The sequence below is a fragment of the Cynocephalus volans genome, chromosome 4 (genome assembly GCF_027409185.1).
Source record: "Cynocephalus volans isolate mCynVol1 chromosome 4, mCynVol1.pri, whole genome shotgun sequence".
NCBI lineage: Eukaryota > Metazoa > Chordata > Mammalia > Dermoptera > Cynocephalidae > Cynocephalus > Cynocephalus volans.
This window is the reverse complement of record NC_084463.1, coordinates 113,735,950-113,880,128: the sequence shown is the minus strand read 5'-3', so window position 1 is coordinate 113,880,128 and position 144,179 is coordinate 113,735,950. Positions and strand designations below refer to the sequence as shown.

Sequence of the window (144,179 nt, the reverse complement as noted above, 5' to 3'; positions counted from 1 at the left end):
GTTATGAGGGCAGAGCCTTCATGAATGGGATTAGTGCTCTTATAAAAGAGGCCCTAGAGAGCTGCCTTGTTTCTTCCACCATGGGAGGTAAGAAGGTGCCATCTATGAACCAGAAAGAATGAACTATGGAAAGAAAGAGGGCAGGCACCAAATTTGCCAGCACCTTGATCTTGGACTTCCCAGCCTCCAGAACTGTGATAAACAAATTTCTGTTGTTTATAAGCCATGAATGACAAGATACTGCCTTTATAATCAAATTATCATGGCTTCAGAAAGACAAGAATGGCTAATTTTTTTTTTTTAGGAGAGATTTCTGGGAAACTTCCTAGAAGAGGTGCCATCTGAACTGAGTTTTGAAAGAAGAATAGGCATTTTCTCAAACAGTGTGTTGGAAAGAACAAAAAAAAGTTTTGTGTAGCTGGAATGTTTGATATGAAGAGAGGAGTGTCAAAAGTTGATCTTGGACTAGAGTTTCAAGATGGCGGCGGCTGCGGCGGCTGGCGCGGAGTAGCTGAGGTGGAAAAGGTGGCCACTGGGCCTCAGGCAGCCGGGAAACTTGTGGACCTTCCTCTGGCCATCTCTTAAGGAAGGACTGCTGCTGCTGGCCGGTCGTGGGGGCTCAACGCCACTTTGCCCCCGGCAGGAGAGGCTGCCTCATTTACCGGCAACAGCTTTGAAGTGTGGAGCAGGAAAAGAACTGATTCTTAGCTGCAAAAGCGAGTCTTGAAACAGGGAACACGGCGCCAGGGCTGCTGTGGATGCAGCCAGGATCCCGGAGGCTGGGGCCGCACTGAAGGCGGCCAGCTGCCCTATTCAGGATTCGAGGTTTCAGGCCGGCATTAAAGAAGATTCCTGGGAGCGCCCGAGCGGCGCCGCCGCGACTGAACAGCCCGAGGCGGCAGCGCCGAGAACACGGAAGGCAACAAACCAGAGACAGAGCGAGCGCCCGACCTGGCACAGCACTGTGAGTGATCCCTGGCACAGCTCTGTTCGGGGGGTGGTTGCCCACCCGGCTCCCGCCTGCACCACCAGGCCACTCACTGCCCCAGTGCTGCCTCCATTTTCCCAGGTGCGGGCAGCTCCGCCCTGATTGGCCATCACTGAGCCCATTTGCTTGGCCTGGCGCGGGGCTTTCCGGACCCTGCGGGCCGGCCTCCTCTCCCACTCCCTCCGCGGTTCTCTGGCGGGGCTGGGGGTGTGGGGCGTCCCGACCAGTGTTGGGAGGGCTAGGAAATACGGGCGGGCTGACTGTCACTCCACCACACCCTGGACTCCGGCCCGGTAAACTTCCTGTTACTGGGAGGCAGATACCATCTCTGCGACCACCAGTTTGGAAAAAAGCCTAACGAATTTCTGGTTGGGAATAGTGTGGTAGGAGAGTTCCCAGGTCCGCTAGAACCTGCCGGAGAGCAGGCTGCAGGCGGGCACTAGACTCGGTTTATACCGGGGGGATACAAAGGTGAACAAGACCCGAGAAAGATCTACACAGTGCTACAAAGGCACCCAGAGAGACCGGTCGTCTGTGCCTAGCAGAAACCTGGTAGACTTCCTGGGCGAGGTGGTGCTGAGCAGGGTCTTGAAGGCCCAGCTGATAGACGACGGGTGCAGAAGACACACCCCAGCCCAGCACAGTGTGCACAGAGGGGGGAGACGTGCGGCCAGGGAGGCGGAGACTCGACAGAAACCACACACCCGGTGGGGTCGCCACTGCACGATCTAACAGCCTGGGCCAGAGCACACGGAACGGGGAGAAGTCCTGTACAGAAAGTGAAAGCTCAACAGAGATCACACACCCTGTGGTGCGTGATCCACCAGCCCAGCAGAGTACAAGCTGACCAGAAAGGTGGATCCCCGGAGAAGCCCAAGACCCGAGGCAACCACACACACAAGACACTAGAGGCCAACTGAGCAGTCACGGCGGGAGCCATACCAAATTGGCAACCACAGCAACATCCTAGTTAGTCATTAGTCTCAAACCGGTGGACTGTGAAACCCCCTGCCACAATGAATAAACACCAAAAAAAAGACACCAGAAATACAAAAAATCAAGAAAGTACACCACCAAAAGTTAATAAATCTCATACTCTAGATCCTATAGAACAAGAAGCCCTTGAAATAACTGACAAGGAATTTCGAGTGATAATTCTAAGGAAACTGAATGAGATACAAGAAAACTCAGCTAGACATCATGATGAAATGAGGAAAAGTATACAGGATCTGAAAGAGGAAATATACAAGGAAATCAATGTCCTGAAAAAAAATGTAGCAGAACTTGCTGAAATGAAGAAGTTATTCAGCGAAATAAAAAACACAACGGAGAGTTTAACCAGCAGGCTTGTCGAAGTTGAAGAGAGAACCTCTGAACTTGAAGATGGGCTGTTTGAAATAACACAAGCAGACAAAAAGAAAGAAAAAAGAATCAAGGACATGGAAGAAAATCTGAGAGAGATATCAGACAACCTCAAGCGCTCAAATATCCGAGTCATGGGTATTCCAGAAGGGGAGGAAAATGGAGATTCCATTGAAAACATATTCAACAAAATAGTGGCAGAAAACTTCCCAGGTATAGGAAAAATCACAGATCTTCAGATCCAGGAAGCTCAACGATCTCCAAACGTATTCAACCCAAAAAGGCCTTCTCCAAGACATGTCATAGTCAAATTGGCAAAACTCAGAGATAAAGAGAGAATCTTAAAAGCTGCAAGAGAGAAGCGTCAAATCACCTATAAGGGAGCCCCAATCAGGTTAACATCAGACTTTTCATCACAAACCCTAAAAGCTAGAAAGGAATGGGATGATATTTTCAAAATACTAAAAGACAAAGATTGCCAGCCAAGAATACTCTACCCTGCAAGGCTATCCTTCCGAAATGAGGGGGAAATAGTATATTTCTCAGACAAACAAAAACTGCGGGAGTTCACTACCACAAGACCACCCTTACAAGAAATCCTCAAGGGAGTACTGGGTTTGGTTCCTGAAAAATAACTACCACTGCCATAAAAACCTAAGAAAAATCTAAACCCGCTAGTACAATAAAAATGGCATTCATGAAGAGAAAACAAGCTAACAAAAACACTATCTACAACCTAAGGAACCAACAAACAAAGAAACCAAACAGTAAATCAGAAAGCAAGGAACAAAAGACACCTAAGACAACCAAACAACCAATAAAATGCTAGGAATAAATCAACACCTTTCAATAACAACTCTTAATGTTAAAGGCTTAAATTCCCCAATTAAAAGACACAGACTGGCTGACTGGATCAAAAAGCAGGACCCAACTATATGCTGCCTACAAGAGACCCACCTCACCCATAAAGATTCACACAGACTAAGAGTGAAAGGATGGAAAAAGATTTACCATGCAAACAGAAAAGAAAAACGAGCTGGAGTGGCTATTCTTATATCTGACAAAATAGACTTTAAACTAAAAACCATAAAAAGAGACAATGAGGGACACTACTTAATGATAAAAGGACTGATCCATCAAGAAGACATAACAATCATAAATATGTACGCACCCAATGTTGGAGCAGCCAGATTTATAAAACAAACTCTATTAGACCTAAAGAAGGAAATAGACACTAATACCATAATAGCAGGGGACCTGAACACTCCACTGTCAATATTAGACAGATCATCTAGGCAAAGAATCAGTAGAGAAACACAAGATCTAAACAAGACTCTAGACCAATTGGAATTGGCAGATATCTACAGAACATTCCACCCAACAACCTCAGAATATTCATTCTTCTCATCAGCACATGGATCATTCTCCAGGATAGATCACATATTAGGTCACAAATCAAGTCTCAATAAATTCAAAAAAATTGCAATTATCCCATGTATCTTCTCAGACCACAATGGATTAAAACTAGAAATTAATAACAAACAAAACTCTGGAAACTATACAAACACATGGAAATTAAACAGCATTCTACTTAATGACATATGGGTCCAAGAAGAAATCAAGCAGGAAATCAAAAAGTTTATTGAAACTAATGAAAACAATGATACATCATACCAAAACCTGTGGGATACTGCAAAAGCAGTATTGAGGGGAAAATTTATTGCATTAAATGCTCACTTCAGAAGAATGGAAAGATGGCAAGTGAACACCTAACACTTCACCTTAAAGAACTAGAAAAACAAGAACAATCCAATCCTAAAGTTAGCAGACGGAAAGAAATCATTAAGATCAGAGCAGAACTGAATGAAATTGAAAACCAAAAAACAATTCAAAAGATCAACGAATCAAAAAGTTGGTTTTTTGAAAAGATAAATAAAATTGACAAACCATTAGCATGGCTAACAAAAAAAAGAAGAGAGAAGACTCAAATAACAAAAATTAGAAATGAAAAAGGCGATATTACAACTGATTCATCTGAAATACAAGGAATCATTCGAGACTACTATAAACAACTATACGCCAACAAATTTGAAAATCTGGAGGAAATGGATAAATTTCTGGACACACACAAGCTCCCAAAACTGAACCGTGAAGACGTAGAAAATTTGAACAGACCAATAACAATAAAGGAGATTGAAGCTGTTATCAGAAGGCTCCCAACAAAGAAAAGCCCAGGACCAGATGGATTCACAGCAGAATTTTACCAAACATTCAAAGAGGAATTGACACCGATTCTTTACAAACTATTCCAAAAGATTGAAACGGACGCAAATCTCCCAAACTCATTCTATGAAGCAAACATCATCCTGATACCAAAACCAGGTAAAGATATAATCAAAAAAGAAAACTACAGGCCGATATCCTTGATGAATATAGATGCAAAAATCCTCACTAAAATACTAGCAAACAGAATACAGCAACACATACGAAAAATTATTCATCACGATCAAGTGGGATTCATCCCAGGGATGCAAGGTTGGTTCAACATACGCAAATCAATAAATGTGATACACCATATTAATAAACTCAAACACAAGGACCATATGATCATCTCTATAGATGCTGAAAAAGCATTTGATAAAGTTCAGCACTCATTCATGACAAAGACCCTCTATAAGTTAGGTATAGAGGGAAAGTATCTCAACATAATTAAAGCCATATATGCCAAACCCACAGCCAATATCATCCTGAATGGGGAAAAGCTGAAAGCTTTTCCTTTAAGAACAGGCACCAGACAAGGATGCCCACTCTCACCACTCCTATTCAACATAGTGTTGGAAGTACTAGCCAGAGCAATCAGAGAAGAGAAGGAAATAAAGGGCATCCAGATTGGAAAAGATGAAGTCAAACTGTCCCTGTTTGCAGATGACATGATCCTATATATCGAACAGCCTAAAACCTCTACAAAAAAACTCTTGGAATTGATAAATGATTTCAGCACAGTAGCAGGATACAAAATCAACACACAAAAATCAGTAGCATTTCTTTTCTCCAATAGTGAACATGCAGAAGGAGAAATCAAGAAAGCCTACCCATTTACAATAGCCACCAAAAAAATAAAATACTTAGGAATTGAGTTAACCAAGGATGTGAAAAATCTCTATAATGAGAACTACAAACCACTGCTGAGAGAAATTAGAGAGGATACAAGAAGATGGAAAGATATTCCATGCTCTTGGATTGGAAGAATCAACATAGTGAAAATGTCCATACTACCCAAAGTGATATACAAATTCAATGCAATCCCCATCAAAATTCCAAAGACATTTTTCTCAGAAATGGAAAAAACTATTCAGACATTTATATGGAACAATAAAAGACCACGAATAGCCAAAGCAATGCTCAGCAAAAAAAATAAAGCTGGAGGCATAACACTACCTGACTTTAAGCTATACTACAAAGCTATAATAACCAAAACAGTATGGTACTGGCATAAAAACAGACACACTGACCAATGGAATAGAATAGAGAATCCAGAAATCAACCCACACACTTACTGCCATCTGATCTTTGACAAAGGCACCAAGCCTATTCACTGGAGAAGGGACTGCCTCTTCAGCAAGTGGTGCTGGGATAACTGGATATCGATATGCAGGAGAATGAAACTAGATCCATACCTCTCACCGTATACTAAAATCAACTCAAAATGGATTAAGGATTTAAATATACACCCTGAGACAATAAAACTTCTTAAAGAAAACATAGGGGAAACACTTCAGGAAATAGGACTGGGCACAGACTTCATGAATACGACCCCAAAAGCACGGGCAACCAAAGGAAAAATAAACAAATGGGATTATATCAAACTAAAAAGCTTCTGCACAGCAAAAGAAACAATTAAAAGAGTTAAAAGACAACCAACAGAGTGGGAGAAAATATTTGCAAAATATACATCTGACAAAGGATTAATATCCAGAATATATAAGGAACTCAAACAACTTTACAAGAAGAAAACAAGCAACCCAATTAAAAAATGGGCAAAAGAGCTAAGTAGGCATTTCTCCAAGGAAGATATCCAAATGGCCAACAGACATATGAAAAAATGCTCAACATCACTCAGCATCCGGGAAATGCAAATCAAAACCACATTGAGATACCATCTAACCCCAGTTAGGATGGCTAAAATCCAAAAGACTCTGAACGATAAATGCTGGCGAGGCTGCGGAGAAAAAGGAACTCTCATACATTGTTGGTGGGACTGCAAAATGGTGCAGCCTCTATGGAAAATGGTATGGAGGTTCCTTAAACAATTGCACATAGATCTACCATACGACCCAGCCATCCCAGTGTTGGGAATATACCCAGAGGAATGGAAATCATCAAGTCGAAGGTATACCTGTTCCCCAATGTTCATCGCAGCACTCTTTACAATAGCCAAGAGTTGGAACCAGCCCAAATGCCCATCATCAGATGAGTGGATACGGAAAATGTGGTACATCTACACAATGGAATACTACTCAGCTATAAAAACGAATGAAATACTGCCATTTGCAACAACATGGATGGACCTTGAGAGAATTATATTAAGTGAAACAAGTCAGGCACGGAAAGAGAAATACCACATGTTCTCACTTATTGGAGGGAGCTAAAAATTAATATATAAATTCACACACACACATACACACATACACACACAAACCGGGGGGGGGGGAAGAAGATATAACAACCACAATTATTTGAAGTTGATACAACAAACAAACAGAAAGGACATGGTTGTGGGGGAGGGGGGGAGGGAGAAGGGAGGGAGGTTTTGGTGATGGGGAGCATTAATCAGCTACAATGTATATCGACAAAATAAAATTAAAAAAAATAAAATAAAATAAAATAAAATAAAATAAAAATACAGCCATAAATCTGTAAAAAAAAAAAAAAAAAAAAAAAAAAGAAGGCTCCCAACAAAGAAAAGCCCAGGACCAGATGGATTCACAGCAGAATTTTACCAAACATTCAAAGAGGAATTGACACCGATTCTTTACAAACTATTCCAAAAGATTGAAACGGACGCAAATCTCCCAAACTCATTCTATGAAGCAAACATCATCCTGATACCAAAACCAGGTAAAGATATAACCAAAAAAGAAAACTACAGGCCGATATCCTTGATGAATATAGATGCAAAAATCCTCACTAAAATACTAGCAAACAGAATACAGCAACACATACGAAAAATTATTCATCACGATCAAGTGGGATTCATCCCAGGGATGCAAGGTTGGTTCAACATACGCAAATCAATAAATGTGATACACCATATTAATAAACTCAAACACAAGGACCATATGATCATCTCTATAGATGCTGAAAAAGCATTTGATAAAGTTCAGCACTCATTCATGTCAAAGACCCTCTATAAGTTAGGTATAGAGGGAAAGTATCTCAACATAATTAAAGCCATATATGACAAACCCACAGCCAATATCATCCTGAATGGGGAAAAGCTGAAAGCTTTTCCTTTAAGAACAGGCACTAGACAAGGATGCCCACTCTCACCACTTCTATTCAACATAGTGTTGGAAGTACTAGCCAGAGCAATCAGAGAAGAGAAGGAAATAAAGGGCATCCAGATTGGGAAAGATGAAGTCAAACTGTCCCTGTTTGCAGATGACATGATCCTATATATCGGACAGCCTAAAACCTCTACAAAAAAACTGTTGGAATTGATAAATGATTTCAGCACAGTAGCAGGATACAAAATCAACACACAAAAATCAGTAGCATTTCTTTTCTCCAATAGTGAACATGCAGAAGGAGAAATCAAGAAAGCCTGCCCATTTACAATAGCCACCAAAACAATAAAATACTTAGGAATTGAGTTAACCAAGGATGTGAAAAATCTCTATAATGAGAACTACAAACCACTGCTGAGAGAAATTAGAGAGGATACAAGAAGATGGAAAGATATTCCATGCTCTTGGATTGGAAGAATCAACATAGTGAAAATGTCCATACTACCCAAAGTGATATACAAATTCAATGCAATCCCCATCAAAATTCCAAAGACATTTTTCTCAGAAATGGAAAAAACTATTCAGACATTTATATGGAACAATAAAAGACCACGAATAGCCAAAGCAATGCTCAGCAAAAAAAATAAAGCTGGAGGCATAACACTACCTGACTTTAAGCTATACTACAAAGCTATAATAACCAAAACAGTATGGTACTGGCATAAAAACAGACACACTGACCAATGGAATAGAATAGAGAATCCAGAAATCAACCCACACACTTACTGCCATCTGATCTTTGACAAAGGCACCAAGCCTATTCAGTGGCAAAGGGACTGCCTCTTCAGCAAGTGGTGCTGGGATAACTGGATATCGATATGCAGGAGAATGAAACTAGATCCATACCTCTCACCGTATACTAAAATCAACTCAAAATGGATTAAGGATTTAAATATACACCCTGAGACAATAAAACTTCTTAAAGAAAACATAGGAGAAACACTTCAGGAAATAGGACTGGGCACAGACTTCATGAATACGACCCCAAAAGCACGGGCAACCAAAGGAAAAATAAACAAATGGGATTATATCAAACTAAAAAGCTTCTGCACAGCAAAAGAAACAATTAAAAGAGTTAAAAGACAACCAACAGAGTGGGAGAAAATATTTGCAAAATATACATCTGACAAAGGATTAATATCCAGAATATATAAGGAACTCAAACAACTTTACAAGAAGAAAACAAGCAACCCAATTAAAAAATGGGCAAAAGAGCTAAGTAGGCATTTCTCTAAGGAAGATATCCAAATGGCCAACAGACATATGAAAAAATGCTCAACATCACTCAGCATCCGGGAAATGCAAATCAAAACCACATTGAGATACCATCTAACCCCAGTTAGGATGGCTAAAATCCAAAAGACTCTGAACGATAAATGCTGGCGAGGCTGCAGAGAAAAAGGAACTCTCATACATTGTTGGTGGGACTGCAAAATGGTGCAGCCTCTATGGAAAATGGTATGGAGGTTCCTTAAACAATTGCAAATAGATCTACCATACGACCCAGCCATCCCACTGTTGGGAATATACCCAGAGGAATGGAAATCATCAAGTCGAAGGTATACCTGTTCCCCAATGTTCATCGCAGCACTCTTTACAATAGCCAAGAGTTGGAACCAGCCCAAATGCCCATCATCAGATGAGTGGATACGGAAAATGTGGTACATCTACACAATGGAATACTACTCAGCTATAAAAACGAATGAAATACTGCCATTTGCAACAACATGGATGGACCTTGAGAGAATTATATTAAGTGAAACAAGTCAGGCACAGAAAGAGAAATACCACATGTTCTCACTTATTGGAGGGAGCTAAAAATTAATATATAAATTCACACACATACATACACACACACACACAAACCGGGGGGTGGGGGAAGAAGATATAACAACCACAATTATTTGAAGTTGATACAACAAGCAAACAGAAAGGACATTGTCGGGGGGGAGGGGGGGAGGGAGAAGGGAGGGAGGTTTTGGTGATGGGAAGCAATAATCAGCTACAATGTATATCGACAAAATAAAATTTAAAAAAATAAAAATAAAAAAAATAAAAAAATAAAGAGAGATGGCTTTATAAAAAAAAAAAAAAAAAAAAAAAAAAGTTGATCTTGGAGACATAGCCCTGGCCAAGGTCATGAGGCTCTTATATGCAGAGTGAAGGAATTAGACTTCACCTAGATTTTGAGAAACACTGAATAGTCTAAAAACACAGTAACAGGATGTTTAGACTTACGTTTTAGAAAAAGAACTCTGTTGTCTGTTTGGGGGATGGAACAGAGTGGGACAAGGCTAGGGCAGAGGAAGTAAGCAGGGGACTCTTCCAGTAGTCAAGGCAAGAAACAATGAACACCGGCACTAAGACAATGGCCACAGCCAAGGGGATCAAAGCCTGGCTTTTCTTCTTCTCTGTCTTTCCTTTTCCTGATGCAGATGATGCATGCCCTCCTCCCAGACTCAAGCAGTCACCCAGGATCAGATGGCTGCCTGCCTGCTCTAGTCTTACTGCTGATGGTCTGGCCCTAGGTTGGGGGATGGATGCCAGCACACGGAGGAGTCATGTGATGGGACAAAGCAGACTTGGGAGTTAAAGGAAAGGAATTCAAATCCCAGTGCCACCTTATTGTGGACTGAATTGTGGCTGCCCCCCACCATTCATATGTTGAAGCCCTGGCCTCCAAATGTGACTGTATTTGGAGAGAAGGCCTTTATAAAGGTAATTAAGATTAAGTGAGGTCATAAGTATGGGGCCCTAATCTGATAGGACTGGTGTCCGTACAAGAGGAAGAGATACCAGAGATCTCTCTCTGTGCACATACACAGAGAAAAGGCCATGTGATGACACAGTGAGAAGGCAGCCATCTACAAGCCAGGAATAGAGGACACTAACCCAGGTAACACCTTGATCTTGGACTTCCAGCTTCCAGAACAGTGAGAAAATAAATTTCTGTTAAGCCACACATCTGTGGTATTTTGTTATGAAAGCCTTAGCTGTCTAACACACACCACTGCAGCTGTCATCTTGAACAAATCAAATAAGCTGACTGAACCTCAGTTTTCTTATCTCTAAAATGAATAATGGTAAAATAATAATAATTCCTACATCACAGGGCTCTTGTGAGGATCAAATGAGCTACACAATTATCAAGTGGATTTTTTATGAAAGCTTTTTGTAAATTGTGCATATAAAATAAAATAATAAATATGCCTTCCAATAAGTGCCCTGAAGTAATGAAAAATTAAAATATTTTCAATCATAATATTAGTTTAATTATTATACTTAACTGTATTATCTGCCTCTTGGACATATTTTAAATGCATATCATTAGTGAAAAATCAAAAGCTAATTGATCACCGTTGTCTAAAGGGCTTTCAATTCAAATTAAATGATGGCAACCAGTGCCAATAAAACTATTTGCAGAATTTCTATGTTTTCATAAAAAAGAACATAGAATTCCAAATTTATGAAGTACCCAAAATATAGCTAAATAAGAGATTTTCTTGAAATGTTTAACATCTGTAGACATTCTGAAACAGAAGTCTCAACATTTGTTTTGTTTAACTATTATTTCCGTTAAATGGAAACCTATTAATAACCATGGACAGAAAGTATATTTGTAAGTGATATAAATATTTCTTTTATCTTAGGACCTGAAGATTATTTCTCAACCTTTTTTTCATTATTGTCTCCGTAAGTAGCCCTTTTAGGCATTTTTTTTTTTTTTCTAATCACCTTCCCCAAGAAATTTTAATACTGCAGATGTTCTGCATTATCTGTGTTTTTATATGGTATGTATGTCTGTACATAACTAAGAACCAATTTTCACCCTCTTGGGGGCAGTATTGCCTTCAGAATGCATGGCCTTAAGATGTTTTATACAATAAAGCATCTAATTGGTCCTCACAATACATCTGATGGAAAGTGCATTCAATGTGAAACATGAACCCATTTCTCAGAGGGCATACCTGGACATAAAGAAAAACATGGCTGAGAGTCCCAGCATGAGGCCACACTATGGTTACTGAAGGAGCTAGATACAAACAGACTTATAAAGAGGCTAATGTACTGAGAAGCTATTTGCATGAGGAGCCAAGGAGTCTTCTGGGAGAGAATTTACCCTAATGAGAAAGAACACAAGTTTGGTTGAGACAGTGAGTTAGTGGGAGAAGTCTTAATACAGCATGGGGTCTATCCAATAGATTGACCCTGATCCCAAGAGACTCATGCTGAATCCTAAAGCAAAGATGCTGCAATATAAGAGAGATAAAAGCTAAAATATCCTACACTGCCCTCCCACCCATTGTGTCCACACATACTGAGAAATAAGGGACCAGCAGCTGCAGTACAAGGGACTGTGCATGTGTATCTGGCAGACAAGCTGTTGTGGGTACTGCAGGTAGGGCAGGGTGGGATCTGTGACTATCACCCTGATACAAATGTCAGCTCCCTCAGCCACGTGGCCTGGGAGTCACAGGTCATACCCACATTACAATGGAAGTGGAAATGCCCGCCCAGTAGCATCTAACCTCTCAGCACATCATTCACAGTTCTTCATTTGAAGAACTTTTTTGAGCATGGCTTTGGAGTCAGCTAGACCCAGATTTGACTTCTGTTTCTTCCATCTAGCTGTGTGACTGCAGGCACATTACTTAACCTTCCTAAGTTTCAGTTTTCACCTCTATAAAATGGGAGTAACAATATTATTGAGGGGATTATATTTGATAACGCATGCTATGTGCCCTTTGCACAATGCCTAGCACAAGGTAGATGCTCAGTAAATGTTAGCTGTTTTCAGCCTTTGACCACAATCACTCCACTCAATGTTCTAACCCCATGAAATTAAGAGCAATTCCTCATATATGACTCTGTGCCTTTGTACACATTTCCTCTGCCTAGAATGTTTTTAAGGACACATCTCCCTGGAGAACACCTAACCACCCTTTAAGCCCCAAATCACATGTCAACTCCACTGAAAAGTAGAGTCCAGAGAAAATTGGGAAAGCTCTCTGCAACCCTTTACTAATCCCCATTAGAGTACTAATCCCCATTAGAGCTCTAATCACACTGCAAGTTAATTCTCTCTCTTCCTTCCCTCCCCGCTGCTACTAGACTTCCAGTCCCTTGAGGCAGAGAGCCTGCCTCATTCTGTTCCACATCAGCAGAGGCCTAACCCAAAGTCTGAACCAAAAAACGATGCACTGGTACATGACCTATTGATTCTATTTCTAGAGCAATACCTAACTCTGGATGTCCCCACCTTGCCTAGCTCACTTTTGGCCTCTCACTGAAGCCTCATAAAGCCTAAGTCACTGGGTCTTCTACCAACTGGAAGTCCTCAGACCAACCAAAAGTTTCTCTTCTTTCAGATCTGGATGATATGCAAATATATTAGTACATTTCTGTTGCTTATAACAAAATACATGAAACTGGGTAATTTATAAAGAAAACAAAATTTATTGCTGCATTTTCAGAGGCTAGGAAGTCCAAAGTCCAGGGAACACATCTGGTGAGTCTTGGTAGTGGCAACAATGACTCATGAGTCTCACATGGCAGAAAATGATGCAGCAGAGAAGAGATAGCTCCTCCTGCATGCTTCTTATAAAGCCCCCAGAACCGCACTCATGACCACTATTTTTAATTCATTCACTAGGCACGGTCCTACAATCTAATCACCTCTTCAAGGCCCCACCTTGCAATTACCATAATAGGATTTCCCACCCTCTTTAACAGTCACAGTGGGGATTAAGTTTTGGGGGGACATTCAACCCAAGGCAGCAGATAAATGCTGCACAAATATTTTTGTGAAATTAGACAGTCCCTTGTGATAAACAGACTGTATTTAATTTCTCAAACATTTATTAAGTACCTACTATATGCCAGATATAGTGCCTTTTCAGGATCCAGTTCAGAGCACCAAGGCTCAGAGAGATTAAGCAACTTCCCCAAGGTTATTCAGATCTGGAGCTCAAATCTATATCTGACCTCTAGTTCCATGTTCTTCCACCACTTCGGTGTTGTCTGTTTCTGATACAGAAGCAGACTTGATGGTTGAGGAATAGTTGAGTCTACCTGTCTTAAGAAGATGGAGATGTTTTCTGCTCATAGCATTGGTGTCTAGGGAGTGAAGACATGGTTGTAGGGATTTCCCTTCTACACACTTAAAGGGCTGCCATCCTTCCCATAGGTGAGGGGCCTGAGGCTACTTCTAATCACCTGTGTTTTCATCTATCCTTCCCCACTCCAGTCCTACACACCCCCCCACACACACACACACGCACGCACACACACCCCACACTCAAAATTTAGGTAAAATCAAAGAAAAAATATACCTTTGTGCAAACATCAATAGTCAACTAGAATAAAGTTCAAACCAATTTCTAGCACAGGTCTTAGGGATCTGCTTCAATGAAAAGATCAGGTTTATGATGAACCACAAATTTGTGTATGTTAGAGGCAATCCTGAGAGCAAAGGAAGCTGCTTGGAAACAACTGGCTCTCTAAAGTAGATCAAAGACCTCCCCACTTATCTCCCTTAATGTATTTAATCAACTCAGCAGTATCTTGGTTTAGAGGACATGCCCTGTGGAAAGCCAGCTGAGCCTTGGGCAAAGGCTACTCTCTTCCCGGCAGTGGAGCCCTGGGCAAAATTGCTACTCTCTTCCTGGCAGTGGAGGCTCACAATCATGCCTCAGGACAGAGTGCAAAGGTGCTTCTTTCAGTGATCCAGAAGAGGCCACTGCACTGATAAAATTTGAGGCAGGGAGGACTTCTGGCAAGGCAAGTTCTCAGAGCAAGATCAGCTGACTTCACATCAGGGTCCCCTTCAGGCTGCCTAGTTCCATCATATGCATCTGGGAACTTGAACCTTCCCAATGGGCTTTAGGTGGACTGCTGAGAGGGCCTAGAATCGAGAATAGGCAGACCTGGGCCCAAATCCTGATTATGCCACTTACTAGCTGAGTGACCTTGGACAAGTTATTTTACCCCTCTGGGTCAGTTTTCTTATCTCCAAAATGAGGATATTAATAGTATCAACTGCTTGTTATGAGGACAGTACAGAATTTTATATGTGAAATTGCATAGTACCAAGCATGGCACATGACAGGTGCTATTAAATATCACTGAAACCAGTATACAGGCACTGCCAACACCTCCCGGCCTTGTCTGACTCGCCCACTCACCTGAGGCTGCACATGCTAAAGGAGGCCTCTATCTCCTCCGCCTTGTGTGTAATTTTCCCCAGATTCACCCTGGATGTCATTGCTTCGGTCTCTGGATAAATTTACACAAGCAACTGATCTCTCCTCTGCTGCAACTCAGGAAGCTCTGCTTCCCCAAGTCCTCCACTTCTTCCTTCCCTGAGGAGTCAACAGCAAGACTCCACTGAGGCAGAGAGCATAGGAGGACGTGATGCGAAGCCACCATTGACAGAAGCAGCAGAGGAAGCCAGCATTCCCTTCCAGGCAGCAGCAGCACCACCGTGCACCTCCACTGGGGAGCAGGGAGTTTGGCCCACCCTGGGGCCCTTTACCTGCCAAGATCTGACTTTCAGGACCACTCTGTTTGTAGAAAACCTGTGAGCCTCCCAGCTTACAAAACATGTCTTTAGCAAGGCATCTATCCTGGGATGGATGAATGATATTTAAAAAAAAAATAATGGTAAAATATATCTAACAAAATTTACCATCTTAACCATTTTTAAGAGTTCAGTTCAGTGGCATTAAGTACATTCACATTGTTGTGCAGCTATCACCACCAACCATCTCCAGAACTTTTTCATCCTCCCAAACTGATAATCTGTGCCCATTAAACAATAACTTCCTATTGCCCTTTTCCCCCCAGACCCTGGTAACCACAGTTCTCCTTTCTGTCTCTATGATTTAGACCACTATACGTATCTCATATAAGTGGAATCATATACTGTTTGTTCTATAGACTGGCTTATTTCACTGGACATAATGTCCTCAAGTGTTACTTATGTCATAACATCTGTCAGAATTTCCTTCTTTCTCATGGCTGAATAGTATTCCGTTGTGTGGATATACCACATTTTGTTTATCCTTCATCCATAGATGGACACTTAGATTTGCTTCCCTCTTTTGGCTGTTGTGAATAGTGCAACAATGAACATAGGTATACGAGTATCTCTCTGAGTCTTTAATTCCTTTGGGCAAATATCTAGAAGTGGAATTGCTGGATCAAATGGTAACTCTAGGTTTAATTTTTTGAGAAACTGAATACTGTTTTCTGATGTTACTTTTTTTTTTCCCCTTGATTTGGAAATTGTACATTTTTATGCCCTGTTCTCCATGCTCTTCCTACCCCAGCTGGGTTCCTGGGCAGTATCTGTCAGTATGCACAGACTCGCCTTGCTGCTTTGGCCCATCCTCTTTCATCTCAAAGATTTCTAAGCCTCTATTTTTCTTTTCTCCTGAAACACACCTACCTCATGCAGGTGAGCCCCAGAAATCCAACTCTAGATGTCTGGTGAAAGCTATCACCCCAGCACCCTCAGATTGTTGAAGAGAGAGTTTGGGGGAGGCATTGCTCAAATGAGTTGCAAAAAACAAGGGCCTAATAAATGTATCTCTGAAAAAGCAGCTATCCTATTTTTCTTGTTTTGGGAATGATGAAAAATAGTTTTTGAATGACCCAAAGAACAGAAAAACTGAATTTAAAGTAATCTTAAAAAATAAATAAAGTAATCTTACCCTGCATTTTTTGGTAGTATAATCAAGTTCATTTCACATTTGTTCTTTGCTGTGATGATCCTTTAAGTCATCTTAGATTTTAAAATTCCTTGCCCTTTTATCATTGGTAGCACCCACAGAACCAGAACCTGCTTCCACTTGAGAGCAGCAATTAATTAAAAATTGACATGACATCCAGTGAGCTCAGTCTTAATCCCACCAAGACAGACCAAGGTAAACCAAGGAGACAAACATGCTTGGGAGAAGATACTCCTGACTGTGAAAAAGAAAGTATATTTTTTAACAAACGCCATAAAATAATGACCTGAGGCAAGGAGCGCTTCTGCAAAGCCTGTGTTTGGGGATTTTGTGACAAATGCTGTCATGGCTTTAATGCCAGCTGTAAGAATCAAAGCCCAGCAGTGTTTCTTCCTGGAACGATTATCTACCTTCTTTTGGTTTTTAGGAGTGTTTTAGGAGACAATTAAGCAAGAGAAGCAGAAGTTGTTGTCCCCAGGACCCTCAGAGTGTAAGTGATGTAAACAGACCTCCCAAGATAAGAGAACTGATGGGGTTGAAGAAAGTCCCCTCCTGGATTTTATGATTTGGCATAAACTCCAGTGGGACTTTACTCCCTCACCTCCAGTGAGAACAGACAGGTTTAGACCACCCCCCTTTCTAAGGGAGTAGATGTTACCATTTGCCCATTCTGAGCACCAGGATTGTGACTCTAAATAGAGACTGGGCTGCTCTCCTTAATAACCCTTCTGTCTGTTATTGATTCAACAGTAGCTTGTAGAAAGTCTGCTCTGTGCCAGGTACTGATATAAAAATGGCACAGCTAACATGCTTAAGTGCAAGGCTTTGTACCAACCACCTGACATGAATTACCTAATTAATCTTCATAGCAATGCTGATTGGTTACCATTTCCCCATTTTATGGATGAGATCACTGAGGCTTGGAGTCTAAGTAATTTGCTCAAGGTCATAGTGATATTTGCAGAGAGGATTCTAACCCAGGAACATATTTGGAGAGCCCATGTCTTTAACCATTTTACTAGAATGAGGACAACCTCTAGGGACTATTAGGGAGACAGATTTAATAAGGCATGCTCATTTCCCATCCCTACCCCCAAGGAGCTCAGAGTCTTGTCAGGAAGAGTCAAGGCAGTAATATTTCAATACTGCCTGGTAAGGGCTCTGTAGTTTGTTGTTCAAGAAACTCTGGTGATATCAAAAACATAAGTAATAACAACAAAAATCAATAAATTTGTCAAAATTTAAAACTTTTGTGTTTCAAAAGACACCACCAAGGGCCGGCCCGTGGCTCACTCGGGAGAGTGCAGTGCTGCTAACACCAAGGCCACGGGTTCAGATCCTATATAGGAATGGCCGGTTAGCTCACTGGCAGAGCATGGTGCTGACAACACTAAGCCAAGGGTTAAGATCCCCTTACCGGTCATCTTTAAAAAAAAAAAAAAAAAAAAAAGACACTACCAAGAAAATGAAAAGACAATTCATAGAACGGGAGAAAAAATTTTGCAAATCATATATCTGGGACTTATATCAAGAATATATAAAGAACTTTTTACATATAAAGAGTTCAAATAGCCCGGTGATATAAAGATAATCCAGTTTGAAAATAAGTAAAGGACCTGAATAGTCATTTCTTCAAAGAAGATATACAAGGATACTTCAAAAAGTTCCAGGAAAAATAGAATTAAAAGATAATACACATCTTTCCATGAACATTTTGAAATATCCTCTTACAAATGGCCCAATAAGCACATGAATAGATGCTCACCACTATTAGCTGTCAAAAAAGTGTTACTCAAAACCATAATGAGATACCACTTCACACCCACTCGGATGGCTATAATGAAAAAGACAGATAACAAGTGGTAGGGAGGATGTGGAAAAATTGGAACCCTCATGCACTGCTGATGGAAATGAAAATTGGGCAGCTGCTATTGAAAACAGTTTGGCAGTTCTTCAAAAGGTTAAACATAGAGTTACCATATGACCCGGTTTTGGGTACATAAAAACTTGAATATAAATGTTCATAGCATATGAATATTCATATGTTAATATTCATATATATTCCAAAGAGTGGGAAAAACAAATGTCCATCAATTATTAAATAAATAGAATGTGTTTTGTCCATAAAATGAAATATTATTTGGCAATAAAAAGAAATAAATGACATACATGATACAACATGGATAAAATTTGAAAACATTATGCTAAGTAAAAGAAGCCAGTCACACATATTGTATGATTCCACTCCTATGAAATGTCTGGAATAGGCAAATCCATAGAGACAGAATGTAGATTAGTGGTTGCCTAGAGTTGGGGACTATCGGGGAGAATGGATTGACTGAGAATAGGGATGGTGTTTCTTTTGGGGGTAATAAAAATGTTCTAAAGTTGATTGTGGTGATAATTGCACAACTCTGTAGAATATACTGAAAACCGTTGACTTGTACCTTTTAAATGGGAAATTGTATGGTATGTGAATTATACCTCAATCAAGCTGGGTTTTTTTTTTTTATTGTTGTTGTTTTTAGAAAAGATTTGTTGGTGACAAATAGAAGGGAGCAATCAGGGGAAGAAAATGATGTCCACTGGGAATGCTTTTACTTGGCAAAATGTACTTGGGTGGGGTAAGGCATGCCAGGCACCACGCAGGGAGAAGCACTGACATAGAAGGGGATCACATGCCACTTCTGTCCTCAGGTTGGTCACAATCTCACCGGAGTGCAAGGGAAGTTCAGACAACTGTGCGAAGAGCAGTGTTTGGGGAGCACAGGGCCTGTGAGGTCTTAGAAGCTCCTGAGAGGGTTGTAAGGTTGCCTTGTGGGAGTGACACTAGCTATAATATTTACTACCTGTTTGACTTTAGGCAAGTTATTTAGCCTCTTTATGCCTCTATTTCTTCATCTGTAAAATGAAATAATAAGAGTAACCGTCTCCTGGTGTTGTAAGGATTAAAGGAGACAACACATTCAGAGAACCTCCCGCAGAGCTTGGCACATGGCAAGCCGTGGATCAGTGTTTGTTATAATTCTATTTTAGGATACCACTCTCTGGGACACCATCTCAATGTAAGATTCAGACCTTGAGCCACCACAGTCCAGAACTAGCTCTTTAAATCTGGAAAAAAAAAAAGTAGTATTTGAAGATGCATAAATTCTTTTATTCCAAAACCTCTTTCCCCATTACTCAGTTCTGAGCGTAAGGGCTTTAAGGGTCTCTGATAACATGCAAAGTCATGCCTGAAGGGTGTAAGCCTTTGAATATGGTATTTGTCTTCAAAATTTAAGCCTGGGTCTACCACACTCCAGTGTACCAAGCTGTCTTTATTCTAATACGGTAAGCTCTAAAACTAGTTCCTCTTCAAATGCATCTTTTTAACTTAAAATATTATTACTTCCTGGTTTAACATCACAGCATTGGTGCTGCATGCACCTGTCCCCTCAGCTAATCAGCATTAATTGGATTTTTAAACCCAAATGAAAAAATGACAGGTGGTGTTATTATGTTCTTAGCCACTTGACTTCTAGCTGGTTTTAAAATTGCATTCCTCCCCCGACTTGGAAAATCCAAGCCATTTTTTCAGTTTAAGAAGGAAATATTTGCAGGTGCTGAATTTGTTCTGGTAGCTCTAACTCTGGAGGATCCTCTGCCAAATTACATTCAAGAGCGTCATCTCCTGGCCAAAGTTTAAAATAAAAAGAAAATGAACAAATAAGCAGGTGCCTAAATGGTCTTGCGCCTTTAATCAGCCGCTTAACTACTTAACTGTGAAAATGAGCTTCCTAAGGCTAATGAGAGTTGCCCAACTTGCAGAAACCGGGTGTTTATTTTTGTAGCACAATTTCCCAGCTGCCTGCTCCTACTCCTTTACGGTGTGTGGCATCTGCTTATGCTGCCTTGTTGGTGTATATGGTTTTGCTTCAAGGCTCCTCCTGGATGCTGAGGGGCAGAACAATGCGTTAGGTCTTTTGGGTTGAAACTCAGATTCAGGGATCCAGACATTCTTCTAGGTTTAGCCTGTGAGGACCCAGGAATCTGTTGCAAGTTCTTTATATTTAAATATTAGACAAGAAAATTATAAGAAGGCAGATTGAACTTTATAAAAGCATGGAAATGAATGAGAACTGAAGCAATATGTTCCATGGTCAGCACATCTGTGGCTATTTCTCATTCTGTTCTTTTTTTAAAAAAAAATGCATTATTGCTTCGGCAATAATGAGATATATGTGTTCTGCAATAATGACATGCATGGGAGGAGGAGAGAAACACACTTTCGGCAAAATTGCAAACCCAAAATGACTAAGACTTATGGGAAATACAGGATTGAGGCAGACAATTCAAATCATATGCAACTTTGCAACCAGAAAACTAACAAAGGCGACAGATAACCATCTTAATACAACATAGAAGCACAGTTTTAAAAGAATGCTCAGCTCCTAATAAACAGAGAAATTCTGCAGAAAATAAAAGACTTCATCTTAAAAAGAAAAAGGACGAAGGATAAGATAATTTGATGGACGGCAATGTAAGAGAAGCTGCAGAGCAGGCAGAACTGAGCCATGAGAACTCCTAAAGTGGAAATTATGGTTCCCTATGACAAAGGGAGACATGAAGCAAGCAGGAACTGTGGACAACACTGCTTCCCTCCCCAGCTTGCTGCATTCAGCCGTGTTCGTGCACTTTGCTTTCATCTTCTGACATGTGCTGTTCCAAATGTTGACAGGCTGGGAGCATCACAGATGAACCAATTGACCTTGTTCTACCATTTATGGACCACAGTTGAGCTAATTTATGTTAAAATCACACACAAACACACAAGTGTTACCGCAGAACGGAGTGTGGGATGCTTCCTTAGTACACGTCTTGACACTAATCCCTGCTAAAAGGATAGATTCTGTCAGCTCTGCTTTTTCCTCTGGCCTGTCTTCCTAATGCCTCAATGTTGAATTCACAGATCCCCCTCTTCCAGCCAACGGGATCCATTCATGGCTCCAGGGTCCAATCATGGCTCTGGAACCAAGGCTTCTATTATGTCTGAGGTGCTGTGCTATCAGGTACCTAGCAACAGTACATTCATGACAAGGTAATTTTGGTTGCAAGTGAGAGAATCCCAATCAAAACTGTCTTAACAAAAGGAGAACATTTTTGCTAACCTAATATGTCCAGATGCAGATGAGGCTTCAAGCATAGCTGGAGTCGGGGGCACAAGTTTTTTCCCTGTGTCTTTCTCTTTTCCCAACTCTCCCTCTCCCATTCTTTGCTTCCCTTGGTGGTAGTGTCATTCTTTTCCAGGCCCTCTCTCACTGGTACCTGGACTCTCCAGATTCATAATCCTTGTAGCTAGCAATCCAAGAGGAAAAAGAGCTTCTCTTTCCCAGTAATTTTTGCCAAAAAAATAAATAAATAATAATAATAATAATCCAAGAATTGTCTCATTGGCATGGTTTGATGCATGTGCTCCCCAACCTTAAATTAATCAACTGGGGCCCAAGATGAAGTCTCTGATGAGCCAGGAGGGTGTGAGCTGACCCTTGGATTCAAGGGTTGATTCAGCCCCACTCAAGCCACATGTACAAAGAGAGGGAGATATCTCTCTCCAGAAAGAAGACAGGTACAACACCTGGAAAGGGGGGAACAGATCAACCCAGACATCCATCCCCCTGTAAGAAAATAATCTAAGTGATTCATTTTCAGAAATGACTTATCTGAGGGTGTTTTACTGAGATGGCAATTAGTTACTAGACCCTTTTGTTTCCTGGAGGGTTGCTGAATAGATAAGTCTCTCCTTGAGATGGTAATTAGTTACTAGCTCCTCTTGTTTTCTTCATTCCCTGGTGTTTCTCCCTTCACAGGGCTTTAATGGGCTTTTTCGTGGGCTTGTCCTGATCCACCAGACAAAGGAATTCCTTGCAAGGGGGTAATACATTTTAGGCATTGTTCAGGATGATTGTGTACCCAATAGAACTCAGCCAATGAGGAATTGGGGAGAGGGACTTGTGTACAAGGGAATAAATTGCTTGCTACAGCCCTTTTCCGTGTGCCTGTCTCATTCACAGACATCCAGACTTGCAAGGCCATAATTAAAGTCTCTCTTCGCTGTACCTCATGTCTCCATGTCCATCCTTTGGCATTGGATGGGTGAGGGTGTTTCTCACACCCCACAGTTGTCCAAACCAGGCAACCATGGTGTAGCTCATGATATTTGGGGAATGTGGTTTCTGATAAACATATCTGAGAGAGACAACCTATCTTGAACTTAAACAAAAAAAGATGGTTCAAAATAACCTCAATATGTTATTCATGAATTTATAACTAGGTTTACTACAGAGGTAAATAAATAATTACAGACTATGTAGCAGAGATTTAAAAACTCTGAGCTGACCTGGCCTGCTAATGAGTTTTGTTTAGCTTGATGGTGCTGTTTTTCATTTTTATTTTTAAAATTAGTTGCCAACATTTAGATCTTGCCATCATTTAGAACTTCCTAACATTTAGAACTTCCCTTAAACTGGAGCCACACTGGGCCCATTTCCCCACATGGCGACAATTGCCTGAATTGAGTAGTGGCTGCCCCCTTATTGAAACGTTCTCTTCTGTCCACAATAGTCCCCACTACTCCCTATGCTCCTCTATCCTCTCCCAGTTCACTCCTCTTGTTACCTACCTAGCCCCTGGAGGCATCTGAGTTTGCAATCTGCCCTGTGGGTTTAGCTTTGGCCACCCAGCCTCTCCAGTAGGCAGTTGGCAAGAGTTCTCTGGTCAGGAGGACTGGGTCAAGTGCCTTCTGTATTGCTCTGTTGTTCTGTTCTTAGTGTTTCAAGCATGCTTAAAAGTGAGTCAGAGGTCAGGTACTCTATTACTGGGAATTGGCTGCCTTAGCTTTACACCTTTCAAGTTAATTGACAGGTAATTTATTCAGATATTTAACCTGGCTTACTCCCCTAGCTGTAGGTGATTGAAAAGGTAAAAATTTTCCTCCCCCATTAGCGGAAGAACAGCCAAGCATTTTGTGTTCTAGAAATCTAAATGATCTTTGCCTTACTGAAGAATTAACAGCCTTTTGTTTTCAAAGGCCTAGTCACATAAAACCTAGAGCTGGATTGTTTCAGAGTGGAAAGTATTCCAAGAGTTGACAAAGAGGGAAAACACCCAACCCAGAAAAGAATTACACTCTTTGAGACTTGGACAATAGAGGGCAGATGCTGGATTCATCAGTGACCATGACCTTTGCCTCACATAAACTGTCTGTTAGGATTCATTCTATTGCAAATGACAAGAAACACAGTCAAACAGGCTTAAGGGAGAAAGAAGACAAAGGGAGATGGGTAATTAAATATATTGGTTCATGTTACTGAAAAGTCCAAAGGTAATTTCAGGTATGGCTTGATCCAGTGAGCTGAAAGATGTCATGAAAGTGAACTCTATCCATCTCTCAACATTGGTTTCTCTCTGTTGGCTTCATTGTCAGGATCCATGCAATGGCCCCCAGCAGCTGCTTCAGACCACAAAAAAAAAAAAAAATCTCATTGGTTTCTCAGTAGAACATATGCCAGTTACTGAGTCAATCACTAAAGCCATGAAATACAGTACTCTAATTGGCTAGTTACATGCTTCTTCCCTGAAACTGGGGAATCGGAATGAAGAAATGTGGGGGTGTGGAGGGGGGTGGGGGTGGGATGCTGAGCAGCAAAAAACTACTAGGGATTCCAGATGAATGGCTAAGGACACTGGGCACCAAGCACCAGGCACCAGGCACAAGGCATAAGAATATTGGCAAAGATCTCTCTGTTCAAGCTCATTATAACATGCATGGGATCCACTACTTCTGAATGTATCCAACAGGACATAGGCAAGGAGTACCAAGAACTGCACCCACCTGCAAAGAGCCTTCTTTGGGGGATACTCATAAGCTCCCAGGGCTCTTGCACAATCATTAGGCAGGAAAGGCTTGCATAGGTGCACTGATGCGCGAGTTCACACACAGGCACACCCAATGGTCCTGGCAGATAAAGGACTGAGCCAAATCTGTTTGTTTTGGAATGTGATGTTTCTAACATCCAAATAGATTTGCTTTCTTCATATAAATTTTCTCTTTCCACCTACTGTCTTTTTCCTGCAGTTTCTGGATGACTGTCACAGTATGCCCCTGTACTCTACCCCACTCTCCTCTTGCTTCTTTTTTTTTTTTTTTTTTTTTTTTGGTCTTTTTCGTGACCAGCACTCAGCCAGTGAGTGCACCGGCCATTCCTATATAGGATCCGAACCCGCAGCGGGAGCGTCGCTGCGCTCCCAGCGCCACACTCTCCTGAGTGCGCCACAGGCTCGGCCCTCCTCTTGCTTCTTTTGTGTATTCTGTCAGCAATTTGGAGGGCTCCTTTATCATGGGGGCCACATAAGACAAGCCCTTCATTGTACTTGCTGATTTCCTCTCTTCAGAACAGTATTTTTTCAACCATTTTAACCTCTAGGCTCTTTTCACTAAACACAAAAATCCCATACTCTCTACTTCTAAGGTAATTTGAAATTTTAAACTAATTATTTTGAATAAAAAATAAATAAAAGCATTTCCTTTAGATCACACACACTCCCCCAAAAGATTCTGATAAAACCCCAGGGGGTGGCAGCACATGCCTACCACAATGGAAAATTATGGCTTTGAGGCTTCTCCTAGCCAGGAGTAAAGAAGCAAGGACTTCATATTATAGCACAGAAGGGTTTTATTGGGTTTATAATCTTTTTAAGTCCTTTCTGTCCTTCAGTAAAATTTTACTGGCTGATGTTACATTTGAAAAGCAAGTGTGGTGACAAGGATTCTTTGCTTGGCCAATTTTTAGTTAGGCTTCTGAACTTCCTCCTAGACCCATCTGTGCACTTTCTTATAAAATCCAGTTTTAGCAAAGAGCCCTGCTAAGTCAGTTCAGCAACCCTCCCCACCCTTCCCCCCCCTTTACATCTGATCACCCTCAACATCTAATTAGGTTCCTCAGCCTCCACCAACCCACAGGTGATGTCTAATCACCCTGACCCATCTTCAGCAAGAATCCTGCTAGGTCGGCTTAGCCAGAATTCTCCTTACCCCTCAGGTTTCATCTTAGTAATTTTCCATCCATTGACCTCTACACTGCTCCTTGACTATAAATTCCCTCTTGCCCATGATATATTCAGAATTGAGACTAATCTCTCTCCCCCACTGCAAGAACCCCTTGCAGTGGTTGTTGTACCTATTGCCATGGTCCTGAATAAAGTCTTTCTTTCTGTGCTATAACAAGTATCATTGAGTAATTTTTTCTTTAACAATCGACATTAACCCAAACTAAAGGCTCAACCTTCAATATACACGCATACGTATACATATATACATACACACATATGGTGCACATGTTTGTACATCTATATATATTTACACATATATGTACACATTTTGTTCATTCATTCATTCAGCAGGAATGTATTATGCACCTACCATGTGTCTAACACTGTGTTGAGTTACACAAACAGCAAAACCCAGACCCAGCCCTGTCCTCACAGAGTGTACAGTCTAGGTGGGAGACAGACATTAAACAATCTCACAAATGTGACAGCAGATCTGTTTCACTCCTGTCCCAGCTCAGTGGCAATTACAAATTGGTTCCACCCAGCCCCCCTTCTTGCCCCCTGTACTCCTCAAGGCACCAAACCCCCCACCCCCACCTTGGATTCTGAGGGGTGACTGAGCGTGCTGGGCCTTAGAAAGGGGCATGTCCACATGGGTTGAGGGTTTTCCATCTGTCCCTGCCTTTGTCTTCTCCTGAGAGCAGGACGTAGCCTCTTTTCAACTAATCTCTTGAAGAAGAAGAAGAAGAAAAAAAAAAAAAAACACTCCTTCAGCAAGTTTGCACTGGAATATTCAGTCTTGTGCTTAGACCAGCAACATTTTCTTCTTTGCTTTCAGTTGAATATCTGCAGGCCTTTTTTTCTAGCTCGACAGTGGGGGATGTTTATCTCGTCATTCAGACTGGGTAGGTAAGAGGCCGTTGTGGTCCAGTATAAAGGAAGTAAGTGAGCACAAGTTGGGGTGGGGAGAAAAACGCTCATGAATGTTTTGAAACATAATCAACAAACACAAGGGAGGCTGGCATGGTGGAAGAGACCCAGTAATGGGGGATTTGTTTTACAGAGAATTAAGAGAAAGGTGTTAATCATGGAAGGGAGACTAGTTAGGAGGTCATTAACAGTAAACCAGAGAGAGAGAACAGTGGTTTGGACCAGGGTGGAGGCAGAGGCCATGTGGGGGTTGGAGGGGTGTGAGCTACAGGTAGCAGTATATTTTGTAAGTAGCACTGAGAGGCCTTGCTGAGAAATAAGGGAAACAGCGGATGGAGAATGAGTCTCAGATTTCTAGCATGAGTAAGCTGAGCAGGTGGTGGCACCACTCAGAGATAAGGAATGCGCAGGGAGAAACAACTTTGACTTTTATCTTCAAAAGGTCAGAGGTTGAGCTTGGAGAAAATTATGTTAAGTGAAATAAGCCAGGCACAGAAAGAGAAATACCACATGTTCTCACATGTATGTGGGAGCCGATAAATGAATAAATAAATAAGTTGAACTTTTAGAAGGAAAGAGTAAAACTGTGGTTACTAGAGGCGGGAAAGGAGGAGAGGGAGGGGGCATAGTGAGAGGTTAGTTAATGGATGCAAAATTATAGCTAGATAGGAAAAATAAGTTCTATTGGTGTGCAGTAGAGCTCTAGGCATCCACAATTAACAATAATTTATTGCATGTTGTCAAATGGCTAGAAGAGATCAAATGCTCGCATCACAAAGAAATTATTAGGTTTTGCAATGATGAATATGCTAATTACCCTAATTTGATCACCACACATTATATACATGTATTGAAACATAACTGTGTACCCAAAAATATGTATAATAAATACATTTCAAAAAAAAGAAAAAGGTCAGAAGTTGCCTTGCAAAAGTAGTGTGTTATTGGAAAGGGAAAAGGCAGGCAAGGTTTATTTTTTATTTTTCCAGCACTGAAAAAATGGTTCAGAAACATCAGTATAACATCTATGAAAAAACAATGATACATTATTCATAGTTCAGAATTTAGCTTAATTCCCTGGAATGAAGCAGCTGAAAGCAGATCTCTCCACCACATTGATGTAATTCTGATTTTAAATGCATATGTAATATCCAGTGAAACAAGCTTTGGAAAAATGGTCCAGAAATATCAACATAAAACTTATGTAAAAGAAAATGACACATCATTCCTAGTTCAAAATTTACTGTGTTCACTTAAATGAAGCAGTTGGAAGGGCATCTCTTATCTATCTTGCTGAAATTCAATTTTTAAAAAAATTTTTTATTGAAACATGGCTCTACCACCCACTACGTGTTTGACCTTGGGTGATGTTAGTGACCTCTTGGTATAACAACTGCTTAATTTATAGGGTTGAATGGAATATTGAAAGTGCACAGGATTTCTTGGCTAGGTCCATGGCTTATACTTAGCAAGTAAAATTAGCCAACACTGCCACATATCCATTTGCTGGAGTCAATAATCCTGAGAAGATGTGAGAGTGTGGATGGGGCACGGAGGCCCCTGTTGGGCACAGGTGAAGATGAGAATCAAGGTGGGGAGAAGAAAATGCTGACAGATCCCTGGTTGAGCCATACCTAACCAGGGGTGGGAGATGGAGAGTGGGGTGAGAGTGGGGAAGGTTGGAGAGTAAGGTCAGAAGCTGAATATACTCTGTATCAGTACATCTGGCACGGGCCCCAGGCTGCTTCTACTCATGTCGGTCAGTATGAGCAGATCACATGGCAAGAGGAAGCGAGAGAGAGAGAGAGAGGAAGAGAGAGAGAGAGAGAGAGCACACCAGGGTCCTATATACAACAAGCTCTTGTGGGAACTAATAGAACGAGAACTCACTCATTAATCCCCCCTCCCCCAGGGAGAGCATTAATCCATTCATGAGGGATCTGCCCCCATGACTTAATCAGTTTCCAACATTGCCACATTGGAGATCAAATTTCCACATGAGTTTTGGAGGGGACAACACATCCAAACTCCATCACACTCTGTCTGTGAAGGCCTGTGTGCTGCTTCAAGAGCCAGGTGACTCAACATGACTCAGAGTTGGGAGGGCATGTTCACATTACACTAGACCCTCCACTGAGGGCTTTGAGGACCACCAACAGAGGACAGACAGCTGCACCTGGCAGAGCAGAATAATAAATCAAGAACACCATTTGCAGGGACAGAATGGTTTGCAGACACCAACCTGCATGGAGGAGTGGAACAGTACGAATGGTCTCACGCCTGAGAACAGGTAAGCAATACCTGGGGGTGACTTTGAGAGCACCAAAACTCCTTTGTGAGTAGATGCAACTCACAGCTCTCAGGATGTGAGATTCAATGTTAATTCAATCGTATTTTACACTCTCAGACTGGCAAAGATGGGGGGATTTGAGGTTACAGTAGGTGAGGTCAACAACGGCCAGCAAATACTAGGTGTGGATTATGTGGTCTCCCACCAGCCCCTTTTATAATAAAAGGCCCTTCTGGCCCAGATGCCACTGTTTTTGTGTTTTAATGAGAATCCTTATTACTCCACCTTATTGGCAGCATCTTGCACATAGCTCAGCTCTTCCATATTATACTATGTACTAAGTGAACATATGTTTTTGTTGCCTGGCAACGTAAGAAAAAGCTGATACATGGGGCTAAATGAATAAGTGGAGATAACAATATTCATTCATTCATTCAACAGATCTTTAGCCTGATGTGTGCCAGACATTGTGTTGATTCCAAAACAAATTATATATTTATTTCAAAATAAACTTAATAGTACAACCAGCACACATAGAGGATAATTTTTCCTTTCATATTATGCTTTTTACCTCTTATATGAGATTTCACTATGGGAAAAACTAGTATTTACCATTGACGTTAAAAAAAAACACACACCAACACCTTAGCATAAAGTGGCTAAACAGCATAACGCGCACCACACTTTCCCACTTTCATATGCCATTCATTCCTAAAATCATGGATGGACAAGCCACCCCTCAAGTGGGTAATTACATGACCTGGGTCTGGACGTGCTGAAAAAGCAGTGCAAAAAAAAATCTCTTCCCCAAGAGGGCTTATAACCTAGTTGGAAAGATAAGAGACATACCTGAAATAGCTACATTCCCCTGAAAGGGACAGGCATCTCCCAGGCTCTCAGTAGATTACCTTCTAGCTCCCTGGGGGGATGGGGTCATGTGACAAGTTTGGTGTCACTTTCAGGCCAAGCATTTAATTGTCCATGCCAGACCCTCCAGAGATTTCTTTCTTTCTGGCACAGCAATCAGCACCATTTGCGTTGTGGTAGCTCCATCATTTTGGGTTCCTGAGTGTTCACTATCAACAAGGCTCCCTGCTAACACATGATAGACACATGGCAGGAATGAGAAATAAACCTGTTTTTGTTGTAAGCCACTGAGTGTTGGAGGTTATTTGCTACCACAGCATAACCTGGGCTACTCTGACTGAAACACTAAAAGGATGAAATGGCCAGACCTCTAGGGCACTTTAGAGAATAGAGGAACTCAAAGAACTGAGATCAACAATGTATTTTTAAAAGGGTGTTCCAAAACTACTGGCCACAACGCTTGACTTTTACTCTCTACAAGAGTCTTGAAAGAATAGGTAAAAATGATGGTTTGTGAGCCCTTACAAAAGAAAGTAGCAATCTTAAGCACTCAATGTGGTTCACCAATGACCATCATGGCCAACTAATTTTCATTAGTTTTGTAGACAGGTTTTATGTCAGGGTCTTGGTAGGTAACAGATGTACTCAGATTAGAATGATTTTTAAGTCTTATGAGCAGGATGCAGGAAAACCTCAAAAAGTAGAATACTACCCTGGGCTAGTAACTGTGGGGATGTTACTACTCCTGAGCCTGAAGAGGTAAGGGTCAGCCTGAACTCTGAAACTAGCAAACCTGGAGACAGAGGGATGGTATGCACATCACCTTTGGTGGAGGGACCCACCCAGCCCGAGATAACCCTGCATTAAGGGAGCTTGAAGAATAAATATCCCAACTCACCCTTCTCTTTCCCTTCAATCTCTTGTCTCCTTCGGTTAAGCCCAACTGGAAATCCAACTGGAAGGCCAAGGAGCCATTGATGTAGTCCATAGGGTCAGCCTCCTGGGGCACAGAGCTGGTGGAAAGGGTGGAGAGCAGATGTGGAGAGGCAAATACTTGCAGAAGATATCCATCTGAGGACTGTTAGGAAAATAAAATATTAAAAAAGTATCTGGACAAGAGTGAGGTATTTGACAAGAGTTGTTAGGAATTCTCTGAAGAAAAGATGAGGAAATACATGCTGGATGGATTCATATCTGGTTGAACAAAGCACATATCACTGATGTGATATAAATATGGGAGAGCAACTTATAGAAAGTAAAGTATTGACTTATAGAAAGCAAAGATAAGATTTATTATCACTGCTTTGATTATTATGCAATGACCAAAATATGCTAAATAAAGAGGCTATATTGGTCACACCCTCTTCTGTGCTCCTGTAGCACTTCCTGTACTTACTACCTGGAATGAACAGTAGACCATGTAGTTTTATCTCAGTATGCTCCTACATCTCACTTCTGGCAGTAGTACCCTCATATTCTCCAAGGAACTTATCCCAATCCTTGTATTTTGGATGCGGTTGATGCCATGCTCTGTCTTCTCCTAATCACCAACTCCAAAGGGTGGGCAGCTGAATCAGTCAGGCCAACTAGAGTACTAAGAACATTCCTTCAGAAACTGGCAAGAAAAGTGTTATCTCGCCTTTGGAGCAATGGATGGCCATCTTCCCTTGCTGGGCAGAAGAAGCCATTTACTAAGGGAGTTTGTGATACTGACAAAAAAGAAGCAGGGAAATAAATCAAAAAGATGGAGAAAAACAATTCTAATAATATTGTCTGAGTTTCTGGATCAAACTGTTCCTGAAGCCTATCACCTCTACATTTCTCAATTATATGAGATACTCCAATACCTTTTTCAATTTTGTTTATTTGAGTTGGATTTCTTTTGCTTGCAATAGAGATGTCAGATTAATCGCCTGTATTATAGGTCTTCCAACATTAATTCCATAGTGTTACCAACATTTATTATAATACATTTTTTTAGAATATGTATTTTACAATTTTCTCAGTCTGTATAAGCTCACACTTAAATTGTACATCTTTCTCTTAGCTGTGTACAGAATTCTTCAGTTTAACTTTTTATTTTCTTTAATTCTATTGATTAATTTTTTAATTTTTAATTTATTTTATTATAATAAATTTTAAACCACATAATAAAGGCTAGTATAGTGATAATAGCAACTGCTATTGTTTGGGTTGCTCAGTAAATGTTCATGGGACTAATGTTTGTCACCAAAGTAAATGAAAGCCTTGTCAAATGGCAGGGTAGGGCCCAGCTGAGACTACACAGTCTTCTGTCCTCCTGTAAGAATTTCAGTTCTTGCCTGCCCCAGCCTCCCCATATAACATCTGCCACGACTGGAGGAACAACAGAAGGAAAGGATGGTCATGGTCAGTTTCTTCCCTGCCTTGCCCCACTGTCTTCCCTTTGCTCAAGCTGCCATTTGGGGCTTTCTCCTGGGTCATATACAGGGAGGAGCAGGAGATTTGAGGAAAAGGGCATGGCCTTCCATAGATAATATTGTAACCCAGCTCAAGGACCCTCTAGGTGGCAGGTGCCAAAGTAATGGCTCTTTCTTTTATGGAATACATTTGTGGGTTTCCCAGTGACACCCTTCCCTGGAGTTCTTTCATTGCACCATCCTCTGTGGTGAGTGATGTGAACTCTGGCTGTTCACAACTGACCCATGCAGCTTCTTTGTACTAGCATGAGCTCCTCTAGGTTGGATCCTTCAAGATGGGACTAATGTCCCATGGAGAACATGGCCCTTAACCTGCCATCAGCATGAACCACCTTATTTGCTCTGTAGTCTTTCTCTTTGTTCTGACATCGTGGTCAACTCCAGCCAGGCTCACCCCTTGGCTTCTCCAGGAGTGAGTCAGGCATCAACTTCTGTACTGTAAAAATTCCTGAAGCCCCCCTTACTTGGCTCAAATTGGAGGAAGAGTCCTGCCCTCCTCTCCTCCAGTGGTAGGGAAAGAAATCACACAATACTCCAACAACTCTTTTTAAGGAAATTTCAAAGAAATTTCAACTCTCTTTCTCCAGCCACTACCTTCTCTTGCAAATGTTCTGAATGATGGGTCCACAATCTGACTGGAGACTTCCAGTTAGCAAGGCCTGTCTAGATGGCCAAATACCTTCTTTAGAACTGCACCATCCAATATGGCAGCCACTAGCCACATATAGCTGTTGAGCACTTGAAGTATAGCTGATCCAATTGATACCACCGTTAGTGTGACCGGCACACCAGCTTTCAAAGATTTAGTGTGAATAAAAGAATGTAAAATATCTCATTAATATTTTTAATATTGATTGGGTACTGAAATATTTTTGATATGTTAGGTTAATAAAATATTGCATCAAAATTTATTTTATCTTGGGCCTGCCCGTGGCGCACTCAGGAGAGTGCCACACTTGGGAGTGCAGCGGTGCTCTCGCCGCGGGTTCGGATACTATATAGGACTGGCCGGTGCGCTCACTGGCTGAGCACGGTGCGGGCGACACCACACCAAGGGCTGCATTGCCCTTACTGGTCACAAAAAGACAAAAAAAAAAAAAAAATTATTTTATCTCTTTATCCTATTTTTTAGGATACTAGAAAATTTTAAACTACATATGTGGCATACATTATATTTCCATTGGATAGCACTGCTTTAAAATGTATGAGCACATGGCTTTAGGGCTCAGACCAAAACTCCAAAAGTGGGAAAGTCCAGTTCAAGTGGGTGTTATGAAACATTTGTAAATCCTTTAGCCCACTGCCTTGCACACAATAATTAGGATAGGGAGAGAGACTGGAGGTGGAAGAAGAGAAAGAGATGCTGTTATTTTTGTAGTAGTAGGTGATATTATTACTGATATTATTCATTTCTGTTTACCAATCTGTCAAATAAGAATAAAAATTGCTGCTCTGCTGAATTTACAAGGTTGCACTGTGGTTTGAGCAAAATAAAACTCTTTAAACTGTAAATAGCTGTATAAACAGTGATTGTCACGGTACTAATAATCATATGGCTGCTGTAATATCCTGGCTCATGCCAGTAGCACTGCTGTAACTAGGCCTCATTAGCCCAGTTGTTCTGGCAGCCTGGCCTGCGGCCCGGCAGCTCTTTCCACAGCATCCAACCCCCCATCCTGGATCGGCCGCCAGGTGGCAGTGAAAGCCATGCTGCAGTCCCTCTCTGCTGAGAAAGCTGCATCAGTTCCCTGAGGACACCTGGCATTAGCACCTTGTGCATCTCCCAGCTTGCTGCTAGGCACTGTGAGGAATACAAAGAAGCTTATGAGAAACAGCCTAGCTCCTCTGGGGGCTACAGTGCATTAAACAAAACTTATGGAAGGCAACTGTTTTGGATTGAGCTCCTTTCAGTAGACCCCAACAAACCAGACCAAACCAAAAGAGGTCACTCATGTTAAATGCCACATAATCAAACTGAAACTTTAAGGAGTCATATCCCAAAACAGACCAGTTTTTTCTGAAAACAGGAGATTCTAGACTACCTGAGTCAGGAAGTCCCCTCTGCTTTATCCTTACAAAAAATTAACCTGAAGTAACCTGGGTTTTTTTTGCCCCCTCTTGTTCTGTTTCCTTGTTCCCACCTTACAAAACCCACTGTTCTGTCATTGCCTGGGAGGAACTCTCATTCTGTTTTGTAGAATGGAGACAGCCCTGATTCATGAATTGTGAATAAAAGCCAATTAGATCTGTAAGTATTTGTGGTAATTTTGTGTTAAATCAAACTAAATTCGGGCTTTAGAAGACTCCATACAAGTCCTATGTAATGAACTGAAACCTTAGTATGTAAACAAACTGAAAACCTAACTTAGGAATTTGCCTTTGTAACAAATAGCTGAATCTCAGCCAATCACAGCAGCTGAGCTTCCAGTCAATGTCAGGCAGCCAACTGTTCAAACCAGGTTCAATTAGGGTAAATGCCACCTGTACCAATCAAGCTGTCTCTGAAACTCACTTCTGTTTTTAGTATGTCACTTCCTTTTCCCTGGCTATAAATATAACCTGCACATGTGGTGGGGTGGAGCATTCTGAACCATTTTTGGTCCGGACGGCCGCCCGATTAGAGAATTGCAAATAAAAGCCAATTAAGATCTGCAAAACTAAATTTGGTGTAGTTTTGTCTTTTAACATTTGTCTTTTGACAAGTGTGACAAAAGAAATTGACCCCCCAAACAACCTGTCCAATAGGGTTGCCTAGGGATACCTGCTAGGTCAAAGGAAGGGTTGTTATCTGTGGGAAACTTGGGGAGGCCTGCAGGGCAGAGGGGTCGTGAGGGGGAAGGAGGAGCTTCCTGAGAAGTGACATTTAAGCTGGGTTTTCATGAAGGAGGCCTTCACTTGGTGGATAAGGGCAGGGGGTATGCCAGGAAGAAAAACAAGCAAGTGCAAAAAGCACCTGGAACATTTGGAAATGGGTGTGAGCATTTGGAAATGAATCAGTGAGGGAGTGGGTGCTACAGGCATTTACTGAGTGGAGACCAGTGAAGCCAAATGTCCATAAGTGTGCAAGACAATCCTGTGCAATAAAGAAAAATTCTGCCTGAAATGGCAGGAGCAGCCCATTGAGAAACTGACAGTCTGGATGGGGAAGGGGACACTTCAGTGTGAGATGTAAGTGGAAAGATAAACTGGGGCCAATGTGAGAAGGATCTCATGGCCAGAACATGGACCTTGGGTCCTCTTGAGGGTCACACAGTGCCTCCAAATTCCTTCTCATCTGCCGGGAAATGGCTCCTGTTTCTAAAACCCACAGGTATCCCTGTAGGGCTCTGGAGGGAGACCTGTGTAATGGTGAATGTGCTCACACAGTGCCCAGCTCTGCTCCCTGGGGCTTACCCCCTCTCCCCCAGGCTCTTGCTTGGAGTCCTAGTTGTCCTATCCCTGGCCCCAGAATGATGTCATCCTCTCTTTGAAACTTGAGATTAAGTGTGAGCACAAACAGGCGCTTAAAAACATTTGCCAAATTGAATTCATGTCCAAGACCTAGTCTGCCAGTTCAGTGAAAGCAAACCCTATCCCATGCTGCTCATGTACATTTAGATTGAGTGAAGGTGGCACCAGTGGATTGTCTAAATCTTTGCTCTGAGCCTGTTGGAAGGCCCTCATCCCAGGAGGGGCCAAAGAATTGCTCTGCCAGGCCTGCCTGTTAATCATTATAAGTGCTAGGGTTTATCAAGCAGCTACTTTGAGTCAGGCACTGCCTTTATGTGCTTTACATACATGATCACATTTTATCTTCACAGTGACTCATTTTACAGGTGAGAAAACTGAGGCTTAGAGAGAATAAAGGAGTTACCTAAGGTGCTCAAATGGCAGAAGCCTTAAACCTAGATCTGTCTGACTTTAAAGGCCTTTGCTCTTTCCCAGCCTGTTCCTCTCTGTCATGGGGAAATAGTGGCTACTTGAAAGGGAGGAAAAGGACCCAAGGCCAGGCGACCACCAGGCAATGAAGACAGGCATTTTCTTTCAGCTTCCTTGGCAGGATGTGGTCGGCAGAAGGCTGTGGTGGGTTCCCTAGAGATGGTGCTGAGGACTCCAGATGGTGCTGGTCCTCGATTCAGAAAGGGGCCCAGGAGGGCTGTGAAATGGAAGCAGGAAGGGGGACAGAGCTTGGGGATGGTGTTATCTTCCAGGGAAGCCCAAAGCTGCCTCAGCCAATTCCTGGCTTTGCGCTGGCACCATGGCTGCACAAAAATGTATTGATCGAGTGGCGTTTTCATGAGGGAAGAAGAGCCTTTGCCTGAGAAGGCAGCACCTCTAGAGCCACTCCTCTCTCCCCAGGGCACCATGAAGGCCCGCGGCTCACAGCCACCAGAGCCATGCTCAAGTGAGATCCACCAGTGGTTGTTTTTCTTTGCATCTTCCAGGGTGAAGGCCAAGTCCCTCACTGTCAGAGCACTATTACTGTGCATGAAAAAACAAGAGGCTCTAGTTGCTGTTTGGACTGGACTACACAGGGCTGCTGGGGCCCCCCCAAAGCCCTTGGTTTGAGGCAAGGAATCAACAGAATAATCTTTTCTTTCATTCATCCATCCATCCATCCATCCATCCATCCATCCATCCATCCATCCTTCTATTTATCATCTGCTAGGTCTAGATGCTGTTCTTAGCTCCAGGGAACAAAAAATGAGTAAGAATAGTCTCAATCCTCAGAGCTTGGGGTGAAGTTGTGGAAAGACTGAAAATATAAACTCAACGTCCCCAGTCCTCATCAGCCTGTGAATACAAATGGGGGGACATTAATTTAAATAACTCCTTCAGAGCCTTTTAATTTCCTGCAACATGTCCGTCAAATATTTCTTGAAGTTCCCCAAAAATGTTTGACATATAATCATGAACCAATCCATCAGTTTTAACCAACACTTGGCCCCCATCCTCCAGCTTGCTCTGATTCTTCCTTGTCAATGTCCTCTGTTCTTAGAGTTGCATAAGGGAGCCTCTGTACTCCCAGAAATGTCCACTCCCTTTCTGCTTGAGCTCAGAGTCTCTCAACATCTATAAGTCACCTGTCCACCAGGATTTGCAAACATTTCAAGAGGCCTGGCAGAGAATAAACACCTCCAATGTCCTCCTATCCTCTATCTTTCTGTCTTCCAATCCCACACTTAATACTCTGCCCCCACCCCCACACCACCAAAAACCCTCATGCATATCAGCCCATGTAAATAGAATCCAAGAAGGTGCCCAGTCCACCAACTCTGACTCCCAATCATGGCTCAACTAGAACATGGCATAAGTAACTACAATGTAGTGGTGACAAAAGCTATCATAGCTGCAAGCACAGGAAAGGGGTATGTAAGTCAGACAAGTGTGTCTTGGAAGAGGGACATCTGAACAATGAATAGGGAAAGTTGAAGGGAAAACATGGGGATGACATTTGAGACAGGAGGAAAAGCATGAACAAAGCTGCAGAGGCATCAGCTTGGTGTTGATGGAGTGTAAAATGCAAGGTGGGGATGGAGAGGGGAAGTTGGAGAGGTCGATAGGAGCCAGATGAGGGAGGGCCATTGAAAGTCTCTACAAGAGGAGAGAGGTGATCAGTTGTGTGCTTTAGAAAGATGGTTCTGGTCCCACAGAACGACTCTGAGGAGTGCCAGAGAGGAGGAAGTAGATCTACTAGGAAGGCTGTTGGAGTAATTGGGGTAAGAGGTTATGAGGACCAGAGCTGAGCAGTGGTAAAGGAAAGGAGGAAGAGGAGGAGAATTGAGGCAAGTTCATAAGTAGAGGAGGCAAGAATGACTCCTGTTTTTCTGGCAACCACATGCATTTAGGCCACTGACTAAGACAACCTAGGAGAAGGGAACACTGAATGGTGGGAAGTTCCTTTTTGAAAGTGCCTGTGCTACATCTTCTGGGGATGATACGTAGACCTGTGGAATTACGAATCCAAAGGTCAGGAGAGGTGTCATCAAAGGGGAATTCATGCTTGTGGATGGGTTGCTGTCAGAAAGCATCCAAAGGAGAGACAAGTGTTTAAGGCAGAGCTTTGGAGGACATTTTCACATAAAGAGCAGGGAAAAAAACAAAGTCAACAAAGGAAATTGGGGAAAACTAAGATATAATTGTGTTAGGGAAAGCCAAGGGAGGGAAGAGACTCAAGGAGAATGGAGTAGTCAACAGTGCCAAATGGTGCAGAGAAGTCAAATGAGATAAGGACTTGCTGAAAAGTATACATCAGACGTGAGTAGTCAGATTGCAATGTGAAGTGTGGGTGGCAAGAGAGGGAGTTGAGATAGAAAAGGTGGACTACTGTTTCAAGATTGGAAGTGAAAGCAGAGAAAAAGAAGGCATTGGTATGAGGAGGAGAGGGTGGAGGGAGTGCCTGTCTCTCAATGGAGTACGTTGGAGCAGGATGCTAGGCTAAAGGGAAGGAAGCACTAGACAGCAAGAGGTCAGAGAGAGTAATGAACAGGTGGATGTCCTGGAACAGTCAAGAGGAGAAGGGTCCTGAGCACAGGTGGAGGCCTGGCCTTGAACAGGAGGATGATGGAGCTTCTGAGACCCAGGGAAGGGGGGCAGCACCTATAGTCTATAAGTGGAGGGGTTTCATGCCTGAGAGTCTCTGTTGTTCGGGGGGAAGAAATCTGGACTGATTAGGAACTTGGAGAATGAGAAGGAACAGAATGACCACCATGGGGAGTGGGCAAAGTGGCCCATGGAGCTGCCCAGAAGAGCAGTTCTTTGATGTTGTTTTTCTTTTCCTGTAGCCTAGGTGCAAGAGAATTTGCTCCAGCAGAAAAACAATAGCGTGAGAGTTCATACTAATCCTCTTTTTCCTTTCACTCTTCTCCAAAAGGCAAGTGTCTTGTGAAATCTTAAGCTTTTCCTTGCCATATATTCAGCAAGTTCCAGGGCTTGGATGGAAGGTCTACAATTGCCCAGAAATAACATTACTACTTAGGCTTCCAAAAAAACTCCCTGGGTCTTTTGCTCGTCTGCCTCCTTAGGGGACTGTCAGGCGACACCTATTGGAATATTGGCTGCATGGGTACCAGACCTTCCAAAGGCTGTCTTTCTGGTCAGCATGATTGGATCTGCCTGGGTGAGAAAGTGGCATAAGCAGGTATGTCTCAGTTATAGGAGCTGTGTCTCTGCAGCAGGCAGAGAAAGTATTTCCAGGTTAAAGAGTAGAAACTAAGTTTTTGTACTCAATCTCCCAAAATAGCAAAGATGTGGAAAACAATGGTCCTGAGGCAAATCCATGGCATCCCTGTGACTAAGAGGGCCGGTCTCTATCAGCCTCCCCTCCATTGGCCATAGCCGTTGGCTGAGAGTCAGTCTGCCAAATGAGAACCTCGCAGGCAAGTGCCTATTTCTGGACTGACCTTCCTCTTTCTCACTCACTGTGACCAACTCAGTTTATCTCGGAATATACTGGTGGGCAAGTCTCCCAGTCAACCCATTAATGTAGCCTCCTCCTATGTTAGACCTGGGCCAGGGGAAAGGCAACAGGAGGAGCCCAGGGGAGAGTTTCAGGACCCACCCAGTAAGTCCTTCTGAGGAAGAACATTGAGAAACACCTATTGAGGGTCCCACCCTAGTGGACCCTCTCTCCACTGTCTGGATCTGTGCCCCTCACACCTGCCACAGACACTGTTAGTGCCCCTGACCCCACTCCACTCCAACATCTGCCTAGCCTCTGCTTCCTCACCCCTCATTTCTGGATTCACTGCACCTTCCCCAGTCACTCCAAGCTCAGCTGCATCCTGTGCCCAGGCACCTCAGACTTTTGACAACCAGGACTTCCATAGAGCCCAAGGCCTGGCTGTGGTGTGCCCACCCCCACTTCCTGAGACCAGGCCTGGACTCTTCTTGGCAGTTATTGCCTGCCCAGCCCTGCTCACAGCCTCACTGCTAGAACTTCCTCATGTGGGCTGATTTTTCAATGCTTCCTACTTGCCTGACACTGGCTGCTAGGCCCAGAAGTGGTGGAAATGACTAGCTGAAGTCCTGTTGCTGTGGGTCCAATCACCTGCCTGAGTCACAGTGAGGGCTGCTGAGTTCCCAATGATGTCATCTCCCCCCTACCCCTGACCCCCACCCCAACTACGAGTTCCTTGAGACAGAGAGCGTGTTTGAGCCACAGTTGTCTCACCAGCATCTGACCTAAAGCCTGGCACAGAGAGCATCTGTGGGTGGACACATGGAAAGATGGACAGATGGAGAGATACATGGATGGATGCACTGACTGACTGCTGGAGTCTGCCAGATGACACCAGCCCAACTTCATCCTACTGAGGGTCCTTGATAGTCTAGTCCTCACTACCTGTGGGGATTTCAAAAGATGAGTCTAGTTGGCTTCAGAATTTCTAAATAAGAGGGGCTTAGGAGTGACAATCAGGTTGGAAATGTTGACAAGGGGATTTGTCTCAAGGTTGCATTTCCATAGCAAGCACCTTTCTGTGTGGTAGAGATGAAGATGTACCACCACCCCCTTTGAGGAAGGACAACTGCACAGCTGCAGGAGGTGCAGTCAGCAGATAGGCTCCAATGTCAGCTCCTTCAGGATCCACCTCAGCTGCAGAGCTGCCATGCCCAAAATTGTGCCCTAACCAATGCAGTCTTTATCCAGTGCCTGAGTGAGGTGGAGTGTCAAGGCTCAGCCATTTCAACTTTATACAAGACAATTCAGCAGGCAATACTGACTACTGAGCTCCCTGCTGGGGCTGAGACTTTATCAGGCCTGCAATACAGCTTGATTTCTTCCTCTGCCCAATCTGGCTTCTCTCTTCTTTTCACAGGTATTGATTCCTAACAGATATCTTGAGCCTAAAACTCTAACCCAGAGTCTGTTCTGAAGAACCCAAACTGCCACATTTTTTAACTCATATCAATATATAAATAGCAATATTTTCTAAAATGCTTGTATTCAAATTTTTCATACATTTGAGAAAAATTGTCCTTATCAAAGTATACCAACGGGCGGCCAGGGGGTGTCAGTAGAGATTATGGAAGGGCTAAATCCCCCACCAGTCCCACCTTTTCACTGACACTGACCTCTCTGGTTTAGAAGTCCTGTGGGTACAGATGAATTTAGCAAGGGCTATGTCAGTGACAGGGAGCTGGTTGCCCTAGATGAATCCAGGGAAAGATAGTGAGCTGCAGTTTCTTTCTGGATATCAGACACCTCCCTAATCAGACAGCCAGAAACAGTAGGAAGATCACCCAAGCTCTCCCTCAGAAGGGGCTTCCAGTGTCTTAGGGAGCCCAGGATTGAGAGTTAAAGGATAAGAGTGCTCCCTCTCCAGTGACATAGCTGCCAGCTTGGGCCAGGCTACTTAGAAGTTCTAGGGAAAGTGTGAGTCAGGCTAGGAAGGATGTTGGCAGTGGACAAACAGGGAAGCTGAGCTTCACAGGGCAAGCTGGTTTCCCAGTTCCTTTAGATCATTCTCTGTCTGGCAGTGAGCCAATGGAAAGTTCTCTGGGCCCAGCCAATGAGGACAGGCAAGGAGCTGAGTTGTATTCCAGACTCCTAAAATTAAATATAAATGGCCTTGACTATGTAGGTAAGTAGAGAAGCGGAGACTAACAGAGAGCAATGGTCTGGACGGGTGGAGTGGCTAAAGTGGCCAGAAATTGAGGGTTGTGGTAACGGAAAGGAAGGAGCTATGCAGGGAAGGAGCCCCTGAAATCTGCATGTGGGCCCCCTTGGGTCTCTGGCCAAATACTAAGCAGAAGCTGCACAGAGCAAGATACCACATGCTTGCCAAGAAGACTTAGCTATTGGGGTCCATCAGCTAAATGAAGATTCTGAAAGTTGCAAACTGCTGGGACATAATGATGTTCCAACTAGTCAGAATAAACTGACCTCACTGAACACACCGGGTATTCAGTTAAGAGCTCTGAAGGGCTGTATGTTAGATGTAGAATCTACTCTAGCCTTAGAATAAGGGCTATTCTAGTCCCATGATAATAAAACCTGTAACCAAGCCCCAAATGGATCAAGCTGATCTGCCAATAAACAAACTGTCTAAAAGAACAAAACACAACTCTCTTCAAAGAAAAGAAAACAAAATCCAGACTCTCTATAACATGATATCCACAAAGTTCAGCAAGCTATAAAAATTACTAGACACAGGGAGAAACAGGAAAATATGACCCATCAGCAGGAACAGCATCAGCAACAACGACAAAAACAAAAACCCAGTTCAAAGGAACAGATCCAGAGAGGACACAGGTGTTGAAATTAGCAGTCAAGGACTTCAAAACAGCTCTTATCAATATATAGTTATGTGCCACTTAATGACATTTTGATCAAAAACAGACCACATATACGACAGTGGTTGGAGCAACAGGCTATACTATATAGCCTAGGTGTGTAGTAGGCTCTATACCACCTAGGTTTTTGCAGGTATACTCTATGTTTGCAAAACAACAAAATTCCTAGCATTACATTCTCAGAACATATCCTATTGTTAAGTGACCTATGACTGTATTCAAAATTAAATGAAAAAATGGACATTGAGAATCTCAGTAGAGAAATGAAAAGTATATATATAAAAAGAACTAAATGGAAATTCTAGAAGTAAAACTTACAATATTTGAAATGAAATTTTACTGGATGGGCTTAACAGCAAATTCAACACTCCAAAAAAAAAAAAAAAAATCAGTTAACTTGAAGATAGGTCAATAGAAACTATCCAAACTGAAGCACAGAGAGAAAAAGAACTGAAAAATTAAACATAGCCTCAGTAATCTATGAAATAACATTAAGCAGTCTAATATACATACATGCAGAGTCTCAGAGGAAAAGAGTAAAATTGGTACAAAAATTTTTGAAGAAATAATGGCCAAAATTTTCTAAATTTGATGAAAACTATAAGCCCACACACCCCAGTAGAAGCTCAATAAAACCTAAGCAGTAGGAACATTAAAAGAAACAAACAAAAACCATCTTAATATGTCTATCATAGTCAAATTGCTGAAAACAAAATAAAGCAGCCAGAGAAAAAAGGCACATTATATAAAGGGGACAGATGATAAGAATAATCACTGACTTCTTATGGGATACAATAGACATCAAAAGACAATAGAAAGATGTATTTAAAGAAAAAACTTGTCAACTTAGAATTTTTTTCTCAGGAAAAATATCCTTAAAAATGAAGATGAAATAAAGACAGTTCCAGATAAACAAAAGCTGATGGAATTCATCACCAGCAGATTTACACTTCAAGAAATGTTAATGTTTCAAGCTGAAGAGAAATGACATCAGTTGAAAATATGGATGGACTATGGAGTTCTGGAATGAAGGACTCTAGAAATGTTAAATACTTTTTTATTGTTTCTTAAGTTCATTAAAAGAAAAAAAGATGACTAATTAAAGCAAAAATATCAATGTATTTGTGGTTTCATATAAAATTTGGAAAAGTAAAAAAAAAAAAAAAAATTAACAACAGTAGCACAAAGAACGGGAGGGAGATAAATGGAAATATACCATAGTAAAGCTTGTGTATGTTTAATGTTGTAACGTTAATTCAAAGTAGACTGTGGTAAGTTAAAACATTAGCAAACTAAATTGAATAGTGTATATGCAAGATTATATGCCATGACTAAGTTGGGTTTAACCCAAGAAATATGAGGTTGTTTTATCATTTAGAGTAGAATAATTCACCATGTCCACAGATTAAAGGAGAAAAAACAAATAATCGTAATGTTTTTCCTATTCTAGAACTGTCGTCGTCCATCTTGACAAGCTGTGAAACTGTTTTAACACCAAGCCACTTAGATATGCATAAGGTTGTGAGCTGTGTAGTGGATGAGAACGTTTAGTATATGAGAATGATTAGTGTATGAGAACGATTCGAGAATGATTCCCAAGTTTCTAGCTCACCTGGGTGCATGATAAGGTCTTTACTGACGAGACACAGGAAAATTCTGGAGGAGAGAGAAGACTGCAGGTGTAAGAGATAACTTCTATTTTGGACAGCTTTCAGCAGTCTCTTCCAGAGTTGAGTTGATCTTAGGGGATGGATGAAGGGCACCATATAGAAGTGCTGTGACTTTCAGACTGAATAGAGTGAGTGAGTGGAAAGAGTTTTTGCAGGCAAAGAATTTGCCTCAGCAATCTGTTGTATAGTGTCATATATGAAAGAGCAGGACTGATTCTCATGCAATGATGGCATTTCTACATTGGTACTGACAAGGAAGTACTAGCCAACTTGAAAAAGAGAAAAAAGAGTGAAAAAATTTTCAGGACTAGTCAGTAGGTTTTATTCCACCATATTTGGGATCTTGAATCCTATCACTGCCAAGATGTATATGAAGAGTTGTATCTGAATACAGACAGAAAACAGCATTCTCTGAAAAGCAAGAGTTTAACGAAGTGTGGGCAGGATTATGGCACCCAACCAAAAGATGGTGCAGCACAGGGACTAGCAACAGTCGGGAGAGCTGTAGGGCAAGGGGAGGAAGCAATTATTGGATCTCCAAGAAACGTGTAGCCGCCAAGAGAGACGACACCCTACAGAAATGCTGGCATTTGGTAGAGAAGGCTACCACTGCCAAGCCAGGGCCCAGAAGGACTGAGGGATAAATACCCTGGTCCACCCTCTCCTCCAGTCTTTTACTCCTGCCAATCTCTCTCACTGGCTGAACCCAACTAGAAGCCAGAGGGCAAGGGAACCCAAATGTGTTACCCACAAAGGTCAGCTTGTTGTGGCAGAAAGCAGTGTGGAAAAGACAGGAGAGGGGGCCTGCAGGGGCAAAGGGAAAACACTCAGCACAGGAACTTTCCTCTTAGGAGAAAGGATATGGTGGGGAAAGGGATCGAATCATAAACTCAACTGAAATAACTAGAAAGTTCTAGTCAAGGAAAAAAGGTAAAAGGAAACCAGATTTATTTTGTGAATGTATTGGTTTAAACTGAAATAAAATTTTTAAAAAGTAATTTAAGCCTGAAAAAAAAAAAACAAACAAACCTGGCAGCCGACTGTGGAAACATTGTACACTCCCCTTTGAAAACAAGAAAGGGTGAGATAGCTATATGGAATGTGTGGAGCAGCAAGACCCAAATCTAAAGCCAAGAACCTGCGATTTAACAATCTCTAAACACATGTATTCTGCAATTTCTAGTTGTAAGTGAAACTCTTCTCATGAAGATTTTTAGTTCTGAGGAAGGAGCCTAGTTTGAATCAGAAGATTTTAAATGCATGTGTGTATAAATATGGAGGGGGGGGGTAGGGTGGGATGATTTCCCTTCCATTTCAGTTAACTGGAGTTTGTTTCTGGACAGTTTAAAGCTTTTACTAATTATAGGGCACTGATTATAGGGCACCCATGCCTCTAATTTCTTAGTATTGAGGACTATAAGGCTTATGGAATGTGAAATGCTCTTAATAGCCAAGCTGTATAGCTAGAAAAAGCTGATAGTTTTGCATTTCAAGTTTATCTTTTTAAATACAAGCAAGAGGAAGGAAACTTCCAAAATATTCTTGGAACACTTATGGGTCCCAGGGCACATGCTATAAACCTCTCAACCCCAGAAGGGAAGGGAAGACAAACTATTGTTTGCCTTACAACTGGCTGACTACGGATCATTGGGAGTGGGAAAGAGGGTGAGACATCAAGGTGTGGCTAACAAAAATTCCTAGGAGATGAATGATTTGGGAACTGGCCAGCTTTAAGGAACTCTTCTGCCCTCAGGTGAAGTGAGTGAGAATTTTATCCGTGGGTGGGGACGGTTTAAAGGATCCTCACTCTATCCCAGGGGGTAAGGGTTGTTGTTTGCAGAGAAGCCACAGTGGGGAAGGGTGCTCAATTAAAAGTGTTATTAATAATAACATTTCAAGGAGAAAAGAGAATTACTTTTTTATATTTTTACTCAAAATATTCAGAATTTCTATTCTTTAATGATTAAAAAAAGTGATAGAAATATCAGAAATGGGAAAGTCATTGTATAAAATTGGAGAATATAAATTAGGTTGCATTAATATAATCCTAACAATTCCTTCCATAGTTTGGAACATTTTGGGTGATTTTGAGGGTAGCTACTGAACACTTACCATGTACCATATACTTTATATTCATTGTATCAGTTAGTGCTTACAACCACCTCCTAGGCAGGTATTTTACAGATAAGGAAATTGAGGCAGAGAGGTTAAATGACTCACTCATAAACCTATAGCTGGTGAGTGACTGCGAATTCATACCTAGTCTTACAACCTAATGCTCTTTCCACTATACAATTTTGCATCTCTGTCCTCATGGAAGAGTTTTGTTATTATAGTATTTTTTACATTTTGTAAGTGACTTTTGCTCTGCAGTTACCATGGAATAGTATGTTAGAAACACAGACATGGTGTATTCATTTACAAAAACAATCAGAATGTTTGTACTGAAACAGCAGTGGAATTTGCAGAAAAATGCTAAGGAACTGCAACTTGGCATATTGCTGTCATCTGCTTTTTATTTTCTTTTTTAGATTTGCTTCTTATTAATATTATTTTTTTTACACTCTAAGATGTTGCAGAGCAGTTGGGGGAGGGGGAGTGGGGAAGGGGGAATGAAATAGGGTGGGAGGAGGAGGAAGGACATGGTTGAGGCCCTTGGCACCCCCCCCCCCATTCCTACAGGATGGCTCAGTCTGGTTGTTGCTGGGCTGGGTGCAGATGTCGGGGGTGGGGGTGGCTGAAGCCCTTAGCCCCCCACTGCCCCAGCTCGGGAGTCCAGGATGCTTCCTGCAGAGGCTCGGTGGTCATCACTGGGCTGGTTGCAGGTGTCAGGGGGCATGGCTGAGGCCCTCAGCCCTCCCTGGCTTGGGAGCCCAGGGGGTTTCCAGTCCTTCTAGGCTTTATAGGTGTTCTTTGGTGATATGAGACCTTTACTAGTTTATATCAAACTTTGTATCTGGTCTGGGGGTATTTTGTTTTATCTTTCAGTTCTGTGTTGGATTATTCACTGTTTCTACCACTTAAACTCTGCATGGAAACTAATTTGTTGTCCTTTGCTCACTTTTAAAATGGGGGAACTTCCTATGGGGACCAGCACTTGAGCCCTGTAGTTGAGCTAAATTGCTGCTTTGCTGCTGATTCCCTGGGGAAGGATTTTGTGCAGCTCAGGTTTTTTTTTTTTTTTTTTAAAGATGACTGGTAAGGGGATTTTAACCCTTGGCTTGGTGTTGTCAGCACCATGCTCAGCCAGTGAGCTAACCAGTCATCCCTATATAGGATCTGAACCCGTGGCCTTGGTGTTATCAGCACCGCACTGTCCTAAGTGAGCCACAGGCTGGCGCTGCAGCTCAGGTTTTAACCACTTACTTCATATGTACTTCTGGGTCTTGTGAGTTCCAGTATACCTGGGTTTTGTGGAAACTCTGGTCTGGGTCTGAGACCTTTCAGTAAACTGCACCCCCTGCAGATCTGTATTCCTGACCAGTCTTCACTGAGTGGTCCTGTGCTGACTGGGGGGCAGATCAGCTGTCCATGCTGTGCCCCAGTGTTCCCCTGGTGGGCCCATCTCCCCCACAACACAAACTCCAAACACTTCCCATGGGATGGGCCATGCACAGTCCCTTGTGATGACTCGCCAGCCTCTCAGTGGCTCCTTTTTTCAGTTGTCTGTGGCCCATCATTCCTATGTGGACCCATGGAAACCCTGTTAGTGGTTTTGCTGGCCTGAGGGCCACCAAGGCCCTCTTCTCCCCTGCTGCCTCCAAGCAAGGTCATCTGAAGGGCACAGCTGTGGCTTTTGCCAGTTCTTGCTCCATGCACTCACTAGCTCCAGCCTTGAAGCAGCTGGGATTCAAAATGGTGGGAGTGATCCTTTCTTTCTCTCATCGTGGCTTCTCCTGCCTTCATGAACTCCGTAGGTCTCTCCTCTTCTTCCCCTAAGCTCTAGCAGCCCCAGCTTGGCATTCATTGCTTTTTAATAGTTGTAAATTGGTTGATTTGTGGGAAAGAGTGACACTGGGGACCATCTATTCCGTCATCTTGACTGGAAGCCCTCTCCTGCTTTTATTTGGAAAAAATGCTGGATTTTTTCCCCCAAGAGTGGTAAGGCATTTCTTGAAAAGATCTGGGTGGTTCTTAAATGTCCTGAGTATGTCAAATCACCCACAAGGCTTTTATAAATAAAAATACCTAGTACTCATCCCAGTTTTGTGGGATAAAAGGCCACTGGGCAGGGACCAGATATCTTTATGCCTATGGAGCTCCTCAGATGATCCTACTGCATACCACTGGCTTAGGGCAAGGAAAATCAAACTTGGATCGTTCATTGTCAAAATCACTGGGAGAGAATTTAAAAACTTCAGATTCCTAAGCTTCTCTTTAGCCCTTAACTGATCAGAAATTCTAGGGGTCAGTCTGGGGAACCTCTGTTGAAAAAGTTACCCGGATAGTTTCAATCACTGGCCAGGTATGGGACCCTGGTTTGGGGGTTAGCTGGAATAATCCCTGGGCTTGCAGTGGTTTGTAGGTTGCAAAGCAATCTGCATCACCCAGGAAGAGATGACATTTTCAGTTTGGGCTTTATTAACTTATACCCTGATTCTTCAAGAACCCTAGCAATACTGTGAAGAGTGTGAGTTCCGAGAAATCATCCAACTTAAGAATTAAATAAGCATAATGCTTGACAAATCTTTTCTACTTTTTCACAATTAGTTATTTATATTTCAGAGAAGGCTCCTCTCCCTCCCAATATTCTTTCTCTGATAGCAACTTTTATTTACTGAATTATTGGGAAAATGAATAGAAGAAAGGGATCTATAGATATACAAGGGTCAGTGATAAAATTGGAGTCAGGTTAGCAAATTAGCAATGGATATTCAAAGCTCTTTAAGAATCCCTTTCAACATTAATCTTTAACTGCTTGGTTATTTCCAAAAGAGGCAAATCTTTTGTGTGCGGGCTTTATAGGAATCCAATCTCCTACAAGGAGAATCAGCCCAACCCGCTGGAATAAGAATGCCAGAGGATCCGGGAAGACTTATCGCAGTTGGAAAGGGAGTTTTCAAAATGGGAGACCAGAAGGAAAAAGAAGACAAAGGATCTATCAAGGAACCATGTGGCAAACAGAGTAGCAATGGGATCAAGGTGGGCAAAAAAAGGAGTAAGTAGCTCTTAAAGAGATGAGGCTAGATTTATACAATATACCTGGACTCTGTGAAAAACTTCCAGAACTACAGTTTTAGGATGCTTCAAAGTCAACATTTCCCCCTTGCATTTATTTTTCTGCATTAGGAGGGGATAGAAAAGATTTCCTTTCTGCTATAAGGGGCTCCTCCATTTTTCTCCTAAGGGATGCTTTTTGTGTGTGTCTTTTTGAGATTATGCTAACATGTCTAATGCCATGGAGGATCTCTGGATCTCCAGGACCCCAGCACTGACATTTCCTCAAGAAACTGTCCATTTACTCTGATGACCTAGAATCTGTCTTAAACTAACAGTGTGGATACATACAACGTGCTTGTAAGTGAAGTATATCTGACAATACAAGAGAGGTAGGAGGGTGCTCATAACACAGTATAAATTAGAATAATACTGAAATTATACAATGAGGCAATTGAGGGTTGAAGTTTGGTGGATGTCAGAGTAGGGAGATCAGTCTTACAGTATACTGAATACTGTGTCTTATACCAGAGGGAGGAAAAATCAAAAAATTAGCCCAGGCTGACGACATGCATTCTGGCACATCGCGGGGGAAGGCAGATGATGTAGGCAGGTCAAAGTGTTCCATTAGACCATTATACTGCACTGTCAAGTGTAATATGCACAGCTCAGACTCTAACCACTGTAGCACTACTGAGCTAAGCAGATTCACAAAGCTCACCCATACACCAGGACTTAAATTGCCCTTAATCTAGGTAACTATATTTCTTTGGCTAAATGTCTTTATAAAGAAAAGCTCTGAAGGTGTAAGGCATCAGAGTTAGTACTTTGATTACAGTCTGTTAAGAATTTTGAAGATAGCATTTAGTATGATGTTACATTAGTGGCTAACAGTTAAAGCTTATGAATAAAAGACTTTACAGTAAATTTGGTCAACTGTGAAGTTTCTAACTTGGGGCATTTGCATTATCTATTTTGCCAACGTCCCTAAGTAAGCACATGTGTGCACACACACACACAAAAATCAAAAAAACAAAAGAGGTTACTGGTATTAACTTTTACACCCCTCCTGGCAGTCTTCTTAACCGCAACATCTTATATATGAGCAGAAAACTTAACAATACTGTGACTGATAAGACAAACATCATTCTATCAGTTAAGCTGAAACATTTATTGAATAAGTTCTACATGCCAGGTACCTCAAAAAATAAGCCCTGCCCTCTAGGAGAGCTCACAAATGGAACAGAGAAAACAATGTAAATACATATTTCAATATCATGGAGTAGGTTAGGCCCTGTTTTCATACAGGTTAAGGCAAAAGAATCCTGATCATTTCAGATTTCCTCAAATAAGACATTCTAAAATAAGCAATACTTTCAACTGCCTGTACCATGCTATGGTAGAGGTTGCTATGGCACAGGCTCTAGAATTCAGCTTTAAGGACCAGAAATACCTTCTCAGTCTACCAAGAGTTGAGCAGTCTCTGTGAGAGGCACATTCTCTAAAAACTCACGGTTAATTTATTTACAAATGAGAATGCCAATATACCATTATAATGAGAATTACAAAATAAAACTAAGCTAGTTGGAGGACTTTGACTACTTAGCTACACAGGACATATACTTGCAGCTGGCAAAGTCATCGGAGAAAGACTAAGTCAGAAACTGGTAAGCAAGGAAATATGTAACAAGTACACCAAAAACATAATAAAAAAGACCTGGACAATTTCTAGGGCTATGGCAGTAGTAAGTAGTTGTTCCCTACTCACAAGACAAAAATTCTATCTCAAGCTAAAAATCCAGAATGAACAAACCCTGACCCTTTACTGGAGAAAAGACACATTTTTATATTTTTATTTTTCTAGATTCAAGAACCTTCATCTGTTACTTTAAAACAGAAACTTTACGTTGGTTAAAAAAACACTTAGGCTCACTGCAGAAACGTAGAAAATATGGAAGAAAAAGGGGCAAAATGCTAGATCACCCACAACTCCAGCACATAAGTGCTAACTTAATATTTTGGTATTATTCCTGCCAGTTCAGACCGTTTTCTATGTATGCACATATTTTGTATCACGTCTTACATATTTCTAGTGTCAAGTGGTACATTCCTGACAAATTCCCCAAATGCCAGGAATGCACTCTGCTTGGACCCTGTTGGTTTCTCATGAAGTCTGGCTACATAGACCAGCGGTTCTCAAACTTTAGTTTCCATCACAATCATTCGGAGAGGGCCGGCCCGTGGCTCACTTGGGAGAGTGTGGTGCTAATAACACCAAGGCCACGAGTTCGGATCCCTATATAGGGATGGCCAGTTAGCTCACTCAGAAGAGTGTGGTGCTGACAACACCAAGTCAAGGGTTAAGATCCCCTTACCATCATCTTTTAAAGAAAAAAATTAAAAAATCATCATTTGGAGGACTTGTTAAAACAGGTTGCTGGGAACCCTGCACCACCATCACCTCTGAATTTCTGAATCAGTAGATCGGAGGAAAGGTCTGCAATTTGTATTTCTTATTACTTCCCTGACTCTGTCTGGGAATTGCACTTTGATAATCATAGAAAACTGAAAAGCAAAGAGACTGGTTGTTTAAACACTGGTGTGGTTTGTAGTTTCAAAAAAGACTTAGAGATACCATACGAGTATTTTTTCTCTCATTTCATTTAGAAAAGATATGTAATAGGTTAGTTTACTTAAAGTACAAAATATATACTTAATAGGAATTGGGTGTGCTTTGGTTAGGAAAACTTTCTCAGAGTTTTTGTTGACAGCCACTCTACAGCCTATAGTGAATTCTGAGCATGCAAATGGTCTCAGTTGGCCCCCAACTACCTCCCCAGCCTCATCTTTCTTTAGCCATCTTATCCTTTAGCACCCCAAAATTTCCTCACTGCTCCCCACACTTCCCAGCTTTGTACAAGGTCTTCCAGATGCCTGGATGCTTCACTATCCCAGTGTTCCTCCAATCATACTTAAAACCACAACTCAAAAGTCCTACGTTTGTATGAGCTCTTCCCCAAAACAATAAACAGTAAATAAGTCCTCTGTGCTTTTAGTACTTTGTTCTTATCTGTCATTATATATTAAAATTACCTGTTTACCTACCTATATTAAATCATAATCCTTAAGGAAAGGAAGTGTGTTATAGTCAGGACTGGGTTACTAAAGCTAAGAAGCTTAGTTTGGTGAGTGATACAGATAATTGCAATATAAAACAGTGACTAAACCATAATAGGCACTCAAAATTTGTTGAATGGATGAATGCTGGGCTTTTGAAATAAGTCAATAAAGACATTTTAGTACATGTCACAGGACCTCTCTAAATAGTTCAGAAATATTTATATTTTTACAGTAAAAGGCAGTGCAGTCGTTACTCAGTGTCTGTGGGAGATTGGTCCCAGGAACCCCCGTGGATACCAAACTATAGGGAGGCTCAAGTCCCTGAAATAAAATACTACTATGGTGTGTATTTGCATATGATCTATATTCATTCTCCTATATACTTTAAATCAACTCCAGATTACTTATAATATGTAATATAATGTAAATGTAAATAATTGTTAAACTATATTGTTTAGAAAATGACAAGAAAAAAAGATCTGTACATATTCAGTACAGATGCACCCATCCTTTTTTTTCCCCTGGAATATTTTCCATCTGCAGTTGGTTGAATCCATGGCTGCAGAACCCACAGAGGGCTGAATGCATATTGTAGTGAACAAGAGTGTAGGCTCTGGAGCTAGACTTCCTGAGCTCACGTCTTGGCTCTGCCACGAGCAGTGTAATGTGAGGCAAGTTATTAATGTTCATATGCCTCCACACTTATAAGAAATGGGTAATACAGGGGCCCTCCTCAACAGACAGCTATTGTAAGGCATAAATGAGTTATTACATATAAAATGCTTAGAGAAGTGCCTGGCACATAGTAAGTACTCAATAAATGTTAGCTGGTGTTATTTTTACAATATAAAAGTTGCAAAACTGGTTTTCCTCTCAAGAAATCAACAACCAAGTTGGGAGAACCAACAGGAACCTGTGAAAGATGTAACAGAAAGCAGGAAGTTGGGTATTAAATGTCAAACTAAATACTAGTGAAATAAATATACAATCTCCCTTGATGACTATTTTAATAAATCTACACTCATCTGTATGTTTAGGTTTCGGTGTGTTTGTTTAAAAAAACAAAACCAAAGAAAACAGCTATAATACTAAGTTGCATCATAAAAAATAAAGGAATTCTGCCTCCAAAGCATCTTTGGATGACACCTAATTCAGTTAAAAATCTGTAAGATTCTTAAGACAAATATTTTGAAGGGAGTAACTAGGAATGTTTGCATAATTTAATGAATTCAAAAAAAGCTTGATTGCCTCACTTCTCCTTGTAAAAATCATAGATATTACAGATATTGTCTGAGATGCAAAAAAAATAACTATAGACTTATTCCTCTGAGTTTAGGCCCACAGTAAAGATATTAAACTCATAGTTACTACTTTGTGTTTTTCTAAGTAAATGTATTTTAAGACATCAACTTGCAAAGGAGAATGTCAAACTTAATGTTACTCAAATTTTTTTTAATAAAGAAAGAAAAATCAAAGGAATTATTTAACAATTGTGCATAACTACAATCAACTGACAAAGATGATCTGTTTAGGAATCTTAAGGGTAGTAAAGATGTATGATAACAGGGTACCACCATAAAAAAGGACAAATACATCCTATCACTAGAAAATGTTCCAAGACAAAAATATGAATTCAAGAAGAAAATATTTCATATATCTTTTATCACAGAGACCATTAATTTAATTAACTCATTTCTGAATCAAGCTTTGTGGCATACATCCTTTTTGCTAGTTTCTCATGCAAGACGTTAGAAAGTTTTTCTCAAAACAGAGCAAGTTAGTCCTAATGGTTTCAAGTCAGCAGTGGGAGTCAGCCCAGAGGGGTATATTTAGAAGGCCATTTACACTTATCTGCACCCCAGCCTGACACTCTCTCCTTTTTCCCCCCATCCAAAAAGGCTCAGTTAATCTCTATTACTAATAAACAATCCCTTATACTTATTCAATAGACATAAATTACTATAAGTGTACCTATAAATAGGATATCATTCAATGTAGAGAGGAGAGCAGTTGGAGCCTAATGACACCCTGGCAATCTCTTGGTACTATTTTTAGAAAACAGAAAAATCACCTCGTTTCAGTTAATACATAAATAATACTTTAACAAAAAGTGCTCATCTTGCCTGTATGCTTCCCCTAAAATGCTGTGTGAGGGACTCAGAATTAAATAAAATTAGGATATAAGAATTAATGAATACACCTAAAAAAGACAAGAAGCCTAAGTAAGGACTGCTTCCTGTAATTCTAATTACGTTGTCTCATGGGTAATTTTCAGAACATAAAAATACAATAAATACTACAATGGAAATATAGGGATTCATTTATTACTTTTTGGTTTACAAACAAAGGCACCTAATAATGCTTGTATTCTTATAAAAGATTATCAATTTACATTTAAAAGAACAAAAAAAAAAACCACACACACACACAAAACAAAAAATCCCAAACCAGTTCCTACAGACAAACACACAAAAAAGGGAGAAATGAGATTTTTCCTCCCTGCTTCCAAGCTTTATTACAAAGATTCAAATAATGTTTATTTTATGCCATCCTTAAGTCAAAGAAGGTATTGCCATGCTTCTCTGTGTTGAGTGTTAGGACATATTAATGCTGCCAAGTCAAATTTAAATAGTCACAATGACATCACAATATACAAATACATATGCCAGAGTTAAGAGCGAATAGGGGGAAAAACCCACATTTTACAATACAGCTTTATCAAATGAGTTAAATGAAATATTAAATTTATCAATTGACCATCCTGTTAAATAATGCATTTGTGTAGAAAATATTATCAACCAGAACTAAAAACCACGTCTAGCAAATGACACAAACAGAAATGATTTCCAAAATCTTTAAGTTTGACTTAAGATCAAAGTCTAGTTGGTTTGGGGATTAACAACCTATATTCTCTTTATACTAATCTTGGAACTTCAAATTCCAGAACAACGTACTTAGTTAATTTACTCATTAGCTTTCTTTCGATAACAGAATTCTAAACAAAAACACAACATTAATGCAGTGGCCTCAGCATCCTCCCAAGTTAGCATTTCTTTAAGTTAGATTGCAAGAACAATAAAACAGCTCAGAAGTCTTATAATCCCTCTGCACATCACAGGCCTGCCCAAGTTGTCCCGACTCTTTTGTGAGACATAAAGACATTTTTTTGATTCTATGTATATCTGGCAGAAGTATAAAAATCATACAAATGTTGACATGTTTTCAACTCATTATGGAAATATATTTGGAGAGATGGAGTACTCAGTGCATACTACATGGGCCACTTTAAATCAAAGGCATCATCATTTATTCCATTTTCAGACACTGTCATGGTCTCTCACACCTTGTACAAAGGTATGGTCCTAGACCAGAGACTTCAGTATCATTCCAAAGAATATATAGCTATATACATATGTATTTCTTTTAAAATAATGTTTAAAAGTTTTACTACAGAAAATCTGGCTTCAACATGGAAGCATCTTTCCTTTTCAAGATTATACACCTGCATGGAAGAAGGTGATTTCCTTTACATTTAGTTTTTTCATAATAGCAAAATAAACTTCTCATACTGCATTTAAATTGACAAAGAAAATTAAAATGTAAAGTTCCATGTAACTTTTTTTTACTGTGAACTGACTTCTTTAAACATATTCAAGGTACACTGTTGATGATTTAAATATAGTACAACTTGATTAGCTTAATTAGAACAGTGTTATGCTGAACAATGTTAAACCAAATGTACTTTAAAACGTGAGTTAACTACTAGTAAGATTTAAAGGGAATTATAATGTACCATTAAAATATACACCACTTTTCTTGCTATTACTTGTTTCTATAATGCATTTCTTTCTAAAGCTAAAACCACATGCAGAAAAAAAAAAATGGTATCTTCAAACTCATTCAACAGTTTGCTCCTTTATGTGGTATGTAAATATAGTCCTTTACTTAAATTTTATACATATTATCTTGTGCATTACTTTATTTTTCTTGAAGAAATTCAGCTTTGAAGATCAAAATTAGTATGCATTTACACACAAAGACATTTTCTGAATGTTATTACTACCTACAAATACATTCTTCCGTAATAATGCACTTTCAGTTTTCATTGTAAAGAACGTATACACCTTTTTAAAAAGTTGTATAAATGAAATTTATAAAGGAAGGAGTGCACAAGTATGGTAAATCCCTCCCCACTCCCACCTCCAACGAAGTCTCAAGAAATCCTCCTGCTTCAAAACATGAACACAATTTCACAGGATTGATTTTTATTTGATCATAACAACATGGGCAAGAACAATGTATTCCCACTCTTTTTGACACTAACAGTTTTACTGAATTTGTTTAAACTTTCCTTCAAAAAACATAGTATACGCTGATATGGATTCTCAAACCCACTTAGATCCAATTCGGTCTTTAGAAATAATACATAGCCTTCCGATTAAGAAAGCAACTGATTGCTTATAGAAAAATGATATGCATCAGATGTTTAATCAGAAAAAGAAAAACGAGATCATGTTTTTCATGTTTGATACCACTCAATAACTTACAGGATGATGTGAAAATAGTGTGGCCATGATTTCAACAAAACTAAAACCACTTCAACTGTTAAAAAAAAAAAAAATCAAACACTGTAAGAATCAAACATCTACCAATGTAGCTAGTATTCCTGTCCAAATAAATGCTTTCCATTGCACTGAATATTAGAATTAGAAATTCACTATATGTTAAGGCATATTTTAATTAATATGTTCCAGAATTGCACAGTTATACTGGTCAGTGTTCCTATTTCCCCACTCCTGCCCTTATCCCACACCCGCTTCTTCCAGGGATCTAAATGTTAAGTCATAGTTTTGGTGGCTACTATAGATTTCAGCTGGCATACCACAGTGTGTTCACTAGGTTTTATGAGCATAAACATTAAAATGTTACATAAAACGTACTATAATTTACTCCACACTCTGATCTAAGATGGTTTAACGTCTTGACAAAAGGTGAGATGACATAAGTACATTTTATATTTTGTGCATTTAGACCACCATATGCATAGATGTTCTAATGCTAAATTCTTGGTCTTCAGTATCTCATAGTGCTGGATGCTCGGAAGTATGACAGAAATTTGTAACACAGACTAACCACAAAGTACCAGATGTTTCTTGCCATTTGTGATCTTGCAATAAAAATGCGCCAGATCAGGATCACAAGAATAGTATTGAAACCATAACGTATGTTCCGCAACCTGGAAAGCAAATCAAAAGATGTATTAGACTGGTGACTAATTAATGCTCAGTTTTTAATCTAATCAAATTTCAAATCCATATTAATTTGAACCTTAATTAAAACTAAATTCGAAGTCTTTAAGTTAGAAAGTTAGCAAAATCCAAACAAACCTGACTGCGTATATTCTGGACAGTAGTACATCAAATAATGCATTAACAATGAATACAGCAATCAATCAAAAAGTATATTTGGGATGCAATTTATTCATTAAACAAATATTGGACATCCTCTGTGTGCCTAGTACTATGCTAGCTGTCAAGTACATGAGGGGTCTTCAAAAAGTTCATGGAAAGATTAGTATTATCATTTCATTCTATTTTTTCATGAACTTTTTGAAGTACCCTCATTTTATAGATAAAACAGGTATGTCCCTTGAACTCCTGGAGTTTCCTATATAATCTACAAAGGTTTTTTCTTATGTACATCATAGTACAGACAAAACACAGTAAACATTTCTTGACATCTTTAGTTGCTTACAAGTTGTCAGACAAGAAAACTCACTTCTTCAGTTATAGCTGACAGTCACATGATCAAAAGCCAAATGCACAAATCCTCATCCAAGAATAAAACATGGCATTAGCTCTATAAAGGAGGACCTTCCTTTCTCAAACAGTAACATAACATGCTACCTTGCTCATGGTTCAAAACATTTTTGATGTTTTTTGATGGTGTTTAAAAGGCATACATACAAACCTTCAGATACATAATAATATTAAATAAATTCCATTAACTTCAGCAGGCAGTGTAAGATAGGACTGCAATATAGCAACAACAATGTACAGAAAAAGAGCTTTGAATAAGGAGTCAAAAGATCAATATCCTAGTTTGCTTTGCTTCTTTACACAATATGACCTAGGCAAATGCAACTTCCCTAAGCCCCAATTTTCTCATCTATACAACTGGCTACCCTGAAAAGAGTTGGGAGGCATGAGAGGGATAATAATGTAAAAGTCTTAAAAACTATTATAAAAATCATATAAAAAACTACAAATAAAACAGATTATTATTAAAATTATATCTGAATATAATTATATCTGCATATCTGAATGATGGATTACCACTGATTTTTCTTCCTCTATTTTCTGAGGTTCTAACAATCAGCATGTATCACCTTTATAAAGAGACTAAAATTATAACTATTTTATAAACAAATAAAAAAATTCGACACTGAATAAATATATTGTTGTATCTCTTCTCTTCCAAAGATTATTTGAGTAGAAAAAAAAAAAAAATTAAATAAATAACTTCCAGTTTAGAACATATTTTTACTTTCTTCTAATATCTTTACTTTTTCAGTAGCAATATAAGAGAAGATAATAAGTGATTTTTAAAACTTAATTCCACCTGAACTTCATGCTAAGAAATATAAGTTGATGAAGATAGGAAGTTTTGAAAATCTTAGGCTAAATCAATACTATCATAGTTCCAGATCAAATGTAAGCACTTTTTCTAAATATAAATATATTAGCAATATTTCTTATTCAATATACCAGTTTACAAAAAAAATTGTGTAATATTTTATAAGAAAGACACGATGCAATCAAATCCATGTAAAACTCACTTGTTCAGATGTTTCCTAGCTGCAGGAAGGCCAGACATTTCTTCATTCAATACATATTTCTTAGTTCCCATGCAGTAGTTTTCTATATATTCTGCCCAATGTAACTGTCGTACATCAATATTGAAGGTCTACATTAACAAAAAAAAAACTACTGGTTACTTTCCTGAGTAGTTTTTTTTCACAACTAGACAGAAATTTCAAATGACATATCACAAAATGTTCAAATATAGTATTAACTTTTAAAATCTCCTTGCTAGACACACAAAAAAACTCGTATTCCTATTTCATACCTTCCATTAAACACAGAAACATTTCAGAAAATAACCTAGGAACTCATGGCAGCATTTAAGGAGGAATATGTTAAATGGAAGAAAAAAGAAGCCTGTAACATTTTTTAAAAAGACAAAAATCCTGTTTTCCAGATAGATGTATGTATTCCTCACTACTTTATGCTTGTATTGATACATTCATTTCCAGTTCCCTTCCATCTGCGGTCTCTCCTCTCTTCTTGTACATCCTATATATACTACACAGATTAATTTTCCTACAGAATACTTTTGACATCAAGAGAAAGAATGTGTTATGAAAGCTGGCTTAGGAGTTTAGATAAGTTACTTGACCATTTGATGGGGAAAAAAGGGTAGGTAAATCCAGAAAAAAAAAAGCCTTACAGAAATGCTACTCTGGCAACATAAGAGGGTCACACACTGCTCAGTGCTCCTCAGCACACAATCAGATAATTTGGGGGGAATGAAAAAGAGATTATTCACTGTATTCCATCACTTATCCAAAAATAGTAAGTTCTAGGGAAAAAAATGCTACTATAAATAAATTGTTAAAATATAAAAACACAGTAAAACTACACTAAAATGGAGACCTGACTTGAGTTAACATAGGAGAGATATATCTGTGGAATTGGAGTCCCGTAGGAAGAGTGAAAAAGAATGGGACAGAAACAGTATCTGAGAAGACAATACCTGAAAAATTTCCAAAAATGATGAGACACCAAGCTATGTATTCAAAACACATGCACCACACACATACATATATCTAGGCATATAAGAAGAAATCAGAAAAAGGCCATATAGATTACCTCCAAAAGAACAATTAGACCGACAGCTGACCTTTCAAGAGAAGCAAAAGAAACCAGAAGACTATGTGAAGATGAAAGTAACTACTAACATTAAAAAGAAACTTACTAACATAAAAGTCTATGCCAGTGTAAATACCCTGAAAAATAAAGGTGAAATAAAGATGTTTCCAGAAGAATAAAACCTGAGACAATCTGACATCAGCAGAAAACCCACACTAGAGGAAGTATACTAAAAGGTATTCTTTAGGGAGAGGGACAATGATTCCAGATTGAAGTCTGGAGATAAGGAAGACATGAAGAGCAATAAAAAGGGCAATTATGCTGGTAAATCTATGTGACTATTTACTGCACAGAATGCAATAAAAATAATGGCTTGTGAAGATTAACATTTATACAGAATTAATATACGTAACAACAATAACAGATAGATGTTGGCCCTTCCTTATCTGAGAAAAGGTGGAACAATTTATATTAGACCTTGCTAAATTAAGAAAGTGTACTGTGATCTCCAGAGCAACCTACTAAAACAGTTGAAAAAGAACGTATTTCTATGCAACTAATATAGATGAGAAAACAAGAAATTGTAAAAATTAACCTTAAAAAAAGGGGGGGGAGAGAACTTAATACCAAGAGTTAGATTTAAATCCAAAATTATCAGAAATTACAGTATTGATTAAGTCCTCCAATTAAGGGTCAAAAATTGTCAGACTGAGAAAAAAAAAACAAAACCACAACTATATGCTTCTTACAAGAGAACTACCTAAAAAATAAAGATACAGAATAGTTGAAATAAGGATGGAGAAACACACACCATACATTTCTACAAAAAATGTATGAGAATGACCATTTGCCAAGGGCCTCACCAGAGTATGTTGTCAAAGTCTGCATTTTTGCAAATCTCATAACTAGTAAATAATAATATCTCAGTTTAGTTTTAGTTTTAGTCTGCATTTCCATTATTTTGAGTAAGACTGAGGATCTTTTTGAATTGTTAAGAATCATTCTTTATAAAACCTATCTTTCTACAGTACCACTGACTTTTTTTACTACTTGTATTTCTACCTCAACATTTTACATAGTAGGAAATGCATACTAAAATCATACTGAGGTACCACTACATACCAACAAAGTGGCTAAAATTAAAAATTAAAGTTAAATGCCAAGTGTCATGGAGGATGTGTATTAACAGAAACTCTCACATACTGCCAACTGGAATGTAAATTACTACAACCACTTTGGAAAACTACTTGCCATTATTTACTAAACCAAACATATGAATATCGTAAGACATAGTTATTCTATTTCTAGGTACATACTCTACACAAATGTGTGTATATGGACGCGAAGAATGTTCATAGAAGAATTATTCCTAATTGCCAAAAACTGGAAATATCTCAAATGTCTATCAACAGAAAAATGAAAAAGCCATTGTATGATACCATCTGTGTAAAGACAAAATAGGGAGAAACTAATATTTAATGTTAGAATTCAAGAGAGTTGCTACCTTTGGGAAGGAAGAGATGGTAGTAATTGGGAAAGGGTGTGAAAGGGACTTCTGTGGTATTATGGATTGAATTGTGTACCCCAAAAGTTTAATGTGTTGGAGGCTTGGTCCCCACTGTGAAAGTGTTAAGAGGGTGGGAAAGTCCTATTATAGTAATTGAAAGGTGGGCCTTTTGAAGAGGTGATTAAATTGTAAGACCATGCCATTGTGAACAGATTAATAATGGTAGTTAGGGGTGTGGTTCTGAGGGCTTTAAAAGGAGAGCAAGTGAAAGTCTCTCTCGGCTCCTCCATTCTCACCACGTGACACCCTGCATTGCTGTAGAATCACCTCACCAGATGTGTTCCCTGGACTGTGGACTTCCCAGCCTCCATAACTGTAAGCAATAAGTTTCATTTTCTTTACAAATCATCCAGTTCCAGGTATTTTGTTATAAGCAACAGAAATGGACTAATACAGGTAAGAAAATGAAGAGAAACGAAGCTGGCACTGTGAGAATGGAAAACAAAACTGTAACCAGGAACCAGCCCCACAGTCTATTTAAGGCCTACATTCACCAGTTATGCTAAAAACCTAATCAGATATTTTAAAGGGGCTCTAGAGCTTATTAATGCCACCCAGCTAGTTAGTGCTAATAACCACTAGGCTATTGGTAGAAGCAAAGGCAAATCCTCACTAGAAAACCGCAATGTCAATCTATGCCTCAAAAACTTCCCACAGAAATCCCCAAGGAATATAAATTTACAGTCAAATAAATAACTCACAAAAAAAGAAATAAGATGCCACATTTGAGACCTAGCTTAAACAACAGACAGCAGAATTAGTTGCTGCAAATCCTTTAGAAGTTTGAATTACTAGAAACAGATTTTAAAATAATTGTTTAAACGTTTCAAGAAAAAAATTCTAAGACTGTTTAAGAAATGTCTATAAGATTTTTAAAATAAATTGAACTTTCTAAAAGTGAAAATATATTAACTGAAACCCAAAATTCAATGGGATGATTTAGACATAGACTGTCATAAATTCTTAAAATGTCTATATTTTAGCCCAGAAACAAAGAGATAAAAAATATGCAACTAAAAGACCTTGAGGGTAGAATGATCTACCATATACTAGGAATTTTGGAAGAAGATAAGGGAATGTTGAAGAGGCAATATTTGAAGAAACAATGTCTAAGTGTTTTCCTTAACTGCTGAAAGACACCAAACTTCAAATTCAGGAAGCCCAACCCAAGCAATATAAGTTTTTAAAAATTACACCTAGACATATTTGTAGTGAAACTACAGACACCAAACACAATAAAAAAAAATCAGAAAAAGAGACAGGAATACACCCATATAAAGTAATCACCTATAAAGGAAGAACAAATTACTGACTTTTCAATGACAACAACGTAAGACAGAATATAAAAATAAAGTTATCTTTAATGTGTTGAAATCACATTACTAAAACAAGAGTGAAATAAAGACATGTGAGACAGCCAAAACCTGAGAGTTCACTACTAACAAATCCCCTGCTAAACCATATTCTGTTATTTTAGATATATTTCAGGCAGAAATAAAATGATCATAAAGAGAAGAACTGAGAGCAAAGACATTGGTATACATATAGAAAGAGTTAAATCTAAATAAAAACTGAACGAACAAAATAATTTCTGATCATGGGGTTTAAACAGAGAACTAAAGTAAGGCACAACCATATAAGTTAGTGGGGGTGGTAACACATCTAAAACATTTTAAGGTTCTAAATATCACTACGAAGGAGGCTACACAAACTGCTCAACTTAGACTGTGTTACCTTTGCCTGTTAAAATATCTAGAGTAACCTCAAAAAGAACACACACAAAGAGTTTAAGTTTCATACTAGCACAGGGTAAAATGCAGAAAGACAAAAAGCAAAGAAGTATTTGAAAAAAATTTCTTAGAGAAGGTTTTTCTAAAAACTCAGAGAACAAGTGTTTGGAGGAAAAACACAAAGAAATTAAAAGTTTTCTTCGAACCACACACGAAGAGGAAAAAAAATTAACATCTTAATCATACTTTGAAAATATCTTTGCTACTCTCAAATACTTACACTATAAATTTTAAGATGAAGCAATTTTATTTCATCACCAGCAATTATGGAAGCTTCAATGAGAGACTATAAACAGATGAGTGATTTTCTTGTTGCATAACGATTGAGGGAAGTATCTTATTATTTTTCAGGTGCTAATGGTTCTATAATTAGTATGCTACTTATTTTCTAATATAAAACAGAAAATACTTGCCTTTTTATCTTCAGGGTTTAGTTGATTCATTAACATATTGACATTGTCAGTATTCCAAACCCAAGAATTACTTGTGAAGTATTCAAGAAACACCATAGCTTTGTGAAGACGAGTTATTGTTTTCATCATCCTGTATTATAAGAAAAATCGACAGATTCATATTTTGCACAGGTTAGGAAAAAATCCCATCATCACCCCAGGTACAAGTTTCCCCCAACAAATACATTAACATTAAAATTATAGTAGGTAATTCAATAAGTGTACCAAATCAGCAGGGAATGAGAATATTTCTGCATCTTCGAAGAACATTTCATAAATCCAAAATGAAAAAAGAAAATTTGGAAGCAGCAGCAAATGAATTTAATACTGTCTAAATAGAGTTCTGCTGACATATGAAATTCTCAAAGGATATGCAATACTGTTAAGGTCAAATTTTCAACATTAAATACTAAGCAAATAAGTGGATTCAATTAATATTCCCTTGCTTTTTGTTCCTTATACTACATTTTAGTTAAGTAGCATTTACTAAGATTTCCTGTGAATTCAAAATATATTGTTTTATTATAATCCCAAGACTTCGGCACCACTGAAGCAAAGTGAATACAGAAATATTCGTTTGCCACTCAGTAAACTCTCTTTAGGAAAAAAAACAAAAAAACACCTTTCTCTTTAACACTAATTGGTGCCACTCTTGATCGTCTGAATGTGCTGTGAAATCAATGACTTACACTGAGGACTTTCTGAAACAGATATTCACTTATCTCCCCATATCCCACCAATATTCATCCTTATAGAAATAAGGGAGTGTGATATTTGTTTGCTTCTTTTTAAAAGGACAGGGATCCTTACTCTTTAAATCTGCCATTTTATATATCATGGCTAACTGTTAAGTCATTGATATCATAACACTATCCTGAGCAGTAACATCTATAATAATAATAATTACCTATGACAAGTAGGTAAAGAGAACAAAGAACTTTTTGAAACAAAACACACACCAAAAAATCCCAACATCTGAAAACAGAAAAATAAATTGCAGAGAAATACTTAAAAATAATTTCATTTATATTCCCACAATAAGGATTAGCATTATTTAGTTTAGAAAGTTCCCAAATTAGCAACTTTAGAAACGGGGGACGTGGAGGAAAATTAGAACATTAGAAATTGGAGGGGAAATCAAAACAGTATCATTAGCTAAGCAATTCTGATAACACATTCAGTACATTCAGAAAGAAACCCTGAATCCAGAATACTGGAAGAAAATGAAGCAATATGAACTATGAAAAGAAAAACTGTAGCTCATCTAATAAAGTAATTCTAAACTAAAACCTCCAATAAACAATAACTATCAAACATCAAAGGCTATATTTGGACAGGAATAGATCATATAGATAGAATGCACTTGGGAGGAAAAAAAGACATATAGCATTTAGAAAAGAATAGGCAATTTTTTTTTTCTAAAAAACAAAAAGATATAACAAATTTGTAACTATAACAATATATAAGATCACAGCCAGTATAGTATACTTGAATCACACACACACACACCTGGTTAACATAGTTTTCTAACACATATCTTATTAAAATGTTTTTTTCTAACTCCTTTTTTTTTTTGACAATTCTCACCTAATCTTATCTTCAGATTCATTCAAGTGACAAAATTACTATATAATCAATCACTGATTCAGCCATTCAAAAAATAATTGCAATAAAAAACTGGAAGGAGGAGGGAATTTGAAAGGCCATATATACGTGTGAAATTCATAGAACATTTATCAGACAACAAAAGTACTGGATTGAATATATGGGGGATAAAAAGAAACTTAAAACTTTATACCATCACTCTTTGGTTAACATGCCATTGAACAGATGCTTGTGACTTAAATTGTCACTGAGTACTTATTTATCCATTATGGCAACCTTCAAAAAATAATCAACCACAATCCTTTAGAGTAGGGCAAAATCTTCATCATCATCTAGTCCAGGGTTTTCTCCAGCTCAGCACTATAGATGCTCTGGGTCAGATATTACTTGTGGGGCTATCTATGCACTGTAGGATATGTGACAGCACTCTTGGTCTCTACTCACTAGATGCCAGGAGCACCCTTCCCCCACTGTCATAACTAAAAATACCTCTAAATATTGTCAAATGTCTCTAGTTGAGAACCACACAGATGAAAAATATCAGGTGCAGAAAACAAACTAGAATGTTAAGCTAAATAACAACAACAATAACAACAAAAAAAAGACCACGAAGCCATTTTTTCAGATGACGTTTTTAACAAGGATGGAATGTCTACTACATTTCAAGAGCTAGAGTGATATAATTTATACTGCTTCTACATGCAATAATATCATGCACCCTAGTCTCCAATGACTATTAACCAAGAATCCATATGATGTGTATCTGAGTTGTACTTTTTATAAATACGTGAAGATATATAGCATGTCAGATTTTTATCTAGCTGATGCCCAGAATAATGTAAATCAGTAAAATGGATGCCATGAATGACATGACTTACATTAGTTTAATGCAGGCATTATATTAAGGCCCCAATATAAGGTATAAAGCCCAGAAACTTGCTCAGTAAATATCTGAACAAATTAAATAATACAAGTTGTAAGACTTTGTATTTAACATTTATAAAATTGCCTAGATAAAAAAACTTTATGTCTCTTGCAGCTTTTAGACTATAAGCTCTCAGAGGTCAAGGATCATTCCTGCTTTTGACACTTAGCAGGCCTCACGCAGGATTAAATATCAGGTAAGAAGACTCTTTGCTTGATGTTTCCTATCTGGGGAATATTTTAATTTCCAAAATTGCCTACAATATCATCTCCCATCCTACATGCTCACCTAAAATGTCTCCTTGACTATCTGCCCATCAAAAGGTGAAGGTTTAAAACACTAAGTTCAAAAAAAAAAAAAGGGGGGTGACATAGAAAGAGTGGAAGTGACACCATGTGACTTCTGAGGCTAGTTAGAAAAAGTGATAGAGTTTTCTGCCTTGCTCACTGGATACCTTGAAACCTTCTGTCATTATGCATGCTATCCAACTCCTCCAAGGCTGCCGCACTGTGAGGAAGCTCAAACTAGTCCTTGTGGAGACACCACATGGAAAGGATCTGAGACTACACAAAGAGAGAGAGAGATGCCCGGCCACCCCAGCTGCTTTGCATCCATCCTTCCCTTTACCATTCCCTCCACAGTGTAACTGCTTCAGTCCCTGTCTGACTGCAACCACTTGAAAGACCCTAAGCCAGAACCACCCAGCCAAGCCCTTCTAGAATTCCAGACCCACAGAAACTGTGACACATATATAAAATGACTGTTGTTTTAAGACAACAGATCTTAGCACTGGAATAAGGGGCTACCATAATGAAAACCTAAAATATGTGGTACTGGCTTTAGAATCAGGTGATAGACAAAATCTGTGAGATCCTTGAGGCAATCTTTAGTGAAACCTGAAAGGACCAGAAAAAGAATGTTAGTGAAGCTTTCAAGGGCTTTGAGAAAGGTGTTGATAAGGGTTTAAAGTGAGGAAAATATTGTTCGAAACTAGAAGAAAAAACAAAACTGTAACCTGTGGTAACATGGAAGATAGAAACTGTACCTAATAAACTTGATGAACTAGCCAAGATTTCCAAAAAAAGGACAAAGATGATCTTAAAAAATTAACTATTTGCTTGAGTGAAATTCGGAGAAAATGTAAAATGCCAGCCAGGAATTCTTTAAGAAACAGTTTCTGAGTATAGATCAAATCCAGGGTAAGGATGTAAGATTGTAAGATTCTTTAAGACCTTAGAACCTTTCAGACAGACAAAAGGAGACAAAAGATTCCTCTCCAGATCTTAAAGACATTGTTTAAAGGCAAAGCTCTAAGATATAACTGTGTTGCACCAAAGCAAACTTATAGAGAACCCAAGATAGAGAAGGGCTTGTTTCAGAGATCTGTGGGGTAAGGCTGTGATCTAATGGATTGGATTGGTTTAAAACAGACACGCCAGAAACCCACACAATTTTTAAAGCAATCATGCCAGTTTACATATAAAGGAACAGAGACAGTACCAAAAATAGGCCTATTTCAAAGGTCAGCAAACCAAATCCAGCCTGCCACCAGTTTTTGTAAATAAAGTTTTATTGGAATACAGTCACACTCTTTCATTTACATATTGTGTATGGCTGCTTTCATTCTTTAACAGCAGAGTTGAGGAAAACAGAAACCATATGGCTTGCAAAGCCTAAAATATTTACTATACGGCCTTTTACAAGAAAAGTTTGTCAACCCCTGCACTGGACTTCTAACTTTTTAAGGGCATCTCACTTGTTTACAACATGATCTTGACCATTCCCTAAATCCCCTTTCCTTAAATCTAGGAGGATTTGTGACTCACTTGTGATGAAAAATATGAGCCAACAGTGATGCTGTTTGACTTCCTTCCACAGGTGGGTCAAAAAGAGTAATGTTGCTTCCATCTTGCTGAAATTCTTCCCCCTTGAAGCCTTCAGCTGTCATGTAAGAAGGCAAATTTCCCTAAGGCTACCGCTAATCAAAGAGCCTATATGAAGAGATCCTGACAGGACAGAAAGAAGCAGTGACACCTGGCCCCTAGCTGCTCACTGCCCGGCCCCATCCAGCTTTTTCAGCTCCATCTCACCTCAACCATATGAAAGATCCCAAACCAAAACCACTCAGCTGATTCCTACCCAAATTCCGGAGCCTGAAGAGAATAAATTGAAAGAAATAATATAATGGCCATTACTGTTTTAAGCTACTAAGTTTGAGGTGCTTTGTTATGCAGCAACATCTACTCTGAATCATTTAGTAAACTCTGGCTCTTCATTCTTTTTTTTTTTTTTTTTTTTAAAGATGACCGGTAAGGGGATCTTAACCCTTGACTTGGCTCACCCAGTGAGCTAACCGGCCATCCCTATATGGGATCCGAACCCGCGGCTTTGGTGTTCTCAGCACCACACTCTCCCAAGTGAGCCACGGGCCGGCCCTTCACTCATTATTTTTAAGTTTACTAAGCCCCCTGTCCCTTTGTAAGGCATTGTGATATATTTAACCTGTTTTCCTTTTTTGACCTAATTTTGACTTTTCTGTCCTAAATTGAACAACTTTATTAATATAGAGAAAGCATGCATTGCCATCATTCATAAATTTACGCTTGCTTTTTGGCCATAAAAGAATGCCACCAATGGAAAATACTGCATTTTGCAGATCATTCTAGAAAAAGTTGAAAATATTTCTTTATCTGTTCTAAAGTTGTTCAACACCTCTCACATATTTCAATTGGTTAACACACAGGGTTAGGAACATCATGGACAAGTGAAACCACAGAAAATCCCCAATTTTTAAATAACTCAGATCCTGATACACTATAACTGGAAAATACCTCACTTTTATTTTTTGAGCAGCTGATGGAAGCTCTGGAACCAGCATCTATATACATAAAAACTTAAATCCTAAACTCTCCAATCAAAGGCTCCACTGTAATACCAATGTAGTTAAAACAAATTCTTCTTAATAGTACATTTCACTGCAATTGTGTTGTACAGACAGTAGGAGAACTTTAAGTATGTGGAGTTTCAATGGACACACACAAAAAAAAGAAGAAAGACTATAACAGCTATAAGAAAATAGAAAGTTTTCCATTTGTTATTAACTTTTTTTTAAAAACTATCCCATTCTCAATCTGGATAATTAGTCAAAAACTGTGATTACCATATTATAAGCTGAATGGGCAGCTAATTAATTAATTTCAAGTAATTAATTTTCTAGAAACATCCTATATTTTTCACATAAAACTTCACCATCCACTTAAAGCAAAACATCTTATCCTTAATCCCCTGTAAAACCTCACCCCTAGTTTTTAAGGGGGAGAGGAAAACGGCTCAATTTCAGCTTATAATAACAATGACAACCTTGACATAAGACATTTCCTATATTATGGGATTCTGGAGGATCGACTAAATAAGATGAGATCCACAGTTAGTCTCCCCAAATATCCCCAATTTCTAAGAAATGTCCTAGCATCCTGATTGTGATTGTGATTAATCAGGTTAGTAATTCTAAAGGCAACTCATGCTAGCGACTCTTCGTCTCTCCAGCAAGCTTCCACCACCTTACCAATAAATAGTGTATTTACTGCTATTCTTCTTACCACGGTTCCTGACCTGTCAACCTGAGTGCAAGATCGAGCAATAATGCAGGTACTGTATGTCTGACACCCTTCCAATAATGAAGCAATAGGTTGTTGGAATACAACTTAATATTGGGGCGCCTTAATACTTGGTTTAAAGGATTCATCTTGAAGGAATGATTTAGATAATATCCTGCAGGAAAAATAAGCGTCAAAGCATTTTGAATATTATTTGTTATTCAGAAAAATACCTAAAGTTAGACCTAGAATTCAACACATGACAATAACTTATCATCCAAACTTTAGAACAAATTAGAGTGACTTACAACACTACCTTTGCTTTTCTGACAAAGTCTTAAATTCAAGAGTCTTCTCATTCACAAAAGGCCATTAAGCCTTATCATAAGCATAAACAAATACAGAGTTAATATGCATTTTAGTGTAAGCATGGGTTGTTTAACAGTCAGAGGAACAGATAAGACAGAGCTAGTCACCATTACCTTGGGCTTCTTCCAGTCATCCTGAGGTAGATATCATACAGGAATGCTGGGGCCTTATGGCTTACAGCAATCCAGTAATGATATAAAAGGTGATTGGAGGTTAGATTTACATTGGGCCGTCTGAAGGCCTGTTCGAGAGGATTCCTCTTGAAAGTGGAAATTACATGGTATTCTGAGGAAGAAAAGTTGTGTAACAGCTTTGATAATAACCATGTAATGAAGTTTTGAAAAAAAAAAATCATGTTTTTACAATGCAAAATATTTTACCAAGATGTCAGAGTTCGTTCATTTAAAAAACAAGCTTTTCCACCCTCTATAGTAGCTAAGAGAATATGGGTATTAGACTGCTGAACTCAAGTGGTTTTAAAACTGCCACTAGTTATGAATTTTAATTAGATGAATGAATTTTTGCTAAAATTCACTTCAAATCCTTTTAATGTTTTACCTATGTCAGTTTACAGTGGAACTTCCTATATTTCACCTGTCACGATAGCTTCTTTCTTTCTGTTCCTCTTTCCAGATTCTTATTACTGTACTTACTTAAAAAAGAAAAGGAAATCATCACCCTTTGCTTAAATTGCTCAAATCAATGTACATCAAAAATCTTAATACAACCCAAAATTAACTTCTGCTGTAAAATCAGGTTATGCAATGTCAACACAATCAAATCTAGTATGATCTATGTTAATACTTTAATAGAAATGTATATTGACATATTCACTAAAAAATAATACTGAATTTGACTTTTCACTAAACTGTACAACACAATGAAAAATTATAAAAAACCTAACTCATTTAAAGTGTGTAAATATTCTTAAAAGAATACAACTTAAAATAATTATCAAAAAATTAAAATCACTCTAGATTTTTTTTTCTTATATGTTCTAATGGTCAATCCTTAAATTGAAATTAAAATGCCAGAGATAAACCCTAGGACAAATGTCATGGAAGACTTATTTTAAAATCAAAATTGTTATGCAGGGCTAACAAAAACTACTCAGTTAGAAATAAAATTACTAAATCAATGCCATAAATATTACTATTTATGTAAGACCTATTACTAAATCAATGCCATAAATATATTCTACTTTAAATTTGAAATCAACAACTAACAATTTAAAAATGTTTCAATTTCAATAGGCTTTAAGTTTTACAATTCCTGTTTTAGAACTAGTAACATATACACACTACCTGCTTGAATCTGTGAATTTAAATAAACTAATACAGGTTAATAAAAAATATTCTGGGATGGCTGGTCAGCTCAGTTGGTTGGAGCTCAGTGTTGTAACACCAAGGTCAAGGGTTTGGATCCCTGTACTGGCCAGCAGCCAAAAAAAAATTTTTTTTTTTCTACCAAAATGTATCCTACTTTCTAACTCCTTCATTTATTACAATGGGGACCACTTGATATAAAAACTCTTATAGTTGAAAGTGATACTGCCCATGGAGAGGCAACATCAAGACTGAGAGTGCTCAGGAGGAAGAAAAAAGGCACTGTTCTCATGCTATAGGTTTCTATAAGGGTTGCTGCAGATGGCAGCAGAAAGACAGCAAGGGTCAGGCAAGGTTGGGGTGGGTGGCAATATACAGAAGAACATTTTGAAATCAGTGAAACATTACTAAGGACCACAAAGTAGTATTGGTAGATATTACTACTAACACAGCAGTTAAAATAAGAACAAATTGGCAACTCAGTGGCCTTAATGCCTCATGTGTATTCTAACATTAAAACCTCAGTGAACACTTTAAGTTAAGATTTATTCTAACATTCAAAAACACAGGTAAACTCATACCAACTTCACCCCAGTGGAAAGGATTAGTGCTGCCTGTTGTGCAATTATACACCATGATGTTTCTTGGTCTGCAAAGACAAAGATGAAAGCAATGAAACAAAAAGAGGCCAAATTTATCCAATCTAAATCTTACATAATATTGAAGCAGGAAGACAAGAAGATGATGGCTATCTTTTCTATAATGATTATTTTTAAAAATTATCCTTAAAGGATTAAATTTTTATGTTTGAATGAAATAAACTACTCTTTCTCCCTCCTCTACCAAAAAAATTATTTATAAAAAAATACAGATATTTTTCATTTCATATTTTTCTTCCTTGCATTACTTGGAATGTCTATTTTTAAACATAAGGTAAAACAACATCAATCTCAGCTCTTCCTGTCTACTTCTCATTTTCAGAAGCTCTAGTTGAAAAAATAGACTAGGTTCTCTTTTGTCAGAAACAATATAGTCATATCCCTCCTTTTTAAGAAAATAAAATACTGACTTCAAAGAATAAGGGCAGTTTATTGGTTGGGGAAAAAAAGTTAACGGAAAGCTTCAAGTTTAGGTATTACCTGGAAATACTGCTATTACCTTTTAAAAAAAGATGCTCATGAGTTGATTAAAGCTGCTCTAGTGTTTGATATATGTAAACCATTCTCTGTGAATTTTAGCTTTGTATATGGCAAGTATACACCAAGGTTTGGTCTGGATTAAAAAATCATCCTTAGGGAGAACATTTTTGTTCTCATTTTTAATCCCTAATGAACCTGTCCATCCTGTAGATGGTACACCAGAATTAATATTAATTCTTCATTACTACTGATGGGACCACTTGCTATTGCCTGTGATATACCACCTCTTGCACTTGACAGTGATATTACCTATATATTGGTATGGCCATATCAGAACTAAAGGATTAATTAACATTTGTCAGTAGCCCTGTTTTCCCTTCTCAGTTACTATAGATTTAATAAACAACATTGTCACCTCATATACCTATTAACTCCGGAATACCAGGCTGCTGCAAGACTCGTGTTGACAACTACATCTACAGGAACAAGATCTGCAAGGGCATTGTTGGAGGCACGCATTGTTCGAAGAATTCCTTTCCCTGCCTTTGTTGAAATTAAAAACAACACCTTAAGATATATAAGCCATAGTGTATACATATATACATATATAAAGATATATAGAAACAGAAAAATGTATAGAATATTAAATAAATCAAAAGGTTTACTTACCGCAATAAAGAGACCACTTGGTCCATTAAAGTTATCAATCCATCCCTAATTCCAAAAATCAAAAAAGGGGGGAGCTTAGAAATGTTATGAAACTAGAGATTTATTATTTGAAATCTACAATCCCAAATACTAGGTAGTGATCTATAAAAAATAGACTAGATTTATGACAGAATGTTTCTACCAGTCTCAGATAGAAGCAGTCTTCCTCTGGATCACAAATGACTAAGCAAAAACATTTTTAAGGGGTTACCTAATCTTCCACTAACTCTCTGCAAAGAGAATTATATAAAAAGGAGTTTACACTGTCAAATATTTTTGCTAACTTGAGCCTGTTCAAGTTTGATTTTATGCTGTTTACTAATACAGCATCCTGAGATTAGAGGGAAATGGTAAATCCTCCTCAAAATTACTGAACAAAACAGAGGAAAATAAAATAGTTGTCAAAGCAATGAAAGAGGTCCTCTCACTACCATTATACAGACCAAGGTTTTTCCTAAATCATTTATCTACTGGTTTATATCTCTGCTTTTTCGTATTCCAGAGATTCACAAATACCATAATACCCCGTGTTTTTTAAATTTTTTTACAGCAAGTTATGAAAGAATCTCTTACACTTTTCCTTAGCTATGTGATCTATATAGAAGGCATCTACCCCTTGGAGGGCCTACCTCTTTTTGGTACTAAAAAGCAAATGAAATTACGGTCTCTTTTGACTTGAGATAATGTCATAGCTTTTGATGTAATTCTCAATGAGAATGTTTTAAATGTTGGATCTGCATTTCTACACACCAGTATCACATAAGAAATAAAAGCACCAATAAAATAGCTTTGCCATGTTCAGTAAATAATACCTGCTCTTAAATCAAACCACCGCCAACTCTTTCTATGACTTAAAATTCTCAACTCCAATTATATATAAATATTTCGAACAACTTACTGGAAAAGGTTCCTTCCAACTGGCACCAACAATTGATGGCCTTACAATTGCCACATTTAGCTTTGCTCCTTCTTGTTGTACAACATATTCTGCCAATGCTTTTGTGTATATGTATGTATTCGGTCTGTCTCCTATTAATTTTGGTGTGATGTCATTTACTAGGCCATCATCCATCCACCTGGTAGACAAAAAAATTGCATACAAAAATATTGCCAGATGTTTTACTTTAAAATGAAGAACCACTAAACTGAACTTTGCACATTCAAACATATCTGTTGCTCTGAAATGATTTGACAATAACTTTTACTAAAAAAATGGAAGTCAGTCTTATTGTCATTAAACATCAACTACAGGTAAACAATCCCTTATCTGCAATTTCTACATCCAAAGAGGTCTGAAAACCAACAATTCTTTCATAAATCATATAGTAGCAAATCATATGACAGATAAAAATCATATGGTAGATAGCAAAACCTGACCTGAACTGATTTATGGCCTTTTTAAATACCTCTTAGTTTAAATATTCGTATATTTCATATGTGTTTCATCAGGGATGCTATCCCAGATCACAGTGAAGTTATTTCGTATTACATAGTACATAAATTATATTTCCTTTCTAAAGTTCAAATAAATTCCAAAATATATCTCACCCCAATGGTTTCAGATTAGGAATTACACATCTGTAAATAACCATCTCACAGAATAACATGTTAATTATACACAATTGCAATTAACGTATATTTATAATTAGTATAAAAGGTCTAGTAATATACATATTTAAGTAAAGCACTGCAAATTGTATGCTCTCACTAACAAATAATAGGACAGACAAAAGAAATAAATTGTACCATAGTATAAAAATTCAATTACCAACCTATTATAAAGTCACAAAATTCCTCTGACTCTCTCAGTGTCTTTGAAGAAATAATCTACGATAATCATCTGTAAAAGGTGGGTGATATACTAAGGGAAACTGAAGGGAAACCACTACTCAACTCAAGAAAAATTCCATTGTAAGGATGAGTTTTGAAAAATGGAAGACACATGATAAATGGAAAAAAAGAACTGCCTAAACTGAGGAGATACTTTTGCTGATAAGCCTTACAATGATGTGAGTTTACAGAACAAATCCATGAGTTATCCTAAGATTATCTGTTAGTGAGACTTCTTTGTAAGCAAGAAAAGGAGATACAGAATTAGGTTAAAAGCTCTTTCTCAGTTCCTTAGGTGTTTATATATATCAATGCTACTAAGAGAAAAAGTAAACGCTTCATTAACTTCCACACTCAATTTTTCCCAAAGATATTAAACACATATTTATTGACTTGGAAGGAAAATAAAGTAGATATTTGTGGCCATATAAGAAATGAGTCAGAAAATAAAAAATCAGGTAATTACCATAAAAATGGTAACCTCCCATATTTGTTCATTTTCTTACAGTCTGTTTCCTCTTAATGATTAAAACAGTAAAGCCTTAAAGGAAAGGACTTGTGTGTTTATTTTAGGAGAAAGCAGGAGATGGTAACTAAGGAGTCAAAAGTAGACAGAATCTCTGGGAAGAAAGGAGTCTCAGAGGAAACAGAAGAACAAAGGAGGAAAAAGCCCATAGAGATACTATATAACGATTAACAAATATGTGAAGATATGATGGATTCTGGAATGTTACTATAATTACAGTCTACAAAGAAAAAAAGACCCCTCTTTTTCTTCTTTGTGCTCTGAACCTTGTTTGTTTGATGAGAAAGCATAGGCTGAAGCAAATGAGAATTGGGCGATGGTTTATGCATACTTCACTTAATCCCTATTCATCAAATACAAATATTTTCATTTAATAATTGCTGAAAAGATCCCAATCCTCCAGAAAGATGACAAACAATAACACTAGCAGTATGAATTAAAGGACTATGACTCCTGATTCCCTAATAATTAAAGGCTCTTCTATAGATATATTCCATTGGGGCGGGGGGGTAAGGAGGGGCGGATCCTTTAATAAATTAGAACCTGGCTATTAGACAGTTATTGGTCTCCACAGATACTTCTTGGTTGCTAGGATTGATTCCCTGAAAAACAGAGCCCATAATATCATGGATGAGTGTTCAGAGGCCTTCCTCCAACCATTACACCTAGTCAAAAGTGAAAGCCCCTAGGGGCCGGCCCTTGGCTCACTTGGAGAGTGTGGTGCTGATAACACAAAGGCCATGGGTTCGGATCCTGTACAGTGATGGCCAGTTTGCTCGCTGGCTGAGAGTGGCGCTGACAACACCAAGCCAAGAGTTAAGATCCCCTTACCGGTCATCTTTTAAAAAAAAAAAAAAAAAAAAAAGTGAAAGGCCCACACTGACTTCACCAACAGTAATTTAGATATAAATCTATGCAATGAAAGACCATAGCAGATACACAAATAATGTGTTGAATAACGGAAGAGACAAACATACGCACGTGTATATGTACATGTGTATGGAAAGAGTAAGACAGGAAGAGAGATAAATAGATAGACTTGGATCCAAAGTTTTGGGATCAAAGCAAATATACATAAATTTCAAACAAGCTTACTCTAAAGAATCAATCAGCTTCTTGGGATCCACAGGGGGCGGATAGACTACTTCATCAATATGCTTTCGATTGCAGTAGGCATATGCTGTTGATACATGCATGAACACTTCCAGATTCTTCATTTGTTGTGCAAGGAGAATAAGCTGTCGTGTAGCAATCACATTTAACTGAACAGCATCTCTGCAAAAGAAAAAGTGACAATGAAAAATTGGTAAGCTATGTTATTTATTTCACCTGTTTAAAAAATCTTATCTTCATTAGGTAGAAAGAGAGACAGAGATAGATTTTTGTTTGTTTAGAACTTATCCTTCAGCTCTGATTTTGTGTATTTTACTTCAGTATGAAGTACATTCACTCTATCAACTATATTTAAAAAGAAATTTTCTAATTACAAATTAACTTCATTGTAGGACTTAAACAACAAAAGTACAAATTAAAAAATTATAATTACTCAGAAATAAACACAGATAATTTTAATCTTTAGCTTTTCTACATACATTTCTAAATCATGCTAGACGTCTTTTGAATCTTGACCTTTAAAAGTATAATCTTTCATGATGTGGATATACCACAAGGAGAAAAAATTAGAATGGTTAAGTTACTTTAAAACGCTAAGATAGAGTCACCAATAAGGGTGAAACAACCAAAGAAAACTCAGAAACATTAAATTACATTAACATATAACCAAGTAATTTATTTCCCTCTCTGTAGCAATTAATCTAAACACCTTTTTAAGATTACCTTACAAAACTCAAGTAAGTGTTATGAATATAATAGGTCAATATTTCATCAAAACAAAAGACAGCCATTAAAATAATTATATGAAGACTATAAAAACATAGAAAATCTGTATGAATAATACAAAAAAAATGGAAACATTATGATTTGAAACATAAGGCTCTAGAATAAGACCAGGGTTCAAATACTGGCTTGGCCTACCTATCAGCTAGGAGTAAAGTTACAGGAGCACTCAGGCCTCAGTTTCCTCATCTGTACACAGGAACAATAACGGAATCTATTTACTAAGATTTGTATAAAATTAAATGAAATAAATAGCTTGCAAGCATTCAGCATTATTCCTTACAAAGTCCCGAAAACAGGCAGTCAATAGTTATTACTTAAGGCAATGAGATGGTGGGTAGTTTATGCTTTCTATTAAACTTTTGTTTATAGCTTGTTTTTCTTTTATAAAAGATTGATCAATAGATCTACTGTACAACATAGTGACTATAGTTAATAATGATGCATTGTATTATCGAAAATCTGTTTTCACCATAAAAAACAAGTATGTGAGGTAATGCATATTTTAATTAGCTCAATTTAGCCATTCCACATGTATACATATTTCAAAACATCATGTTGTATAAAATAAATATATATAATTTTGCCAATCAAAAAAATAATTTTTAAAAAAAGGAAAGAAAAGGTTGAAATACTCAATGCCAGTGATAAACTGGCAAAGTAATATACTGCTGGTGACACAATAAACTGATACAAGTGATCTGAAAAAACTAAGACAAAGTACCAGGAATTATAGGAATGATGTATTTATTAATCTAGTTAACCTATTGAAATTAACTCAGGGGAAAAGCTTGTTCTAACCTTAATTTTTCAAACAAAAAGAAATTAAAATCCCCTAAATTTGTTATACTAATATTATATAATAACTGTGATATATCAACATAGTGGAATATCATCAAATCACTAAAATTATAACTATCAAAAAATTGGAAATATGAAAGTTCTTTCTATATTAAATTTAAAAAGTAAAATTAGAAAGTCTATGCTAACAATTACGTAAAATAACATATGTTCAACTATAGATTAACAGGAAATTTTTTAAAAAATAGTTTTGAGCACTTTTCAAAATTCTTATATTTTCAGTATTTAAGAAGAAAAAAACCCAACTATTGTTTTAAAGGCCAAGGATGTGTCATGGATAGAATCTGGTCCACCTGACCTTATATAAAGCAGTGCTTTGATGTCTATCACAGTTGCAAAACAATGGGGATGGGGAGGATACTGTTTTGGGAAAAGTATACAGAGAATATTCTCTTACAGGTTTCTAAGGACAGGACAACAAGTTCTGGGTCACCAGGAACAACGAATCATTCATGAGAGGGGGGAAAAAAACCTCCTATGCCTTATTTTTTCTTTTAATTTAATACCATCTGTGACCCTATAAAAACATACTAAAAGGAAATTTATTTTTAAATAAAGTAGTTGGGGGCTGGGGTCTTAAAATCATGGATGTATCTTTTTATCTCCTTTGTCTCAATGAGGGGAAAAATCTGTTCAAATGGAAATCCAGCCAAGAAAGACATTTTACAGAGACGATACTGTCCACTAGACTATAAGGGAATGTGCTATTTTCTTTTGCATTTGCAAAACAATGGGGGTAGGGAGAGCAATGTTTTGGAAAAAGCACAAAAAGGATATTCTGTTACATGTTCCTGAGGATGGTGACAAAGTTTCTGGGTCACTGAAAATAAGGAATAATAATTTGAGAATAACATTCCTGCACCTTGCCTTCCCCTCCCGCATTTGTACCTGACAGCCCACATCTGAAGCTATTTGTACCCACATAAGTAACTCTTAGTATCTTTGCCAGGCTAGTTAACCTCATTCTATTTCACCTCAATCCAACTTCTACTCCACTGAACTTCAGGCTGAGAACCTGACATCTTAGATCAGAAAGCATTTAGTACTAAACAATGTTCTCATTACGTTTTGGTTATATGGAGTTAAAAACGTATCTTAAATAAGACAGGCCTTCAGGAGAGGAAACAAAAGGTACAAATCTTTATAATTATGATCTTTCACTAATGTAGACATAGAAACTATTTCCAAAAAAAAAAAAAAGGAATGAAAGACAAGAAAGCTCAAGCTGAACTGCTGATAAATTTTCTTGTTTAACTGTCTTCTACAGACATCCTGAGTTCTTCCAGAATCTATATAGATAACACTTCTAAAGACCAGAGCTCTCATCCTTGGCAGAACATGCACCTGGAAGCTTATTAAAAATATAGATTCCTGGAACTCATCCTCAGACACCTTTAATATCTGAAATGAGGCCTGGGAAACTATATCTTAAATAAGTTCCCCCAGGCCATTCTGACACAATCTCTTTTACATTCTCCCCACCCCTGAGAAAATACTGCCTAGGTGAGATCTCACCACTACTGTGACCACTTTTTTTAAAAACCTTAATGAAGATACAGACACAGATGTTTTAGGACCAATGAATAACTATTAGGGTAAGACACCCAAGCATCTTTAATTTTAAAAATGTCTCCAAAGCTGATTCTGAGCAAAGTGAACGTAAAAGTGGAACACAAGGTCCAACAGCAACTAAATCACACCCAAGGTTCTTGCTAAAAATGAGGATTCTGAGATATTATTCCAAATCCAAAAGATATTATTACAAAATGTATTTACAATACATTCTAAACTTTGAGAATCAATGCCTTTAGACTCGACAGTTTCTTGATCTTTTTTAAACATTGTCACTTCCATTCTTTTCCGAAAACCTACTTTCATATTTACCACCCAGAATTGCTCCATTTCTGAAATTTCATATTATAAATTTTCCCCAAACCACACCATCTGCCCACTCATCTCTCCCCTTAAGCCTGTTTTTTTTACCTCCTCATGATCTGCAGTTTCTGGGCACTTCTTTACTCTCAACTCTATTGGCCCTTTCCTACCTTCACTTCCCTTATTACCCAAGGAATACCAAACCCCCTGATCAACTACTTAAGTAACCCCCTTCATTATCCTCAATATAACTTCTCCCTTCACCTTTTGTCAGTATGTCTTTTTTACAATTCCTAATCTTGGTATCTATTTTTTCCCATCTCAAGATTTAGGAACTACCATATCTGAAAATAAGTTCTACCTTCTCACAGGTATCACGGCACTTAATGCATGCTCTTTAGTACCTCCTTATTTTCTATTCTATTTTATAATTATTTAAGCATATCCAATCTCCTCTATTTGATTACATGGACTCTGTAATTTATCTTGTGTGTAATTTATATTGGTTTTTCCCCACAATTTTGGGCCTAATGCTGTAATACAATCTGGAGTCGTATTGTCAGCACCGCCCCCCCCTCCCCGCTGCCCGCTGCCACCAGCAGTAAAGGCTTTGTGCCATTTTTTTACTTGTGGGTTAACTTAACAAATGGTTATAAAGAGTAACTGTTTTGTAAATAGTTATTATATGCCTACCTGCAGAAATTTAGAATGTCTGGCCCAAATCTAACGTTGTCCTATCACCACTTTGATGTCAACATCCATTGAAATTGCTTCAAAGAAACGTAATTTCAGTGTAATGACTGGGGTTAGGTTAGTGAACATACATGCCTTTATAAGGAAAAAAGGAATAATAGAGTATCCACCCCTTCTACTTTGGTATCTCTAGTAAAAGAAGAAAGAATAATGAAAAGGTTTCCTTTTCATCAGTGGTACCCTTGTTTATCCCAAGGGGAGAGAGAAGTTTCCCTTAAAGTACTGTACTTTGGTCCTCCTAGCAAAGGTTACTTTGATGAGATTCACCCTCATTAATGTTGCCTGTTCACAAATCAATTTCCCCTTTAAAAGAATCTAATTTCCCCCTTTAAGTCAATGAGGACTATACCAAAATTAGCCAGTATCTATATATACTTTTTTCTTAAAAACATACCCAACTTCAAAAGGCTGAGTTAATTCTTTCTTTTCGTTATGAAGAAAATAATGAATGCCAGCATTACAGCAGAAAAATACCTGTTAGAATGACCATTTCATACTAATGAATTTTAGAAAAGATAAAACAGTAACTAAAAATTAGGAACCACATTCACAATCTTGTAAATATCAGTTAAAAATGAACTGTTAGACCTATATGCAAAATACACACATGCAAGGAAAAAATTTTAAGTGTTAAAAAAAAGGCATTTTATTAGTTTTTGAGGGTATTTTTTCCTTTAAGATTTCTTATGAGGGTTGCTTATAAAAATATCTTTTTTTTTTTTTTTTGGTGGCTGGCCGGTAAGGGGGTCCGAACCCTTGACCTTGGTGTTATCAGCACCAAGCTCCAACCAAGTGAGCTAACCAGACTGCCCTAAATATAATTTTTAAAAGTTATTTGTACACAACTTTACTTGAAGATTAATAAATGTTCACAGTGGAAAAAATGATATAGAGATAAGACTGAAAACCTACCGGTAATCACACCATTCAAAGACAATTATTGGCAATATTAGAAAGATGTGTATTATAAATACGCATATACACACATTCTATGAAAATGAGGTAATACTATAGTTTTAATGTAAACATTCTTCTGAATCATGAACACATAATGGCTGCACAGTATTTCACCTGTTGGCTGCATAGAAGGAACTAAAAAGTAAATAAATAAAGCAATTGCTATAGATTCAGATTCTCTGTGGGGGATAGGCAAACCAACCTTTTGAATGTTATCTCAATTTTACAGATAAGGAAACTGAGGCTCAAGGAGGTTAAGAACTTGCCCAAACTCATCAGTTAATAAACAATAAAGTCAAGATTAGAACTAAGGTATGTAATTCCAAAACTCATTCCCTTTCCATTACAGTGTTGCATCAACTTCCTCAAGTGGACCTGCCTATAATATTACAGTGGGTAAGGTCAGTATGGAATAAAATAATGAATTAGAAAATACCCTGAAAATTATAAAGCACTACTGCAGAAATGTAAGGGACTATTACAGTGTCCTCACCTAGAAAACAGGCAAAACACACTGTAATGCTCTGGCATTGAACTGTCACATTACATAATGCTGATTAAGGTTTATACTTCTATATTAAAGACAATATAGGGGATATTATCAAAATCCTTTGCAATCAGAACTTAATTTAAAAACATTTTAAACAGAAGGCCTTCAAATAGTTCTGAAACCAAAAAAAAAGTATACAACATTTTAATTGGCATAAGACCATATAATTAGATTAACATTATAAAATTTTTTTTTTTTAATTTTGGAACATACCATAAAAAGAATGCTCTAAATTAAGAACCATTATTTGAAATGCATATTAGTTGAATTTCTTTTAAAATAGTGAACATTAGAATGCTATTTTTTTCTTGAAACAGGCATATTAAAGGAAATCTAAATTATTTTTTAAATTAAACTTATGTCCAATGCACCCTGCCACTAACTACCAAACCAAAATTTTAAAACAAAAGCAAGGTGTGACTTAAATGTATAAGCCAATATATCTTATTCTGTTGAACCTGAGCCTAATCTTGTTTGATTTTCAGATGGATATGATGTGGAGTAGAAGAATAAGGGTGCTGGGATATAGGTTTCTGAAAGAACTGCAGGAAGAAGAAACAAACACTTAAGGAAATTCTTCAACACCCTGTAGGACACTGAAAGCCACAGTTAACCATTATGGCAAACAGTTTCAAATCACTTTGACTAAAATGGAGAGTTAAAATTAGATCGTTTAATTATGCTGAAATTCAAATACTATATAAATACCTGGACTTACCTTAAATTTTCATTAAACCTTACAGTAGCTGCACAGTGGAATATAATATTGGTAGAATCTATGATGACCTCTTTATCTTCTTCACTAAGAGCCAGTTTTGGTTGGGTAAGTTCACTGTTGATTGCTATAATTTTCTCTCTAAAATCTGGATTTTCATCTCTCAATCTGTCAAAGAGCTATCACCGGGGGAAAAAATATATTTTAGGATAGCATTTTTACACATGCTAAAACCATTATCACCTCTTCTTCCCACCAAGAATGACTACTCTAAAAACTTAAACTATGCAATTCCTAAGGTTGCTGTAATAGATTGAATGTCCCCCCAAACTCATTGGAGCTTGAGTTGCACCCCCCAAGTTTTATATATTAGAAACTTGGCCCCCACTGTGACTGTTGGAAGGGTGGGAAATCCCATTATATTAATTAAAAGGTGTGGCCTTGGGGAGGTGATTAGATTGTAGGACCATGCCATAGTAAATGGATTAAAAATGGTGGTCATGGGTGTGGTTCTGAGGGCTTTAAAAGGAGAGTACATAAGGAGGTTGGTCTCTCTCTGCTCCACCATTTTCTGCCATGTGAGACCTCTTGGTCACTGTTGCCACCACCAAGGCCTTCACCAAATACGTTCCCTGGACTTTGGACTTCCCAGCCTGTGAAACTGTAAGCAATAAATTTTGTTTTCTTTATAAATCACCCAGTTTCAGGTATTTATGTTATAAGCAACAGAAAAGGACTAACACAGTTGCTATTCTTAATTGCTATTACTCTGTACAGAAAACACCCTAAGAGGCTCACACTATTATCCCATTTTATAGATAAAGAATCTCAGAACCAGAGAGATTAAGTAATTTGCCAAGGACACAAAATTGGTAGTTTTCAGAAATGAATTTGAACTGTCCGTGTCTGGGTTGATGAGATTACATTACCCATCAGAAGAGACTTAGGTTGTACAGATATCAGTACAATGTTTAAAATGATCATTCAGATTTCTAAAATCTAGACCTTAATTTATCACTTTATTTTGGTTTTATTACTGTAAAACATGATTCATAGTCTACCTAAAGTCTTAGAATAAATATTTTTAAAAGGAAAAAAAAGAAGTAAACATGTAAAAGGGAAAAAAAATTTGGTAAGCAAATATGCAGATTAGATACTGGACAAGCTTGGAAAATATCATATTTAAAGGATTCAAACTGAAAATTCAACATTCCTCAGTATATCCAAAAGAAAAAGTTTTGCTAGACAATCATATAGATCACAAGATGATTACTAGTGTAAAGACACCTTCAACTGTGAGCCAAGTTTAATTTTTATCCAAGATTTGATAGAGGAAAACTGATGCTACTCCAGATCACTGATATATTACAAAAGTGTAAAGTCCATACTTGCAGTTTAAGCAGTAGTCTTAACCTGGGAAGAAAGTCTATATAACATACACAATTGCTCACTTTCATCTTCCTAAATGACTTTAGTTATAACAAGCTTCCCCTCCACTACTGCTAGCTAGTGACTTGAATATTAATGTGTTCTAACACAGGAACACACTAAAAAAATATCTACTAAGAATTTCATATGAGCCAGGCACCTCCTAGACACCGAGAAAACAAGGAAATGGCCTTTACCTCAAGTTGATTAGAGTCTAATAGTAAAAACTAGACAAGTAAATGAACAATTAAAATATGGTGTTATAAGTAATAAAAGAGGAGTAACAGTACAGTGTTATGAAACTATAGAGGAGAAATAATTAACCAAGTTTGAAAAGACCAGAGACAGCTTCTCGGAGGAAATGACATTTAAGCTGACACTTGAAAGATACATAGAATATATGAGGGGTCTTCAAAAAGTTCATGGAAAGATTTGTATATCTTTTAATTCTATTTTTCCACAAACTTTTTGAAGTAAACTCGTGTGTGTGCGTGTGTACATGTGTTTGTGTGTGTGTGTGTTGGGGACAGAAGTGAGGGGGGGAATGCCCTGAGATTACAAAGCAGAAAAATAGTGTTCCAGGCAGAGCAGGTACCACGTATAATCCCCTAGAGGTGAGAAAGCGTATGTATGGTCAACTAAAAATAATTCAGTAATCCTGGAACACAGAGTAAGAAGGGAAAAGTGGCCAGAGTTGTATGGAGATAAGCAGGGCCAGATAACTGTGTCTTGTAAGCCACATCACATAGGTGAGCTTCATCTGGGAGCAATGGTGAGCTATCAATGGATTTTAAGCAAGGAGGTGATACAAAAGCATGTTTATGATTTTACAGAGCCCTCTGGCAGTAATGAGTTTTAGGACTCCAGCAGTTACCATAGCAAGAAACTGTGTGATTTGAACCAATGTAATGATAATGAAGATGAAAAGACAGACACATTTTAGAGAGATTTAGGAGGTAACACAACAGGACTTGGCCAATGACTGGATTTAAGGGATAAGGAATGAGGGCAGGGCCACCTCTGTTTTGCTCAGCACACAGGTACTAGATAGCACAGTGCCTGGCAAGATATAGACATGATAAATATTTGTTAAGTGAATAAATTCATTAGATTGACAACACTGGAAGAGAAAGTAGTACAGGTTTAGAGATATAAGTTCAGTCTTGTGCATGTTAAGTACACTTAAATGCCTACATGACATCCCCAAAGACATGTAGTAGAGATGGTTGGCTTTGTGGGTCTGTAGTTCAGGGGAGAGAAAGTCAGACTACCAATAAAGGTTTTACTAACCACACACAAGTAGTAACTGAAGCCCTGGGAGTAGAAGAGATCACCTATGCAGCAGCAGTGGTGAGCACCCAAGATCAAACTATACGAAGCTATTTCCAAATCTAATTTAAAACATAACAACTCATCTCATAAAACAGAGGGTTCTGAACAACCTCCTCGCTGGACCTAATAAGAAGATATAAAGGCTTAGGAGAAAAACCTGAAGAATATCTATATTTAAGGGGCAAGGAGAGAAAAAGGAACCTAAGGAATAACAAGGAAAGTACTTTTTAACACCTTGAATTCACACTTCTTTGTCCTGATTGCTCATGACTTTTAATTCCCCTTCATAATAGATATCTATACCACTAGATCTCAAATGTGATTGTCTTCCCTTCTCTAACCATCATCTCTTTATTCAATACCATCTATTCCAGTGCTTTTAAACCAGCCCTAATTAGTTGCTATAATAAGTTCACTAATGTCTTTTTAATATCCTTTATTCCCTTTCCAGAATTTACTTCATCATCATCTATTTTAATTCAGTTCTCACCATCCAATGGAGTTTCTTTCCTCTAAGACATTCCCACAAGTCAGTGGTTCTCAACCAGGGGTGATTTTGGTTCCTAGTCAATATTGGGCAATGTACAGAAACACTTTTGGTTGTCACAACTGGGAAGGGGAGGGAAGAATACTACTAGCACCTAGTGGGGTAGGACAAAAAACATGCATAGGCCAGTGCCCTACAACAAAAAAATATTCAACCCAAAATGTCAATGGTGCTAAAGTTGAACAACCCTGCTCTAAATCAATGTCCCACTATGGAATATGCTCTTTGCCTATGTTCTTTATTCCCATTTCAAAATCATAGCAGGTCTTACCTAAAGGGTCTTAATAACTTCAAGTTTACATTCATTGCTACTTGACATAAAAATAATTCATTTTTATGGAATCACCAGCAATGCTATGTATACATAATGGAGAATAAGTGGACCTAGGATTAAGCAGAGGGATGTGCCAGGAGGGAACTGAAAGCACAAGATAAAATGACATAATTTTATACAGTATCGATTTTAATTAAATATTTGGGGACAAAGCATTTATTTACATTGAAAATAATGGCTATACGGTTAGGCTAAATCATAAAAGTTCAATGACATTTCGGGTTTTAAATAGAAAATATTTCTTTTCTTTACAAATTCAACTCACTGTGGAGGAAATTTTAGAAGCACTGCCCTGGAGACCCCAGAGGAGATATCCAAACCTTTTTTATTTTAATTAGGCCCTCAATTCCAACTAAGACATCAAGTGCAATAACTGCTTCTATCCAGTCTCCTCTTGACATCTCTATATCCTCTCTTCCTTCTCTCCTCCCTCTTAAAAGCTCTCTAGAAGGCAAGAACTCTCTTATTTATCCATGAATAAAACCCCCTATACATCAAGTCAAACACCCAGGACTAAGTAGGCACAATAAATGTTCTCTGAAATAATTAATTAATTAATTAATTAAAGTAAAATAAATGAATGAATAAATACATACATACATACATAAGAAAGAAAGAATAAATGACCCATCACTGCGGGGAGGGGATATTAGGAGAGGGATTAAAACATATCAGTTACAAGTGGTTTATGATAAAATGCAAAGATGAGTAAACAAATGGCAGAAATAGCAACAAAACACACCTGCAGGCATTTTTGCTTAGAATAAGGCTTATGTTCAAGGCACTTTTGCTTAGAACAAGACTCCTTGATGACTCCTTTCTCATAGGTTTTAAGGGAAGCAAAAGATTCCAAAAGGGTTCAGCAAAGAGTCAGAAAGAAAAAAATGATTAAGAGAGACTAATGTAGACTAATTTAAGTAATTAAAATGTATAAGAATAATTTCTAAATTTCTGAGACAAAATCTTACATCCCAGGGTTAAAAAAATAATAGAAACATAATGAGGAGTTACCTGTTGCATTGTGTCAAGGAAAAGCTAATGTGATATGACAATTAGTTCCAATCCAAAGAACTATCATAAAGGTATATGAAATCATTCAAAGCAAAAAGTCTGATTAGCTGCTGGAGAGGTCTGCTACAGTTTTGGGTTTTCTTTTTTTAACATGCCTATGAGAATTCAGATACTCAAATGAGTTGTTATCATTCCAAAATAAATGCTATAATTGAGATTCTTTTTTGAGATGCCTGCAAAGTGATTCCCTAAGTGTACCGAAATTGAGCTTACAGTTTCCCAGGTGAAACTAACAATAAATTTCTGATAAATTCATTCATTTTAAGAGAATTCACAAGCTTATGATTGTGAAATAATTTTACTCCAGTTCAGTTCCATTTGTTCTTAGTAATACTTTTCTAAAGGTTCAAAACGTATGACATATTCTTGTATTCTATATCACCCCTCTGTCATCTGTCAAATGGGAATGTGTGACTTCTCTACCTCCTAATACTGTTGTAGGGAGCAACTGGTGCTTATAAATTCTAAAGTGTTATCAAAGCAAAGTGAATCACAGCACAGTAGGTAGATCAAAACTACCTACTAATTATTATTATTTGAAGACTTTAAAATATGTACTAATTACAAACAACCTACCTCAAATGTTGTAAAAACATACTTTAAATATCTACCATAATGGTAATTTAGAACTGTTATATAATTTTGCCCATCACAGAAGAAAGTTTTATCTCCTGCTGACTCAGTTTATTGCCATACTATAGTACCTTACTAGATTTTTTTTCTACTAATTTTTTTCAGGATACTGAAAAGATACACTAAGCTATTGATGAGTATAATAATTATATACACAAGTACACACTTTTTTCTCCCCTTCATTTTTCACACTTACCTTGCCACTAAGGACTTCTTCCACTCGCTCTTGGGGTGTCTGTCCAGCTTTCTGCCTCACCAAAACATACACTGAATTCACCTTAGGACAAGACCTCAGCAATTTTTCCAGAAGCACCTTCCCTAGGAAACCAGTAGCTCCTGTGAGGAGGACATTCTTGCCTTCATAGTATTCTGGTATTGAAACCATTTTGACCCTAAGAAAAACATGGCAAATAAGCATTACTTCAAGGATTTCTGTTCATTCTTATGTACTAAAAATCTTTTGGTATTCAAATAAATATTTTAAAGAACAGACAAATATCAAAAGTGAACATTAACAAGAGAGGACTCTAACCTGAGGTTAATTGTAGTAAAGTGGAAAGAAGAACAAACTGCAGCTTATTTTGACCCTGTACTTTTCCCCAGAATCACCTCAGACAAGTCACTCACCTTCTCTGGGCCTGAATTTCTTAAGTATAGTTTGTAGTAACCGATCTCAAAAAAATTCCTTCCAGCAATAAGAGCCCAAATCTTCATCCAACCTCAGTTAAACCTTAAACACAACTGAATGGTGTTTCTCTATCTCCAAAGGGATTTATAACACCAAATAGAGGTCAGCAACAAGACTCAATTGCCTAGCTTGTATAACATTGCTAGGTGTCATATTCACCTATCATCACCAGTTGAAATAAGAAGAGGTAATACCAAGTCCTTTCTCTTGCATGTCTATTAGTGATAATATATCCTAAAGGTGCTTAAATATCCCTTTTTAAAAAGTCATAGTAAGAAATACATGGGCTGAGCAATCCTCCCTATCCACATACCACTGTAACAGCAGAAAAGATATACTAAGAGAACTAACAAACAAAAGAACCATGATGAATTAAAAAAAAAAAAAAAAAAGGATAGTATGTGACTACATAAAGCTCAAACACATCCAGAACAATGCTATTTTGTTTAGAAATGCACCCACAGAGGATAAAAATATAATAGATGAATGAGAGGGATTGCAATGCAAAGAAGAGAATAAGGAGCTTCAATTGTATTTTTGTTTTACTTAAGCTGGGGAGTAGATACATGTGTTTTATGTCCAAATTTTTCATAATTAAAAAATAAATTTCCATTAACAAGCCAAAATAAAAGGGAAGGAAGAAAAAAGTAGAAAAATTTCTACAAGAAACAGATAAGATTGAATTGATAGAGAAGCCACTGAAAGAAACAGCAACCCAAGCAAAACGAGCATAGTAAAGGACTGTAAGGAGGCAAGAGCTGTCTTTACCAACCCCCTAAATAGAACCTGGAAGAAAATGCCAAGCTCAGGATCAAGAAACTGGAATAAAGCATAAGGAAATCGAAGTAATTAAAAGATTGGTCACAGAACAGCAGAGCCACTCATGACAGTTTACTACTGTATAAACTTTGGTTCCCAGGGTTATTATACAGATCTGCTTAAGAAGAGCATCCAGCAGGGTGCTAGGGACAAAAAAGAAGTAGGGCTGAGCCTGAGGTTGCTCAAACACCCACAAGTGGAGGTGGTGGAGACAGAGGATCAGGAGAGAGGAAACAAAAACCACCAAAACAAAAAAGGCTATATAGCACTCAACTCCCAGAATAAATTTTAGGTCCTCAGACTCTATCTCTGCAGCTAGTCCCTTGAAGCAAATTCACTCAGAACTCTCAATCAGGAATCCCAACTGGGAAAAAGCTCTTTTCGAAAAACAGACCTCAAAAAACTCAGAGGAAGCCAATACCAGCTACCAAAATTAACCACCATAGTCCTTCTTAAACATGAATAAATAACCATGGATCACCAAATATTTAAGAAGTGCCTGCAAAATTATGAAGGACCAAAATGAAAAGCAATAGAACCAACTACAAAAGAAACTAAGATTAAAAAAAAATTTAAGCAAAATTTAAATCTTATATTCTCCAAGCCATTCACTAGAATATTGCACCCATAAAATAAAAACTATTATGAAAAGTTGAATAAAGAATATGAAAGCATTTGAAAATTAGAAATTAAGGTGTTTGTAGAAAATCCAATGAATAAATAAATAAGCTATTAGAATTACCCTGTGAACTTAAACAAGGTCACTGGATACCAGTTTACACGGAAAAAGAAAACTGTATTTCTATGCATCAGGAACAAACAAAAAATAAACTTTAAGAACCCAAAATTATACCACTTATAATACCATCAAAAACATAAAAAATTACAGAAAATAACAATTGTTGGCAAAAAGATGTAGAGAAATTCAAAGGGACATTAGCCAGAGAATGACCATCTTTGGGATAACTAAGACTCAAGCAGAAAATTTCAGTTAACCATTAACTTAGACACTGATAATCAACAGTTTGAGTTATTAACGGCATATATACAACAGGAGCTTGTCCGCTTGACAGCTGCGCCAATGAAACTCGTGCCTTCTTAGTTGTGGAGCCTTTGATATGAGGTAGAGACCAATTCTCTGAGACAAAACTTTTTTTAATAGTCCCGTAAACTGAGTTACAGTTAGTTGCCCATTTCCCGTCTCATGATGACTATTACTGAAACCCTTCTTCTGTCAAACCCCTTCTTCTCCCACTAGTGTTTGGCATTGGTTTCAGGCTTTCCACATACAGAATTTGAATTGGGTAAAACCCAGAGGTATTTGTATCCCAGCTAATCACAAGATCCCGCTGGTTGGAAATGGGCACCAGATTTGCAACAAAAGATCTAAGGTGTGGGGGAATAGATATGGGAGGTGCTGTGTCAGTTCTCTCTCAGAGTCCCCTTGGGCATATAACCACTAAATAGGGTGAATACAGCTGCACTCCCATGACTAGGAAAAAGATGGTATATTATTGCAACATTGCATGGCCAATGTACGTGTTAGACTTAAAGGAATGTTGGCCCTCAAATGGGTCTCTGAACTACTATACCATTTTACAATTAGAACTATTTTGTCAGAGATCTGGAAAATGGGATGAGATCTCTTATGTCCAAGCCTTTATGCTTCTCCACAATCAGGGTGCTAACAGGGAAGGGACTAAACTCATGGTCCAAAGAAAGGTTGGTTAAGAGCCTCAGAAATCTCAGAAACCAGTTTTAGAGCAAGAAAATCCAGAGGAAAGGGAAATTGAAAATGAGCATTTATTAGAAACCTTAAAATCCAGCCTGGATCCCCCTCCTGCCACAATTGATCCCACACCTCTGGGACCAGCAGACCCCGATGTTCCTCTGTATGTGCCATTGTCAGAGATGAGGATACAGAGGTGCCTTGATGCAGTGGTCCCCCGACTTACAATCAGGAGGCTGGAATGGTCTCTCCTTCCAAGACCCACCAGGGAACAAATGTGGCCCAGGTGTGGGCTCATATGGAACAGGACAATTCCCTTTAAGACAGTCCCCCACAGGGAGACTAAAGGCCCATGGGCAACCTGCTGACAATTTTTGGATTTATACACCATTTTCAACATGAGATCTGATGAACTGGAAAAATTCAAATCGTCTGGAGGATCCACAGAAAATGACAAAGCTGTTGACGAGCGTGTTCAATACCCACTGCCCCATGTGGGCCGATATCCAGTCCCTAATGAATATGTTGTTAACAGCTAATGAAAGGAGACTGGTCAGTGAACTACTGTACTGGGGAGGCCCAGCAAACACATCAGGAGGATCCTAATGGGACCCCTGATCCGCCAACCACTATGCCATTGGTAGACCCTAACTGGGATTGCAACAACAGGAGAATGCTGAGGTTGACGCATTTTCACCAATGCATTTTAGCTTGCTTAAAGAAAGGAGTATCAAAGTTACTAAGTCCAAACAAAACCTAGGAGTTGTGTCAAGAGGCTAATGAAAACCCAGCACAGTTTTTGGAACAAGTGTATCAAGCCTATAGTGGACCTGAAGGCCCCAGAAAATTTGAGGATGGTCAATTTAACATTTATTGGACACAGTGTCCCTGACATTAGAAAGAAAATGAAGATGCTAGATGGCACTGTTGGTATGAGCCCCTCATTGCTAGTGGATATTGCTTTCAAAGTTTATAATGCTTGAGAGACAAGAAAAACTAGACAAGCTACTATCTTTCTGTAGCAGGTTATAAGAAGGGAGAGGAAAAGAGGGACCCAAGGAAAAGTTTTTTGGGGGGTGGAGGGACAATCAATGCACATACTGTAAGGAAACTGGACACTGGACATGCAATTGCCTGATGTTAGAGAAAGGAAAAGAAAATAAACAGAAGTGAAGGATACAAAAGCAAATGGTGGAACAAGGAGACTCAGATGAGGAATAAAGAGACCTAAGGGCTCCCCCTGATCTAAACAAACCAATCACTTTTTCCTCACAGGAGCCCCAGGAACAACTGACAGTGGGGAATCAACTAGTAGATTTTCTAATTGACATGGGGGTGATGTAGTCAGTGTTAAACACTAGATTGGCAAAAGATTCTAAGTGATCCATGCCTATAACAGAAGTGACTGGCAAACCCCAACAAAAGGTTCTGCAACCTTGTAAGTGCCATCTAAGGGACAGAACCTTAACACAGCTTCTTGTACCTGCCTGAGTGTCCAATTCCTTTGCTGGGTCATGATTTACTTTGCACATTAAACTCTCAAGTAACTTTTTTTCCCCTGAAGATAAACGGCTTCTACTAAATGTGCCTCCTGCATAAGCTCTACCACTTCACATGCTACTTGCTCAACCCAAAGATCAGTCCATAGATTCATTTCCACCTGAAATCTACAAGAAAGTGAGTACACAGGTCTAGACAGAAGGGGTCCCAGGCTAAGCAGTCAATGTCCCACCCCTGTCAATTGAACTGAAGCCTAGGGCACCCCTACCAAGAAAGAAACAGTGTCCATTAAGGAAAGAAGCTTTAGAGGGGATTCAAACAGTCCTACAGAAATTTTTAAAGTATGGACTAATTAATTAGGCCTTGCCAATCTCCTTACAACCCTCTAACATTACCAGTAAAGAAATCACATACAGGAGAATATCACTTTGTACAAGACCTCAGGGCCATTAATGAAACAGTACAAGATACTCACTCCACTGCTCCCAATCCACACACTTTATTGACCACAATTCCTGGAAATTGCATGTGGTTTTCAGTACTAGACCTGGAGGATGCCTTTTTCTGTATCCCTATAGATGAAAAGGCCCAACAACTATTTGCTTTAAATGGCAAGATCAAAAGACGAAGACATTTTTTTCAGTATTGTTGGACTGTGTTACCACAAAGTTTTAAGAATCCTCCCACTTTGTTGAGGCACTGGCTCATGACTTGGGGCCCTTACAACTTAATAAAGGGATTCTACTACAATACGTGGGTGATATACTGATAGCCAGGCCCAGTTACGAGAAGCATTTAAAAAATACTAGAGGTGCTGAATCACCCTGTCAAATGTGGCTACAAGATATCCTTTCAGAAGGCTCAAATTTGCAAGGAAAAGGTCACCTATTATGGGTTGCAGGTACAAAAAGCACAAAGGAGCCTTCTAAATGAGAGAAAAACAGGCCATTAGGGCCATTGGGACTCCTAATACCCAATGCCAATTGCAAGGGTTTGGGGGCATGGCTGGATTTTGCTGTATCTGGATTCCCAACTATGGAGTTATAGTAAGGCGCCTATATGAGGCCTTAAAAGGACTGGACTCTGAACTTCTAAAGTAGACTTTAGAATGTCAACAAGCCTTTGAGTTGCTTAAGAAAAAATTATAGCTGGCTCAAGCCCTAGGCCTTCCAAGCCCTAGAAAGCCTTTCAAATTATATGTGCATGAGAGACTAGGATTGGTGTTAGGAGTTATTATCCAAACAGTAGGCAACATCCTACAACGTATTGTTTACTTTTCCAAACAATTAGATCAGAGTACCAAAGGATGGCCCCCATGTTTACAAGCAGTGGCTGCAACTTGTGACATACTGCAGGAAGCTGAGAAATTTACTTTGGGACAGGTGAATGCCATTTATGTGCCTCTCATCAAGTGCTCACCCTCCTAGAACAGAAGGGAGGATATTGGCTAACAGCAGGGAGGATGGGGAAATATCAAGCCATCCTGCTCAATAATCCTAATGCTAGCCTACAATTTACCACCACTTTGAATCCAACAACCTTACTGCCTTCTTCTGATGAGCTGTCTTCACAGCATCAGTGTGTTGAGGTGTTAGATTTGGTTTACTCCAGTAGACCAAACCTGGCCAATGAGCCACTGATGGATCCTGATTGGGAGCTATAAATCAACAGCAGCAGCTTCATGGAAGAAGGACAACACTGTGCAGGCTATCCCGTTGTCACCATGAATCAGGTGATAGAGGCCTTTCCCCTCCCCACAGGGACTTCAGCCTAAAAGGTCAAACTGGCTAGACTCATCTGAGCTCTGGAGTTATCTCAAGATAAAAAAGCCAACATTTACACTGATTCTAGGTATGCCTTTATGATTTTGCATGCACATGGGGCTATTTGGAAGGAAAGAGGACTGCTAACTTCTGGGAATAAAGATGTGAAATACCCTAATGAAATACTAGCACTTTAACTGCTGGTTATGTTACCTGCAGAAGTAGCTAGTCATGCACTGCCCTGGACATCAAAAAGAAAATTCTGTGGTAACTCTAGGGAACCAGGCTGCTGATAAAGCATCCAAAGCAGCAGCCAAACAGCCCCCCTTAGTGGGGGATTTAATCCCAAACACAGACCTCACCAGCTTTGCACCTCAATACACCATCAAAGATCAGAAAAGGGCCCGAGAATGGGGTTTCACAGGTGAGGATCCCTCAAACAAATGGAAAACAAATGAAACAGGCACAATTTTGCTCCCTAAAGCATTCATATATCCAATTGTTAAACACCTACACAAGAGGACTCATTATGATCATGATGCCCTGATAGAATGGCTATGGTCCTGACTTAAAGGTCCTCATATGAGGAAGTTATTCAGCAAGTGACCAGGGGATGCCAAATACGTACTTGAAACAAGCCTAAAACAGACGAACATCTGATGCAACAAGGCATGCAATATAAAGGAATTTGTCCATTTGAAGACTGACAAACAGACTTCACTCAGATCCCCAGGGCCACTGGGAATTACAGATATTTGTTGGTAATGATAGACACTTTCTCAAGATGGGTAGAAGCCTTTCCCACCCAAAGTGAAATGGCAACTGAGGTGATAAAAACATTTGAAATAAGTCCAAGATTTGGGATGCCAGCTTCAATACAGAGATAATGGACTTGCCTTTGTGGCTGAAGTAATGCAAGCAATAAGTAAAATTTTAAGGGTCACCTGGAAGCTCCCCAACGTCCTGGAGCCACAATCCACTGGAAAAACCATAAAGATGAATACTTTAAAAAAGACTTAAGCCAAACTCTGCCAAAAGACTCACCTAACCTGGGATAAGGCACTGCCCCTTGCCCTGCTCTGTATTCAAATAGCACCTAGAAACAAACTCAAATTGAGTCCTTTTGAAATTGTATATGGGAGACCCTTCCAACCTAGGTTAAGCCTAAGTAATCCTGAATTAGAAAATGAGATTCAAGTGAAACAGTATGTAAAACAATTACATGAAATGCTGTCAATTCATCACTTTGCTCTTTCCAGGTGCACTTATCCTCCTAATGACTCACTGCATCCCTTTTCACCAGGGGATAAGGTGTTACTTAAATCTTGGAAGGAACATGGTCCTGATCAACAGGGTTCTGATCACAGAAAAATGTAGAGGGCCCTATGATGTTTTATTAACAACCCATTGTGCCATAAAGCTTTCAGGTATAAAACCCTGGATTCATCACACGTGAGTCTTTCAAAAGGGCTCCTTACTGAGGAGAATTCAGAAACAGTTCGAAACCTCAGTGGAGTTGTAATTCAGTAGAGGACCTAAAATACCTGTTCAGGAAAGTAAAAAAAGTTGTTCTTTTTATTTTATATAACCAATGGAAGATGCTTCTACTTTTTACTTAATCCCCATGGTCCTTTCTATCTGTTTGACACCCCCTCTTCTGATTTTTAAACATGAAGAACATTTCTGGGAAACTGCTAATCTTACAGATCATCTTGTGAGACATGCATACATCATATGTCATGATCTCGATAGCTATATAAAGAAAGGTACCAGGTGGAACAGCTCAACTTTATATTTAACCAAAGCAAATCCTTTTCTGGGATACCTTTACTTCAAAAGCCGAACAAAATATGACTTGTTGCAAGAGTATTTGCCCAACAGTAACACTAGTAGACTATTAGAGAATTCTAATCAGAAAGAGCATTGTGGCACTATAGAAACTGATGATGAGAGAGGCTTGGAACTTTGCCTGGGTACAACGGGAAAAGGATAGCAGCTTCATGCGTAAACTGCCACAACGTAAAGTGCTCAGAAACTCGTCAACCTTGGGGTTGTAGATGGATGCCCGTGGCCCAGAATAATAAAACTCTCAAGAATCGGTTTATAGACATAAAATGGTGGGCAGAGATACCAGACAGTACAAGCTCGACCATTAGACCAGTTGACTATGGGAGGGTTTATGGAACACCCAGACAAAAGCCTACTTGGGAGTGATGTCCATCCACTTGACAATGGTTTGGGATACCCAGAGATTCTGGGTTAACACTATACATCCCAATTGCCCTGAGGCTATTAATGTAATTTGTCAGCAACACTCATGGTGGGTACACCAGAATTGGGCCCCATGGAGACTAAAAAGAGATCTATGGGGAATGGGAACAGTACTAGGCATTATGGGACAGGCAGAATGTGCTGTCACTGAAGAAAGGCATTACCTAGAAAGGGCCTCCTTATCCAATATAGGACATATAGAAGGGATGTTATCCCAAGAAAAGGGAAAAGGCTAGGAAACCGCACAAAAGGATAAGGAGGCCCTTATCAAATGCTTAAAAACAAAAAACAAAAAAATAAATCCTACAGTCTTATTTTGAAACTCAGAGATGGGAACACACTCACACTCTACCGCAACAGGGACTAACGACCATACTGATACAAATGGAATCTGAGAAAGTTATGAGACAACGACGCACCATGCTCAGAGCCGACATCCAATCTAAACACCTTTGGGAGGACGACGACTGCCCCCCCACCCCCCACCTTATGGAAATTCCTGGATGGTAAATGTGACCTTAGGTACTGTGTCCTTAAAGCCCAGGTGCCTAGACTGAATAAAACCCAGAGGTACTCGGTGGTCCAATTAGCAGGCATTGGGACCACTGTCAACCACACCAGAGTCCTTCCTATGGGAAGCTGTTGGGCTAGTCTAACCAATTCAAACACACAGCATCCTATTTCCCTCTCTGTGTAAATAGGAGGGGACAATGACTCTGCCCTCAAAATATTTGGAACTCTGATTTCTCCCAAGTATGTCCTTTAGTATCAACTCCTATAAGCCACAACATCTGATATACAGGAAAAGGACATTTTTGTTGGGAGGGTCAATACAATACCACAGAAAAGCTATTTGATTTCTCTAGTAAAAAAACTTCTTTTCCCATCACAGAAACTGGTATCTGGTGTACAACCAAGGTCACTGGCAGAATAAGTTTGCCCACTGTAAACAAGTCCTATGACAACTTAGATAATGAAGACAGTTGTTCCTTGACACCAATTTATACCCTCCTCAAGATGTCATTCCCATGGAAACCAAACAGCCAGAAGAGGAACTAAGACTTTTAGATATCGACTTAGAAAAAGTCTTATAAACCTCCAATAAGTTTTACCATAAGGTTCAGATGACAGTAGCTGAGGAAGGAAAACATATCCTGAGCCTAATAAAAGAATACAACAATGCCTGCAGAGGGTGTTTTGGATGATTAGGAAGTTTATTACCCACTGACTTTATATATATGTCTCTTGTTTGCAATAATCATGTTTCTTGTTCTTTTGTTCATATAAATTCGATACAAGTGCTACAAAAGGAGAAAACTACGCAGGAGGAGATCAAAAACTGAGGACAGACAGCTACCTCTTAATACCCCAAGATGAAGAAAGGAACTAAAGAGTATCTCTCCTACCAAGTCATGAAATTCCATTACAGATTAACCCTTCAAAAATGCCCATTCCAACAAGAAGTAACCAGATAATAGTCTTTGCCCATTATCCATAGAAATGGATACAATGATTGACAGTCACAGTTGAAAGGGACTTTAGCCAGAGAACAGCCATAAGACCAAGCAGAAGATTTCAGTTAACCATTAACTTAGAAACTGATGATCATCAATTCCTTGAGATTAACAGAGGAATTGAGAAGCTGACCATAAGGCTGACAATGCCTGGTGATAAAATCATGCCCCAAAAGGATCCTTCTCAGAAGTTTATTTCTATTTATCTCTGTGAAGTATGCATAAAACAAATGTACTTCACAGAGCCTGGTTTTCCAAAGCCTTGCAGTTTCAAATATTGACCTTGCAAAGGACAGGAAATTTTCCCCAGGCTATAGTCTCTGATGTAAGATAAAGAATTGTAACACAGCAAGGTTGCTGGCTCAAAGACAGACAGGTTACTGATTGATATGTAAAGATACTGGGAAATTGCTGTAAGAAGAGAATGTTTGCTGAAATCAAGTTTTTAGTGGATCAATTTAATTGCATTATAGAATGTCACCTTACTGAATGTTACCAGCTTCTATTGTTAAACTTGTTAAACTGTACTTAGCAAAATCCCCACCTATGTTCTCTTCCTGGAACTTCCTGGTCTGGAGAATAAATGCAGAAAGAGAACCCCAATTCGTGGTTAATTTCCCAAATGGAAGGAATGCCTCACTCTTGAGGGTTCTGGGAGATTAACCCCTTTCCGGGGCTTCTCACTGCTCAGAAGAGATGAGCTTTGAGTAATTTTTGGCAGCTCCATCACCCAGGGAAAAAGGGGTGACAAATCTGTGGGAGGCAAAGCAACATATCTCCCATTACACTCCTATGTTGGTTTACTTTAGATGTTATGAATCTAAAATTAAGAATTGATATTAAGTTTTTCTTACCTTTCCTAATCAACAACAAACGAAGGAATTTCGAGAGAAAGGCAAAACACCCTAGCTAATTATTAACTTGACTTTTTTATTAAAGGAAAACTGCACCCACATTAGTTAGAGGCAGGTATTTTTATGTTCCAGCAATGCCTTACTCAGGTTACTGTCTTTGATCTCTCCCTAAGAGATAAGGACTCCAACCCCAAGATAACATCAAGAGTTTGAAGCTGACCAGTCCACTAACTGCAGACTCCATGATGCCAAAGCACCCAGTCCATCATTGGACCCTGACATCTGACTGAGACCCTCTGCTGATCCCATGACCAGCCTCCCCCTTTGCCTGCAGGACAAAACCCTTACCTCACCTTCCTGCCTCTTCCCCTTTATAGATCCCAGGACTGGCATCAGAAGGCAGGGTGATTTTAGCGTGGTCATCCCCCAGATGCTGGTTATCTGAATAAAGTTTCCAATCCTTCCATCAACTTTTAGGTCATCTGTTTAGAGTGAGAGGGCAGCCAACCCTGTTGACAGTAACAGAACTAGATTCCTAGTATGCAGGTGATGGAAATGTAAACTGGTTGAGAAGCAGTGGAAAACAGTTTGGCAATCTCTTAAAAAGTTAAACAGATTTATCATATGACCCAGCAATTCCACTGGTATATATCCAAAAGAATTGAAAACAGGTCCTGAAGTTGACACAGGTTTATAGCAGTACTGTTTACAATAGCCAAACAGCACAAAAAGCCCACATGTCAAACAACAGATGCACAGATAAACAAATTGTGGTATACAATGGAATACTGTTCAGCCATAAAAATGTACTGATAAATATTACAGTGTGGATGAATCTCAAAAACATACCAAGTGAAAGAAGTCAGACACAACAGGTCACATATCAAATGAGTCCATTTACATGAAATATCTAGAACAGACAAATACATAGAGACAGAATATAGACTGATAGTTGCCAAGGTCTTGGGGTGGGGAGGTGAGGTATTAGGGAGTAGAGAGAAACTGATTAAGGGGTTTTACTTTGGAGTGATGGAAATATTTTGAAACTGGATAGAGGAAGTGGTTACAACACTGTGAATGTGCTAACTGCTGCTGAATTGTTTATTTTAATGGTGCTATGGGGTTTGAATATGTCCTCTCCAAAATTCGGGTGTTGCCAGTGCGACAGTATTAAGAGTTGGGGCCTTTCAGAGGTGATTAGGCCATGAAGGATCCTTCCTCGTTAATGGAATTAAGGCCCTTACAAAAGAGGCCTCATGAAGCATTGAGCTAGCTTCGTCTCTCACCATTCTACCTTCTGCCATGTCAGGACATAGCTTTCCTCCTTTCTGGAGGACTTAGCAACAAGGTGCCATCTCGAAAGCACACAGCAACCCTAACCACAGAACCAAAACTCCTGGACTGATCTTAGACTTCCTAGCCTCCAGAATTTTGATAAATACATTTCTGTACTTTATAAATTACCCAGTCTCAGGTGTTTAGTTACAGCAGCACAAAATGGACTAACACAAATGGTTATCTTATATTAGGTGAGTTTCACCTCAATATATTTTTTTATAAACCACCAAAAATTAGAAATAAATCTAAGAGATATATAAGACCTCTATTCTGAAACCTATAAAACACTGACAGAAATTAAACAATACCTAAATAAATGGAGACACATACTATATTCCTAGATTGGGAGACTTGGAACTATAAAGATGTAAACTCACAATCCTTAGATTCAAATAATCCCAATCGAAATAGAGGCTGTTTTTAATTGTATATGGAAACTGAGATTTTCAAATGTTTATGGAAATACAAAGGGCCAAGAATAGCCAAGACAAAAATGAAGAATAACAAAGCTGGAGTACTTACATTACCTTATACCAAGAAGTATTATAAAGCTACAGGAATGCAGCATTGGGATGAGGAGAGAATGGTGCAGTCAATTGGATATCCATTTTAAAAACTTAAATTTTGATCTCTACCTCACACTATACACAGAAATCCATTCCAGATAGACTGTTGATCTAAATGTGAAAAGTAAACAATTATGTTTCTAGAAGACACAGAATATTTCCATGACCTTTGGGTAGGCAAACATCTCTTAATTAGGACACAGTGCTAAACAAAAAAGAAAATACTGATTAATAGGACGACACTAAAATTAACTTCATGCCAAGATACTACTAATGAGAAAAAGCAAACCAGAATAAAAAATGTTTGTAATCTATATAATAAAAACAGATTAATATCCAGAATACGTAAAGAACTCCACATCCATAAGGAAAAGAAAGCCATAGAAAACCGAGCAAAGCTTAAACAAAGTATCCAAAAGGCATTACAAAAGAGGAATCAGATGGCCAATTAGCAAATGAAAAGGGGCTCAACTTCATTAGTTTCCAAGTTAAAACCACTATGTGATCCCCTTACACTGCCCCCAGAATAGCTAAAATGAAAAAGATAATACATGTAGCATTGATAAGGATGCAGAGTAACCAAAACTCTCATCTACTGTGGGAGAAGTACAGATTGGTGTTAATACTTAGGAAAAGTGGTATTACCTACTAAAGCTTAATTAACATTCACATATCCTATGACCTAGCAATTCTAGTCCTAATTATATACTAATTATATACCCAACAGAAATGAGTGTGTATGTTCACCGAAAGACATAAACAAATAGGATTATAGCAGCACTATTACTACTGGCCCAAAATTGAAACTACCCAAATGTTCCTCAACAGTATACCATATAAACTGTGGTATATACATGCAATGGAATATTTAAAAACAATGAAAATGAAGCAACTATCGCTATACACAACATGATGGATCTCACAAAAGAACATTAAGCCAATGAGGCCATGTACAAAGAGTGTATACTACGTGATGCCATTTACATAAAGTTCAAAAATCAGCAAAACTCATCTATGGCTAAAAGTCAGAACAATGATTACCTTGTGGGGAGGAAGAAGTGACCAGAAGAGGATGTGAAGGAGGCTTCTGGGATATTCGTTATGTTCTATTTCTTGATCTGGATGGCTCATTTATTAAAAATTCATCAAGCTGTCTACTTAAGATGCATGAACTTTCTGAATTTACGTTTTATTTAAATAAAAAGTTTACCTTAAGAAATAAAATCGGGTGGCCATATGTCCCGGTGTGCCTGTAACATGCCTGGTATATATTCTATCCAGCTTAATTTTGAATAAAGCCCCCTTTCTCAAAAGTGTTCCAGTTTGCACAATAAATTAAATGGTTATCTTAGTAGGTTATAACTGAGACTATTTCAAGATTCAATGACTGAAAGTCTAATTAAAACTACAGAGCAATAAAGTTCAACTGTTAATAACCCTGTATGGGAAATATGAAGAATAATTCTGCATCAATATACCAAACAAATCTGGTAGATATTAATGACAATTACATACAAAATATATGTTAAACAGTGTCCTGAGAACATAACCTGGAACCAGTTATCTAATTATCTGAGATTTTATTCTTATGTAAAAATTTATTCAACAAATATTTATTAAGCATCTACTAGATACCATAAGAGGCATCAGAAAATTTTCCATAGGTGTATATAAGCATTTAAGACAAAAAAGTTAAAAAATTACGCAGTTTTCCCTCTAATTAAAAACAAAACAAAACAAAACACAAATATGCAGTTTCTTCCTTATCAGGACATCTTCCATTCTAAAGCCTAAACAGTAAATCTGTTAACACGAAATAGAAAATTTTAACCAAACTTAATTCTCTCTCCTCAAGCTTAACAGTATAAAGATTGTTTGCTAAGAGAGCTGTAGAATGAAATTATTTCTTAACAGTCCCAGGCAACTAGTTTAAAGCTACTCATATGTAAATTTATACCACTATAATGACTTACACAGTTTTCTTCATGGTGGAAAAAATAGAACTCCCATAACTTACCACAATGCCACCTTAAAGTTTACAAGCACTAAGTATTTTTAAACTCTGTCTCTAGGTACTCTCAGCCCCCCATACTTCCCCCTACTAACTTATAGGCAAAGCCAGTAAAAATGAGAATTCTTCTAAGGGAAGTCCAGACTTGTCACATCTTACACACAGTCCTGCCAGTGTGGGCAGAAACTAATGGAAAAGCAAAAGCCAGAAAAGAAATGCTTTCAATCCTTCCAGAGCATGCTGTTTATATTCCTACTACACAGAAAGATATCTAAAAGCTCCTATTATCTGTTGAAAAGTAGCTGCAGCTCTGCAGTACAAGAAAAGCAGCAGCATCATCATTACCGTGCACTTGAGAAGAGTGGGAACAGGACTGTAAAATATGATTCATGTTTATTTTCACTGTTCTTGAGCTACCTTAAAAAACATCACCTAGCAGTGTAACTAGGTATTTTCTTCAAAAAACACTATAATGTTTGGTTCAAAAGTTAGAGGCAGAAATCTTTCTAAAAACCAGCAAAATGCTAAAAACCATGTCACCCTTACTATCAAGAATTCACTTGGCCTTACTTGTCAAAGAGGGTTTTCCTAGTGGCTGTAAAAAAGAAAAGTTCCATATATTTGCATTTATAATTACATTAAGAAAAAAATTATACAAAGCTACTTAAGTTAAGACATATTTACTTTACTAGATTCTGCCACTTACTTAGATGCCATGAGATCCTAAGATAAAACTACTACTCTGAATCCATTTCCTTATTTGTAAAAGGAGAACACACAGGTCACATGCAAAAAAGTCTGAAATGGCATCAAATAGAGAACCACAGAACTTCTAAGGTAGCAAGCACCCCAACCAATATAACTACATCTTTGTAATGTAATTATATTCTGTTAATGAATGTCGTAATATTAACGGAAAGCTAATCATGTTGTCTCATTAGTTTTAGAAATTTAGTTAAGTGGTTAAAGATAAGATCTTCTCTCTCATTTTCAATTTTTTAAAAGAGTTCTTTAAACAGACAAATTTATTAAAGTGGAAGATTAGGCTATTCCAATAACCAGGAAAGCACAAAAATCCACCATTTGAAAAAAAAGACAGCTTTTCATTGCCAAGAAATGGGAATTCCTTTGCCTGCATTAAACTAAAATCAACCCAAATTAAAATTTTTAATATAATGTCAGCCAGTTGTTTCGAACACTTGCTAAGCAGTATGACAAATGTGACAAGTATGAGGGTACTTCAAAAAGTTCATGGAAAAATATAATTAAAAGATAATATAAATCCTTCCATGAACTTTTTGAAGTAGCCTTTCATATAGGAAGTGGATTATGGAGAAAGAAGAAATGAGAGGCAATTCCACGAGCCAACCAGGTAAAATAAGAACAAAGTTTTACAGAAGACTCATCAGTGATGAGAAAAATATATAGCAAATGGAAAAAAGGAAAAGAAAAATTTATTAAACAAAAACTGTATTTCTCATGTCTTCAGATACTACTTCCCACAAGTCTCCTTAATAAGCTTTTCTTGCCTAAGGTCACTCAGTACACACATACTTAGAAATGGGCACAGTTAAATCTGGACCAATATATTTTAAGTAAATTCCACATTTATAGAAGGCATAAAAAGTTTCTACTTGTTCTTCAGCAAGGTAAAAGATCCTTATCAACTCATGGATAAGGACTGACTGCATAGCACCAGAAGAGAAGTTCAGAGAAACTGAAGGGGTTGGAATAAGACGATCTTGAAGGTTCTATACAGTTCTAAAGGTGTACGATTCGTCACTATAGGAGAAAAGAATAGCATTCAAGTTTAGGATTTTACTAATTGCATGTAATAGACAAGAATCTGCTCTACAGAAAATTATAACATACGAAATAAGGTGAATTTTAGCCAAAGAACCCTTAAAAATTTCATATAATTCTACACTAAAAATTGATGGGCCAAACTGGCAAGACAGTATAGAAATTTGACTGTTAACTGGTTCAGGTAGACTTTTATTTTTTTTTTTTTCTTTTTAATAATTACATTCTAAGATGTTGGAGGGGAGGGGGAAATAGGAGGCACAACTGGCCCATGACTGGTTCCATTCCTGTCCTGGCTGAGGTTGGTGGTGGGTGGGGCCAAGACCCACCGAGTTGGACTCTTAAGCAGCTAAAATTCAAAGTCAATTAGACTTAACCAGTATTGCCCTGAGGGCCATTTCCAGAAGCAGCCAACAAGATTTAAAAAAAAACAGATCTACTGTCAAACTTGGAACTCAGAAGACCATCTAGATGGACTTATTCACAAGATATCTATTTGAATAAAAAGAAAATATTCTCAGGTTAAGAAATAATCACATATCAAAGATCAGCGAATTTGTTTCCAACTCCACCCTACCTTACCCTAAATATAATCATGTAATCATGAAAATATGTATTGAACCTGTATTGGACTTAACTGCCTTTGAAAAACACAGTACTTTGAAAAATATAGTAAAACTAAATGTCTAGTGAAGCCATTTTCAGTACTGAACGAAATCAGGCCCTGCTTATAAACTGCTTTCTGCTAAATAAAGTAGGCCCTTTGTGAAAACACACCTTTCCAATAATCCAGAGCCAATAGGAAGCCCTGGGGCTCTGAATCTAGCAAGCCTGGGTTGGAATCCAGGCTCACCCATTTATCTCGGGGGTAAGTTTACTTACCTGTTGGTTTTGTAGTTTCCTTACCTCTAAAACACAAATAATGTATCTATCCACCTCCTTCCACCTCGTAGCATTTGTGCAAGGATTAAATCTAATAAACACACAAAGGACTGGGCACACAATTACATTTCCTCATTCATCTTCCTTTACTTCTATGGCAGAGATTCTCAGTACGCTCCTTCAGCAGTCAGCTTGATCAGTAATGTTTCAGAAACAGGCTAAAAAATTTTTTTTGGTGGCTGGCTGGAACAGGGATCAAAGCCTAGACCTTGGTGTTATCGGCACCATGCTGTATGTAATCAACTGAGCTAATTGGCCAGCCCTTAAAATTTTTAATGGCCCTTTTTTCTGGAAAAAAACATTTACTTATGAGTATAATTTTTAGACTAGGAAAAAATATATATCACCAAAGTAAGACCAACAACTATTTTATCTCTGCACTAGACATTGCAATATTCACACGCACATATACCCATTTTTTAATTTTGGGAAAGGTAAGTAATGATTTTAGCAGAAACAGTTTTATACCACGTCTGAGGGCATGACAAAACTTACAAGCCATACCTACTTACTGTCTGAAAGAGACTTAACAAGCCTTCAAACACTCATAAAGTAGGATATCAGACTATAGTCTCAGGGCAGCTCTATAGGTACAATACACCCAGTTGTTCTTAAACTTGTAGATGATGGTATGGAACAACTGGAGACCTCATAACACTGCCAGTACAGCAGAAGAGAGTACAATCACCTTGGGAAACTGTTCTGCAGTATCTACTAAGAACATATGCATACTCTTCGATTTAGAACTTATTCTCAGGAAAATATCTAAACAAAATACAAATATAAATGGATACCAAAACACAATTCAAGGCTCTCTGTGGCTATGTTCCAATAAAATTTTATTTACAAAATCAGGGAATAGAGATTTGGCCCTGGAGTGATAGTTTGCTGCCCTGGGCTAAGCTCTTGTTATAGGAATAGGGAATAAGTTGCAGCTCTTTGAACAGGTGGATGCCTCAGAAGCTCATCCACCACATTAACAGATTCCAGATTTAAGGCAGCAGACTATTCTATACTTCCCACAGAGCTAGTGAAATCAGGCCTCATAAAGCTCTGCAAGGTCTTTCTTCCTCAGTGTCTGGATAAAACCAGCCTTCAGGATGAAGTTCTGTGGTACATGAGCTAGACAACGATGTACTAGGTTTGGGGCTAGCAAAGACTGTTTTGAATATTGTTGAGTTATTTCCTCAATTTTACCTTGAAAATGGGGGAGGCAGTATTACTCAAAGTGTGGTCTTCAGGCAGTCTGTCTTAAACTCCACTGTAATTCTTAAATTTGGAGGGCTTTCTGTAGAATTACTATTTTAAAATGATGGTGAGGTCCAGAAAAGGGCATTAAAAAACAAAGCAACTTTCAATGATGTAGGAAAGAGTATCTTAAAAATAAACTTTTTGACGTCTAATACAGAGAAGTTCACAAGTACAGCTTAATCAGTGAATAATCAAAAAGTGAACTCACTCATGTAATCACATTCAGGTCAAGAAATAGAAAATAAAGGATCCCCAGGAGACCCTTAGGGTTCTGACTAGAACTCTACACTCTTGGCTTACCTCCTTCATAATCTGCCTAGTGCTCACCACTCCCTTCCTCCAGAACCTTTTCCTAAATCTATAACCTCTACTGGAAATTGTATTTCAATACTAATAAATTCTGGACCCTCTAGAACCCTCTATAAATGAAACATCCTAGTGATAAATAGAGCCATATCTGAAGATCCCCTCCTCCAGTTCCTCCACACAAAACCCCACACCTCAAACATTTTTAACAGGACAATTTAAAAACAAGTTCATGAGATCTCCCTCAGAAATGGCCATTTTTATACCTACCTTGGGAAGCTACAGACTTTTAGGTCAGGTGAGTCCCTCTACTAGTACTTCCCAAACTTTAATGGGCACACAAATGACCTGGAGTCCTTGGTAAAATGCAGGCTCTGATCCTAGGTCTAGAATGAGCCTGAGATTCTTCATTTCTAAAAGCTCCTAAGTAATGATGGAAACCCCACTCTCAGTAGACCTATTCCCATTGTTAGCTCACCACTGAGGTCCAGTGTTTGTGAATGCCAATACTATTTGATAATCTGTAATGATCTGTTTTACTGAAGACAAATGAAAAGGAAAATATCAATAACATTCCCCCTCTCTCATTCACACATGCCATATACACACACCCCTTATATTATATACCTATGTTCTCTAACACAAAATGTAGTGTTTCGAAATGCCACAACTGGCCAGAAAAGGTAATATTTATTAAAAACAATGGACCGATTTCTATAACATAGAAAGAGGATCTGTGATCTAATGAAAAAAAGACCAGAAATTAGATGAGCAAAAGATATAAATGGAAAGTAAGCAGAAAAAAAATATGACTCAAACATCTATAAAGATGCTCAAGCTTACTCATTGAGAAAAATGCAAATTAAAACAAGATTCACTTTTCACTTAGATTGCAAAGACCAAAAAAGTTGATAATCAAAGTAGACAAAGAAAACAGAGGCTTAATCTTTATAGGGGGCAATTTGGCAATATCTAACAAATTTTAAATGACCATTACCTATGACCCTGAAATTCTATTTCTAAAAATTTATCCTGCAGCTATTCCTGCACATATGTGAAATAATGTATTAATTGTAGCACTGATAGCAAAAGAGTGAAAACCTAAGTGTCTGCCAATAGAGGATACTGTAAATAAAATGGTATATTGTGGAGTATACTAACATTTATAAAACAAATATATTTCACAGGGCCTAGTTTCCAAAGCCCTGTAGTTTCAAGTATAACCTAACTTTTAAAATTACATATAGAAATGTTAAGCTTGCAAAAGATAGGAAAATTTCCTCAGGCTAAAGTCTCTGATGTAGATAAAGAATTGTAACACAGCAAAATTGTTGGCTCAAGGACAGATGCCTTTGGAGCAGGTTAACCTAAATGTTGCTTTATTGTTATGTAAAAATACTGAGAAAACTGCTGTAGAAAAAGACAGTATTTGCTAAGAACAAGCTTTTTATTGGTGGATCGACTTAACCTTTTGCAAACTGCATTATGGAATGTCACTTTGTTATTTCACTGATGTTACCAGCCTCTACTGTTAAACTATATTTAGCCATAACTCCACCTATGTTCCTTTTCTGTAACTTTCTGGCCTGTAGCATAAATATTGAGACAGAACCCCAGTTCAGGGTTAATTTCCCTGAGGAAGAATGCCTCTCTCTTGAGGTTTCCAGGAAATTAACCCCTTCGGGGTTTCTCACTGCTCAGAAGAAATGGGCTTTGAGTAATCTCCATCACCCAGGGGAAGAGAGGTGACAAAGAGAGTGTAACAGTATATTCCTATAATGGCATGCTCTGCATCTAAAAAAAGACTGAGGTAGTTCAACATATATTGATATGGAATAGCATTCATGATTAATTTTAAAAATCAAGATATAATACTCTGATATACCCCTTTTTTATGGAAAGAGAAAAGGAATTTTTTAAATGTACGCATTTAATTAGAAATACATGGATTATTTCTGGCAGAACAGTAATACTGGTAATAATGGTTGCCTCTGGGAGGGAGAACTGGGTAACTAGGGATCAGAGATGAGGGCCATTTACTTTTCACTCTATATCCTTTAGTACATTTTTATGTGTAGATACTATCTATTTTTAAAAACCAATACTTTTGTCAAATAGAAAAATCAGAAATCAGAAGTTACCAAAAAAATTTAGGAAGCACAAATTTTCCCCTTTATTAGCCACTCTCCACTATCTTTTGTCTTCTATCAATTACAAACTCATTTTTATCTGTATTTGGAGAAAAACTTTTGACAAATCTTTTTTTTAAGTAAAAATAAAAGTTTAGCATTGTGTTAAGAATAAAAAATATCTTTCTTCTACTAATCTTTATTAAATAATGTTCCATTTCTTTATTAAATGGAAAACCTATTAGATTAAAAACCAGATGATTACTTATCCATGAACCTGGCCCTAACAGGTTGGATATCCTGAACAGACAGGTTGGATATCCTGAACAGAATGAGAAAAGTTCTTTTCCCCCTCAGAATAATGTAGATGTTGAGATGGGATGCACCTCTTCCATCTGTTGAGAGATTCACCACATTTCAATGTGCACCATGTTCACAAAGCAGTAAAGTGCACAAAACTACCAAATACAGTATGGCAGTCTAGACTGGCTCTACCAGTATGTATCTTTCTGCACCATTATTTATCACACACACCCAGTAACTGACAAGGGTATTTGTAAGGACTCTTAGTTCCATGTTTTAGCTGCTACAAGTTTATTCAGGGAAACTAAACACTGAATCTGAAAGTCTCAGGTTGAAGGTCTCATTATTTAATCCAGTTTCCTATCAATTTCCACCATCATAACTGTATTAGTCTGTTTCTGTGGCTTATAACAAAATACCTGAAACTGGGTATTTTATTTTAAAAAATGAAATTTACTGCTTACAGTTTCAGAGGCTGGGAAGTCCAAAGCCCTAGGGCATGGACACAATGTAGCCAAGTTCTGAACTGGCAAGGTTGATCTTTGCCCCAGTTTCCAGTAAGTCCTTTCTTATTTCTATGAGACCTCCTTAGTATGGTCTTCACAGTCCATATTTCCATAAGCATTCTGTTCACCACCATTTAACCAGTCTCTAAAACATCCCAAACTTTCCCTGGTTTTCTTCTTCTAAACTTTCACCAGCAGCTAGGCTTTATCTAGCTTGCGCCTCTAAATTTTTCCAGCCTCTACTCAACACGAAGTTTCAAAGCTGCTTCCACATTTTCAAGTATTTGTTATAAGCAACATCCCATTTCTCTGGTACCAATTTTCTGTATTAGTCCGTTTCTGTTGCTTATTAAAAAAATACCTGAAACTGGGTATTTTATTTAAAAAAAAAAAAAACAAAATTTATTGCTTACAGTTTCAGAGGCTCGGAAGTCCAAAGTCCAGGGAAAACATCTGGTGAAGGCCTTGGTGGTGGCGTGGTGGCGACAGTGACAACGGCAGGGTATCACATTGCAAAATGGCAGAGTAGAGAGACACTAACCTCCTCATTCACTCTCCTTTTAAAGCCCTCCAAACCACACCCACAACCATCATTTTTAATCTATTCACTAGGACATGGTCCTACAATCTAATCACCTTTTCAAGGCCCCACCTTTCAATTACCATAAAAGGATTCCCCACCATCAACATTTACAGTTGGGATTAAATTGGGGGGGGACATTCAACCCAAGGCAACAACTATACCTGTAAGTAGGGCCATTTAGTTGTCTTTCTATTACAAACTGGCTCTTCTGTGCCTTCAGCATATAAACAAATTCAAAGTCAAAACCTACCAGTGGAGACAGTGAGGTGAGCAAATAGACAATTAAAATATTTCATCTTTCTTTTCATTTTTTACTCCCAATCAGAGGCAATTCCAGTGATCAATGCTTTAATTCTGTTTATCTCATTCTCCCACATCTCTCAGCTAAAGGACCACTTGGCAGCAGTACTAAAGAAAATTCAGATAGCAGATAGAAAATTAAGCTAAATGATCTTTTAAAATTCCTTGGGCTGCATGACTTAAAAAGTAACTTCAAATGTCATCCATTAAAACAGGAATTCCAAAATATTCTAAACTGGGAGTTGGCAAAGGTTTTTGTTACGGGCCAAGCAGTAAATATCTTCAGTTTTGTGGACCATACAATCTCAGCAGCAACTTTTCAACTCTGCCACTGTAGCACAAGAGTAGAAGTGAACAATAAACAAATGGGCACGGTTGTGTTCCAATAAAACTTTACGGGAAGCCAGTCTGTGGGCCATAGTTTGCCAATCTCTATTCCAAACCATGGTTTCCAATGTTCCACAAACATTCAGAAAAATGAAGTATAAATGAGAAAGGCATCAATGGGAAAGCAGTACGGTCTAAAAATCCGTTGCCCATAATTTAACTATTACTAGAGTTACTGTGATCAACACTGTAAAATGGACAGTAAATGCTTGTTTGATATAATATCTTCAAAAACAAACCAATAAATTAGTTCAAGGCTTCAGAAACACAGATATACCACAGGCTAAATGCAAAAGAAAAACATGACCTATAACCTTTTTCAAGAAGTGTAAAAAAAAATCTGTATTTCTAAAAGAAAAGCCCATTAAGATGTGTAGGGATGAGGTTTGGGCAGTACTCTTTTGGAGAAAAGACTACAAGTGAAGAAAAGCACAGACTATAACCCTGTCACAGACTCAGAAACTCTTGTCCACTACCTTGTTTAAAAAAATCTTGACACAAAAATAAAAAATAATACAGAATTTAAATAGGTAAATAGCTAACCCAATGCGTGGCAAGATATATTTATTTCTATACTGCATACAGGTCTAAAAACATTTAGATTATTTTTCTTTAAAGAAAAGTATAACTTATTTACAGTTTTACTTAGCCAAAGGTTATAGACAGGGAATGGGGACAAGCACATGGTAAATATCACATAATATGAAAATTCCCCCAGAAAACTGCATGAGCTACAGTGGCCATGAGGGTATCCTAGATATATACATCTCTGCTTCCTCCTTTTTTTCCCTTTACCTTTTTTCCCTTTTCCTTTTTTCCACTGAAAGGGAGATGAGGATTAAGTATCTTTAATCAATTAGAATTAATAACTGTCTAATTCAGAGATTAATGAGCAGATAGAGTTGTGGGGGGGGGGTCCAAGAACATGTTAAAGATACATGCAAAATATTGCTGTGTGTTCATGTATATGTGTGCAAGTATGAGCTAAACAATTCTGGCTAATCAGTTCTAGCTCCTAGACTTAGAGCCTCTTTGCCTCTCCCAATGAGGTAGTTTGAGCTTCCTTACAGCATGGCAACCTCAGGCTAGTCAGATTACTTACAAAGCTGCTAATGGCTTTAAGACCAGTATTCTAGTAAGCTAGGTAGAAGATCTCTCACCTTTCTGACCTTGCCTTGGAAGTCACACAGGGTAACTTTTGCCACATTCTATTGGTTATGATGAGAACCAGAATATGTCACTCCAAAATATGCTTCTTTGACATAAATATTTTTGAGCTAAAGGCAATTAAGAAGCAGCAAACAGAGGAAGAGGTGTTTCTATCTCTGCCCACTCCTTGCTGTCTTAAGACGGGATATAAACTTTGCTTTACTGAAGGCAACTCTTATCAGCTCAGAGATGGCACCAGAGGAATATGCAAACGTACCTTACTCCATTAGTTTACTACCATAAACTATCTTCCCAGTTTCCCACCTCTGGCAGCCTGAAACTGCTTTCCTGTGTCTTGTCATTTCTCTAAAATTTATTGCTCGTTGATGAAGATGATCTATAAACCAAAATTGTAAGCCACTGCAAGCATTAATAAACTTGTTTGTCTTTGTCTTGTTAATCTGTCTTTTGTTACAGGGATCTGTCCCAACTAAGAATTTATAAGGGTTGAGGAGAAATTATGTTTCTTCAACAGTTACAAGTGGTTTAAAACGCTGTCCAAATTCAAGGGGACATAAACCCCACCTCAGGATGAGAGAACAGTCAAGCTCCACAAAAGCGCACATATGTGATGGGAAATATTGCTGTGGCCATCTTTGGAAAATACTGTGAACCCTGAAAAAGCCAATTCCTCAAGATGGATCCTGAGTGGCTGTATTAGTCCATTTTTGTGTTGCAATAACAGAATACCGGAGACTGGGTAATTTATAAAGAAGAGAGGTTTATTTAGCTGACAATTCTGGAACAGCTGCATCTGGCAAAGGCTTCAGGCTGCTTCTACTCTAGGAAAGCAGCAGGCAGTCGGTGGGAACAAGCAGATCACGTGATGATAGGAAGCAGCGGGGGGGGGGGGGGGGGGGGGGAAGAGGGAGGGAGAGGGAGGGATGGTGCCAGGCTCCTTTTAAACAACCAGCTCTCAAGGGAACTAACAGAGCAAGAATTCACTCCTGACCCTCCCAACCCAGGGTGAGCATTCATAAGGGATCCGCCCCCATGACTTAAACAGCTGCCAACACTGCCACATTGGGGATCAGATTTCCACATGAGTTTTAGGGGGACAAGACATCCAAACTCTATCATTAGCTAACTGGGTCTAAATTCTGGATGGAGTCAAGTAGCCATTTGCTGACTAGAGGCTCTACTCGTACCCTGTCTGAGGCTTTCACTGACTGCCTGTTCCTGCATATGCTGCTGGTAACTGCTTTGCGGCCTTACTTTGCCACCTGAACTTAATCAATGGACTGCAACCTGTCAAGAGTTAACTGGCCAGAACTCTGCAAGCCAGAATCTCTCTTTCACATAATGCACCAAACTAATCAAGATGGAGCAAACTCCAAATTCCTCATTTGCACAGGAGGATCAGAACAGGAACCTGGGAGGGAACTTTTTCTATATAAAGCACTCCCTCTCTGTTCTGGTGAAAGGCTGACTCTCCCTGGTTTGCAAACTGTTTGCCAAATAAAGTCTCCTTTATCTCCAAATTCTTTTCCAGTAAAATTCGTTAACAACCTGCCACAAAGAGCATCAAGTGAAGTAACTGCTTTTAACTCTTGAGATTGTCAACGATTAATCCATGTTGGTCCTATTTCACGGGACTAGGGTACAAGAGAGTTCTTCCCTACTACATATTTTTTTAGCCATCCAAAACTCCTTTTAAAAAATATGGTCCCATGGACCTCATGCTTTGAAATATTTTGTCTACCAGAAAACCTCATTTACTAAATAATAATTTCATTTTCCTGTGTTCAATTAACTGTGAACTTTAACCAATAGATTAAACAACTTGTCTTAGTTAGACTATGAAGAAGGCTCAATGTAAACATATACTTTAGGATTTTCTGACAGACTCCCATCTGAAGGCCTACTGGGAACCAATAGTCTAGTAGCTTTTCTAGTATATTTTGGCAACTCTGGAATCTCTTCTTTTTAATGACAAAATAAAATTGTATATATTTATTACATACAACATGATGTTTTGAAATATATATCCATTGTGGATGGAATCTTAAGAGTTTTGATTAAGAATCAACATTTTTAAAAAAACACTAAAAAAAACCCTCCTCTGAAAGTAAGCTATAAGCAACAAATAAAGAACCAAAATGCAAATTCAAAGTGTACAAACTGTAGTCAAGCTGATAAGATTATTGAGTTTCTTTTCCTTTTTCAAAAATTAAGGCTTATCAGGCATTTTTCCACAAACAAAAGAATAGCTCTAACATCTTGGTTAACATTTCTTTTTTCAATAAAGATTCTAGTGCCAAACCCTGTTGTAAGCACCCACTGAAGGAGATATAATGGCCACTCTGTTTGCCTACACAGGCACTGATGTAGCAGTATTTAACTCTGTGTCCTATTTTTCCCAGTGTTTAAGGTACTTCTTGGTAGTAAGGAATCTCAATAGGTTCATTAGTTCTTAGGCCACTACACAACTATTTTGTACACTGATGTTGTTCTACTTTCACAAGTATTAAAGTGCTTCTAGGATCTTATTACCCTAAGAAATTTTAGACATTGAGGAAAATCAGTCTCAGAATTCCTTTCAGCAATGTAAAAATCAAACATAAGACATCTTAAAAAGTCAAGCTCTACTCCATCAGAGAGATGTCGATTCTATAGCGTTAAAATTATGTGGTGACCAGGAAACTTAAATTTTTCAGTAATTTTAATCCTCCTTTGTTTCTGTTTCTGTCCTCAAGGCCTGTATCAGTAGGGTAACTTCTCTACTGTAAAACCTACAGAAGGGCTGTGTTCTTGTTAACACCAGCTTGGTAATACTGCATACTTTTTATGATTCAATTACGAACCATACATATACTTAACTGTTGAAAACCCCTGTCCCTAAAATATGCTTGTACCTTGATAATTAATTGTTCTTATTCCACTTGAAAGTCAAAATTACTGAGCTAAAGGATGACCTAGCTAAAGGGTCAGGATTTAAAAAGCTTGATAAGGGGCCAGCTATGGCTCACTTGGGAGAGTGTGGTACTGACAACACCAAGGCCACGGGTTCAGATCCCCATATAGGGATGGCCGGTTAGCTCACTTGGAAGACGTGGTGCTGACAACAACAAGTTAAGGGTTAAGATCCCCTTACCAGTCATCTTTTAAAAAAAAAAAGCTCGATAATCATTGTTTCAAGGGTCCTCACCCTTGCTATAGGGTGACTAATGTAGAAGTACTCAGAATTAGCCTCAGTCTTGTAAGTAGTAATAACTTCTTTGAACCTGGATGTCAATGATCCCTCCATGTCTCTAGTTTTGAGTGGGAAGAAATAGCTCCAGGAATGTCTTTAAAGGACTAAATCCTGTAACAAAACCTCTCTTCAAAAATCTTTTCCAAAAATAAAAAAAAAAAAAAAAGGATAAAAATAAGAAAAAAAATCTTTTCCTAGTTCATCTTTAAAACTTTGCCAGATTCACAGATACAGCTTGCAACTAAATGCTGTCAGACAGGAATCAGCCCAGGAAGGTATTAAAAACATGAGAGAAATGTCTGATGACTTTTCTGGGCTTTCAATATCTGTTTCCAGCTGTGGAATTGAATTAAGCTTGTAAGAGGCCTACCCCAATAAACTTTGTAACCACGGATTATTGTGTTAAAGATGGGGTGAGAATACGTATGGCAAAGTAAAAATATTAAGAGTATAAAAATCCAGGAATTCTTAAGTCAATTTATCAAAGTCACCTGCAAAAACCCTACTGTTAAGATACTTCCTTCTCCAGATACTGAGATCCAGAATGAAAAGACAGCTAAAATAAATAAGCACAACTGACTTACCAAAAATCACGAAGAGTAATGAATAAGTATTGTAGGAACTGCCATAACCAACGGACCTTGGGCAAGTCAACGAACTTCTCTGGTCACTTGTTAAATTCATGGAAGGAAAGGCCAGATCACTGATCGTTAGATCCTCTTCTGCTCTCAAAGTCTGTATTCTTATTACTATGTATTAGAATAAGTCGTTTCCTAGTCATATATTAACTCGGAGAATTGTTAACTCCAATAGGTTACAAGGGTTATCACTTTAAAGCAATTTACCTAATATTCAACATCTTCAGTCTACGCACTGTTCTTCAGAGTCAAGTGTCCCGTTACCAGCTACTTCACCTGTTCCTATCTCCTGAGGATTCTGCTTATGTTAATAACAATTATTATGGTTACATTATATATGTGCAACCCACAAGTTTTTAAAAACACATTTTTCTAAGAAACTTATTTAGGACAATCTTTCAAACTAAATGGATGATGAGCACTTAGGATCTCAGAGCTCCAAAGAAAACCAATCCTCTGTCTGCCAAATACCCTGTATTACTTCTAGGAGTTATTTCAACAGATGCAAATCTCAAAATACTTTTAACAGATCCTTTTCTTCACAGATCGTAACTGTTTAAGGGCAAGGTAGGTCAAAGAAGTTTCTTCCTTTACTACTGGGGAAAAAAAATGGTACTTATATATGTATTCATTCTTACATCATATATTCTACTTCCTGTCAATCCAGGATGAACAGCAACTACTATATAAAGTACTAAACACTTATTGCAAAATCTTCAGTAAAATCATTCCTATATGTTTATTAAACTAGCACCATTTTGTTTTTCCCCAAGAATTAAGAATTGATCTAATTTTTTTTTAAATTAGGTATTTGCTTAATAAGCTTTAAATTTTATCATTGCTAATAATTAAAAACACTTGTTTTTAAAAGGAGAGCAGAACATACAGAAATATAACTGAGATGAATATTAGCAGTACACTTTCTGCCTACACATTAAAGAATGATTTTTTTTTTTTAAAGAAAATATAATTTTATTAATATTTTTATATTCTAGGATATTGTTGTGGAGCAGTTGGGAGGGAAGGGGAGAGGGGAAAGGGGAAGGAAATGGGATGGAAGGAGGAGGAAAGAGGAGGGGCGGGATTGAAGCCAGTGGCACCCACCTCATTCCCACAGGAGAGACTGGGGGGCTTCCAGCAGTGGCTTGGTCACTGCCGGCCTGGGTGCAGATGTCAGGGGGGTGTGGCAAAAGCCCTCAACCCCCCCCCCCACTTTCCCAGCTCAGGAACCCAGGGCCCTTCTTGCTGCGTCTTGGTGATCATCACTGGGCTGGTCAGGGAACTTTGGCTGAGGCTTGGGGCCTCCCACCACCCTGGGTCGGGAGATCCCAGGGCACTTCCTGCTGTGGCTCAGTGGTCGCCACTGAGCTGGCTGCGTGTCAGAGGGCGTGGCCGAGGCCCTTGTCCCCCACCCTGGGGACTGGCTGTGGGTGTCGGGGGGCATTGCTGAGGTCCCCAGCCCTCCCCGCTGTATGGCTTGGTAGCCCAGGGGATTTCCAGTCCTTCTAGATGTTACAGGTGTGCTTTGGTGAAATGAGACCTTTACTAGTTAATATGAAACTTTGTCTCTGGTTGTGGGTACTTTCTTTTTTCGTTCATTTCTGTGTTGGATTATTTGCTGTTCCCGCCATTTAATCTCTGTGCTGGAACTAATTTGTTGTCCTTTGCTTACTTCTAAAATGTGGGAACTTCCTGTGGGAACCAATACTTGAGCTCTGTGGTTGAGCTAAATTGCTGCTTTGCTGCTGATTCCCTAGGGAAGGCTTTCTATGCAGCTCAGGTTTTAATGGTTGACTTTATAGGTACTTCCAGCTCTTGAAAGATCCAGTGCACTGGGGTTGTGTAGAAACTCTGGTCTGGGCCTGAGTCTTTTCGTCAAACAGCACCCCATGCAATTCTATATTCCTGACCACCCCATGCAATTCTATATTCCTGACCAGTCTCCACTGAGTGGCCCTACGCTGAATGGGAAACAGATCAGCTGTCTTTGCTGTGCACCAGTGTTCTCCCAGTGGGCCCGTCTCCCCCACCGCCCATGTTGCAAACACTTCCGATGGGACGGGCATTGCTCCAGTCCCTTGCAATGGCTCACCGGCCTCTGACTGGCTCCCTTTTTTTCAGCTGTTGTGGATCCTCACTCATATGTGGGGCCACGGGAATCCTATTAGTGGCCTGGCCGTCCTGAGGGCCACAAAGGCCCTGTTCTCCCCTGCCGCCTCCAAGCAACTTCATCCAAAGGGCACAGCTGCAGCTTTTTCCGGCTCCTGCTCCAAGCACTCAGCAGCTCCAGCCTGGATGCTGCCAGGGCTCAAAATGGTCAGAGTGGTTTTTCCTTTCTCTCATTGTGGCTTCTCCCTCCTTCGTGTACTCTGTAGGTCTCTCCTCCTCTTCCCCTGAGCTCTAGCAGCTCCAGCTTGCCTGTCATTACTTTTTAACAGTTGTAAATTGGTTGATTTGTAGGAGAGAGTGACACTGGGGTCCGTGTATTCCACCATCTTGACCAGAAGCCAAGAATGAATTATTAAACCAGGATCCACATATCCCCACAGATATTTGAATGGGTTCTGAGAGTCTTATTAATCCTGAAATTGTATGAAAAATTAAGTGTGTGTATATATATATACATATATATATATATTTTTTTTTTTTTCCTGAAGAGATAGCACAAAGCTTTGAAGAAATGCTCAGAGAGGTTCATGATCTTTGACTAAGAATCTCCGCATCATGAAATATACTTTAATATTTTATTCTCAGTCAAAATGCTTCATAATTATAAGATATAATGGTTTGACTTCCCTAAATTCAAGGATTTCTCATGTACTGTCATGCCAATATTTCTGGCAAGAATTCCGTGATCTAAATTAGATATTTCAAAATAGTCTTATAACTGTCAAATGGTTAACATTTATATTAAACACTCACAAAGAAACAGAGTGCACCCAGGGTCCTAGGCAGGAGCCAAGGGCAGCCCCCTCGGCCCAGAAGCAAGCAAGAAACAGAGCACACCTGGGGTCTTAGGCAGGAGCCAACGGCAGCACCCCCTGCCTGGAAGCAGGTGAAGAGCATGCTAAAAACACCACTTCCATGAGGGTAGCCCACTACAACCACCACCTCATCCACAGCTGCTGCAAAAGTGGCTCAAATGCCACAGCAGTAGCCACAGCCACCGTGCATGCAGCCTACCAGACACTCGACTTCAGCGACACAAGGAGAGTCACCAGTGGAGACTGGAAAAAGAAGAGGACACGTCTCTTCCCAAAGCCCATTCTACAGTAATAAAAGAAGCAACAGCTCTACCAGACTTCCAGACATCAACGAGGATATACTAGAAACATGAAAATCCAAGAAAATATGACACCACCAAAAGAATCCAGTAATTCTCAAATACCAGACCCTATGGAGAAGAAAATCCTTGAAATAACTGAAAAGTAATTCCAGGCAACAATCTTTGAAAAGTAATTCCAGGCAACAATCTTAAGGAAACTTACTGAGATACAAGAAGACTCAGACAACATAATGAAACAAGAAGAAAAAATACAGAATACGAGGAAGGAAATTTTCAAAGAGACTAATACCTTAAAAAAGAATGTAGCAGAACTCATGCAACTGAAAGGGTTGGGCCGGCCCGTGGCTTACTCGGGAGAGTGCGGTGCTGATGCAACTGAAAGGATCCCTCAACAAAATAAAAAACACAACTGAGAGCTTAAGCAGCAGGCTAAACCAAGCAGAAGAATTTCTGATCTTGAAGACAGTCTTTTCGAAATAATCCAGGTGGATGAAAAAAAGAAAAAAAAAAAAAAAATTTAAAAAATGAACAAAATCTAAGAGACCAAGCAGACAACATCAAGCTCACAAACATTCAAATCATGGGTACTTCAGAGGAAAGGAGAAAGGAAAAGTCATGAAAAACCTACTCAACTACATAATATGGAAAATTTTCCAGATATAGGGAGAGAGATGGACCTTCAGATCCAGGAGGCTCAAAGATCCCCAAACCAATTCAACCCAAAAAGATCCTCTCCAAGACAGATTATAGTCAAACTGGCAAAGCTCAAAAACAAAGAGAGAATCTTAAAAGAAGCAAGAGAAAAGTGTCAAGTCACCTATAAGAGAGCCCCTATCAAACTAACAGCAAACTTCTCAACAGAAACTCTACAAGCCAGAAGAAAATAGGACGATATATTCAAAATACTAAAAGAAAAAAACTGACAGCCAAGAATACTATATCCAGCAAGGCTGTTCTTCAGAAACGAGGAAAATAGTGTATTTTCCAGACGAACAAAAACTGTGGGAGTTCACCACCATACAACCAGCCCCTCAAGAAACCCTCAAGGGATTCCTGCATCAGAAATCCAAAAACTGATAATCACTCATCTTACTAGCTATAGACCTTTTCAAAATCTCCGTTTTTTCATAATTCAGTCTCAGTAGGTGTTATGTTTCTAGGAATTTATTCATGTCACCTAGATGATCTAATTTGCTGACCAACAACTATTCATAGTATTCTCTTATAACCCTTTTGATTTCTGTAATTTTGGTTTAATAACCCCTCTTCATTCCTGATTTTAGATATTTGTGTCTTCTCTCTTTTTTCTTATTCTTCTAGGTAAAGGTTGGTCAATTTTGTGGATCTCATCAAAGTACTAACTTTTGGTTTTACTGATCATCTCTATTTTTTTTTTCTATTTTCTATTTCTTTTACCTATGTTCTAATTTTTATTATTTACTTCCTTTGTTAGGTTTGGGCTTTTTTGCTCTTCATTTCCTAGTTTCTTGAAAATGTGTGATTGCAGATTTGAAATCTTTCTTTTTTATTAATGTATACATTTATAAATGTATTAAATAAATTTCCATTTAAATAAATAAATTTAATTAATTTCCCTTTTAGCAAAAAAAAAAAAAAGGCTTTAATAACCACAAACATAAAAAATAAATTAAACACTCACATACGCACACGCACAAAAAAAGCCACCGTTTAATCTCAAAGTGATATACCTGAAAGCTGATGGCACATACCCACAAACATTCTAGCCAGAATGAATCCATTCATACATGTGGTATTATGATATTTAAATGGCTTTTTAACAGAAACGTGCCAAATAATTCCCCAAAGACAATGATACATTCACAAAGTAGTATGTTCTTATTTGTAATACAGCAACTGGCTTTTTTTAAGTACTGATGCAAGAGCTACACCATGCCAATAACCTCTTGTAGAGGTCTAAAAGATACAAATACATACATACAGATTTAGATATAACTTATTCCATGAAGTCAAAGTTAGATTTTTCCAACTGCATGTTTTATCCATGTGATCACCCTCACCTCATCCCCTAAATGTTCTTTTCTCATTGTCTTTACCTGTCTAAATCCTACTTTCATTCCAAAATAATGTCAGTTCCCACTTAAGAGTCTCTATCACCAATTTCAGCACACAATCCAGTGTTACTACAGTCTATTTCACATATGTATATTCAGTCTCCCCAATTACATTATTTCTGCTCTACAGTAGCTTATTATACGTAACTTCTCTTGTCCAACACAATACAATGCACAAGTCTCAAAATACATTTATTTATATGAACATATTTTCACCTTACTTGGATTAACATGTCTATTGTTACAGTTATAATAACTGGTAAAAATGTCTAGGAATTTGCTTCAAAATAAAGAAAGGGGAAGTAGGTGGAGGTATAGATGAAGCAAGATTGACCACAAGTTGATATCTGTTAAAGTGGTGATGTGCATATCACTGTGGGCAATTTTCTATAATACAAAGTTTACAGAAGTTTGCCTCTCCTATGAGTAACAAAGATCTTCTTAAAGACAGATCCAGGAGTTTTCTTTTTTGTATATTTATCCAGCACAGAGCAGATGAATTTAACTTTACAAAACACTTTTCATTCTTTAGGCAGAACTACCTTTAAATAAAATTTCAACAGCTTTTTGATGGTCCCTTAAATCATTTTATTAATTCAGATAAAACATACACTCATTCACTATTTACTGGGTACTTGCTTTCCAAGATATCCTGTCTTGTTAAATGTAGGATAACAAAAATAATTCATCCTCTCTAATAAATTAAGAATCTGACTATATCCTCAAGAATCATGACAAAAAGGACAGGGAGGGAAGACAGGGAGATGAAGAAAAAAATAGTAAAAAGCAATAGTAAAAAACTGTAAAATAGTAAAAAAAAAAAAAAAAGACTGTATCTCTTAAAGATACAGTTTTTAATAAAGGTATTTAAGGCATCCATGTTTTTAATTAGAAAGAGGGCATACAGCTCGTTCAAGCTAGACAGGCTTAGAAGTTCTCCTCCCTACTCCATATTACAGATGAAGAAACTAAAGCAGAAGCGGGCAGGGGGTGGTATGACTTTCCTAAAGTTACACATCAAGTTACTAACAAAACCAAAATTAAAACTCAAATCTGCTGCTTCAGAGTTCAAAGTAAATTTTCTACATCACAACACTTTTTTGTATACCATATTAACTAATTAAAAAGAATGACTATGTTAGTATTAATATATTCTTTAATTCTATATTATACCATATCAAAAAAAAAAAGAAAGTAATAAGATAAGTAAAGGGGGGAGGCTGGGAAGAAAATGCACACAACAAACTGGTAAGATGGTTATGTATGAAAACTATACGTATATACCACACTTCCTCAATTATGAGAAACATTTGACTTTAAGACAATAACCATTTCATAAACATTTAGAAATAAATATTCACACTGTAAAATACATCTTCATTTGAAAAAATACTAAAATGTGAAAACATACGTCTCTAAAGCAAGAAAATGTAATATAATGCACCCTATAAGATACATAAAATTGCTATCATTTATGTAGAGGCAGTGTCACAAGACACAAAGACTCAGAGCAAGAGTCTCACCTTCTAAGGTAACAAACAGTTACTAAATACCGAAGGCTATGTGGTATTTTTTTCAACTGTAGGTATTAATATAAATAAGTCCTTCTTGCTATTTGTCTCATATGTACAAGTTTCAGAGTTACACAAAGCAAGGTTTGAATCCTAGCTCTGCCACTTAGTTCTCCAACCTTTGGAAAGTTACTACCTCCTCTGAGCCTCATTCTCCTCATCTGTAAAATGGGTACACATATTAGAGGATTATATGAGAATAAAATGTGATCACTTATTTAAGGAATACAGTACAGTGCTTGGATGAAGAATTAAATGGAAACACATTAAGCTTCTTCCCACAATTCTAAAAACTAGATTTACAAGAATCCCCCTTCCTTATTTAGGAGACTGTACTGATCCTAGGGCAAATCCTACTAGTTTGCTTGCAAACAACTACTTGATGAGCAAAGCTTATTTTTCTTGATATTTGTCTCTTTTCTTCTTCAAACTGGAAACAAAAAACAATGATGAATCTGGAAGTGTTTAGTTGATCAGTTATGTATAATTTCAGCATTTCAATATTGTTTTACTGAACTGAAACTCTAATCCCATTATAAACACACTGAAGAGAGGAACTACAGAACCAATGTGTGGGAAGAAGGAAGGATATGTGGCCGGGGGGGGGGGGGGGGGGGACAGTTAAAATGACTCAATTCTATGAGTAGTTTGTTTTCTTTTAACCATAAATTCATTTATTAAGCTCTAAGAAAACAAACGTTCAGGAGAGTCAAGACCATATCTCTGTAACTCAGGGTGCTTTAGTGACCTGATCCCTCAGATTAAGCAAATGCCATCTTTCAGTATGGCTTTTCAGTTTCCACCAGTAACAACCCAGTCATTTCCAAGATGGGAACATGTCTATCAAAGTGGCTTATATGGAGTAGGCACTGAAATAAGACTATATTTTCTCCTACCCCAAGTTCATATTTTAGGAGACTATATTTTCTTGTACCCACATAATCCCTCACTATCATCTCATTTCTGTTGAATGATCTCCTCCCATCATAAAAATAACGATGCTCATTTTTTAAAATTTGGAAATATGCAAAAACTACAAACACTTTTAAACCACCAATGATCTTTCCAGCCAAAGATTAAAACATTATAAGGGGTCATACCATCATCTTTCCTATGAATTTAACCATAATTGTGATCATACCAAATCTTTCAATTTGAACAGTGTACTTGCTACAAAACAATATTAACTCCAAGCAGTCTTCAAAAAGTTTGTGGAAAGATTCATGTTATCTTTTAATTCTACTTTTCCATGAACTTTTTGAAATACCCTTGTACCAATCCATAACTTAATATCCTCATTCCAGCTTTCTTAATGAAGAAATGAATGAGACTAAATTCACATTACGTTTTTCCTTACTTAATCCAATGGTTTGTTTTCAATCATTATTCTTCTGAGTCTCTCAGCTACATATTTTGTTGCTGACCACTTCCTCTTTCTCAAAATTCTTTCTTGCTCAGCATCTACAAAAATCTCTAACCTTTTTTTCTTTACTGGCTCTACTAAAAATGGCTCAGGCCTAACTGTTGAATTTCCTTGTCAACTGTGAATCCCCGGCACTGAGCACAGTGCCTGTGGCGTCAGGCAGATGCTCAATTAATGTTTACTGACTGGGTTAGACTATATGAAAGCCAACAGGAATCCTGTTGAGAAAAGGATTAAAAAAAAAAGTTTACTGACTAATTCTTGACAATCTTGACCTGCCACTTACTAGATCTACAGTGGCAAGTCACATCTCTCTGAATCTCAGCTCCCTCTTTTATAAAATATAGACAATCAGAAGAAAATGATACTTGAAAGCTCAAAACACACAGTAGCACCCAATAAATTTTGCTTTTATTAATATAATCTAGTATAGGATTCAAAAATGTTTCTAATTGCTATATATTGACTGTAAAATCTACCTCTCAATAAACCAACTTATTTTCACTACGTTCTCTTATCAGAACTATCAAAAAATATTTTTGCACTCTTTGCTTTACTGCCTATCTCCAAACCATCATCAACTATTTTACTTCTTCTCTCCTAGCCACCAGACAGAACCACCATTTATAACTAGCTTCAACAACAGGCTTTGTTGGTTTCCACACCTTACATCCCCCTAAATCTTCTATTTTTTTGGCAGCTGGCCAGTGTGGGGATCTGAACCCTTGACCTTGGTGTTGTAACACCATGCTCTAACCAACTGAGCTAACAAGCCAGCCCCTCCACACCCTAAATCTTCATTCAAATTTTCAATTTTCCTTAAAAAACATTAAAAATTTTTTATTCTTTTCTACAGTTGCTTATAACATGTACAAATACTGGAATGTCATCCTCATGTCCTCTAATAACCCATATTCCAACTCCTAGTTCAAATGATGGCTCAAAACTCACCTCTTTCAGGAAACCTTCTCTTGATTAACTGCACACCACTCAGATTACTTCTCTGCTCCGAGTCACCTCAGCACTTAGGTATTCTGTTATATTAAGGGTAAAATGCGATCACAGTGAATAAACAGTGTTACAGGAAATAATTTCCACAAAATTACTTCTACATCCTAAAGAATGATCCATTAGTTACAATGCTTTGTTGATCTGATTAACAAGGAAACATCCTATACAACAAATGTTCTTTGGTTTCTTTCCTTGACACTATAATTCTTCACAATTCCTTTGTCCATCCTCAAGCAGAAATTATCCCTCCCATTTAAATCCACTGGAAATGTGGTAGTGAACAGCCTTCCTTCCTACTACCTTTCTCTGCCCACAACCCACAAATAAAAATTCCAAAACCTTTAAACAGAAAGGCAGTAGCAGTTACAAACAAATAAAACGTCTTGCTTTCCTCTGAGTTAAAAGAACTTCGAACCTATTTAGCCAGAAAACTCTTCCCAAGAAAAATTTCCCAACAAGTATAAGACAAAATCAAATTCCACTGCATCAAAATAGTTGATCCTATAGAATAACAGGATTGTACTTATGTTAATTCTCACTTGTGTTACTGTAAGAAAGCTTGCATCACTTATATGCTATATTACACACGCCCAACAAGATTGCTGAGAAACTCCCCCGTAGGGCAGATTTTCCGAGAGTATCTTCTGATACTGTCTTTAAACCAACACATTCTATTTTGTTTTAATGTAAAAAATTAAGCAATTCCCCCAGTGTCGTCCAACCAAAAGCAACTCAAGCCATTACTTCTGAGAAGGTGAGTTTGTGTGCCACTAAGATGGACTGTCACGGAGATGGGAGGAGGGATGGAGAGAGAGAACGATTAGCCTCAGTAGTGACAGTAAATCTGAGTGTTTGATCCTCGATGAGCAGCGAATGAACCTATGAACTTGCTGACTCCTACCTAAGACTGAACCTATGAACCTGCTGACTCCTACCTGAGACATTCGATTGTCCCGACACTGCTGAAAGGGACAGCTGTTCTTACTGAACTACTCGTAAAAGACTCACAGCCTTCCGCTACCATACGTAAATCAACCTCCTTGCTCCTTTGTCCCTAAACCGGCCAAACAACGCCTTCTAGTCAAACAGCCTCACCCACACCTCACCTAAAACCCTCTCCTCTCAGTCACCTTCTGGTTTCAGTAGGTGCCTCTTACTCCAGATCCACGTGCCCCCATTTATCCAGAAAACTTAACCTTCAAAACCCAAGCCTGCCCTTCTTTCACTCCCAGATCATTCCCCCCCAACCTTCTCAATGCCTATTTCCAAGAGGCCAACCACACTCGCCAGCCCCGCGCCTTCTCCTGGGCACCCTCTTCTGAGCATCACCCTTTTCCCATCACTTTCTTCCTCCCCAGACCCGGACTCCTTCAATCACAGGCCTCCTTTTGCTGCCACCCTCCCTCGAGCACACGAGCTCGCTCCTCCGTTAACTACCCCGCCCCACCTTCGCCACCTCTACGCGGCCTCCCAACCCTGGCGGCGCCCCCGGGCCGCGCGGCTGCAAACCAGTCCCCCCACCCCCGTGCCCCTCGCCGTCCCGGCCCTCCGGAGGGCGGCGGCCCCGCCAAGCCGCGCGGAGAGCATCCCGGCTGAAACTGGCGCCCCCCGCTCTGCGCGGAAGGGGGTGGGGGCGGGGACGGGGCGGCGGGTCTTCGCCCCCGCCTCGGTCCGGCCTGCCGCCCCGGCTCCCGCAGCCGCTGCCCCGTGCAGGCGAGGAGGAGCCCGCAGCCTGGCCTCTCCTGCCGGCGCCCCTGCCCCTCACCTATTCGCAGAAGCTCGGGCCTCGCTCTCCCCCTGGCCGTCCAGCGATGGCTGCGCCGCCGCCGCCGTCGCGCTCTCCTCACTAGCTTTTCCACCGCCCCCGACCGGCTGCTGAAGAGCGGACCGGCAGTGGCACGCCCATTGGCTGCGGCCCCCACTAGCGTCAGCCGGCCCCGACCGCACCTCGAGATGTGACTGGCTGGCGCGGCGCCTCTTTTCTACGCCTGCTTCTGATTGGCTCTCTAGTACCCCTTTACCAGGAGGACCGTTCACCCTCCTCCCTGCTTCGGCTCCCACCCCCAACCAGGTTTCCATCCGGGCGGGAGTAGGGCGGGAGCGGACGCCTGTGGAACGCGAACGGCCAATGGGGGCGCGGAGAGGGGGCCAGGAGGTGGGCGCTGCGGCCGGCCTGCCCGCGGGGGAAAGCTCAGCCAATGGGCGTGCGCTCCACATCCAGGGCTCCGGAGCGCCCTCTCTGGCGGCTCGCGTCCCGGTGGGTCGCACCCAGGGCCACGCCCGGCTGCCCGTGGCGCGGGAGGGGCGCCCACTGGAAACGCGGTGAGCATGCGGCCAGGCCGGCGCAGGGGACGGCGGTGCGGCCATGGGGCGTGCTCCCGCAGTGCCTGCGAGGGGCGCGGTGCACCTTTAGGTGGGTCTGGGGACCCTCCGGCCATTGCTGGGTGTGAGGGATCCGCTCGGAGAACTACCGGCTTGGCGGGGCTGGCTCGGGTCTGTGAGAACGGAGCAGTTGCTCTGTGGATCCCTGAAACTTCCGCGGGGTGCCCAGCAGGAAGGGAACCGAGCCTGGGTCTTTGTCCAGCCCCGGAGACTGTGGGCCAAATCGTTCCATATTCCACTCCTCCGGAATAATTCCGTACAAAACTGATCTATAGTGAGAGAAGTTAGAGTAATGGTTACCTCTGGGGGATGGGGGCATGTTCAGTGGGAAGAGACGAGGGAGCCCAATGGGAGCTGAAACGTTCTGTATCTGGAACTGGGGGGTAGTTACAGGGGTGTATAAATATGTAAAGATTCATTGAGCTGTACACTTAAGATTAGTGTTCGCTATACACTTTACGTAGAATATAACTCAGTTTTTTATTTTTATTTATTTTTTAACTCAGTTTTTTAAATAATAAAAGGGTCGTGATGATTAGTAATAATATTACCGTTAACTATAGGCTCCATGAGACTCCCATGGTATAAGCAATCCCCACTAGGATTTAACTATCATTCAAAACCTACAAACAATAGGAAGAGGGGGGAAAAAATATGAGAAATAAAGATGAATGAAAGCTCCTGCCACGGTAAAAAGCACGCACTGGTTGGTACTTTTAAGGATGGGCCAGGATGGCTCAGGGTGATTTAACTTTAGGGATATAAAGCTTGTTTCAGTGCCTGGCCCTATTTAGTAGCACAAAAGCACTCACAGTGCTACACCCGACTGGAAACTACAAACGTTTACCGAGCTGCCCACCTTGTGGCAGACCCACGTTCCTAGCCCAGGAAACTTCATTTTGAATACAATGGCTTCTGCCCTCTAGTTCACAGGCCAGTGCCAACTACTGTCATTTCTGCAGGAGGACACCAAACACAAAGCTAACACACTTGCTTACGGTCAGAGATGACACACATAAAGTTGGATATGACATTACTTTCCATGCACTATAGAGTTTAATGGGGAGGCAAACGTTTGCAAGAGGAGGGAATAAGTAGGAAAGGGATCTAACCCGGCATAGGGGATTTGGAGGCACCTTAGAAGACACGGAGCTAAGGTTTATCAGCATACAATATGCAGTTAGGCACTATTACCAGAAAATAGTCCCGACACAAATTTTTTGTGCAAATACCTTAATTTTTAAAGAAATATCTGTATATAAGTACAAAAACATTAATTCTTAGTTCTGAGTAAAACATGTGATGAAATTATTTAAGTAACTGAAGAGCCCTGAAAATTGGGCAGCTATATATTGGAATCAACTGCATTGAAATTTTATTCAAATATGAAACATTTATACATGCCTTTGATCCATGCTATAAAAACAATGTTCTGTAAATGAAGGTAAATTACACCAAACCAAAAATGTGCAATTATAGTTTACAGCCTAAAGGGAGATACCATGTGTTACTGAGAAAACGCATGGGAATAAATACCCAAAACACATATGCTACACGTAATGTAGTTATAGCTATTCATGAATCCCTCAGAGTTTCATAACCTCTTTAGAAACAGAAAACAAGTATGGTCAAGTATTATATTTTTTATGTAAATACTACCTTTTCCTGCTCTGAGGAAAAATTTTTGTTGTAGCATATATCATTTTCTAACTTATGATATATTTTTCTGTCAGTGTCTTATTAAACATACTTCTGATGAAGTCTTCATCCTCACAGCAACCCTATGCAAGTATGTATCTAGTCATTTGAATTTTGTAAAAGAGTACATTGAGACTCAGTGAGACAAGTAACTAGCCCAAAGTCACACAACTGTTAGGTGGCAGAAGGGAGATTGAAATCTAGGTCTATGTGATGGCAAACCCCATAATTTTTCTGCTATGCTACATTTACCTCCCCCAAAACAAGATCAAGTCTTTATGCCTTGTCCTTACACATCTTTGTGTTCCCCACAATGAGAAGCGCAGAATCTTATATACATTCCTCGTGGAATTACATCCCTCATGGAACTCACCGAATTAATCATTATTTTCAGATTCCATGATAGTGAAAAGTGTGAACTATTTAAAAGTAACTATTGCACGTTAAAAATGTTTGTTTTGATAAAACTAAATGGAATACAACTTTCTTTGTTGTTGCAGTAGAGAACCCATCAGAGCTATCTAGAATGCATCAGAGATGTTTACTCTCATAGCATAGAAAGAGTTTCAGGCAACTTTTCTCAAATGAGCTAAATTCGAGTGAGGGTAGTCATTCTCTACAGTTCATTTAATGATCTCTATCTTGCCCTGCACCCAATTATGACATCCAGAATTGATCTGCTTTAAAAATATTTCTAAAGCCTGTTAATAAAAACACACAAAAAATTCCTGTCAAGTTTCTAAGATTTCCACTAGTACATTGATTACCAGTCTGGGCAAGTATGTACACACAGGTCCCCATGGCTTCATTTTCTCATCTCAAAAAGGCAGGTGAAAACCAGTATCTGTTCTCTGTGTTTCAGAGATCTGTGAAGAAGTTTGGTTTTCATCTGGAGGTGAATGATCTGGCCCTTAGATATTGCTACAGGTTTAATCTAAGTGGAGCAAAAATGGAGCTGCTGTGTTCCTGGCTCTTCTAAAGCACTCTTTATATCCTGACCGTTGACTTTCTGGTTCTCAACTGTCTCCTGTAGACCTTGTTTATTGATCAAGGTGCCCTTGTGTTACCTAGCTCACAGGTGGTTGGAAGGAAGAGGCACAGCATTTGTGACATTTCTTTATATACTATCTGTTGTCAATTTTCCAAGCATCAATGTAAAAAGAAGAAACTATCTTGCCTGCCAATTTCTTTCCACATTTGATTAGATAGTCATTGTTTTGCCCTTTTGTGGGTGGCATTGTCATGGTTTGGACCTCATTTGAGGGCAGTAGTAACTGAATAGAACACTGAGACCTGGGAATTATTCCTTTCTTTTTCCTGTCTCCTTTTTTTTTTTTTTTTTTTTATTTCTTTCTTAGGGATTTACTCTCTTTGCATATGAGTCAGAACAGAGCTGCTGCATATGCTCAGAAATGAGAATCACTGTTCATCATCTTTATCTTAACGTCATAGCATGTCCAACACGTAAGCCACATAAGCTATAAACTGTGACTTGCCTATTTATTGCTCTTTGGGTGGTGCTTTTTGAGAACAAAATGTCTAAAGACTCTAAGGTCAGTACCAGCACACCCTTGATCTTCTAGGGTCAGGCTTTCTCTCAGATGTGTTTGCAGACAAAGGTCTCTAACTGGGAGAACCTCAGGCAGCCAACCACACCTATGTGTTAAAAAAAAAAAAAGGTCAGTATCTACAAAGGTGTGACTTTGGGAAAATAAAACGTATTTGACTTAGTTATTAATCTCATATTGCCCGGAGTAATGAACAGTGCACAGTTTAAACTGTAATCAGTTTCTCCATAAGGAAAGCCATTCATTCACTCTGTTGTGGTATTTCTTAGTGCAACCAATTGTAGTTTTTTTCTAATGAAATTGGCTGTGGTTGACTTGAGAATAATAGAACAGAGTGATTAAGGGTCCCCACTCTAGAACTGAACTCCTGGGTGTAGAATCCCAGCACTACTCCTTACTACTTATGTTACCTTGGGCAAGTTGTTCAACTACTGTGCCTCAGTTTACTGGAGCTGAAATGCAAGTTAAGTAACAGTAATAGCACCTATTTCATAGGGGTGCTATGAAGCTGAATATTTTAACACACTTAGAATAGTTTCTGGCTGGAGCTCCAGTGGCGCAATCAGTTAGCGCGCGGTACTTATATAGAATAGTTTCTGGCACGTGGTAAGTCCTAACTAAAGTATGTGTTAAATCTTAAGAAAAAAGTAAATAAAATGAAAGACTTTCCAGAACCAATAATAATGTCTGTCATCTATTTTTTTGAAGATAAACCAATATACCAGATATTTTATAGACATTGTTTTTAAGCCTCACGACAAGGTAGGTATTACTCTCTCTGTTGTCTTGATGAGGATGTGGAACATAGAGGAATATAATTAAATTGCCTAAGATCATATAACTGAATAATACAGTAGGGAATTCTAACCAGTTGAGTCTAATTCTAAAGCATTTGCCCTTCCACTGCACAACGTCACTCCTAACACTTCTTGTCCATCCATTCATTGTCTCATGACTGTACTCTATATGCTCTATATTCATTCACAGCCACACTGTTTTAGAACTGGTCTTTAAGGGTCAATTTGCACATCCCCTCTCTCCTTTCACAAATAAGTAAATTGACAGCATAAAAAGTCAAGTAGCTTTCCCAAGGCTACCTAATTACTTAATGACTGTTAAGTATCCATTGAATACCAACCAACCATTTGCTGGTAAGGAAAGGAATAAACATTTATGTTACTTATCACAGTGCTTTTCACATAGTAAGCAATCAACTCTAGCTCTTTTCCTCATTGTTCATCTATTAATTCATTTTACAAGCATTTGTTAGGCATTTCTTACAAGTCAGACATCTGGGAATACAAAAATGAACAAGACACGATTCCTCTTGAAGCTCACACTAGCTGTGCAGTATGAGAGCTGCTAGCCACATGTAGTTACTGAACACTTGAAATGTGGCTGGTCCAGATTGGGATGTACTGTAAGTATAAAAAATATACTGGATTTTGGGGCGGCCCGTGGCTCACTTGGGAGAGTGTGGTGCTGATAACACCAAGGCCACGGGTTCGGATCCCATATAGGGATGGCCGGTTAGCTCACTGGGTGAGCGTGGTGCTGACAACACCAAGTCAAGGGTTAAGATCCCCTTACTGGTCATCTTTTAAAAAAAAAAAAAAAAATATATATATATATATATATATATACTGGATTTTGAGCACTTAGTAAAAAAAATAAATAAGGTAGAATATCTTATTAATACATATATGAGTTTCAAATATAATATTTGGGATATATTGGGTTAAATAAAACGTATTATTAAAATTACTTTCATCTTTCTATTTTATATTTTTAATGTGGCTACTAGAAAAGTTAAAATTACATGTGGTTTGTATTATATTTCTATTGGACAGCATTGGTCAAGATGGCAAAAAATGTAAACATAATAAAATATAACTGCTATAAAAAGAGTTAATAGAAAGCTTTGTGGGAGCACAGAGGAGCAACTATCTATGGGGATTCAAGGAAGGCTTCCCAGAGGAGGCAATATTTGACTTGAAACCCAAAGGGTGAGTAAGGATATTGTCAGATGAGTATTTCCCAGGCAGAAGATGAGCATTGTAGAATGTTACATAAACATGAAAGAGTAACCAGCAAGTTGAAATGTGATAAGTAGCTTGTTCTTTTTCACAAGTTTGGAATAGAAGGCAGAGGTGCTTGATAAGAAGTAGTAAGAGATGAAGTTGGAAAAATAGATTGAAACAAGATTATGAAAAGTTGTGTAAGCCATGCACTATTGCTATTTTTTATAAAGAGGACTGATGTTATTTGAGCTTTAGAAAAATAATTCTAGTGGACATATAGAGGTTGGACTGGAAGAAGGAAATAGGGAAAAAAGATAGGAGGTTTGGATCGCTATAATTTTTGGCAATGGTTGTGGTAATGTAGAGTAAGACAAGACCACAAAAGACATCTCAGAAATAAAACTGACAAGAACTGGTTACTCATGTAGGGGAAGCAAAGAAAAGAGGGCTTGAGAGAGACAACCAGTAGTATTTCCACTAGTTGATATGTCTACGTATCAGTAGTGACAATTTCCTTCTGCTCATTCAACAAATATTACTGAAGGACTACTTATGTGCCAGGTCATAGGATATTAGGCTTAAATATCTTAATGTTAATATGACAATGTCTTAATATTTTGTGGTAAGTTTGAAGAATTCACTAGGGATCAGTAGAGAAGAAACAATTAAATCCATGTTTAATTATTGGTCCATCAACCAAAACTTTAACTATGGTAAAATTCTATATCTTGTTCTCAGGGACTCTGAAGGGTCAAAAACCTTGTGCTATGGTGAGCATGGGGGTTTCTCATCTAATAAGATAGCCAGTTAAGGCAGTAATCTGATCCCTGAGGGAGGAGGTCAACCCATAGATCAATTGGTATAAAAACCAATAATATAAACTTTAGGGGAGGATGTGAAGAAACAGGAACTCCTTTATAAACTTCTTATAAATTAGTATATTGCACTTGGAAGAGCAATCTGGCAGTTTGTAGTAAAACTTTAAATGTGCATTCCATGGAACTCAGCTATTGGACATATATATCTCAGAAAAGTGTTCTTCAAAGTGAGGGTCCTGCAGGGCATGTGTAGGAAGAAGATATGAGAACTTCTAATTATGTGTATTAAAAAAAAAAAACATATCCAGAAATGAAAAAGGAATTGAGCTTCACTAAAATTTAGTATAAGGTTTAAGACTAGCACCTTCATTCAGTCTGTATATTAGACATCATATGAATGCTGACAACTCCCAAATTTAAACATCTAGGCTTATCTTCTCCCCTGAACTCTGCCTACTAAGTATCTTTACTTGGAAATGTAATATATGATTACATTGAAAAGATAGAAAGAGTAGGAAGTTAATAATTTATTAATGAAACATGAATCAAGAGATAGCAGTATATGTACTTTATTTAGGTTTATTGAGGTAAATGACAATTACATCTTGAGGTGCCATAAGCACATCTTCCCTCACTGCCATTCCCTTGTGACATTCTGCTCCCTCCCTGACAATGAAAGTGGGCTTCCCCCAGAGCCAAGAGGCTGGTATTAGGGCAAGAGAAAACAGCAGGGTAATGGAGTTGGCTGTGGGGTGGTTGAGGAGTGGGGCAGATGGTCCACTTAAATTAAATATTAATTCACTTAAAATTAATAAAACAAAGGACCAAAAAAGAAAGCTCTGTGGAAGAGGGAGAGGCAGTATGTCAGGCAATAGGGTCAGAAGCTATACTAGGACAGAGTTTGCCTTTTCTCACCCTTCTCTTCATAAAATCTCAACTTTGAAAATTTCCGGTCTAGTCACCCTTTCTTGACCATAGGTAGGAATAAAAGTTGGGAGAGGGTAAGGGAGGAGCTGAATGAGGACATGGTGTGGAATAATACCACGGCAACAACAGGATGCACTTTACCTTCCTTTTCTTGCTTGCTTTCTCCCTCACCTCTCCTGTCATTGGCACAGAATGGAAATGGGGACAAGAATGGAAGGGGAAACTGAGTCAAGGTCCCAGGACCCTGAAGAGATGGCAGCACCCAGAGAGGATAATGAGAAGGGGTTAACTGCTCATCCACAGGGTAGATAGAAGGAAATTTCCCACTCTTTACCCATTCCTGGGAGAGGAATACACAGAGGTCAGGCATCTGTAAGTCCAGGCTTGTCTGTAGTAATAAGACAAAAATCTCCCTGTCAAAAATTACCCTTCCCATTTCTTCAAAGTAAAAAGTGTTTATTTACTGTAGTAATAAAAAAGAATTATGTGTAGTAAACTTTGAACAATGAAGAGGAAACAAAGATGTAACAACCTTAGTTTTCATTGTGGCTTACATAAGAAGATGCCCTACATGCCTTAGGCTTGACTCACTATCAGAGTGTGATTGTCAGTGTAGGGTTTGGTGAACTTTGAGTTGTAAAGAAAAGCTCTCAGTTACAGTCGTCACTAAAAATTACTGACAACCGGATTAGAGTCATGTTGGCCAGAAGAACTTGAACTTCAAGGCAAAGTCTTCGAAACCATAAAAATAAAGTGAGAGAGGGAAAGAACCTTATGCTTAAAATACAAATGAAATGTTTGTTCCTCTCTTCATCTCTGGAAAGAAAAGTGGCAATTCAGGTTACAGAGGCCTTCAAATACAGGACGATAAGGAAAAGCACAAGAAAAGTACACAGAGATTAAAGAAAAATTAGTCACACAGGAGAGAGAAAATCAAGCTCTTTTCTTTCAACACAGTAAAAACCTGGGTGAAGCTAGTCTCTAGTCATTGTTTATTTTGCCTTAATTTTTTCAGAATACAGCCACAGCTTTTACTTAATAAAATCATTCATGGGGAGAAGGGTGTCACTTTTAAAAATAGGAGATACTGGTATTCACATTATTCAAGAGAGTAAAAGGACTGCCAAAGTGTCAGTAGTAGGCTTTACTGTATACAGCAAGTATAGTGTTTCTAGAGTATCCTGGGAGAGCTCGCTGCCACAAGGACTAGCAGGTAGAGCAACGACCGGGATAAAGAAGGTGGAGCAGTGAGGAAGTGTGAAGGTAGGTAGTATTTGGTGGGGAATCCACCAGATCATAGGGTTTCATTTTGAGCCTTGGTGGTCCAGAAAGTAGACTTTGGACCCTAGGATGAGCAGTGAGAGGCATAACTAAATTTTCCGAGGTTGGGTAGTTGGCCTAAGTGCCAGTCGATTGATTTATATGTCTTTCTAGTAACAGGATGCTCATGTGCCCTCTTCAATGCATTCCTTTTCCTAGGACCACAGCCCCTGTGTGCTGAATTCCAAAGTTGCTGGGTAAGCAGGGAATTCCAGCCAAAGGAGATAGTTAGACCCGAGGATTTTTTTCAGCAAGCTCATGGTAAGGCCTGAGAAAATACTCCTGACCTACAGAAGAACATTTTTCTTGTACTAGATACTCTTCCAGAATGTGCTTTTCTGAACCTATTTAAAATTCCAAAAATTATCTTTGGAGTAATTTTAGGCTTACTAAAAAGTTACAAAGGTAGTCCAGAGAGTTTCCATATACCCTTCACCCAGTTTCCCCTAATGTTTGCATCTTACATAGTCACAGTGCGGTTGTCAAAACTAAGAAATTAACATTGGTAAAATACAATTAACTATGGACCTTATTCAGATTTCGGTTTTTGTGATGTGAGTTTTGACAAATGCATAAGTCATGTGTCCACAGCTACAGTTTCATGTAGAATAGTTCTATTATCTTAGATATTCCCCTCTGCAGCCTTTCTGTAACTGAGATAGGGTGACCCCCCCCCCCACTTTCATAACATACGCAATTCACTTCTGTGAAACTGCTTGCTGTGGGACAAGATAAAGTGATTAAGTTTAAATAGTGTTTGAATTGCTTAGAAAATGTTGTTGTTTGAAAATCCCCCTCAGCTCTTCAGCCCCCTTGATAGAAGTTAAAAGCTAAATAGTAGCCTGCATGCGGGCCGGCCTGTGGCTCACTCGGGAGAGTGTGGTGCTGATAATACCAAGGCCATGGGTTTGGATCCCATATAGGGATGGCCGGTTAGCTCACTGGGTGAGCGAGGTGCTGACAACACCAAGTCAAGGGTTACCAGTCATCTTTTAAAAAATAAATAAATAAATAGTAGCCTGCATGTAAAGAAGTTTGAATTTTGTTTGCTGTTCCCCACCCAAGCTGCCCCTGAGAATTAACTGGCTAGTTTCAGCTTCTGTTATCAGCTTGCGATAGGCCTCCCCAAACCCCCTCCTCATGCCAGGAGGGTATGTGTGTCTGTCTGTTACTATATGATAACTATAAGTGTGTGACTATTTGATAATTTTAACTGTGTGACTAATGTAAAAATGTGCCTTTTTAAAAAACCCCTAAACTTCAAGTCGGGGCTGTTCTCTTCTGAGACTTTCTTGGAGAGACAGTCACTGGCTGGCCAATAAAGACGCCCTTTTAAATTCTCAGTTTGGTATTCTGATTCCTTTTCCATGCGGCAGCCTCACAACATAACCTGAACATGCTTTAAAAATACTGGTTTTTCCCTATTAATTGATTCAGTAACAAACTACCCAGCTGTTCTCAGGGCCTAGGAGACATTTTCCTGGTTTTTCATACATGCTGAGCTGATAAGTATGGAGCTCAGAGGGCAGCATTCTTCCTCGTTTCTAAGATTTTGGAAGGCTCCTCACTGCTAGTCACTGCCACTGCCATGTGTTAACTAAACAGCTCACCTGTAAAACTATAATGATCAAAATCTTGCTTCTGAAAGATTCATTTTGGGCTGAACTTGGGACTCTTCCATCTTTGTTGTTGATACCATCAGAGTAAGATATGAAAAACCTCATTGGAAAACAAAGATATATATTTAATCTATTATTTACATTTGGTGAGGACTTCCTGTTTACTTTCTTTTATGAGTAACTCCCAGAGCTGTCTGTAAGGGTGCAGCTTGTTCAGGACATCAGAACCTGGCCTTCAAATGTCAAAAAATCATTCACTCAGTTTAGATATTTGTCTATAGTGGCGTTTTAACCTCTCTTGGCCTGTCTCACACCCTTCTAGACTCTTCTGAGTGTCTGGTGAAAACTATAAATCTTTCCCCAGAAAAATGTAAAACCATACATTCACATGGAAAAGTCTCATGAACCATCTAAGGGTCCATGAATTCAAAGTTAAGAACCTTGATCCAAATGCTAATAAAGCAAGTTGATCACAAAGGATTTATTAATAATATGTGTATTCTGACTTAATTTAATAAGTTAAATGTACATAATTGCACTATGATGTTTAATTTTATAACTTGATTAGGCTATAGTGCTCAGTTGTTTGGTCAAAACACCAGTCTAGGTGTTCTGTAAAGGTATTTTTTAGATGTAATTAATATTTAAATCACCCCTCACTGACCAACTGCCAAAAAAAAAAGAGAGTAGACTTTGAGTAAAACAGAGTATCCTCCATAACGTGGGTGGGCCTCATCCAATGTGTTGAAAGCCATAAAAACAAAGACTGAGGTTTCCTGAAGAAGAAGGAATTCTCCACAAGACTGCTACATAGAAACCCTGCCAGGGTTTCCAATCTGCTGCCCTACAGAGTTCAAGCTCAACCTTGTTTTTTGCTTGTTTTTTTTTCTCAGTTTTTATTTTGTCGATATACAATGTGGTTGATTATTGTGACCCATCACCGAAACCTCCCTCACTCCTCCCTCTCCTCCCTCCCACCCAACCATGTCCTTTCTGTTTGCTTGCTGTATCAACTTCAAGGAGTTGTAGTTGTTATATCTTCTACCCCCCCCCCCCCGGTTTTTTTTTTTGTGTGTGTGTGTGTGTGTGTATGAATTTATTTATTTATTTTTAGCTCCCACCAATAAGTGAGAACATGTGGTATTTCTCTTTCTGTGCCTGACTTGTTTCACTTAATACAATTCTCTCAAGGTCCATCCATGTTGTTGCAAATGGCAGTGTTTCATTTGTTTTTATAGCTGAGTAGTATTCCATTGTGTAGATATACCACATTTTCCGTATCCACTCATCCGATGATGGACATTTCGGCTGGTTCCAACTCTTGTCTATTGTAAAGAGTGCTGCAATGAACATTGGGGAGCAGGTATACCTTTGACTTGATGATTTCCATTCCTCTGGGTATATTCCCAGCAGTGGGATAGCGGGGTCATATGGTAGATCTACCTGCAATTGTTTGAGGAACCTCCATACCATTTTCCATAGAGGCTGCACCATTTTGCAGTCCCACCAACAATGTATGAGAGAGTTCCTTTTTCTCCTCAACCTCGCCAGCATTTATCGTTCAGAGTCTTGGATTTCAGCCATCCTAACTGGGGTGAGATGGTATCTCAGTGTAGTTTTGATTTGCATTTCCTGGATGCTGGGTGATGTTGAGCATTTTTTCATGTCTGTTGGCCATTTGTATATCTTCCTTAGAGAAATGCCTACTTAGCTCTTTTCCCCATTTTTTAATTGGGTTGCTTGTTTTTTTCTTGTAAAGTTCTTTCAGTTCCTTGTATATTCTGGATATTAATCCTTTGTCAGATATATATTTTGCAAATATTTTCTCCCACTCTGTTGGTTGTCTTTAAATTCTGTTAATTGTTTCTTTTGCTGTGCAGAAGCTTTTTAGTTTGATATAATCCCATTTGTTTATTTTTCCTTTGGTTGCCCATGCTTTTGGGGTCATATTCATAAAGTCTGTGTTCAGTCCCATTTCCTGAAGTGTTTCTCCTATGTTTTCTTTAAGAAGTTTTATTGTTTCAGGGTGTATATTTAAATCCTTAATCCATTTTGAGTTGATTTTAGTATATGGTGAGAGGTATGGGTCTAGTTTCATTCTCCTGCATATGGATATCCGGTTATCACAGCACAATTTGCTGAAGAGGCAGTCTCTACCCCAGTGAATAAGCTTGGTGCCTTTGTCAAATATCAGTTGGCAGTAAGTGTGTGGGTTGATTTCTGGATTCTCTATTCTATTCCATTGATCAGTGTGTCTGTTTTTATGCCAGTACCATACTGTTTTGGTTATTATAGCTTTGTAGTATAGCTTAAAGTCAAGTAGTGTTATGCCTCCAGCTTTATTTTTTTTGCTCAGCATCACTTTGGCTATGCGTGGTCTTTTATTATTCCATATAAATGTCTGGATAGTTCTTTCCATTTCTGAGAAAAATGTCATTGGAATTTTGATGGGGATTGCATTGAATTTGTATATCATTTTGGGTAGTATGGACATTTTCACTATGTTGATTCTTCCAATCCAAGAGCATGGTATATCTTTCCATCTTCTTGGATCCTCTCTAATTTCTCTCAGCAGTGGTTTGTAGTACTCATTAGAGAGATTTTTCACATCCTTGGTTAACTCAATTCCTAAGTATTTTATTTTTTTGGTGGCTATTGTAAATGGGCAGGCTTTCTTGATTTCTCTTTCTGCATGTTCACTATTGGAGAAAAGAAATGCCACTGATTTTTGTGTGTTGATTTTGTATCCTGTTACTGCGCTGAAATTGTTTATCAACTGCAAGAGTTTTTTTGTAGAAGCTTTAGGCTGTTCGATATATAGGATCATTTCATCTGCAAACTGGGACAGTTTGACTTCTTCTCTTCCAATCTGGATGCCCTTTATTTCCTTCTCTTCTCTGATTGCTCTGGCTAGTACTTCCAACGCTATGTTGAATAGGAGTGGTGAGAGTGGGCATCCTTGTCAAGTTCCTGTTCTTAAAGGAAAAGCTTTCAGCTTTTCCCCATTCAGGATGATATTGGCAGTGGGTTTGTCATATATGGCTTTAATTATGTTGAGATACTTTCCCTCTATACCTAACTTATAGAGGGTCTTTGTCATGAATGAGTGCTGAACTTTATCAAATGCTTTTTCAGCATCTATAGAGATGATCGTGGTCCTTGTGTTTGAGTTTATTAATATGGTGTATCACATTTATTGATTTGTGTATGTTGAACCAGCCTTGCATCCCTGGGATGAATCCCACTTGATCGTGGTGAATAATTTTTCGTATGTGTTGCTGTATTCTGTTTGCTCGTATTTTAGTGAGGATTTTTGCATCTATATTCATCAAGGATATCGGCCTGTAGTCTTCTTTTTTGGTTATATCTTTACCTGGTTTTGGTATCAGGATGATGTTTGTTTCGTAGAATGAGTTTGGTAGATTTGCGTCTGATTCAATCTTTTGGACTAGTTTGTAAAGAATGGGTGTCAATTCCTCTTTGAATGTTTGGTAAAATTCTGCTGTGAATCCATCTGGTCCTGGGCTTTTCTTTGTTGGGAGCCTTCTGATAACAGCTTCAATCTCCTTTATTGTAATTGGTCTGTTCAAATTTTCTACATCTTCCTGGTTCAGTTTTGGGAGCTTATGTGTGTCCAGAAATTTATCCATTTCCTCCAGATTTTCAAATTTGTTGGCGTATAGTTGTTTATAGTAGTCTCGAATGATTCTTTGTATTTCAGATGAATCAGTTGTAATATCGCCTTTTTCAATTCTAATTTTTGTTATTTGCGTCTTCTCTCTTCTTTTTATTGTTAGCCATGCTAATGGTTTGTCAATTTTATTTATCTTTTCAAAAAACCAACTTCTTGATTCATTGATCTTTGGTATTGCTTTTTGGGTTTCAATTTCATTAAGTTCTGTTCTGATCTTAATGATTTCTTTCCATCTGCTAACTTTAGGTTTGCATTGTTCTTGTTTTTCTAGTTCTTTAAGGTGAAGTGTTAGGTTGTTCACTTGCCATCTTTCCATTCTTCTGAGGTGAGCATTTAATGCAATAAATTTCCCCCTTAATACTGCTTTTGCAGTATCCCACATGTTCTGGTATGATGTATCATTATTTTCATTAGTTTCAATAAATTTTTTGATTTCCTGCTTGATTTCTTCTTGGACCCATATGTCATTAAGTAGAATGCTGTTTAATTTCCATGTGTTTGTATAGTTTCCAGAGTTTCATTTGTTATTGATTTCTAGTTTTAATCTATTGTGGTCTGAGAAAATACATGGGATAATTCCAATTTTTTTGAATTTATTGAGACTTGATTTGTGACCTAATATGTGATCTATCCTGGACAATGATCCATGTGCTGATGAGAAGAATGAATATTCTGAGTTTGTTGGATGAAATGTTCTGTAGATATCTGCCAATTCCAATTGGTCTAGAGTATTGTTTAGATCTTGTGTTTCTCTGCTGGTTCTTTGCCTAGATTATCTGTCCAATATTGACAGTGGTGTTCAGGTCCCCTGCTATTATGGTATTAGTGTCTATTTCCTTCTTTAGGTCTAATAGAGTTTGTTTTATAAATCTGGCTGCTCCAACATTGGGTGTGTACATATTTATGATTGTTATGTCTTCTTG

General features: G+C 38.6%; 1 protein-coding gene across 7 annotated transcripts; it reads right to left on the bottom strand.

Moving 5' to 3' along the window:
• Positions 1-24,041: 24,041 nt before the first annotated feature.
• Positions 24,042-129,070, bottom strand: FAR1 (fatty acyl-CoA reductase 1). 7 transcript variants are annotated; one of them, XM_063094362.1, is made up of 15 exons: positions 128,975-129,070; positions 127,150-127,232; positions 89,419-89,614; positions 83,881-84,056; positions 77,366-77,545; positions 74,813-74,990; positions 73,876-73,920; positions 73,622-73,749; positions 72,649-72,716; positions 70,856-71,027; positions 64,209-64,338; positions 59,346-59,473; positions 57,641-57,743; positions 30,725-30,904; positions 24,042-24,138 (listed from the first exon to the last, which is right to left on the bottom strand). In XM_063094362.1, exons 3-15 carry the CDS (start codon positions 89,605-89,607, stop codon positions 24,079-24,081), a joined length of 1,737 nt encoding a protein of 578 aa, XP_062950432.1. In that variant the 5' UTR covers positions 89,608-89,614; positions 127,150-127,232; positions 128,975-129,070; the 3' UTR covers positions 24,042-24,078. The 7 variants fall into 7 exon arrangements, with proteins under 7 accessions (XP_062950432.1, XP_062950433.1, XP_062950434.1 ...); XM_063094363.1 differs by lacking the exon at positions 70,856-71,027 and adding an exon at positions 70,377-70,548; XM_063094364.1 differs by having other exon boundaries at positions 73,631-73,749.
• Between the last annotated feature and the right edge of the window lie 15,109 nt (positions 129,071-144,179).

Excerpts from the sequence above, each read along its gene's own strand:
- FAR1 (XM_063094362.1), bottom strand. The coding sequence starts at position 89,607 with ATGGTTTCAATACCAGAATACTATGAAGGCAAGAATGTCCTCCTCACA. Across the intron at positions 71,028-72,648 it reads TTTCCACTGGGGTGAAGTTG|AATACCATGTAATTTCCACT; the intron begins GTATGAGTTTAC and ends TTTCTTCCTCAG. Across the intron at positions 24,139-30,724 it reads GATTGAAGGGAAAGAGAAGG|CTGCTGGGGGCCATTGCATG; the intron begins GTGAGTTGGGAT and ends GGTCTGAAGCAG.